Source organism: Uloborus diversus, chromosome 10 (genome assembly GCF_026930045.1).
Source record: "Uloborus diversus isolate 005 chromosome 10, Udiv.v.3.1, whole genome shotgun sequence".
In the NCBI taxonomy this organism is placed as follows: Eukaryota; Metazoa; Arthropoda; class Arachnida; order Araneae; family Uloboridae; genus Uloborus; species Uloborus diversus.
Window position 1 is genome coordinate 46,258,192 of NC_072740.1, and position 144,179 is coordinate 46,402,370.

At 32.4% G+C, this 144,179-nt stretch overlaps 1 protein-coding gene across 1 annotated transcript; it reads right to left on the minus strand.

The window, feature by feature from the left end:
- Nucleotides 1–4,554: 4,554 nt before the first annotated feature.
- Nucleotides 4,555–98,188, minus strand: LOC129231366 (uncharacterized). The gene is made up of 3 exons (XM_054865661.1): nucleotides 97,904–98,188; nucleotides 15,580–15,675; nucleotides 4,555–7,064 (listed from the first exon to the last, which is right to left on the minus strand). Exons 2-3 carry the CDS (start codon nucleotides 15,636–15,638, stop codon nucleotides 5,003–5,005), a joined length of 2,121 nt encoding a protein of 706 aa, XP_054721636.1. The 5' UTR covers nucleotides 15,639–15,675; nucleotides 97,904–98,188; the 3' UTR covers nucleotides 4,555–5,002.
- Between the last annotated feature and the right edge of the window lie 45,991 nt (nucleotides 98,189–144,179).

Genomic DNA, 144,179 nt, shown 5'->3' on the forward strand with positions numbered 1-144,179 from the left:
TTTAAAAAATAGGCAGCCGGGGTGAAAAGAATGAACTTTCGGAGAGAGAAATGGCACCCTTACTGTAGATCCTCCCCCCCCTCCCCCGTATTGTGTGCGTTTTTGAATACAGTTGTGTATTTTTCTTTTTTTAATAGTTTTGTATTGATTCATGATAGTCTACGTTTTGCACACTTTTCACATTGCATGAATTCAGTACTGGAAATGATTAAAACTTGTAATTACAGCATTTGACCATATTTCAGAGTTTTCAACATAGTTAAGAAGTGCTCATTGCTTTAATTCATCTGATCGTGCTCTACATCAGTGTTTCTCAACCTCTTTTGACCCACGGGTCGGTAAAAACAAATGAAAAACATTGCGGACCTGTGATATTTTTATCCTTTTCTTAAAAATAAATAAAATAAATAATAATAATTATAATAACTCTCGGGGCGGTAAAAAACTTGTGAAAAAATTCTGCGTACTGACGAGTTTTTTTTTTTTTACAAAATAATATTAAAAATGAATAAAACAATAAATATCTACAGACTTTATTTGGTATCAAAGAGTTGTCACAAATATATTTAAAGTTAAAGACGAGTAATTATTTGAATAATCATAGTTGAGTTAATGATCATTTGTGAGAAATAACCGCACCGAAAGTAAAGTGTAGATGTACTTATGAATTATTTACATGAACAGCCAAAAATATTCTGGGATATTAAAGTTACGGAAAAACAAAATCGTTTCTCAAACGTTCAAAATTTCAATCAAAATAACAATAAAATAAAATGCGAATAAAATTTTTCGACAGTTAAAAATTTAAAGAAATTCCTAACACTATCGAATAACCGCTAACAGGAAATGATTCAAACACTTGAACGAAAAAGCAAAAGAAAAAGATAGACGGAGAGAGATTTCTTTTTTATTTTTTGCGCTCGCTACACAAAGCACAAGAATCATTTTTATTTAGGTTCTCACTTGTTGATTATTGAAAATATCATTGCGGTTACTATTTCGGTGATTAAATGTTGCTTATCGAGTACTCAAGAAAATAATGATAGATACATTTAGTAGCGTTTTGTGAATGATGGAATTTTCACGACAGTAACGGTAACCTGAAAATAAACAACTAACGGTACTACGGTATCGTAACGGACTAACGGTAACTGAAAAGCATTAAACGTACTTTTAACTATGTTTGAAAGCCCTAAAAGCTACAAAGTGATCAAAAGCTGTACTTACTTGTTATTTTAAAGAATTATCCTACAAAAGTTGAGATTTAATCCAATAGTGTACTTCATTCAATGTGAAAGACGTAGAAGCCACGCGTAGTGCAACCTATCATTCGTCCGCCATATTGAAGTGGTTGAATGGTGAATGTATGCCGGAAGCGCATGCGCCAGCAAGTCATTTAGCGATTGCTTGCTGTTTTGGCACCCCTGTCTACGACTGTCTGCTACTTTCGCACCTCTGCTTTACTTCCTGGCCAGTATGGCACCCTTGGTCACCATGCTTTCACCTTAGGGGGAATATATTCACTCGTCTGGAACCTCTGGTTGTAACAGTGTGTATAATAATTTTAATGTAATATGTTTCTTACATTATTTCGCAACTAACTCGAGATAAATTCACCTAATATTGTTAATAAAAAATATTCAAAATTTTCACAAAAGGCCTTGACTCCCCCCCCCCCCTTCTACCGATGCCACACAGATTATATTTTCAGCAGCATAAAGCTAAATTAACCCAACAATAAAGCGGGTAAGTTGTGGCCGTCACGGAACTGAGTGTCTCACATAAAAGTAAATAACATGAGATTACGAGAAACATTATGCTTTAGTAAAACATACTCGCGTTAGTGAAATATGATCTATCTAATTACAATTTTGCGTGTAAGAAACGGAATGAGTTTTTCTGTTATCTGTATAATATATAGATAATATTTAGATTGGTCTCACATTCTTCTTTCCTTACTTTACGAATGATCTATCATTCTTTCAATTGAGATTGACAAATGAAGTGATAACCTTGATGAACAGGTCACTGAAAGACTGATTGGTCGTCCATGATCGATGGAGGAAAAAACACACAGCTCTAGCTTGACGAATATCTTGGTGGAGTTCTGTCTTAGCGCGAGTGTTAATTAGTTGAGGCAAAATTTAGTTAAATTTAGTTACCTAAATTCTTAGCAATTCAAATAAGTAGATAATACTCGTAAATTGAAATGACTCAATTATGTCTATGAGTATTATAACAGAAATTGTGTGTGTGTGTTTGTTTTGTGTACATCCTATGTTTTTTTCGTACATCCATCTGACACCCACAGAGAAGGTCGAAAGTGGTTGACTAAGAGTTGATGCTTGTGTTGCGACCAAAAATAATGTTTTGAGCAGCAGCTGTGGAGGTTGTGCGCGTTTGTTTGTTTCACACTTCCGAAACATTCTTAGTGCTGCGGTAATCACGCTGCACCATTCTTATCTATTAAAAATTAAAACTCTATAAGTTATCCATTTTGTTTTAACGTTAATTACGGGCATTTTCAGTATTTATTTGATTTCCAACATGTGACTAAGAGGGAAAACCAGGTTCAAGAAGCAAGCAATATGGGGTAGGGCGCAATTTCGTGCGAAATACAAGATATGGAGTAAAGCAATTTTTTTTTTTTCAATTTAGAAAAGGGAGAATGGAAAAATTTTAGTGGAGATGAAAATGGTGTTGTGTATGTCTATTAAAGAGTCTTTTTCAAATGATGGGTGAACAGCGGATTTGGGTGAAAAATGCCTCAAATGAGCTCATATAAAGAGTGCTGGTAAAAGAAAAAATGACATCATTTTGTTTGATGTGCAAATGATTTATGAAACGTCAAAGATTGTTTTTTAATGTTTTTTTGGTACCCCATGATAGAAGACATGCTCTGTAAACAATCCTTTCCCGGGGTTTTTCGAGAAGTTCATGTGCAAATGTTTTTATCTAAGCGTTTTAACGCAAACGGTTCTCGTCACGGAATCCTGAACTTCAATTTGCGCTTAGTATTGTTTTTTTTTCTTATTAATTATGTTTGTTGCAAGTGAGAAAACAAAAAGGTACCCTATATTCGATGGCTTTTTCCTACACGCCGGTTTCATGGCATTGGAAAACCATTAAAAGCTGATGACGTATTTCTTAATGCAACCTTATCATTAGATTATCTGCACTTAAGCTGAACGAAGTAAAATGGATTGGCTTTTTAAAAGAGTTTGCTGAAAATAGACCTTTTTTAAAAAAATTTTTTGAAAATCTAAACGGTTTCAGCAAAATATAGTATTGTACAACATTGTACATTTTACCGAGTGCATGGTTATTAGTTTGATAGTATTGCCAAATAAAAACTAAATGATTCAGTCATAAGAGTAAGTCTAGTTATCTTTCGTAGCTTTGAGGGTCTTTATAAGTCATTCTCGGAGTTTTATGTGTGATTATTTTTATTCTGAAGCTTATAGTTATGTTTTAAATTGTCTGTAAAAAAGTGCTTGTTTAAAAGTAATCCATGAGGAGGAATGTTGAGCAAAGTGAAATAGCGGGGTAAATTGAAATGGTGAAATATTTACTCATCTTTTATTGCCACCTATCTGGTAATATTTTAACTATATAGTAACACATGTAGTCTATTCCAGTCAAGAAAAAAATATCACCAAAGATTAAAACATATGATAATGCAGGCAATTTTCGAAAATTTATAATCATACTGTAATATTTTGTTGTAAGTAAAAAATTGTTTTTGTTTTTATAAAATGATAAATTTCTTGTTATTAACATTTTAGATATTAATTGCGACCTTCTAATATTCGGTGAAGTATTTATTTAGTTAATGTTAAGTTTATTTGTATTTGAAATATTTTGTACGATTAGTCAAGTACATGCGGGGCAAAGTGGATGGGACAACGTGAAATATAGTTTGTTTTGTTTACTCACTCAATCATTTACTAAATCACTTACGAACTTATTTATTAATTAATTTATTTACATTCCTTTATTAAGTAATTTACTTTTTTTCATTCATTCTCTTATTTTAATATTCATTCACTCCTTTACTCACTTATTTATTTTCTTCATGGATTAATTAATTTATTTGTTTAATTTTTCGTTTATTGTTTCAGTAACTTTTCATTTCCTCGTGAAATCTTTTATTTACTGATTCATTTGATCAAAAATATCTTTTATAATCGAATAGAAACTATTCCATTAGAAAAATATTCCATTTTTCACGCTGCCCCATGAAAAAAAGAAAGTGAAAATTTTCAACTTTTTCTTGAAGAAGCAAATTTACTTCCAAAAATAAAACATACTGCTTCAAAGAGAGTTTATTATAAATTACAATGTTCCTTCTTCATATACTGAAATTTTCAAAACAAATATCTTCTTTGTTTATTTTCTAAAACCTCAGTCATCTTAACTATTTCACTTTGCTCCACTTTCACCTTCATTTCATGAGAACGCTTTAATGCATTATATAGAAATTGCACTTCACATCACAATTATTTTCTAACAGTTCTTTTGTGAAAGAAAATAAGCACTGTTATTATTGCAAAATTTTATTTACACAAAAAAATAACTATTTAACAGATGAAAGAAACTAGGAATACATTGAAATCACATTACTTAATCACAGACGTTCTATAAAATATGGAGTGAAATTATTAGAGCATTTTGTAGAAGTTTCATCTACGTAAATAACTTTGATGTGTTATTTAACCGTCATAAAAAACATCACAGTAAATCAAGTTCAAAATACAACTGAAATTACACTTCTTATAAGAAGTTTTTTTTTCTAAAGTGCAAATATTTTAAAAGTTGTAATGAAGGGTATTTTAACTAAATATTTGGAAAAGGGTGAAAAACCTTTCGACAACGATAACATTATGTTGCAAAAATGATAGATATTGCACAATATAGATTGCGAAAAAAGAATGAAGACATTTGGAATTCATCACAATGTTTGAGAAGTGTTATAATACATATATTAATTAGTGTCGTATTTCTATGAGTAAGAGGAATTTTTCATTGTTCTGAAGATTTTGTGGAAGAGAGTTTTTGATTTACAATAACAAAACTTACGCATTCTTGCACTCGTTATGCACTCAGATTGATTACCGTACTTATTTAATCTGCTGATGTCGTCTAAGACTCTATAAGTGTCATCCTCAGCATCGTACCTTACTGTTCCCTCAAAAATACCACCACTTGGATTGGCACTGATAACTAGCAAATAATCTCCTGGTGCGTTAACTTTTTGGCCTAAAACAACATGTCGATTTATGACATCATTTTGATGTTTCACAAAGCGCAGAACCATATCATTGGCTTGTCCAAATCGAGCATCTAAAACCTTGCCCATTTTCAAAGGAATGCAGACGTTTAAGTAAGGTTTTAATAGCCCGTTTATTGTATCAATTAAAGCAAGAGCACTGTTGAGCACTACAGGTTCGTTAACAGGTAATGGTTTGTGAATTTGACACGGACACCAGTGAGGTAAAATATTAGCTTGTTCACAAGTTCGATCCTTCGGTATAGGATCCAACAAACTCAAACCATTTGGAGTCAGCCTGGATAATGTTTCATTAAGCTCTGGAGAAGGCTGACGTGTGATGTTAAGAAGATGCACTAGCATTGCATGGATATCAAAAGGGGTTGTTAAACGTTCCTGATTTTGCTTCAAATTTTCTGCGCATTCAGGATGTTTTTCGAGAAACCAGTTCGGAAAAAATAGAAATATGAATGGCATTCGTTCTTCAAACTTGCCGATATATGTCTGTCTAATTGGTCCAAATCTTATACCATGGTCACTGAATAAAATAAGGACACTTTTATTCAATGCACCAATGTCGTGTAAATCCCTCAATAAATGAAAAGTTGGTTCATCTGCGATTCCAGCAGCATTCAAGCTGTCATGTGTAAGTCTTGCTACAAAAGTAAAACCAAACAGAGGACGATTTTTCATAGTTTTTACAAAATCTTTTAAATAGTTGTACAAAACTTCCATTTCTAATTTCGACTGCAAACAGTTTCCTTTGCTTTCCCGTCGAACGAATGATTTTTCTACTGCAAGAGCAAAAGGACGGAAATAATAATCAGCTGGTGGATCACGAAAACCTCTTTTCAGATAATTAAATGTTGCTATGTGTGGAGCATCTTCTGCAAAAAGCGTTCTGTAACCCCTTTCAGAATAGTTTTTCCATATAAAATCAACATGGTCAAAAAACATATCTCTCATAGATTCATTCCAGTAATATTCGATAAACTGCCCCGTAAGTAATGGCACTAGATTAGGAAAAGTATTGTCTGCTACTTTCGTATATCCTTTCAGTTCAAATGATGAGAGATTTTCTTTTATGAAACGATGAGTTTTACGGAAATGACGCATGAAGTTAAGTTTTGAAACGGAATCTATTCCAACGAATATAATGTTCAAACGCTCATCATCTGGCAAAGATTGAGCTTTGCCCGTCTTCTCTTTTTCTACTTCAGGTTTTAGAGGCACAAGAGGAATGAATTGAGTAAAATTTCGCAAATCTCCCATGGAGCATTTCACCATGATAAATTCTTCCTTTAAAGGAACGTTAAATTGTAGTAATTTGGGGTTCCCGAAAGTATATTTATTATCTGTTCTATCCTTTTCTGACCCTGAATCTCTGACAATTTCTCTGTAATTACATGATAAATTCTCACGATGCATACCGTAGTAAAAATTCAGCAAATGTTTGTCGAGAGCCACTACGCCATTTGGTTTAGCATTCATAAATTGAGGAGGACCTGGACATTTAAATGGAGTTTTCATCTTGACAATGAATGGTAAGACAGACGGATCATACGGGTCCCAATCTGGTATTTGACAGCCTGGAGTGTTTAAAATAAATCCATGATTATCCACTAACCACTTGATTTGCATAGGTTTTGACGAATCAGAAATAATTTCATCACCAGAATAAGATAGAAATAGGACTAAAGCAACCAATGAGAACGAGACGATAACAAATAAACGCCGCATCAACGATCCCATAAGTGTCAAGTATGGGATTTTTCCTCCGATAAGGAATGCAAACCTGAAACAGGAAAAAACAAAATTACTGGTAATTCATGCACATTTAAAATACCTTGTTCAAATTTTGCACATTTCATCTACTTTACATGTTTTTAAGACAGCAGCATATTTTCTTTCAATAAATAAAAAAAAAAACTATGCGTGCCTGTCTGCGTGTGTGTCTGTAACCCTATCTCCTTTGGGCTGACAATGTCTACCAGGTCAATATTAGTACGTTAGATACAGGACATCAATGGGAAGCGATTCTGCCATTATAAATATTAAATAATTGATAATTTTGAAACCATTAGACTCTGTTTTAACTCCTCTAAATGTTAAAGGGCCGAATATCCAGTCCTGAGGATGTCCTGGCACAATGAAAAGCCTTAAAGTAATCCGATTTCACCCGCCACTGGTGGCATGGGGCCATCATAGGTGCTTAACAAGGGTTAGCGAGCGAAGCGAGCAAAAAATTCGCGAAAGAGTACCAAGACAGAAAGTAGCTAAAGCGAAAGAACTGAAGTAACAGCCTCTCTCCCAAACCATTACCATTAAAGTATTGAGATAATTTTAAATTACACAACTATAATAGGATTATAACTGTAAGATGTTTTAAACCGCTCCCATGTATTGCTCAGATCATAGTAACCTTGTGCTAGGTAATAATCTATCATTTTACAAATTTAAAAGTAATTACGATCTATCTATTGCTCTAGCTTTCGTTCGATAATTGGTTAAGATCTGTATATATATATATATATATATATATATATATATATATATATATATATATATATATATATATATATATATATATATATATATATATATATATATATATATATATATATATATATATATATATATATATATATATATATATATATATATATATATATATATATATATATGAAGAATTAGTTAAGACCATCGTTCCTTTGACAATATTCAATGTATCAAATAATTTATGATCTACTACAAAACACATAAATATGAGTTCCAGTACATGAAAGCAGCTTAATGAGTTTTCTGATTATATCCGTTTCCAACATGCTTTATGGAAGGATAGATTGGAAAAATATGTGAAGCATAAAAACTGAATATATATATATATATATATATATATATATATATATATATATATATATATATATATATATATATATATATATATATATATATATATATATATATATATATATATATATATATATATATATATATGTGTGTGTGTGTGTGTGTGTGTGTATGTATATATATACGAATTTATTTTTGTTAAATTCCATAAAATGTGCTAACTTCGTTAGAATTTGTGTATCTTATTAAATTTCTTGATTAAAACACGGAAACATTGAAACCCTTTTTTTTACACATTGTTGGAGAGACATTTAATCCCTACATGTGTCCTTGCCTAACTTTACTGCTTTCATTTTTTTCCAATAACATTGCTAAATCGATATCATTAAGGTGGTGCCAGTTAACGACCCAACACGAAAACTATCTTCTTCTAAAACCGATTTTCTTTACATGTAACCTTTTGAGTTTGACTCGCTACGACATTTACTGGAATAGAAAAGATGACTGACGGCAGCTGGTCGTAATAGTTCGCCGACTTAAAGAAAAACGATGTTTCTTTTTAGGAAAATGGGCTTCGGAAATTGCTTTCCTATGGACGTAGAAGCATTTTTGAAATTTCCCTTTTCAATTTCCAAATGACGCAGCTCACTAATGTGTGTAAACAGTCCGACAGTTTCCGAGAAGGAATCGCAAATCGTGTCCTTAATGACAGAACTGGGACGAAAGAAAAACTGTTAACGCTTCCAAAAAGAAAAATTAATGTAGCGATGAAAAAAAAAATCAAATATTTTAAAAAGAAAATGTTTGCAGAGAATGTAAATAATAAGACTGCCCACTCAAGTTTTTTAGACTAAAAACTGTTTAGCCATTAAGTTTTGGGGTAAGAGTACACATGACATGAGAGATAATCAAGTTGTATTTGAGATAGATTATTTTTACAATGCGGTGAATATTTTCTGCTTTAAGATAAGTCACGCAAATACAGCATACAGCTGGCTCTAACCAATCTATACTTACAATTACATAACTTATTTATCAAATCTTAATTCAACGTAAAATGCTTAGTTGAAAATATCTATTTTATCATTTAAAATTTTTGTTGTTTTTAACCCTATTGAAGAGAACTGGGAGCTGTAATATCTTTTTTTTCATTATATTTTCGAGTAAAAGCAGTTTACAACTGGTTAATTTTAGCTTTTTGTTCAATTTTCTGTTTTAAGTACGAAGCTATCACCTCTTTTCATGGTATTAGATGACACTTTTCAAACTTAGCTATTTTTAAAGTTTTTACTTATATTGCTTATTCAATCAATCATGCCCTGATTATGATTCTTCGGATATTTAGGCTCTAAAAGTAACTCATATTTTGATGACTACTTATATCACCAATATTTTCATGAGGCAGTTATGTATGATTTTAAGAGAGAGCTTTTTATAGATTTAAAACTACACGATGCCCTTTTCCCAAAAAACATTTTAGAGACAGTTATATTAAAATCAATTAACCAATGTTTTTTAAAGATTATAAGTATTCTATTGAATCGGATGATAAAAGACAGCTTGGACGAGCCGTATTTTTGAAATTTAATTCAATAAAAACAATTTGAAGATTTTAACTCTTATAAAGTACTTAAATTTTAAGTTTTTCATTTTTTTTTCAAATTATTTATATGTGGCTTAGGTATTGGGAGCCAAAGTTAAAAGCGCAGAGTTTTTGTTGAATTTTAACAATCATTTTAACCTATAAAGTTAAAAAAGTAAGAAAATCCTGTAAATATTATGTTCACATTCAAAAAAAAAAAAAAAAAAAGGGATAGCACTCTGATGTTAGCCTATACTAATTTTTGTAAAACACGCATAGTAAAGCATCTATTCAGTAGTTATATACAATCATGGACAGAAAAACTCCTTAACGAAAATATGATACGTGTACAAAACATGGGGGGATGTCCTGTAATGACGCTCAGCGAGCAATCCCTCTCCCCCCAATATCTCTAAATAGAATAGAATTAGAACCTCGCGATTGATTCCACCACATTGCTAACATCAGTATAAAAATTTATTTTGGGGGGATCGGAAAGTAATGCCAGCAGGAATAATGTCAGAAGCATTTTTCATACTGCGTAGTTTCATTATTTTTTTTATAATGAAAAATATATCTTTAACTTGAAAACATTCTAATTTTTGAACACTGTGTGGGAGACCGAAATAATGCATAAGAGTGAAAAATTTTTTAAAAATAAAATATTAAGCTCCATTGTTTACATCAGTCAGTACAGTACTTAGTTAATATTAGGCTTGCTTTGCTTTTAAATGTTTAATATGATTTTTCAAGTGCAGGTGGGGCAAAGTGAATGGGGTAAAGCGAAATTATTTCAATTTCGTTCACTTATTCATTCATTTATTAAATCATCAACGCTGTCAATCATTAATTCATTTACATTTCTTCAATCACTAATTCCCTCATTTATTCATTCATATGCTAATTTTCTTGTTCATTCATTATTTTTTACACTCATTTTTATGTACTAATTAATGTAGTTATTCATCCGTTTATTGTTTCATGGTTCATTCATTCATTTTCGTTTACTTATCTATTAGTGTAGTGAAAAATATCTTTAATAAGTAAATAAAAAATATTTAATTAGAAATATATTTATTTTTTACTTTGCTTCATTCAAAAAAACAAGTGTTTCCACTTCTTTTTGGAGGTACAAATTTATCGCCATAACTAAAAATAATGTTTCAATGCAAGTTTTATTAAAAATACAATGTCCTTCCTTTATATACTGTAATTTTCCTAACAAATTTCCAATTCGTTCATTTTGGAAAAGATAAGTTATCATAACTATTTCACTTTGCCACAGATTTCACTACATACAAATTCCTAGTATTAAATACTATGTAAGTATACTTGTACTTTTATCTGGCAAGTTAAAGTAAAAATGTTTCAATGTTTTGCAGTGACAAGAGAAAACACGCGTGAGAAAGTTTCCTTCCGTTAAATATTTGACAAATGTCACAAGAAGAACAACGTGTTCAATTCTTCCTTCACGGACAACTGCTCTTGTGAATGACAAATTTGTGAGACAAGACCTATTGTGATCATCGAATTGGAGTTTTTTTATCTCAAGAGCCGGGTAGCTATATACTTCATGTTAGGCATCTCATTTAGATATTCTTGATCTGAAGTACAAGAAATAACTTTCAGAATGATGAAGTCTTTGTCTGTTTAAAGTTTGCTACAAACTGTTATACATCCTTCTATGCGCTACATGAAACATTTAATGGAGCCATTCTCGGTCTCACGATCCTCACGAAAATATCCGAAGATTCTCGTTTGGAGCAGTACGGATAGGCGGATTTCAAACAATGACTTTCCTTCATTATGATATCTCTAATACGACTGTCCCGACATAATTTTTGTTAACGTAAGTGCTCCGAAACTAGTTACTTAAACTGTTTGGTCCCATAAAATTTAAGTTTTAACATAAATACATTTTAACATAACAATTTAACAATTTTCACAAAATTTAATTTTTAACGTAAAATATTTGAGGGCATAATTTCTTTTCTTTTTTTTTTAGTTTCCTGCATTTAAGTTTTAGTATCAAATTAAGCTAATCCAAGTGATAATTCCATTTTAAATTTCGTGTATAGTTTAAAAGATGTTTGGTATACACTAAACGCTTTTTATTTTGCTTATTCCCGCAGTGCAGAAAAATCCCGCTGATTCCGAAACTTAAAACATGGGAGGGGGGGGGGGCATTTTTCACTTTTAATTTTAGTATTTCTGTTCTGCTCTTTATTTAATAATATTACTTTTTTTTTCACAGAAACGTAAAGATGCTTGAAATGATATTTAGCTAACAGGTAAATTTGATTTAAAAGATGCGACAAAATATTCTTCATTAATGAAAAAAATAAAAAATAAATAAATAAACCAACATTTTGAACCAATCGCAGTCGCAGTTAGGTACCCATACTTAGATGATGTAAAACAACAGCTGAGTCTAAAACTTCATTAAATCAAAACCGACTCTAGTGGGCTCGGGTTTTGATACAAGAGAAGTAGATTTGAGCTCAGGCGGGCTCAGATTTGAGTCCCAGACAAAATCACCCGGGTTCGGGCAGACTCCGTTTACAAGTTTTCGCATTCGGACGGGAACGGGCTTTCAAAAATGAACACGATCTCTTTTAGTGACTTGTAAGAACGCTCAAAAAAACTCAAATATGCCGCAGGTTCCCTATACTTTGCATAGACTATACTTCAGAGCGGTTCAAAAACATTTTTTTGAGCTTAAGTCCAGAACACCCGTTATTTTTTTTTTAGACTTATTAATAGTGATATGCTGTAAAAGTTTTAGCTTCTTACTCAAATTTTAAGAGGGTGCTCAATGACCCTATAATTTAACATTAGCAGCAGTATAGAAAATGCTACAAGTTCAGAAACTTTTAATTTCCCCAACTGTTTTTTGATAAATAATTATTTTGTTGCAATGTATATATGCATATTACTAGTGTATATTATAATATGTAAGTGTTTTTTCAGTTTAATTTACTTTTTTAACTCCCCTCCCCATACGTATGAAGTTTGGGGGAGGGGGTTGAGCACCTTCTTTCAGTTGAAATTGGAAGCTAAACTTCTACCAGAATATTACTATTCACAAGTCTAAAAATATTAAGGGGTGTCCTTTTTTTTACATGTATTTTTGAACTAACCTACTATTCTTGTTATTTTGTTGTGTTTTTACTTGTTATATCAGTCCATACTTATTATATTTGCATGGACTATACTTATAAATATGCATTATACTTGTTCAAAATCAGTTACCTGAAGGACAACAGAAAAGCATATATTTTGCATGATATAAATTTCAAATAAAAAATCATTTTAAAGTAAGGGACTCTGGGGGAAATTGAACTGCTGGGCAAAGTGAAACAGTGAAATATTTACTGTTTTTAGTTCCACCTATCTGGTAATGTTTTAACCGTGTAGTTACAAATGTAACCCTCTAGTCAGGAAAAAATTAGCTCTGAAGATCAAAGCATATGATAATACAAACAATTTTTGAAAATTGATACTCATATTGTAATATATTGTTTTAAGCCAAAAATGTTCTTGTTATTGTAGAAGTGTAGTTTTGTTATTTTTGATAAAGTTCTTGTTATTAACATTTTAAATATTAATTGAGACCTACTAATATTCGTTGTAGTATTTATTAATTTAATATTAAGCATGTTTGTATTTTAAATACTTGGTACAATTAGTCAAGTGAATGCGGAGAAAGTAAAATAGTTCATTTGGTTTACTTATTAAACCATTTATTAAATCACTTACTTATTCATTTATTAATTAGTTCCATTACGTTCCTTCATTTGATAATCCCCTTATTTGTTTATTTATTCACTTATTTTCTTATTCATTTACTATTTTATTCACTCATTGATTTTTCTCATATAATAATTTAATTTATTTATTTACGATATTTGTTCGTTTATTGTTTCTTATATATTTTTATTCATTCATTCATACTTTTCTTTACTCATTCTTTTGATCAAAGATATTTTTAGTAATCGAATAGAAATATTTCATTTGAAAAATATTTTATTTTTCACTTGCGAGAAAAAAAAGTTAACATTATCCATTTCTTTTTTTTTTTTGAAGGCGCAAATTTACTGCCAAAAATAACAAATTAAGTTTTAATGCAAGTATTACGATAAAATGCATTGCTCTTTCTTTATGCACTGTCATTTTTAAATCAAATATCCAATTTGTTCATTTTGAGAAAAGTAAGTTATAATTAACTATTTGACTTTGCCCCACATTCCCCTACATGTTTACAAGTTCAAGAAAGATTGCAGGCAACCGCAATGTTGATGAGAAGAGTTATCGAAGAATCGAAGTGACCAATATTTCAGATTTTATGAGACAGTCGTAAATATTCACCATTTCTGTATCAGTCTAGATGATATCTCAAAAGTGTACTGGTTGGTAAGGCATTTTCTGTGACTGTGTGTGATAGAGCTTACAAAAATAAAGTCACTATTTAAAAGGCATGAAGAAACGCTAGAGAAATAGCGAATAAGATAGGATTTTCAGATTCCATTTAATATAAAAGTTTCAACGTTTTGAATTAAATTTCCATCATCATTTATTTAAAAAATATGATATGTCTAGTAGATATTAAATTCATAATGGTTTAAGTATCCGAAATAAAGAAGTCAATTTGCAAACGCGCAACGTCAAATTTTAGTAAAAATAAGAAGTAGAAACGTTATGTTGAAAATTACTAATGTTATACTTTCAGAACATTGACAATCATGTAAGTTACTACTTTAGTAACAGAGCAGCGGAATTGACCCTTATAAATTCTGGCTTTATTCTAAACATCAAAGCAATATTTTATCCAAGAAAGAGACATCGCCTAAAATGTTTTGTAGCTTTGAGATCTTTCTTTTCAAATGATCCACTTCTTATATTTAAGCATAAATATTTCATTTCTAATGTCCATCATGCACTTAACTAAAGTGAAAAAGTTTCGTTTTGTGAAGTTTGAACATATATTTTAAAATTTAACAACTTAATATGATTGCAATGCTGAAATTCTTATTAGATAAAATTAGGAGTGGTACAGAGAATTCAAAATATATATAGTATATACAAATTGAAGTATAAGCATAGTTTATTACATTGAAAAATATGCCTTATTGTACATATTTCAAGCATGAAGAATTTCTGAGAACATATTCTAAGCGAAGTATGAAGGGGATTTCGTTGTTTGCTTTTATCATTTTTTTCCCTAATTTTTTTTTTCTTTTTCTTGTTCAGATTTATCTATTGATCTTCAATAATTTCAGTAGTGTTTACAGCAGATAAAATTCCGAATGTGGTTATGTAAGAAACCATTTGAGAAAAAATTCTATTTCACAAGCTGTGCCAAACAGTTGACTTGTTCAAATAAACCTAATGGATACCTCGATATAAATAATGAGTATTCGCCGAAAAGGAAGTCCTTTTTTTATTGCTATCTCTGGAGATTGAGCGATCTACTGACGTATATGGTGAATCAATTTAAGCTTATAACTGAACAAATATGCTTAATAATTTGGTTGAGCTATAGATAATGTAGTTTAGAATGCACAAAGCAAAGATATTAATCATAACGTTGAGGTAAAACGTTTGTCCAAATTTGCATATATTTTAGTAATTTTAATTTCATATTTTACAAAAAAAAAACAGCATAAACAATGTAATTTCAGATTAAAGTATATAAATGGTTTCTTAGGTCAGTGAGACATACATTTCAGTATTGACTAAAAGATCGTTGAAACGCTTTTGAATATTGAGTCGTATTAAATGATTTAACGTTCAATGTTAACTGATTGTGTTTTACATGGCCTTTTTCTATCTGTAATTAAGGTACAATCATTACACAACAAGGCTGACAAATTCATACTTGATAAAAGAGACATGACGATATACTCCTTCCCTTGGAAACTGATGATATGAGGTCATTTAGTCCCCCTTCACTGCCAACATTAGAATCACATTTCTGTTAAAGAAAGATCGTTTTAATGCATCTTAAGAAAAATCTTTGAATGTCATATTAAGTTTAATAATTAGAATTCAACTACAATACCTTATCTAAAATATTTTTTATTTGATATTTTAATCCGCTATATAATTAATAAAATCTTTAAAATACCGAATAAATCAACTCAATGAGTTTGATAGTCTTCAATTAGCTGTGTTGATCGATGCATTGTATTAATTAAAATAAACAAAACAGATATCAAAGTAATTGCTCCTAATGTAAAGAGATCAATATCTGGAAAGCATTCATATGTGTTTGTATCCATCTAACAAACAGAAATTCACGTTTCTACGGCAGGAGATAAAATTTGTTCAGTAGGAAGTAATGTTTGACTTTCGCAAAAAAAAAAAAAAAAGGTAACAACATAATACATTTAGTACTGAAAAAACACTGTATGCTCTGCCGAATAAACACTTCCGTTTCCTTGCTCTGCGAACAAGGATTTTGAAACACGGGTATGCTATTTCATTGTAAATTCGCGCTTTTCTATGTAGAATTTTTTATTTTTAATTATTTAATCAGTCCAAATGCAATTGCTTACAGTTTAATCCATGTAAATTTTGAAAACGTTGTCTACAAGGAAGGGGGGAGGGGGAGTACATTATGTTTAAATTAGATAGTAGTTTCTCATGATTAGAGATTTAAAATTTCGAGAAATTTTGAAGTGGTGGAAAAAACGGGTTTTTTCGAGAAAAATTGGAAAAATGGAAAAATTGATTTCTTTATGAATAAAAATAGGGTTTCTTACCAGCTTTGTGTTTCTTGGAACATATAAAGGGTTCAGCATTAAAAAATAAATGCAATTCACGCATCTTCTTTTTCTACTTGACAGAAATACACACAAAGAAAAAAACACACAAAGAACCCCTTTTGTTTTATAACTGAAAGCTTTCTTTCCCCTTTTTCAATTGAAAAAGGGGTTCCTTGAAACCCCAAAACACGTGTAGTCTGTAATCTGTGTATTTGTGCTAAACAACGTTGGATATTTTATGTTACTCCTCGGCACAAGGGTATTTATTTATTGCTTAATGATTGACATTATTTGAAAGAAAAATATAAGTATGATTGGTTCATACCAATTCTTGCCTACGCTCCTTATCTAGAACCTGTCACCGTGAACGGCAGGGGATCGAGGGGTAATAGCTAACAATAGAGACCGGGAAAGTGGGTTGACAACTGATGGGTTCTCTCTGGACATAGGGAAAAAGTTTTGCATGGATGGAGTAATTTCTGTGATAGGGATATTTGGAGGGGTTTTTTCTTTCCACTAGATTGGGACGAATCGAAATAAGTGGAATGTTATCGTTTGGCACAGCTGTTTTCAGCGCCTCGTGTGCTACATCGTTTTTTTTCCCTCTTCTTTCTTAAATTTATTTTTTAAACCTGAGAATTTGAAACATTTATTTTAAAAACAAAATTTATTTTATGTACAATTTTAACTTTATAAAGGAAACTTATCCTTTATATCAACCAAAAAAATTTTGAAAACATGAATGCTTATAGTTCAATTTCTGCTAAAGCATTTGATAGATTTGAGACCTGATATTCAATTTGAAAATTGCTGTAATTATCCAATTAATGAAATAAATAAGAATGCGCTTTAATAAAAATAACAAATAATAAACATAAAACAGAGAGTAAAATTTGTAGTAATTCTGATTAAAAAAAAACTACCTTGCGTCCATACAGCTTTCGTGCTTTTAGTTTTTTTTAGATGTATTGATATTTTGTGCTTTTTACTGCTTGAAGTACAAAATATTGCATCGGAATTAACAATTGGATTAATGTTGAAAAGAACTGCAAGTATTCGGGGGCATTGTAGAAAATGATTGTTCATACCGCTCATAAATTATATATTGTGGGCTTGATTTATTTTTATATGCCTTTACCGCGTTCGTGTGTGCAGAATCTAAGAACTTCTAAAAAGCAGTGCCGAATTTCCAAACGAGGTTGATACATTTTTAGGGGACACAAAATTTTACTACGATCATTTTTTTACTATATTGTTGAAAATAAAATTTCATTATTTTTTATTTTCCATACTGAGTCATTTTCTTATTATTAAATTTTATCACCTTTTCCAAGAAGTGATAAACAATGGGGACTGACTATACATCCCCAGAAATATTAGTTAATGCTTAATTATAGACATACTTAATTTCATTTGTTTTTACTTATATCTGTGAATGTAATTTCAATAAATAAAAATTATTTGGGAAATTTCGTTTCTGAAGATCTGCGATGCTATTCGCATGCAAAAAATCCAAGATTTTGTCCTGTTTTTTTTTTTTTTTTCTTCCTACCGCGAAATTTTTCTCGGACATTTGGCTCATAGAAGTGAGACCGATACATTAGTTTCAAGCCGAAAAGTAAGTGAAAAATTGTAAAACAAATCCCTAGGGAAAAAAATATTGGTTTTGATTATTTTTTGAATATTTTTGAAAAAAAAAAAATATTTACCTCATGAGTCTTGCAGCTCGCTCCAAAGAAACTTGATTTAAAAAAAAATTACCTCTCTAAACCCGTCAGAAAAATGTTAATTTAACGATTGATATAATGTTCTTATCCCCTAAAAAAAGGAATATATACTAACTATGAAATTATTGAAAAGTGAATTTTGAAATTACTATTTAAAAAGGTTTCAGTCGAGACATTCAAGAAAAGTTGCATTTTATCTTTTGATTGGGGGGGGGGAGAATGATTACAAATCTGCCTAGGAGGTGAATAAAACTAACTAAGCTAACAGCAAAATATTTTTTTCATATTTTATAGGTACATAGTTGTTAAGGACAAAGGCATAACATATTATGTAACAGAGCAACAAATTTTTAAAGTAAAATATGAAAGAGATATGGCTGTTTTGATTTTGGATATGTGCTGTTTTGTTTAAAAAACGAGTCGATTTGCCCTTTTGATCGAAAACCTGAATGATAGTCGGTGGAGTTTGTGCAAAAACATTTCACTTCCGGATACCAGTATGAAATTTTGTATAGCACTTATGTTCATATAAGAGAGCAAAAAAACGCCGGGAGGCAATTGATTGGAGGTCAAGACCCCCCTGTGGTGACGTCATCAAAATGGCCGCCATGTATTGGTTAGCACGTTGGTTTAACTGCTTAGAACTACATAATTGGTCATAATTTTGCAAAATTCAAATACATTATCTGAAAGCCGTTTAAAAAAGCTCTTCAACAGTGCTTAGTTATATTTTCTACTAACGGTACCCGCACGGCTTTGCTCGTAGTAGAAAAGTTAAAAGTTCATTTGATTCGCCTGTATATTTACAAACAATGGATGATGAATTTTTCCTCAATTTGCTATGTTAATTTGCTTGGCCATTTTACGGTTCCTTCCTTCCTTCCTCAGGTGCACGATAGCCCTGGATGGGCCCTGGCCTTTTCAACAATTGTTTCATGTTACGGTTCCACGTTACGATAATTTTATAATTTATTCGTCCACGTTATGATAATTTGCTCGGTAAAATATTCTTGAAATTGAAATAGAAAAAGAACAAATTCGAATTTTCGAAAAATCGCTTCGAGGTGCACACCCCCATGTTACAGTTTAATTCTGTGCCAAGTTTCGGGAAAATAGGCCGAGCTGTTTAGGTGCTATGCTCGTCACAGAGAGACATCTGGACACATATCCCGACAAACTTTGAGCTTTATTATTAGTAAAGAAGACAAATAGTTTAATTATTATTACAATATCAACGTGAAAATTGTAGGAAAACAATAACTTTCCTGTATTCTGCGATGTTGGAGTAAAACTTTTACTGTTATACCTGCATTATAAAAGAACCTTTCCAATTGCATTAAATTTAAATTTGTACTTCATGTTTTAACATTTTTTGTCAGCATATTACTTTTATATTGAATGAAAGAAAGGTTAAAATGCAGAAATAATCAAAGTCACCGCCCCAGATGGATCGAGAACTTAATTATTAATGCTATCGTATAATAAAACAATTTTGTTAAAATACTCACATTTTAAACATATAAGACAAATAGACGAAAATTACATGTTTTAATGCAAAGAAAAAGTACCTGTTATAACAAAAACCGTAATAAGTTTTTTTAAAGAACGTTTTACGTATTGCACTGAACCTCACAACTACAAAGAAGTGTACAATTCAGATCTGATTTGACGCATCGACAGCGTGTCTCTTTGCACTTGCCTGATATCAGTTCCTGAATTTTCTCCATTGTTATTTCGGGGTGTGCATACCAAAGAGAATCAAACTCTTCACCGATTTTTACCCATCCCCACTGATATGGATCCAAGAGCTAAAAATTTTGCTGAAGACATTTTGTCCATAGTAAACACTGTAATATTGCTCTCTTAAGGTGATGCAGAAGATCATTGCTAGATGGTGGAATACAGTCAACTGGTCTGTTTTACTGGGTGAAGAAAATTCTCCTAGCCTCATTTGCGGTTTCCATTGAGCTTGATGAATGATACGTCAGGACTTCGAAGCGCTGAATAAGTAGGAATTTCTCATCGTCTTCATTGATACTCTCGGGTACTTGAGTATAGTGCAAAAAAAACTTTGTCAACATCTCTAATTGCCATCCACATTTTCCATGCAGTACATAGTTTTACCAATGCTGGTAAAACTAGACACCGTGTGCTCATGTAAAGGCATGGGAAAAAGGCAGAAGATCTGGAATACCTAGTGGAACTTTCCGGTGCAATGTAGATGGGAAGATACCGCAGATATTTTCCACTTCCATACTCCACCTATAGCTCTTGCAGTTTCGGAACTCAGAACATAGCAATAACTATATCATCACTGTCAACAGTTTTCACGGTGATCTTTGCATTACCAGAGTATTTCGAGTATTCATGGTGCACATAAAGGAATAGCCTCGCATCGGCTTCTTCGTGGGATACGGGAGGCATGGTTTCAAAACTGTTCTTGACTCAAGCAATTACGGTGTCTTTGTAGGAGCATACAACCTGCTTCCCATCTGGTAGATCCATCTTCACGAGATTTTCTGCCAACAATTCGAAAAGCTCCTCTTTATTTTCATCTTTCGCAATAAATTTAGTAAATGACTTTGGTATCAAAACATTGGATTTAATACTCATTCTTGGTCCAGATCCTCTCGATTGTCTCGTGTCGCTTTTCAAACTTCCTTTTGAATGCCGGTCAAAAACTAAATCTACCCTATGAACGCTTTTTAGTCCCATTAATATTCACAATCTGATCGCAATTTTGTTGGACAGTTCCAGTAGACTGAGGAACAAGCATGGAATCAGTGCAGCCCCATAAATGAACAGTTGCTTCCGGAATAGCTGTCAAAACCAGTCCAGTTGATTGGACGATACAAGAAACTACGCCGGACTTTTTTCTTGGTTTCCTAAATTTGCCAAGGTTGAATATAGAAGGTGGACACGAGCTGTTTTAGTGAGAAAAAATTCTTTTACATCCATTTGAATTGCTTAGCAGGCAACATATAGCTTAGTAAAAAGAGTGCTGCCCCTCCTCAAATCAACAATGTTTTGCTTGTCTTTGGACTAAACAGATATATTTTTCTGCTCATCAAGAGGAGTTTGTTTCTTTTAATAACATCATGTATGGATAATTTTCTTAACACTAAACGATCTTCTACAAATGTATTGAATTGGCTTGTGCTGACATCACAGAAACTTTTTTCCGAGAGAACAGTTTTGTTGCTGTTTACTGTAGTTTAATCGTCATCTTCGAATGGATTCCCGTGTTCTTCAAATGTTTCAACTAGTATGGAAACATGAGTTTTATACCGAATACAAAAGCTTCTAGTATCTTCATGTATCTAGTATCTAGCTTTTCAGTATTTACGTCAGACTTCAGGCTCTTATTTTCTTCAAACTCCCCAATCATGCGCACAACTTCCGGTCCAGCAACCATCCACTGTATTAATGACGCCTCATGACTTAAACGTGATAGATTAGTTGATGATTTTTAAATCAATTTGTTGTTTTGCTCATGCAAATGGTCGTTTGCCATCCTGGAAAATTTCCTCTCAGTTTTGGAGCCAGATATATTTCCCCTATGAAACTCCTGAAAAATAACTGGATGCATCTCTGGTAACTGCTTCAAATTGAACAGAAATACTGAAGGCCATCGGACATAACTTGTATGATCAAGAACAAACATCCATAGACATATGTTTTCAAGAGTGACAGTAAAATCTGAGAAATTTCCTTGACGAATAGTGCGCACCAGATTTAAAAATATACATTCTAGCTCCATGGTGATCTTCCAGTACTTAAACTGAGGCAATTCTTCTGATCTTCGCTTAACCCAGTCTGTAAATGTTTCCTCTGTATCTTTTCGATTTTGATACGCTTTCTCTAACAGAACTTGGAGAGCAGTTACTGCAAAGTCGTGAGCTTATCGAACTTCTCTTCATATGCGAAACTTTTAGTGTTCTTTCTGCTCTTCCCGATGTTGTTACATGAGCTTCTACTAGAATTTCAGTTCATCCACTTCCTTCAAGCCATGTACCTATTGCAGATGAAACAGCCATTTCTATGTGGAGACCGTCTGACATGACCAACATTTTATCTTCGCCATACTCATTCAGCATAGCCCACTGAATAGATTTTAGCAGGGCGTAGATGGGACCCAGATTACAAACACTCAATTCATTAAATATTTTACTTTTTCAAAAGCACATGACAGAAATGATTGCAAGCTAGGTTAGTATTTTGAGGTCACATGGACCAAATGAAGGAGAAACATTTATTCTAAAAAATATTACAAGTTTTAAATACGTTTTGTTTATTGAAAAGGACATAAAGAAATGAATACAAGCTGTATGGTAATTTTAATGCTAGATGGAACCAACAATTGATGTTATCGATTTCAAACCATAACAGAATTATATGACTGATCTTTATTTGATATTATTTGCTACAGCATTAACCAGTCAAATATTCAATTATTGAAAATTATATCTGAATAATAAACATATCACTATGGTATTAATTATTGCTGAGAACAGCAGAACTGGGAAGAAACGAGCTAGGCGGACTGCAATCCAAAGTTACAGCTTATTGGTGGGAAAAAATCAAGTAGTCGTTCTGATTCTTGCCGCTAGACGGCAGACGTTTGCACTTGCAGGAGAAGTGAATTATTATGTGACAATACATATGTGTATTGAATCCGGTAAGGAATTTTTAATTTAAAGTTTCAGTGCGGGTTAGATGCGGCGGAACAGTTGGAACAATTCAATGAGAATGCCCCCCCCTCCCGCCCCATGTAGTTACGTTATTGCCGTGAAATTTTTTAAACTCTTTACTAAGGGGGAGGGGGGAGAACAAATGCATATTTTTATAGTTTATTTGGGAGATTTTAATTAGTGTAGCTATTTTTTACAGAAGAATGATTTCTAATGGCATTTTGAGCAGTTAAACGAAACTTTTCACCTTTTCGCGACGGTCATTTTAATGACGGAAATTCTAATAACTCTAAAACTACTTGTCTTAGGAGGAAAAATCAATATCTCTTAAATAGCTCTTTTAAAGCTCTTTCAGATGATATGCATTCATATCACAATATAAAGATCTGTAATGTAGTTCGAAGCAGTTAAAAGTACGTACTTATCTTTTCAGGCGGCCATTTTGATGACGTTATTTGTAATAACTCTTAAACTATTTGTGATAGGAAAAAAAGTCAATCACTATTAAATAGCTCTTTTAAAGTGCTTTTAAATGATATACTTTAATATCGCAATATTAAGATCCATAATAGAGTTCTAAGCAGTTAAACGAACGCACTTTTCTTAATAAGGCGGCCATTTTGATGACGTCATCACAGGGGGTTCATGACCTCTGATCAAATGCGTCCCGGCGGATTTTTGTTCTTAAATATGTACATAAGCACTGTGCAAAATTTCAGACTGGTATCCGGAAGTGAAATGTTTTGGGTATTTTTGTCACAAACTCCACGGACTATGATGAGAGAGAAATGCACCAAAGTTCTACTACATCACTACCTCATATATCTCTGTACTTGAACTTAAAATGTGTTGGATCAAATGTTAATGAGCCTCTTGGAACATTTGAAGTTTTAACAATCATAAATTCATAAGATCCATATTTTGATAAAACAAAGTGAGAATATTTCCTAGATTTGACTGTGAAGAATAATGATTGTACTTTTTCATAAACTGTAAGCTGTTAGAATGGAATGAAGCTTAAAGGTAATAAAAATCAAAGCTAAATTAAAATTCAATTTTTGAAAACACTGCAAAGTAATAAAGACAGACACGATTTGTTAAGAAAAAAATGGTTTAAATCCTAAAAACCGCTTGCTGGTCAAACTAAACACGAATTTCAATTTCGTCTTCATCGAAGACAGTCACATTTTCCATCGAGTTCATGATGCTCATTTTTTATCCGTTTTGCCGAAGTCAATAAATGTACTCTAACGGTAGCAGGACATGTCTGACGTATTTTTTAGAATTACTACGTTTTTATTTAATTTCATTGATTGACATGTCCTATATTGCGTTGTAATGATACAGAATTCGTTGTTCGTGAATTATGGATTGAAAAACATTGTTGACAGCATATAACTTAGTTACCAGTCCCTAAAAGTACATTATTCCCATAGCTGTCCCCCCCCCACCTCCCATCCCTAAGAGTCCCTTATTTTTCCGAATCTCGTCAATTTCTTCCCCAAACATCCCGTTTTTTCTTTCTTTAAAATTTGGTAAGTTTTTTCCCCGAAACGTCCCTTTTATTTAAAAAAATATTCCACTACTTGTTTCGTGTAGAGTCCCTATATGAAAACGTAGTTTCCTAGGACTCATTTTAATAATGAATAATTACTAGACGAAAAGACCGAAGAAAAAATGGCTGAATCTCAGCTGCTAACACGTTTTACATTTAAGAGGAGATCGTAGGGAAAAATTAGAAATCCCTACCCAACCCCTTCTCTAAAACCGGAAATCGTCCCCTCCATGTGATTGACGTTAATCCTCTCCGGAGGGCGTGATCCACTCGTCAAAAATGCTCTCGTTATCAGCGTAGGCGAAAATCGGTAGACACCGTATGATTTACCTTCCTTACGATGTAACTTTATTGTCTGAAAATGAAAGCTATTGAGTTTTTATTTTTTCCAATTCAGTCTAAGTCCAAATCAAAACTAAATTGAACTTTCTTTTTCGTTTCAACAGAAACCATAAACCAAAACGTATTGGTAATGGTTTCTGAAGCTGAACCAAAATTTAAACTGGAGTTTCAGTTTATTCATACGGCCGTGCTAAGCACAGTAGTAAATGCAGTCATACCTGCACTTTTGAACAAAACTGAGTTCTTATAACCAAGTTTTTCTCTATTTCGTATTTTACTTAGCAAATAAAAGTTTTTAGGGTAATTTGATCAGGAAGTATTTTTTAAAAAAAATCTGAAAAAAAAAAGACATCTGAATCAAATATATGGAAGAGTCAAACTTTAAAACTCAATAGCTCAGCTTGAGTTAAACTGCAGATTCCACTTTCGTGTTTAGCACGGCAGTATACAGGGTATGGCAAAAAAAAAAAAAAAAAAAAATCGGACAATTATCGTATGGAAGTAAAGTGATTTCTCTTTAAGGAGTGTCTTATTTATTTTTGCCCCTTACTTTATTTAAAAAATAATTTACAATATATCTCCTAGTCTGTGTATTGTGTTTCGGTTTTCTAACAATTTTAAGCAAAAGACCTGCTATTTTAAAATTGTTTAACCAAGTAGAACGACAGTTCGTTTGCTCGTTGTGCCTCGGCAAACAGTATTTGATACGTTATGCCGCTTCAAATGACTTGGAAATGATAGTCGATGTCCGGAAAGTATACAAAAACGAGCAGTGAATATTTCAGTTGATCGTCAGGTCATCCAAAAGTGAGTTCAATGAAATCCTTGGGTTTCCACGAGAGACGTCGTGTGTAAGATGGGGAATTTGTGACCGATAAGTGCGACTAAGGGCAAAAACAGCTCAAACAAAAGTTTTACGAGTTCCAAAAATTTCAGGCATTCGTATGACTCCAAAGATGCCAGAAACGTTTGAGACAGGCCGCAAGTACACGCTGGAAGAGTTACCTTTCACTGATTTATTGTTCAACCAGCTCATAATCCCCAGAATAATAGGATTTGGTCTGTAGACACTCCAAGCACTTTAGAAAACGTTAAACATCGCCAAAATACGAAATCAGGCTTTGTGATGGAATCAGCACAAGCGACAAAAAAATCTCTGTTTTTTTGTGAATGAGTGCCATAAAATGAATCAAAAAGTGTACCAGAAGGACGTTTTAGAAGCTGTTGTACTTCTGTGGACCTAAGAGCGCTTCAGCACAACAATGTAGACGGGACATTTCAATTTGACTCCACATCAGTTCATACGGCCAAAAAGACAAGAGCTTTAGAGTGGATGCTCTACTCGCTGCACTTCAATCCAATTTATTACACTGTATGGCCCGTTTTAGAGTCAAAGGCCTACCCTAAACTAAGGCCCCTATAGTGGAGTTATAGGGGTTCTACTCTAAACTACACATAAGTTTGGACTCTCTAAACCAATTGCTTTATAGGGAATAGGATTGATTAAAGGATTTGCGGCCCTTGCATGAAAATTTCAATAAGCAGTTGCACCTCTGTATTACTTCAAAAGGCGGCCTGTTTGAATCCAATTCATTTATTAATTGCTAAAGATCTTCTCATATTATTATTTTTTTGTGTTTTGTTAATTTATTTATTTTTAATAAAGTTACATGGAACTTTATTTAAAGTTACATGGAACTTTATTAAAAGTTACATGGAACCCGGTTCGTCCGTTTTTTTTTTTTTTTTTTGCCGCACCCTGCACTTGGTTTTAAGTCAGCAGAAACATAGTTCTGTGATTAAAATTATGCTTGTTTGTTTTATGAAGAAGGAAAATATATAAATTCTTGACTAAGGGTTTATTTATTTTATATTTTTTTTGCAAAAGGTATTTAATCTTTTTTGATCTATATGCAAATTATCTTTATCTTTACTAATAATAAAGCTGAAAGTCTCTCTGTCTAGATATCTGGATATTTCTCTGTCAGGATCTCTGTAACACGCATGCCGCCTAGACCGTTCGGCCGATTTTCATGAAATTGGGCACAAAATTAGTTTGTACCATGAGAGTGTGCACCTCGAAGTGATTTTTCGAAAATTCAATTTTGTTCTTTTTCTATTCAAATTTTAAGAACATTTTACCGAGCAAATTATCATAACGAGGACGATTAAATTACTAAATTATCATAACGTGGAACCGTAACATGGTCGAGCAAATTGGCGAGAATATTTGTGTATATACAGGCGAACAAAATGACCTTTTAATTTTCTACTACGGGCAAAACCGTACTTGTACCACTAGTATTATCAAAACATTTTGCGTTATCGAAGTAGAAATAATCTGTTTCGAAAATAACGGTTTTTTTTTCTTTTTTCGTTTTTTCGAAATTTTCCGGGTTTTTTTTCCGACTGTTTTTATCTCTACTCATGGTACAAAGAAGAAAAAGAAATGCATTTATGGAATATAACTTTTTCAATGAAGCACACAGGCAGATCCATTCTGGTCAGGAGGATGCTGTTTGGTTTAGCAGTTTGCATTTTACGCAAAAAATTAGGAATTAGTTTATACTAACATGAAGATAGTAACTATAGTACTCTGAGTTTGCAAAGACAGGCTCTAAATTAGCAACCGAACTAACGTTGTTTTTGGGGAAATAGATAAATATCTCTGGTTTCTCCCAAATTTTAACTTTAAAATGTTGTTGCTCAATTTCAACTAAGTTTCAAAATGATTGCACGTCTTTTCAATCATGAAATTGGCAGTGCTTCATGTAAAATATAATCAAGTGTTGCGTGTCTTCAAATATGCTATGATCTCGTCCACCCTTCCATCATGATAGGTGATACTCAAAGGTTACATTTGCGTTGATTTTAGAATCTAGCTGTAATCGTATTTTTAGATGTTCTGTTCTTAATTTACTTTTATTGATAGTACTTACTGTTTCATCTTTATTCGCATAACTCTACATCTTAAACTGCAAATGATGCAATGATGATAACACCTAACTTGCCAAATGTTCCAGTTTCATAGCAGGAAAAGGCTACGCTAAGCAAAGACAATTGTTCTTCAGTTGCTTTCTAATGTTTAACATTCTTATGTTTACATAGCTTCAGTAATCTTTGAATATTTTTTGAGTATCAACAGGTTTTGTTTCCAAGCCTGAAACTGACGTAAGTATACGTTATGAAGTTACCTTGCTTTCTCTTTCTTTACCTTTTGCACATCAGACATACAATTATTGACTTGAGGACTTTCGATCAACTCAATAAGTATATTTTGTTTTGTCGTACTTTGTCACATCGTTTTCCTCTCAAAAACACCATTTTACACTTGTAACAGCTTTTCAAGCACAAATAATCAGCTCAAGGGTGAAAAACAAGTTTTTAGATTTTTTCTCATCGGTGCTTTAGATTATTGTAGTAAATACTTTTAAAGAATTGCCTAACGCTTTGGAATGATTAACATTTTAACCTGAAGTACAATTGAGGCAATAGTTTTGAAGGAACTATAGGTTTAACAAAAACTTATTACAAGAACTTAAGAATTGGGTTAACAACCCTTTAGTTGTGCTTCAGAAAAGGGTTAGCAACCCATTTCTGAAACACAATCATTGAAACGACGTATTGTAGTTGTATAGAATTCACTAATTTTTATTAACTTACCTTTAACTACAGTTGGGTTTCTTAAGATAACTTTCGACATACTAAACAAGTTTAACCACTATTACGCCGGACCTTAGACATCTCTTTGTACTTAAATTCTACTGCGGATGGGTTAGTATATAAATATAATTTGAGTTCAAATTCTCTAAATATTCAGTAACACCATTACATGTAGTCTAAGTGTTTCTAGAAACAATACTGGAATCAACGATTAGGGTATATATTTGGGAAAATGCTTTTAGATTCGTTTAACCAGATCAACGAGACCAATACCGATAGAGAAACGGGAAACTATAACCATTAGGGATTGCATTAAAGAAGATTTATCTCGTCAAGTAGTATCGGAGAATGAGATGTCTTTGTACCATATTTATCGTGCTAAGGCCAAGAATTAGAAATTTAAAAAGTAGCGCCCACAATTAAGGTGCCCTTTCATTTAGCCTCACGTCCTATGTTTAAGTAGGGGAATGTAGGGCAAAGTGGAATAGGTTGCCAAAGTGAAATGGTGAAATAATTACTGTTTTTAACTGAATATATCTGATAATATTTTGACTATGTCTACACCGTAAAAAAATTGTGTAACCTTACTCAGTAAATGCTGTGGCAGCATTCTGCACTTTGTGTATCCTTATTCCGGCGGCTAGCTTCCTCCATAGCAATGGAGTAACTTAATTGATAAAACTGATGTAATGTTATGAGCGATGCGTAACGTTACACCAGTTTTATAAGTTGAGTTATTCCATTGCTATGGAGGCAGCTATCTGCCACCGCTTTTACTGAATAAGGTTGCACATTTTTTTTTTTTACAGTGTACTCATGCCTTATATTCCAGTCTAGAAACAGCTCTACTGAGAACTGCTTGTTTAAATTTTACATAATGTATTCAAGATGAGAAAATATAAATTACTCCCGATACTACAAACAGATTCTAACACCAGCAAGAAATTGTCAAAAAAAAAAAAAAAAAAAAAAAAGACACCTTTGAAAGTGCAAGATAGCAATAAATATTACTTACGTGTGTTTTGAAATTACAGTGAATCTATTTTTTCCATGCAAAAAGATGTGAGCTCATGGGAACAGTCTCATCTGCTTGCATTTAAAAAAGGGGTTCCTCTAAACACCAAAATACGTGTGTTTTGGTGAATGATTAACTTTGTTCATCAATATATTTTCCGTCAAGACTTTAAAAAAGAACATTTCCTGCAAGTTTTGGGGAAAGTGAAGGTCTTGGTTCGCTTATGATATTTTCACACAGAGGCGCCCAGAATTTGAATTTTTAGGAAGTGCAAATTTTTTACTTTGCCGAATTATACTCAACTGTACCGAATCATACATACGAGTATGAACACAAACACGTATCTAATGAGAAGAGACATTAAACGTCATTATATTTTAAAAAGGTAATTTCAAAGTAGTCTCGAAATTTACCGAAGCGTTATAAAAAAATTGTAAAATAAGAACCTTTGAAAAAATCTTAAATTGCTTTTTTTTCCCCTAAATGAAGTTTCTTTATCAGTGTAAAACTTTATAGACATCCTGCATTTTTGTGCTTGCATAGAAGTGTGAGATATACAGGTTAGAAGACTTTATAAACATCTTGCTTTTTTGTGTTTGTATTGAAGAGTGAGATATACAGGTTAGAAAAATCATCCATCTTGAAGAGGATGAACTGGGAAAACTTTCTAGCTTTAATATTTCCTCTGGTTCTGTATTTATTACGTGCTCTTGAGGTCAAATTTTTCATGGATAAAGTGTTTTACTTTAATTAATACAAAAAATACAATATTTTGCCCTGTAAAATACGATTAAAGATCTACAGTTATGTCAGTGTTTCTCTGTTGGTAAAACGCGATAAAACTAAGCAATAAAGACACTAAAAAACTGTGAAGAGAAAAAAATTGAATGCTAATTCTTAAAATAGCTTCTGTCATTCAGTATTACGTCCCACAGAGATTCAGACTGAACCTTCAAAATACATGAAGAAATATTGGATGGCAAGACGAAGAATGAAATGCTTATGATATACGAGGTCAAGTGTTTTCTGACGAAGCACTTCTTTGTTTTCCTTAATAAGCTCTGAAGTGTTTCCTTCCCACTTTCTGGATGTGATCTAATCATAGTTCTGTTACATGTATATTTTCTAAAAACGACCAGATAAAGTAATGATCGATAACAGATTTGAAAACAAAAACAATACATTTAGTTTTCCATGAGAAAATGCATTTTCATGAAGAATGAAACAATTTAGACTTATTTTTTTAGAAATAAAGTATATTTGTTTGGAGAGTGAAGTTATGCAAATAAATGAGTTTTATCCAATGAAATAGCAATAAATCTATTTACAGGATATTCTTACATATGAAATCGACACAATACGGAGTCTCACAATAAATTCCATGTACAGTAAATGCGGATGTTTTCACTTAAAACACAAAATTGAGCTGTGATTTTAAAATGCTAGTTACATAAAATATGGCATGATACGAAAATATTTTAAATATATTTTCCTAATTTCGTTTCTACTTCAATAAGCAAATAGTTTATACAAGGGAAAAGCATTTTCCTGAAATAAAATGTTAAACTAAGTTCAACATAATGCGCGACTACTGTAACTAATCGGATTTTTAAGTAGAATTAATGGAAATTTTTTACTGCATAAAAAAATAATGTTACAAGGAAGCTAAATGTCGCATAAATTATTAACACTATCAATAGTCAACAATCAGTGCAAAATAGAGAATAAGCAATTTGTCAATAGCTTCTACTCACATAATATGATCCTATAAGAATCAGCATCGCATGTTTTCAGTGAAAAAAGTGCTTTTGACTAACATGATTAGACACATTCCGAAAAGGCAAATTTTTCCCTATGGTTTTGAACGGGGAAATTTTGGGATGACGTCATCTGTGACGTCATGTGAATATTGTAGTCTTGAACAGAGGTATTCCACCATCTATGCTGGTTTATGTTTAATAATTTTTGAAGTGGATACTTTTTAAGGCACGTTGAGCATTTTTTGAGATGGGAAAAAACAATTGAACTCGTGACACTGTTATTGACACCAGAAATGCAGCGCATGCGCGCGCTTTGAAGTAAAAACTTCTTAGCCGGATGGTTAAGGCGCTGGATTGCGGACTTGGAGTCAACGAGTTCGGGTCTGAGGTTCGAATATTAATTCATCTCTCTTTTACTTTCCTTTTTCATATTTTGTAGAAAATTTCTAAATATGTAATTGCCATTTATATTTCACCGGCTAAGTCTATAAGCTCAGTACAAATATCTTTGTATGAACATTTATTTATTTATTCTAAAAACGCTTCTGCTACTTCAAATAAAATTAGGAAGATATTTGATGATTTGCCAATGATTTCGAGTGGGGATTTCAACATCAACTTTGCAGCTCATTGAAATCTACCATTAATTAAATCACTTTTGTTGCCAATGTAAAATAAAACAAGTCGTTAGAGCTAAACACCTTCGAAAAGGAAAGTTCAAAAATTAGAGTTTGGGCAGTTCAAATTTTTATTCCTTAAGAGTTTTGGAAATAAATTTCAGATTTTGAGAAATTGCTTCATGTTTGTGATTTAAACTTGACAAATTGCTTTTAAGGAAGCTTTATTTTTTTCTGTCATGAGCTTACTTATTTTGCTATTCTTTCTTGGAAACTAAATCGTCATATTTTTAAGTCACTACATTTCATTATTATTTCCCTTTTTTTAGTCCATGTCAAATTAATACTAAAATACATCACTTTATTTTATCAACCCTGATTAGAAGCTGAAAAATGCTCAAAATTTAAATCGCTATGCACGAGCTTTAAAGAAATTACCTATTTTCCCATCTACCCTGTTTATGTTTGTAAATGTTATCAAAATATGTACCCAATTTTTACTCCACAATTATCTTAGAACCTGAACTTGACAGAGACTAAACTATAAATTTTGAAGGATTGCATTTCTTAGCTTTTCCTTTTTACGTCAACATCCAACAGATACTCAACAGCAAGTAGATAATAAATTGAGCGTTTCATTGAACTTACAGTTGAAGAGCAGAATGAATGATGATCGCATGCTACGAATTAGCGAGTAAAAGAAAACTAGCTCTTTAGTTTGTAGCATGCTTTTACTTTGCATAATCAGCTTTTGACTTGCACGATTTGTTAGTGTGTTTAGCTGCCACGATCTGTTACTGTGTTTAGCTTGCTCGATTTGTCAGTGTTGATGTAAGGAATATGGTTGTCTACGATAAAAAATTGTTTCTTCTGCTATTTTATTGCGGTGCTTTTGTTGTCTGTTCCACTTCAACACTTTTAACTTGAGCTTGAGCGGTTCTTATTACACACACACACACACACACACACACACACACACACACACACACACAAGTGAAAACAAATATTTCGAGGTATATCTATAAAAAGAGAATATAAACATGTTTCTTGTTTGTGTTGATAAGTGCACTTTACTTGATTATGCACTACTCGCTTCAAGTTTAAAAAAAATCATCTTTTTCCATACTAGGTGCATATATTTTATTCTTGAAATGTGCTTTTAATATTATTCTTGAAAGCCTGTAATTGCTTGCAAATCCTAATTTGCCTATGAAATCTATGTAATGCTTTCATTTATCTCATAATTGCTTTTATTTATTTATTTATGTCACCTTTGAACTTACTTTTACGTTAAAAATTTTAACTTTTTATATTTTATTGATTTTCTTTATACTATGGTTATAATCCCTTTTTACCTTGTTCCCCCATGAAAATATTTATAGACCATAGTTGATACATGCACTAAAATGTACCATCCTTACAGAAATCAAGGAAGTTTCGTAATTAATTTTCAAAATACTGCATACAGCTTTGCAAGTAACAATTTTCTTAGTACAACATTAACAATCGATTCTTTTTTCACGAAGTTTGGAAAAAATAATTATCACTAAACTGTTCATAAAATTTTTTAATTTATTATAATTTGTAATCGGAGGAAATCTAATTCAAAAAATAAACTGTCAACTTCATTAGTATGCATTTGTTATGCTAATGAAAGTTTTCCCTTGGCATTTTTACCAAGAAAACTTGAACGTAATATCCTCTACAGATTCAATATTTCAAACTTAATTACCTCTAAATTTTGAACTAGTTACCATCTGTTAATGGCTTTAAACACGCCAGAAAAATTAGTCATTATTGTCTACATAATTATTTAATTTAAAAATGATTTTTGTTTTAAAAATGCTAATAGCACTGAGCTAATTCACGTTTTACGGAAGAACCATTGAAGCTTTACTTAATTACTTTTGCTTGAGTTTCATTTAGAGAGCACAAATTTTCTCGACAAATGGTCATTTACGTCATAAAAGCTAAATTGCGATTATCCTCTGGGATATTAACTACTCTTCACACAACTGGCGTGAAAAGTATTTACATTTTCTGCCGCTAAATTAAGTGTTATTAAAAGTTTTAAAAGGAGAAATGTTTGAAGTTATAAACTCACTTCTCGGATGTAAATCATTCTGGTTTTAGCATCTTTGGGTATAAATTGCATGTTTAGACATGCAATAAAATTTTAGCAGCAAAACTTTATGCTCAGCAAGTGAGATCTTAAATATGCTTCGCGACTTCATACTTTAAAGAGAAAAAAAAATTAAATTAAAAAAATAATAAGATGTTAATACATTTTCCTCAAATATTTGAAAAATTGCTCATATCTCAGTCAATACATCACAAAGTAAAATATATGTATGTTTTATTAAAAGGCTTTAAATTAATTTCTGACAGAAGAAATTTTTAGAAGATTTTAGAAATTGATTTTGCGTTTGGAATTCACTTCTCTATTTCTCAATAATCGAGTTTGCAATTCATGCAAAATTTTATTTTGCTTTTTTACTTCTTTTTCATTAATAAGATTTTTGATGCGTGTACTGTCCGTCTCTGGCAAGTTGAGCTCCGCTGCCCGACCTATTAAACGATTCCGTTTGTTGAAATAGGGGTGAGGAAAACGGTTTAAGAACTTGCGGATTCAGTTTGCAGAGTTATTGCCCATTTGGCGAATAATATAATTCAGGTAAGAAGTAGCAAGTGGTACAGAATTTTCTCGCCAATAAAAGGGTTGCAATAATAGCTAAACTCTGCGCCCAGCAATTCCTCTTCTTACTGATTGCTCTCCCTTGAAAGAAATAGACTTGCTCAAGGCCATAGCTCAACTTATCAGAGGTGGACAGTACTTCTGTTAGTTTTTTATATTTTTGTAGTTATACCTAATAGTGCGTGAATTGACTGAGCTAAGTTTAACTTTCTGAAGATAGTTCTGGGCAGAATTCCCCTAATTTTATTCTAATGCAAGCTTTGAGCAATTTACCGTGCAAAGTAGCGTGTCAAAAGATTTGATATCGTACGTTTCTCCCCAACTTCCTACCTTTTAGCATTAAACCTTAGGCCTACTATATACGTTGCCGTACGGGGCAGAAGAGTTGAAGTGTCATGTACAGTCAGTCACTAAACGAAAAATATGACAAATGAGAAATCGAATTTTATCAAATACATAGAGAAAAGGGCACTCATATAGGGAAGGGGGCAAGTGGGGGCTCAAGCCCCCCCCCCCCCTTAGAAATTAGAACTTCCTTGCTTTTAGTACTTTTTTTTTTTTTGCAAAAATGTAAAAACATTTCTTCTCCAGCCGTTAATGAATAAGTTATTCATTAATCATAAGGGGGGGGGGCTCAAGCTCCTCCCCCCTTAGAAATTAGAACTTCCTTGCTTTTAGTACTTTTTTTTTTGCAAAAATGTAAAAACATTTCTTCTCCAGCCGTTATAATGAATAAGTTATTAAAAACGTCAAATTTTAATAACTCAAATCTGCACTAAAATCAGGTTCCATGGGGAAAAGATCCTGCTAAACCATCGGGAAAATATCTGAGCCTCCCCCCTTACAATTTTGCATATGAGCGCCCTTGCATAGAGACGCACACACACTTTGAATGTAAACTGGAATCTTAAATCAGTGCATGTTTCTAAAACGGAAAACTGGTGCCAAATTAACACTGACGGGGCTTTTATTTATCTATTTATTTATTCTTTCAATCAAGGGGTTTATATAAAATGTTTTTGGACATGATTATCCTTGAGGAAAAATAAATTACCTGTCTGTAGTTATTCGACGAAAGTTGCTCTGTTACGAAGTAAGCAGGCAAAAATCAGGAAAACGTCAAACTCGACCGTGTGTGAGAGTTCGACAAAATTCAATTTCTCATTCATCTTACTATTTGTTTACTTTTTTGAGCGACTGCCCTTTCCGTACCAGGAATAGGGTCTGGGATGCTGGACATTAATTGAACCCTGTGCGAGATATTATTCTCACACACAAACGAAGTTTGTAAGCTCCTTTTGTGAGTAGATATTTTTTCAGAATACGTATATTTCCTTCCGTAACAGTTTCTTAACTGTGCACGCTTTATTAGCCACTCTTCCTTCATATCATAACCCGACCTTATTTGCTATTTATATTTTAAGTCCACTAATCATTTCAAGAAATTTTATCGATACTGAAAATTTTCCTTAAGTTATCAATAAATGTTCATAGCTGGAATTACCAACCTCCAACCAGAGATTTTGTCACATCAATATTGTGAATTATGTTGAATTCTCAAAGGTTACCATAGTAATACATTGGTCGTTGCTTTTGCTACTGTCTTATACTTCAAATATTTCTCAATAGGCGCCTCCTTTACCCCGCACCTTTGAAACCTACCTAACAGATAAAGTGAAATGGAGTTCGACATAACCAAATGGTTGAAAAATTAACTTAATTTCATTCTTGTTCATTAAACTACGTTCCGAGTTGGAAATTTCTCATATCAAGTAATAATATACGCTGATGCACTCAAGGATAAAATTAATTTAGCACAAATATCACCCGCAGTCCTTCCAGTTCAAATTTGTGCTCTCTTCCTCGCAGGCATTAACAAGCTACACACTTCCCTAACTCCTCTATTTTCTCCGATTAACCCCCCCCCCCCCCCCCCGCATTTCTAAGTGCGTTGAAAATAGATGAATTTCCTATCCCGCCTTCTCCTATTGTCAACCGAGCGAGCAAAAAAAGCTCTTCTTGAGCTTGCATGCAGTTAATCTAAATTTGCATATTAATGCTTTTCAAACTACAGCAGTATGTTTACGTCAAATACTAAATGCATAATAATTAACCCTCTTAATGTTTAGTGTGACTTGAAGAATAATGACGATAAAAATACAGTAGTGATAAAAAGAACGCAATAAATAAAAAAATGAATTTTATTGATAAATTTGTTTTTTAAAATATCATTTCACTTTAATTCAGTCTGCCAATAACGATAATTCAACCTCGTGAAATTTTTGTACAGCACTAGAATTGACAGTTAATAATCCTGTATTATGTTGTAATGCGTTGCAGGTGCCCCTTAAATAATAAATTCTGGTCTGCTACTACACCGTTAAAAATTCAGGAAACTTTTATGGTAAATATTACTGCAAAATGGAGCGTTTACAGTACAGAAAAAAATTACAGTAATTGTACCGAAAAAACGATTGCAGCGCCAATTGATACACCACGTGACTTACAGTGCAAAGTACATAACACCGTATTTCTCCTTACTCACGTGTCCTGACACGTATGGTGGGTAGGAAAGCCGACTGCCGATCCGAAGGTCTCGAGATCGAAACTGTAGTTAGAAATTTGCGCTTTCTAACTCTCGTCTATTCTTCTGCAAAATTTTACAGTAACATAGGATTTTATGGTAAAGGTTACTGGCAACATGGATGCCAGTAACTTTTACCGTAAAATTTCGGGAATTTTTTTAGCAGTGTAGTATTCTCTAGTGGTCTATACACTAGCTCTTTGAGCGGAAAATGGCGAAAAATTATTTTTGGAAGTAATTTTTTTTTAAATCTTTGGGACTCCTGCACAAGTAAACAACAAATCTGCAATTAACACTCATCTAAAAAGCTAAAACTGTCATACAGAATTCACATCAGCAACCATAGTTGTGATAATTGCCCAAATCATATCATTAAGACATAAGAAATGAATACTTTAGTCTATTTTTGAATATATTTCCGCTCCGAAATGCATTACAGTTTAATTCTAACACACATTGTGTATGAAACATAGAATCAATGATCTATTTTATTCTTTGTACCAGTTTTGCTTCTATTTGCATACAATTAACATAATGCGCAACTATACTACTAAATATAATCTGGTGAGATTAATTAGTGACCATGGTTTCTCAGATTATGCTTTAATTTTGAAAACTGAAAACCTCATTCTTAAACTTAAAAACAAAATTTATGAACAAGGCCATCAGATGACCATTTGAGAAGTGCCAAGTAAAAATTATCCTGTTTGAAGTAAAAGACATTCCAAGAGGTTGGAAAAAAATTTAAAAGGTGGAAAAAGGCATTTCACTAGTTTTTTCAGCTAAAATTATCATCGTGAAGAGTTTCATAGAGCTGCAACTCTCGTCTATAATAGAACATATATACTCAATTGAATTGATCCAGTCAGTTAAATAGATGCACCAAGTTGTGATCAATTGACTCCTCTGTCTGAATTCGTTGAAAAAAAAAGCAACGAAAACACACACACATAAAAGAAAAGGAGGTTAAAATAGATGTTCACATAGGTTCAGGACCTTGTAGAAACTTTAGCATTTACTTTAATTTACTCATAACTAAATAGAAAAAACAAAGTTTAGGATATTTCTTGCCAAGTAAGGTGAAGGAGGAGTGAAATGTTTAGGAAGACAAGTCAGTAGATTTAATTTTTTTTCAAAAAGTTTTATTATTGCTATATGTACCGAATTTTCCTGCCATTGAAAAATGCTTTGGAGAATGTAGAGGAGGATTGCGATACCTCATACGTTGAATCATCAAGCTTTTACAATTATGCTTCTACAGTATCAAAAAATTCCTCCATCAACTTGTAAATTTAAACAAAAAGGCACACCCTTGTAATAATTGATACGTTATTTATTTATTTGTTTATTTATTATTGCAGCTAAATTCGGTGAAAACGAAATTCCAAATACTCCTGAAATTGTTCGCATCAGCCGCTTATTGTAATAGCCACAAATAAGGCAAAATTGCGAGGGAAAAAAATAAATGCAGATCTATTGCAAAATGGAATTAAAACTGTTTAATATCACTAGCAGACATATTGAAATCTTATTACACTGTGTTATAGTTTCTTGGTTATTTCAAATACCGAGACAGAGCGTAGAATTCTTAAAGCTGGCTACCTAATATGATTGTGTTATAATTTAGAATTTGCTTCATTATTTATTGAATATATTGAATAATACATTATTTATTGATAATATTTCTATTACAGTGGTTAATTTTGGAAAACTTTTATTGTGCGTTTTAGGCAAGGGAACTTCCTTCCTCTTTAGAAATATTTCTAGTTCTTCTGCCAGTTTCTGTTAAGCTGCATGTTAACTTATCGAATTTGCTAAAGATATGCAGGTGAACCAAATGACATTTTACTTTTCTATTACGGGCAAAGCCGTGCGGGAACAGCTAGTATTTAAAATTTAGAATGACGTTAATAAGGATCTTCAGAAAATCATTCATTGATTAGTATATTGAGAAAAACGTATTTCTTAAAATTTACTGTTTTTGGAAAAGTTGGATGATAACCAACAACGAAGTGGCAGGTGTATGGAATAATGAAAATTTCTTGCAAGGAGGTACAAAAAAAATCTTCCGTCTTAACCGAAGCCTTCATTTAAATGCATGTATTATGAGTGAGATTTTTGACACAATTATACGTATAACAACTGAAACATAACCAATAAAACGTTCATTTTAGCCGTGATTTCGGGTTAACCACGGTCGTATTAAGCGAGTTCAATTGCGTCATCATCATCTTGTTTTATTTTAACCCATTCTCAAGTGACTTGGAAGTTTTTCATTATGTAGTAAATGTAAATGCAAAGAATGCCAATATTGCATGCTTTTATTTCCAAGCACAAGTAACTGTTATTAAAGAAAAAAATCATCTATGAACAAAATGAGAGAAAAATTGTATTTTTTTAATCAGTTACAATGATGCAAATGTGAAGGGTTGCGTAAAAAGCGTACAAAACTTCTTTTAAAAACTATTTATCTAATTAGTACTATACACAGTATGTTCTTAATCATTAAAAAAAATATATTAAGCTAGCTTATCATTTTTGTTATATTCTTCAATTTTTTTTCTAAAAATACAAAAGTGCAACAGTGAGTTTTAGCACATTTGATAACTTCATTCAAAACTCTTACTGTCACTTGTTCAGCATAAATTCATTTTAAAAAATGAAGCAATGCAATTTATGTGCTCCAAACGGTATTGTCCGCGTTGCTAGTACTATTTGTCCTTACGAAAAGATTCTCATGTATATTGAAGTGAGAAGGCTTGTGTAATGCATAAATACATATTTAATGGTCTTAGTTATATACTGCAAAGAACCCAAACAAAGCAGATAGTTATCTGTATAACAGATAGGCTTAATATATACTACCTGACAGTTACCATTGTCAAATAGCTGTCCTAAAATACGTTATATATTTCATCAATTGGAGTTATAAATTTTGTATTCAACACGATATAGGTAACATATCTTTCGTCTCGTTTGTGTCGAAGTGATAAATCTATGTTGGGTATTTTAATGCATTTCCTTCTAAACCTTTTTAACAATAGGCAACGGTTTTTGAGTGCTAGTCATTAAGAAACGGAAGTCACAAAAGAAATATTCAATTTTCTAAGTTGTCTCATAGACTTTGTGTTTTTAACAATGAACTTAGGAAATAAATTGACATTGATTATAGCTGAAAAAAAAGTTAAATATTTTTCATTGTGTTTTGAAATGTATTCTTGGGGGTCTTGTTGCGAGGAAACCTAAGAAACTACACAGAAGGCAAAACGAGAATGCACCTTTCATGAAGCGCTAATTATATTTTTGTTTTTCTATTTGTTCTTCATTTAAGTGATGATTTCATTTAAATTATACATTATGGAATAATTTTGACGCTTGAAAAAATGTTTTAATGTTAAATTACAGCTCAACCTAACCTATAAAAGATCGCATGCGAGAAAGTTGCATTGGAAAATATTTATATTAGGGTTGGTTGGGGGAAGTGGGTCACTGGGGTAAGTGGGTCACCCCATAAAACTGAAACATGCAAATGATTTTTATACTTTTATGCACTGATAATGTCACATTTCATCACAATGATTAGTTTTGCATGTATTTGGCTTGCGTCGAATTTTTTTCTTGGTCATAGAACTTAGTCAAAAATAAATAAATAAATAAAAAATAAATAAAAAATAAATAAATAAATAAATAAACTTTTGCGAGTTCAAGCAACTTTTTTCAAATAAGTTTCCAGCATATTTTTTATTTTTTTATGATCATTAAACTTTCATGTATAGTTTAACTTAAAGTGCATACTGCAACAATATGTTTTGTATAAAATATTATTAATAAGTGATTATTTCTGAGCCACTCTATAAAATTACAGAACGGGATAGGTTACTTTTAGAGCTGGCTTCGAAATCCACCAAGGTATTTCAGTTTACTCTCTCTAATATTTATTCTATTAATATTCAATCAATAAATTTTACTCCATTAATAATACTAAGACGCGGTAGAATACATTTGCAAAATTTCAGGCACTGTTAGCACATAAAGTTAAGTAAATGCCTCTGTGCTTGAAAAGTAAAACAAGAAATAACAATGTATAATAGTACGAATTGCAGACTTTGCATTGAAAAAGGGGTTTCTCGTAGCACCGAAACGCGTGTCTGCAGTAATCTGTAATTTGTGCAATTATACGCTGTTATTTCTTATTTTACTGTTAACATATATTTTTGCTTTTACATATTAATTGGTGTACATGACGTGAGAGGAAGATGACCCTCGCTACAAAGGCCTCAAATGCATCCATTTTGCGAAGAGTTTCATGAGAGATCAGGGCAGAGGTTTCTCATATCGTTGAAGTCAACTTATGCAATAGCATGTCGTCATGGGAGAGTAGGAAATATTGCAATGTATTTAGCGTTATGATTTGGTAGAGATTTTCTCTTTTATTCAATGATATTTGATCACAGATATGCTATCACTTAAAGCAACTAGCACACTGTTAGCACACATCCCGACTATGTTGTACTTGTCACTGTACATATTTTAAATAGATTCCTATTTTAAAACAGAACCTGTCCTGAAGTAACTGTCGTAGAATGGAAAACTCTTCTAGGAATATGATATCTATGCCAGACCTACCAAATTCTAGTTAATAAAATGCAGATTATCTAAAAAATTGACAAAGAAATACCTTAAAATGCGAAAGATTTTACACGGCATTAAAATATTACAAACGTTTACAGTAATTAGAAATTGAGCTTCTTATTCTCATGACATGCTATTTACAGTAATTTTGTTTGGACATTTTCATTACGAAAACCGAGCTCATAAATTAAAAGTTTATTATTTAAAAAAATATATTTCAGCATAATTATTAAAAGTAAAGAATTCCTCAATTTCGGTCATCTTTTACAAAAAAATATTCAATAATTTTATGAATAACACACATTAATAAAGAGTAAATAAAGTAAGTGCGTTAAATAAAGCTAACCTAAAGTTCGAGGCCTAACAACTTGCTCATTTATGACTCAACTGGCTCCAAGTTTCTAACCGTTCATCAAATGACTCATAAAAATAAGAAAAAAGTAATTCAATGTGAAAATCTTAAGTTTAAATTATAATTGTTCTGCAGTTTAACAAATAATAGCGAATTGTCTTTTTTAGGTAAACAAAAGGCAACTCTGAAAAAGCGCCAAAAAGGACTATCAAACTTTATAAAATTGAAAAATTCCTTTTTTTAATATGAAAACATAAAAAACCACATTTGCTAAACTCAAAAATATTATCAAAAAATACACATTTACTTCAATGGTTAGGAAAAAGGTAAGTCGTCACATTTGGAGCACTCATAAGTCGTCATTTTCTATGTTTTTACTCATTCCTCTTCACAGTTCATGCACATTTGTGCAGCATATGCAGCACAACATTATATCCTTCACACGATCCTTCGATGCTTTAATATGTGCACCGGGGTCCTAATAATGTCAATCATGGTCTTATTGAGCTACAGCCTGCATTTCTAGGGGAATCATTTGAAAAAGTGGCAGAACACAGCAACATTTTTCTTTCTGAATTCTTCACCTACATAAACAGCGCTTTCTGGAAAAATTAACAACTTTTTCATGCGAGTAAATTACGGTGAACCATGAAAAACCGAAATTTACTGCAAAATAAGATCAGGTAACTTTGACAAGACACTTTTGTAAGAACGGTTGCTGCACTTTTGAATTCTGATTGCAAACTGCTTTTTGATAAAGCATTGCCATCAGTTAAGCTTTCTAAAAAATCATGATCTAGCAAATTTTTCTATTTCACGTTGAAAAATGAGGGATTGATCTTATTGGTCTACATGACCTTATTTGAAGCACCCAATTTTTTTATTAATGACATAAATCGCATTTATTTCTTGTTCAAAGAAGCAGCCCTAAATATGGAAGATTTAATCAACAGCGTGGAAACGCGACAAAATAATAATAATAATAATAACAATAATAATAATAATATTAACAATAATAATAATGCAGTAAATGTGGAAAGCTTCCGCAAAACATGGAAGGGTTGGCACTTCTGCAGTACTAATAGCATCCTAAGACAAAAGTAGATCTTTCCTGGGACAACAGTGCTGTCCCAAAAAAGTTCGTAATAGATTGTAAAAAACTATTCAGAAAAGAAGAGAGATTTTTCTGGGTAAAAGAACAGAGAGGGGTACCTTGACTGTAAATTTATTCTCCTTTAAGATTTGAAAGCCTGCTTGCTTCAAGCAGTTGGCGGGGGGGGGGGGGGGGGGAGCCGCTACATCATTGTGTCTTTTTGAAAAGTTCAAGTAAACGAAGTTACATTGTCTTCTACAGCGCTTGTGCGTTTTGAGGGTTTATCTTCCTAAAATATTTGTTCTTATGTAATAGGTAGTAAATTAATTACTAATTTGGTTAGTATAACAAGAAAAATAGCATACATATTTTTTTCTGTCACAATTTTCAGTTTAGGGGGAAAATTGAAGAATTATCTGGTTTTCAACGCAAAACGGAAATGTATGTTTAGTTGAAAATTTCTGATGGCGAGGAAATAATTTATTGGGGGATCGCTTCTCCAGACACTTACTGTCACTTTACACTCAATAGGATTTCGGAAAGACAGCAGCTGTGTCTGAGAAGGTATTTTATATTTACATTCATAAATTTTCGAGTGATCAATTCTTTAGAAACTGTTTTGAAGAAACAATGTATTATCTGTTTAAAAAAAAACTAATTGTGTAGCAACCAATCTAAACAATAAACTTTAAAACTAAACAAGCAGACCAAACTATATTGCCAGAATCTTTTGTAAGGAAATAAATTTTGTAGGACAACTCTTTATGGGTTTTACCTTGGAAGTTTAAGAACATTAGCAGTATTTATTTCCTTACTAAATGTCAATTTCGTAGAAATAAGTCTGGTCGCTAAGGTAACTGACCGGACAAAATCTTACAAATTGCATCAACCCTATGATATATAACTTTTGACTGCTAAATGTATAATAAGGGAAATTGAAAAGAACAGTTTGTTTTGTTGTCTATATTATAAATTAATGTTAGAGGCGTAGAATTGAGACTTCATTAATTATTTTTCAGCAAGTGAAAAAGAAAAAAAAAAATCATGTGTTTAAAGACGTATGAACCAGAAAAAAGTGTATATATAATAATAATAATAATTATTATTATTATTGCAAAAATATATATTTCGAAACCTGACCGCAATTCTTGATTGCAAAACTTTAATATGTCAAGGAAAAAATTTTTCTTCATTTCTTACTTTTTACGGGAAATTACTAGATTCAAAAAGTCATTGATATATTTTTGAGATCCATTTGAGTTTTGCTTCCAGAAAGCTAAAACTACGCGCAATATTGCTGTAAGTTAAGTATCTATTATGCATCATATTCTGATAAAAATAACGTTTTAGTCAACTTTTAGCAACATGCTTCTGCGATACAGCTGCAGATACATACTTCTAAAGCTAAAGAAAAACTGAAAGCCCATGCTTGACTAATTAACATTCGATTTCGGAAGCTATTACTTAAACGGTATATATAGCTTTTCGTTGTTACTCGGAGCATCTGGTCCATGACTAATGGACGATTCATTGTCTACTGACAGAAGAGAATGAAATTATTTAGTACGTGCATCTCAGTTCACATTGGAGGAAAAAGTTACAAAAATGATATTAAGAGGAGTGAACAGGAACAATTTCCAATTTTAGGTTTTAAAAAAAAAAAAAAAAAAAAAAAAAAAAAACAAGTTTTCATGAGAGAAATTTAGATGAGGATATCATAATTTATGATTCGTTCAAAGCAGTGAATTATAATTTTGAATGCAATGAAAACTTTCCTTATTTGAAGTGAATGAGTTTAATTTCGCACAATATTATGATAAAAATAACGTTTTAGTCAACTTATAACAACATGCTTCAGAGATGTAGCTCTGGATACATTACATAATATTACCATTAGGTGACAATGCACTAGCAAATGACACTTGAAAGAAAAGAAAAATTTTCAAAAAATGTATAAAATGAACAAAAATTTAAAAAAAATTAAAATGATGTTTAAATCTCCAATGCTTACCTATCTGCTTATTTTTAGCTGATCTTTTAATGCCTGCATTTATCTTGTTATTTTTTAGTTATGAGTGTCAACTACGTGTGGTTTTACATGAGTTCTGAAGATTAAAAAAAATAACTGAAGGCACGTACTTAATAAACGTTCGATTCCGGAAACTATTATTTAAACATAACTTTTCGTTATTACTCTGAGCATTTGGTCCATGACTAATGGACAATTTATTGTCTACTGACAGAAGGGAATGGATATATTTATTACGTGCATGGTAGCTCATATAGGAAAAAACAGGATGTTGTAAGAGTAACGAAAATTATGTAAAAGTAATAAAAATGATTATGAGTGAGGGGATCAAGAAATATTTAAACTTTAGTTGCTTTGAAAAAAAATCATGTTTTAATGAGAAATATATAGATTAAGACATCGCGATCTGCGGTTCGTTCAAAACAGTTAATTATGGTCTTTGCTACAACAAAAACTTTCATTAGGTATTTACAGTGGTTGAAATTCATTTGTATTGTTTTTTCTGAAACGAGGAGTTAATATTTTTCTTGTATTGCCATTTTTTTCTTGTAAACGTTTGAAATCAAATTATAAATATTTTTTATGCGTTGAAAAGTCATACCACTTAGACAATTTTTTAAAAAATATTTTGGCTACTAATTATAACTTTTTAAAAATAAATTAAATATCGAACTTATTTTAATGCCTTTTAGTTGGTGTTCGAAAGTCGTAAATTGATAACTTTTGCCAAAACATTACTCTTCTGATCTGCATGCATAATCATACGCACTAATGAGAAAAACACTCATTCAGGTCTAAATGAGGCAGTGAGAAGCAAAGGGATGCAAGTGATAAAATTAATAATTTGGAGATAGCCAGTGCAAATGGTAAATGGCTCTCTCCTCTGTTGTGGTGCAAGAGATTGTACTAGTAGTCTTAGTCGGTGCAGCTCTACAGCATGATTTAGAAAAATTTTTTAATGAAAGCCTACCAAAAACCGCAACTTTAAAGGCGTTTTACTCAAAACTTGAAAATGACCACTTACATTCCTTTGCTTCTCACTGCCTCAAATGATCCTTCATTCTCCATACCAACATCGAATTTCTAGAGTTAGTCATACAATTGGCTCTCTGTTTAACGACTTTCAAGGGACTACAAAAATTCGTCCTTAAGTAGAAAGCGTCCTTAAATAGAATGCTTTTAACACTGTAGTGGACCATCTGGGACCGTAAAAAGCCGTCGTTAAATAGAGAAAGTCGTTAAATAGAGCGTCGTTAAACACAGATCCAACTGTATATATTTCTCGATTGACTAAGACTTAGAGCAATTTTAACTAATCTTTATAATAGTTGGTATAATTTAAACTTGTTTCTTTTGTGTATGAAACCTGTTAATTAATGTAAAAGCAATATTGAAGTTATTCTCTCGAATTTTTCGACTCTATATTATAAATTGAAATGTAACATTATGTATCTGTTTACATATCTATCTACAGATCTAGCTATACTATACCTCACCTTTTTACTTCTTTAATTAGCTGAGAAGTTAGTTAAAACGTCAATTTCAGCGTTTTTTCACTCATTCCAGAATTTATGTGGAAATTATTTTACCGCTTCCTAGTGTGAACAAAAGTTGAATAAGTAAGACATGCACTTGAAACGATGCATTATGCATTGTTTTTTCTTTTGAAGGAAGGAAGTTAATTTATGTCTCAACTATCTACGACTGTGGTTTTCAGAAATATTAATTAAAACGTCAATGAACATTATTTCGCTAACTTAAGCCACTGCAGGAGGCAAGGGCCAAGATCTAGCGAAGAAGAACATTTTTAAATCAGACTATTCGCTCAAAAGCTATTGACAGGAAAGTATACATTCAGAAAGACACGCAGTTTCTACATCTCATTACCCTGCTTTAAATTTTTATTTTAAAACATTTTTTGTCATTATTAAATTGTTATTATGAATTTTTCTCGTTTTTCGAGATCTTTTTGCTAAATATTTGAATACTTTTTTTTAAATCTAAAATTAGACTAAAATGAGTTTAACAAATAATTAACTTCATAATTTTCAATGCCATCCATAAAAAATTAATCAGTGTTTGCAAAGGCGTTTTCTATTTTGGAGATTTTGACTAGTATTTAGATTCTTATGATTACTTTATCCTCGTGTTCTTGTACAAGACACTATTTTTGATACTCAGCTGCATACTATATTTAATTTTTAAGTTTGAGCAATTGAAAATTTCAATTCTTGGTTAGCACAGAATTGGGCCAATTCCAGTACTTAAGGAAATGCAAAAGTATGTATGATTTAAACCGCATGAAAAACTATGAATACATGACAAGTTAAAGCCGTTTATGCCCTTAATTTCAAAGACTAGCTTTGTACCATCATACAAGCAAGTTCATAAGAATATTGAGCTTGCAGCTGTTTATCCAAGCGACTTCTTGAGGAAAAGGTTTCTTTTTACTCCAATTAGATTTCACTTAATTCTAGGCAACGGTAATCAGTACTGACTTCGCAAATGGCCGGAGCTCTTGAGCCTCAATGTTTTAAAACATATCATCTGTATCCGAATGCCCAATTTTAAATCTTTGCACCAAAGAAAAACGAAAATACTTAGCAAATACTGAATTTTTCTTGATCTCGATAAACAACTTCTTGACGTGATTTAATTTTCGTGAGCCCTACTGTTTTAATTACAAAACATGAAAGTGAAAGCATGTTTAACTACTGTTTGCTAAAAATTCAATGTTTGGTAGTTACAACTATGACTTTGGTGATATGAAATTAGAGCATGTACTGCTAATCTTACACCCTTCCGTGAAAACATTGAAAAACTATTTCTCTACGATAAAAAACGTTAAAACTTTGTTGCACAATATTACTCTTATTTAGACACTTTTGAATACTAATTTCACACTATCCTAAAAAGTGTTAATTGAAAATGGGCTGTATATAAATGATGAAAAAATTGTTTCAATCATTTGACACCCTCCCTTTTTTGTCACACATGTCACCTTTCCCCCTCTCCTTCATTTTTCATATGTCACACTATATTACCTAAAGACTAGGCGCATTGTTATAATTAATGGTTACGCTTCTTGTTACCTCATCCCCCTCCAGGCCCGACGAGAGGCCATGTCAGCCTAGTTGTTAACTAGGGACCCAGGCCTTGGGGGGGGGGGGGTGACATTGACGCAAAGAAGGAAAGAAAAAAAATGAAAGGAAGAAAAAGAAAGAAAAGAAAGGAAGAAAGATAAAGAGGGGAAAAACTCCGAATACGCGGAAACGCAAAGATAAAGTAAAATTTACCCTGTTATTATTTACTGTTGTGGTAATTATAATGGAGTTAATCATTTTCTGGTAAGTAGTTTTGATTTTTTTTTTTTTAAATTCCCACAACCCCTTTTTTTCTTCTTCTTTGTTTTTTGGGGGAAGGGGGGGAGCATGGCGAGAGAACTGACTAGGGGTCTGCCTTAGCTCTCTGCGGCCCTGCCCGACCCTGCAGACCCCCCTTATCACAAACTTTCATAATTTTACGAACACTGGGGGATTTTTTTTTTTTTTAATTTCTCCAACTCGCTTTTTTCTTCTTCTTCTTTTTTCTTTTGTTTTTTGAGGGAAGGGGGGGCATGGTGACAGAACTGACTAGGGGTCCGCCTTGGCTCTCTGCGCCCCCCCCCCCCCATTATCACGAACTTTCGTAATTTTACGAACACCTATTTTCGCTCAAACCGTGACATCATTTGCGAACGGCCCCAAAGCATCGTCTCAAATGCTTTAAAACAATGCGAAAACCAATAAGTGAGCGATGTAATAAGGGAATGAGATATGATTACAATCTATCACACGCACGTAAGTTCTCTTGTCAATCTCGCATTCCCTCATTACATTAGTTTCTTTTCAATCTGGGATAGATCACTGATAAATTTATAAGTAGCTACAAGCAATAAATTAGTGCTAATCTTATCAAAGAGTTTGATTCCTCACGTACTGTTTTATGCATTCTAAATACAGACTCTATTCTTACCACGTTCGGAAATTCCTCTTAATGTTAGCGCAGTAAATTCGAATTCTGCTTTCGTGCAGATCTGACTGCTGCTCCAAAATTACCCGGCAATGAGTGTACGAGTGTGTTAAACGGTATATCACGTTTTCTTAAAAGGAGACTAGGTGATAGTAGCGAACCAGTTGAAATTCAAGGATTTGTTGATAACATGTAACACAAAATTCAATTGCTTAAATGTCTGAAATTATTCGTTTCATTTACGAAGTGCCTTTTTACTTGGAGTTGTTACCATCAATCAAAATTTAACATGCACTCAAACCTGTTGTTGCACGTTGTTTTTTTTTTTTTTTTTTTTTTAATGCGGTATATGAAAATTTCAATCAGATAGGGTCTCAATTGACGAAATTATTTATAAAACGGACGAAATTATTTATGAAACGAGCGATTTTTTATGCAATTTTTTTTATGCAGTCCCTATCCACCTTAAAAAACAGGTTTGATTGAATTCATAATAATTACAACTAGTAAAAATAGATTAAATTATTTTAAGTTTTGTAGAAGTTTTATTTTTACCTCAGTTTAATTATCAGAAGTAAAAGTAAAAGCAACACCGAGCTATCCTCGGTGACGTGCAACATGCAATAAACGGGGAGCTTTAGAGGGGAGTAAATGGTACTGTCTCGAGCGACCAAATGAACTTTCGAACCTTATTAAAAAAAATTTGAACCATTCACTAGTCGGTTTATCCTATTTCTGATTTTTAAATTGTTTTACTTATGTTTGGATGGTAACATTCGTGGAACAATATTTTTCCATCGAGGTTATGACCCCATAGCTCTCTGGGGGTCTTACCAGCAGGGTGGTGACCAACCTTGAGGAAAAAATACTTCCCTCTTGGTACTTGATCTACAAATGGATTTTTTTTTCTTTACTCAGATGGCTCGATATAAAACACATATCGGATAAATGACAAATTAGATGAAGGAACAGCGAACACAAGTTTTAGAGCTAGTTTCAGGGAGCAATAAGTTTAAAATGTATCGAATTAATTTCAAATTCCAAGAACAATGTTGTGTGATAGATTGAAGAACAGGAACATTATAGATTTTTTTTACATGTTTTACTCTATGAATATCATTATAGTCACATATTGGCAAAAAGAAATGTTGAAAAGTGTTGGGAAGTTTTGAATATGTTTTCACATTTTTTTTACTTTTCCTTTCTAGGTAAAACAAAAAAAAAAAAATAAAAAAATCAAAATCCCCCGAAGTTCACATTTTCCCGTTTTGCTCCAATTTAAGTGAGTTTAATATGAAAAGGAAAAAGCGAAGTAAAAGTACAAAAAGCGAACCCGAATCCATTGAAATGACTTTTTTTTCAACAGTAAAAATGTTTTTTTTTTTTTTTTTTTTGAAGGTGAATAAGCTGTAGTCTCTTACTTTTTGATCTGTGGAAAAATGACACGCGAAAATATGAAAGTTCAATCATTATTAAGCCGGTATCAAGCTTATTTGAAAACACAAGTAAATCAGAATCCGAATGTGAAAACGGATTCAATCAATTAAGGTTTTATTTAACAGGAGTTTCCGTCTATTGGAAATCTCGTGGGAATAAGAAAAACAAATGGCACCGACAAGTTTCAAATTATACAGGTGTTAAAAGTGATCCTTTCAATAATCGATTATGTGTCAGTAGAAAATTATTAATTTAGATATGCCTCATCAGAGTTTGTCAGCAAAAAGTTTCTGGCGTAGTATTTATCGATTGAAATATCGTTTAAAAGTTGAAACAGCTCTAAGTATGCACTATGAAACATTTTTTGACGGACTGAATCTTAACTTTCTTTTTTTTTCAAGAAACTTTTGCAAGTTGTCACTCATAATACCTAGTACGTTTAGGCAGCTTTAACATCAGAACATATTTGAAAAGTCATTCATGATTTTTTCGTTGGTTAAATAAAGCTTTGTAACTTTCTTTCTCCCTGTCTTTCAATTTCTTCAAACCTCAGCTATCCAGTTTTTTTTTTTTCTACAGTGAAATTTCATCAAGTCTGAAAACAATTTGTACGATGTTGTCAACGAAGGAAGAATATCTTGTTCGATTGTAACTACATCTGCCCTCGTGTTGTCGATTGATTAATATCATTGCATGTCATTTATTCCCCTATTACGTATGCTTAACTTAAAAAAGACCCATGGTTTGCTGACTGCGCTAAAACGTTAATGAAACAAGAAAAATGACGGAAAAGTCGAAAAAACTGCCTATCTGTTAGAAAGGCACTTACGGCGGAAACAACATAATTAGTATGTTGAAGCAGCAAAATATTTTGTCGTAGGACGATATAAAATCATTAGTAGTTTAAAATAGCCCGGTTTGAATTTCATAAATTCTACAACCACGCTAGAAAAATACTACTGTTTTCGGTTTCACAGTGCAAAGGAAATTGTAAATTTTAAAATCAAAAGAGTTTCTAGATAAGCAGGTCTTACATAAACCAATACAAGACTTGGGAGTGGAAAATGAAAATTTTCCTTTTTCCGCAAAACTTGAGGAAAGAGTACATACCTGACGTTTATAGATATGCTGATTTTAGAACTGTTTTGATGATGCAGTTGTTGTAAATAGATATCAAAAGTTCACTATCAGAAGAATTTTGTAAGGTAACGTAAACTCATTGTATCTCATTCTAAGAGCATGGATTGTAAACCATGTGTTATTATTAATGTTTAATTATGATTTCCGTCGCTTAAATGTTACTTTAGATGAAAAAAGATGAAATTGTTATTAAAAAAATCACTCCACTGTCAGAGTCGCTTCGGATTCTTAAATAATTAAAACTATTATTCAATGTTGTTGCTTGTGATCTTTACAGTATGTAAGAAATATTATCTGTTCAACTTCATGCAAACTTCATAAAATATTTAATTATGCGTAATAACAAAATAGGCTTAGAGAGCAAAATAAGCTTTATGTAAGAGTGGAGGTAAATGAATAAAAATGATGCTTGATTAAATAAATGTTTTTGATAACAAAAAGAAATGACATTTCGATGAAAAACCATATCTTTGAGGAATATTCTAATATTGGTTTTGAGGACCATATAAAGAAAGATTTTTTCGGTTTCACATTTTGCGTGAAATTTTTACTTTCCTATTTCGTGTTTTCAATGAATGAGACTCTCCAAGTGTTATTATTATTATTATTATTATTATTATTATTATTTTCGGGTTTGTGAAACTTGAATATTCCTACCTTAATGTTGACCTTGGTTGAAACCAGTTCGTGAGTTAAATGATAATTTATTTTGAAGGTACTCATTAGGGAGGAAAATTTTACGGTCTTCCATCTCAATTCTATTCACAAACGAAATTAGTAGGTTGAAGATGATAAATTTGCGTCAACTATTTCGTTGAAAATCAACATTAAAAAAATAAATTCACCATATCATTAGACAAAAAAAAAAAAAAAAACACACACACACACACACACATTGCAATCACTAGCATTCCGGGGAAAAATACCTGTTGCCATGACCAAGTGTCTTGAAAACATACACAGCAGCAACAAAAAGAGTTCGTTCAAATATTTGAATACGTAGTAGAGTTGAGTCTCGACAAGATCCCTAAAGTAAGTCGAAATTTCGCGTTGTAGAAAATGGTATGTGTACGAATTTTTATAAACATACTTCATTATTTTAGGCATTTGTAAACACCTCTCAAAATATTTTTAACCATTTCTTAACTATATATTATCATTTCTTGTATAAAGAAGTGAATTTTTACTTTTAATAAAAAGCAAAAAAGCTGTATTATTCAAGATAAAATGAATGGGTCCATAAAAGAAGGGCATATTTTACAAATTATTATTACTATCATTAATTTGTAAGATATGCCCTTCTTTCAGGACAGGAAGGGCTAAATATTAATGAAGATCAAGTGTAACATATGCCCCCTTCTTCAAGAGACCCATTCAAATATATTTACAATGCACAAAATAAATCATCAATGGGTGAAACAGAGGTAAAATAAACTATTACCATACATACAGTATGTAGTAATAATAAAATGCAGCAATATAATAGTACTGTACAGTTGATCAAGTAATTATATTTATAACTTGAAAAAACTGAAGATGATGATGATTTATGCTGTACGATCAAATTGTTATCAGTCTTCCCCTGACAGCTCATGCACATCAGGCATCTCGTCAGAAGAAGAGGAACGAGTGATGAAGTCTTCTGCTTTCTGCCGAAAACGTTTGAAAAACCATATTATAGCAATTTCACGTAAGTCGAATCGCGTTGTAGCGGGAGTCTATTGTACTTCATAAATTAGGCTTTAAGAACTGTAAACAACCTTTTTACACTAATAAACTACAGTGAACCACGCTGAAATAAAACCTACTGCAAAATAAGATCGGGTAGTCTTGACAACACTCGTCTGTAAGTGGTGATAATAAACTTCTTGCTGATAGCGCTTTATCATCAGTTAGGCTTTCGAATGACGATGAAGTCACGAGCTAGTGAATTTTCGTTATACTCTACAAACAATTGGGGAAGGCCTTATTGTTTGTCACATTTTTAACTGACGAACCTACCTTAGAGCTGTTTTCTGCTTGTTCTGTTAACTTTTCGTTAAATCCTTCATAAAATTTGTAGTTAATATGTCCGCATACGTCAATTTTTTAAAATTAAATTATACGTACGTACAACGTACAAATGTGACCGCAAAAATGTCAAAATACATTTTAATGAACTCAATATCTAATGTTGAGATTTCATCTTTTAGTTTATTTTTATCCAAACTCATCAATTAATTTCAAAATGTCATTCAATTTGCAGACTTAACTGGATATTACCAGCCGTTGTTAATCTTCTCTAAAAATTTTAAGTACCGTACCAGTGTATCTTAAAATACTTTTTAAAAATCAATCTCTCGCAAAAATCAATTAGCATAATGCATAAACGAGTTCTATAACTGACGTCGAGTTTTAACTCTCTAATTTGCTCAACCGAAATCTAAGAACTCTTTTGAAAATGACATTCAACACAGAAATTAAACTTAATAGAAACTGCAGCACCAACCATTGCTCTTTATAACTTAAATTTAAAATAAATGCTGTCTCAGTATCTACAGAATTCAATTTAGTTGAACGGAGTTCCATTGCATAAAAGGATTTAACGATGAATATTCTGTGTAACGTGATAACAGCCCGAGAGATTTTCACTTTGAGTAATACAATCAATCACCTATCGAGTATTGGGAGCGATATTCTAAGTAAAACGGTGGGAGATCCGAATTGCTCAGTTAAGGAATTCATTACTCATTTCAGCATTCCTGCTCATCTCTTTGCTGTCAAGAAATCAACAGCGAGGAATGTGAATGGAGAGAATGCGAGAAATTTCATATCAAATTACTTCAGTCGCCTAAGTTCATAACGCCAACAATCGTTCAAGTTATTCCCAAAGGGAGATACATCACGGCTCCTCGATTTCAATCTTTCGAATGGGTAACAAAAATTTGATGAACGGAAAAGGATAAACTGAATCAAGATTATATTTATTACAATTAGAGCACGAGACTACCTTTGTGGTTGTTGACAAATGATGTCACTCTTTAAGGGGGGGGGGTGTTAAGTTTTGAGTTTCTGATGTGGGGCCGGGGTAACAGGAAGTGTGACATCACACCTTTTTTAAATAAAAATATGGTTAAGAAAAACAGCTTGACATGAAACAAAGAGAGGGGAAGGGGTAAGGTGAGGGGGGACACTTTGTGACACGGAGGGGGAAGTCACTAAGACTGCTCCCCTCATTCTTGAATAACGAAATAACAACAAGTTATGCGTAGTGACGAAAAGAGCAAATTTTTGATAACTAGAAAAACTAAGAGTGCTGGCTCTTTGTGTGTATGAGTGTGATTCACAATTGTAGTTGGCTCCAACGTAACTTGCCTACATTGCGGAGGCTGCAAAAAGCTTGATAGACCATTTTATGCGCCGTCAGGTTAGCCTTGCCCTAATCATAGTGAATTTACCCAATCTTTCATCATTTTTTTACCGAGTAGCATAAAAGGCGCAATGTTTAACACAGAGGACGTAATGTTTAGCTTAAAAACCTAATGTTTAACATGCAGGAATTAATGTAATCTAAAATAAAATAATAGTTTAAAAACTAAAAAAGCACGCTTTAGTAGCAAAATGAACTAAAAAGTTAAAAATAATCTTCGGATGACAAGTATATAAAGTAATTAACCAAACACTTAATTTTACTGTAAAAGAAAAAAAAGGGTGGGGGGCTTCTTATCAGTTGTCTTAAATTTCTTCCACTTGTTCTCCATGCAAAAATATAAATAGGCAGCCCCCCACGCTTTTTAATGAAGTGGCGGAATGTACTAACAGTAATAAACCACTAGCTCTTAGTCCAAAGGAGAGTTACTCACAAACATACAAGTGAAGATAATAAAAGCGTTTTAAAAACGCAATGGTTTCACGTATAGGAAGCAGCGTTTAGCGTAAAGATTGCAAAACACAAAGGATGCAACGTTTAAATATAGTCTTCACTTAAAAATTTTCATGAACGCTCTTCATCCCCATTTAAACCGCTTACCATCCTTTACCCCGTGAAGCATGAAAAGGCGTAGTGTTAAGAGCAGTCATTACTCATTTTAAGAAGCATTTGATAAACGTAATTCGTACTATCCAGAGTGCCTTTTAAATAAAAGTATTGGTAAAATATGAATCTGGATTGAGATGTAACACAACTCATGTACGTCGTTTTTACGGGCAGTTTTATGATTACTATTAAAATCACCCATTCATAAATGGAAGTTTTGTAAATACTGTCCATTCTGCAGCTTAAAAAAATAATCTTAGTAAATTTAAGCTCTCATTTAGTTTATGGCCGAGTTAGAACGAGCAGGACGTTGCGTCTACTTGTTTTTAACGACTTATTTCTAATACCCGCCTGAAATCTGTTTTAGTAAACGTAGATATACTAGATTATTATTAAACTAATTAACCATAAAAGGCATCACTACGTGGCATTTTTCTTGTTTAAGCCACGTGGGGCGTTTCAATGATTTAGCAATGAGATTGTTTCTTTGTCATAAAGCAGTTGTTTGGTGTGGAAAAGGGAATGTATCTATTTTTATTGTGCTAAATATCTTAAAAGTAAACAGTTACTCATAAAATTGATTTTTACTAAATGTTTTTGTAATTTGGGGGGGGAGGGGGGAGTTATTTGATAATTGGTGACATTGGCAATTTTGATTTGGTTGGACGACCCAACTGAATTTTTTGCAATTATTAGTAACTATGACCCTTTCATTGGTTTTTGCATTTTGATATTCAAAATAAACATGAAATCAAATCGTCTACACTTTGTTTGTGTCATATTTTTTAAAAGTAACTTTTACTCCCTAGTCACCCCTTCCTCCCACAGAACTGAAATCTCAAAAAACCCTCAGGCTATACCTATGTGAATATGTAATACAGGGTGTCCGAAAAGTCATAAACACATTATAAGAATTCATAGAAAAACAACATATTTGTCGTATGGATATGCGGTCGTATAATATTTCAGTTTCCAGAATTTTTTATGACATCGTTAAAAAAATGAAAAAGGAAGAAAAGAAAAGGAAAAAGTGTAATTATATAGGTAATTTCTGTATCTTATTGTCACAGTAAGAAAAAAAATGTCATGAGAGGTTGTTAAAGCATTTTATTAAACAGAAAACAATACGTTTCATTGTTGCACCGTACGTTGGTCGAACCACATTTAAACGATACTCAAGTTTATCCAATATCCACAAAGGTACACACGTTGAACTTTGGTAATGTGAAAGGTATTGCCTTCGGTTTCATAAAAGGATTAATCACCTCACACGGCGTTTGTATTTCTTACTGTGACGATACAGCGATTACGTATAAATACACTTTCTTATTTTTCTGTTTGTCTTTTTTACTTTTTTTTTTTTTCAATGATGCATTAAAAAGTCTTGATCCCGTGAACTCTAATGGCGCAAACCGCAAATATATATTTATAGGACAATTTGTTGCTTTTCTATGAGTTTTTAAAATGCGTGAAGGACTTTTCAGACACTTGTATTCATTTTACATAAAAAAAATCGACTACTTTTTTCCAGTTTTTCCGAAAAAATAAAACATGGGCCTTTAGAGATTAACGGAGTGAGTGCAAATGCTGAAAAAATGCAAATGTTTAAAAAATATCTTTTTCTTCTAGATTTTTTTTTTTTTATGATTAAAGTGAGAATTGTTATCAGCATTGAAAGAAATTGAACGTAGTTTGAGTAATGTATTTATTTCTATTATGACTTTTTTTTTTTTTTTTTTTGTTCAATCGCGCTATTTTTTTTTTTTTTTTTTTTTTGAATTTTTTAAGGAACAAGAGTAAAATTTGCATCTTGACACCTCAAGTTTCTGGAATGCATGCTGGACGTCTAATTTAACCGAATTGTCACCTTTTCAATAAAATTATTAATAATAAATTTCTTATCAATAAAAAAATGCTATATTTTTTAAATGTCTATGTTTGTCATTGGTGTCTTTTCAAAAGGACATTCTAATGAAAACATATTTTTTCCACAACCGCGCTTTAACCGTGATTAATACTATGGAGGAACAAAAGATTCCGAAAACAGATGTTAATTCTCGTTTTGCTAATAGTAGCGATGATAGCTGTAACCGACAATGAATAAAGGGGTTGATTAATTGTGACTAAATATATTTACACACACTATCTACGCTACATTAGTAGCAGTCATAACAAAAGCGGTATCAAAGGAGATAACATAAAAATGTGCATTTCAAGAACTAATGAAATTGAAAAATAGGTTGATCGACACATGTTAAAAATACATGATGCACTAATGATGATGAGCACAGCCCGACAAAGCCCAGGAGCCAGGTCGCCCGACTAAAAAAATACCCTGGTAACTAGTTTTTCAGAACGAGAACAAAAATATCAGCATGAATATAATATTTTAATCTACTGAATAATCACTCTATTTGCTATCTGAAAAATTCCAAGTAAAGTGATACAGTAGAGTCTCGAAAATCCGCGGTAATTGGCGCTCGCGTCACCTCGAATTACTGAAAGCTCGGATTATCCAAAAAATTCTTTGAACTACATAAGGACATGCACTGTTTGCTTCTTATTCTTACGCTATTAAAAGGAAAGATTGTCTCTCCGAAAATTTTAATACTTAAATTTCAAGACAAATTTATGTTTTAATTGGACCTAAACAAGTTTTGATTGTTTTTTTTTCTTGGTGTCTTAATGTCTGGGCAACCGAAAAATGCCCTTTGATCATCCTCGAATAAATTTTGATGAGTTTTGTCGTGACATTTGTGTCTATGTGTCAGCGTACGTATGTACCTCACATAATGCAAAAACGTTAGTCATAGAAGGATAAAATTTCATATATATGATTCTTACACCTTCAAGTTTTGCACTTCCCTTGTTAATTGCAATCGGATATTCCAAAAAAGATGTTTGCTCGTTCTTGGATGCAAAACAATGTTTTAATTTCAAGTTTTTTTTTTTTTTTTTTTGTATTAACCAACTTCTTACTTTCTCCAAAGCATCTCTTAATACATCTCTAACAGTCAATGAATATTTCTTAGCGACTGTTATTGACATAAACCTTTTAATATCATGTTATTACCTTATTGTATGTTGTCAGGAAAGTTCTACATAGCAAAATATTTCGATTTTTAGATTCAAGTATTTTTTGTCTGTAAAAAGTTCACCCAAAAATTATCAACCAAGCACTTCGAACTAAGCGGAACCTCGGACTTTTGAGACTCGGATTTTCGAGACTCTACTGTATTTCGCAAGTAAAATAATGCTGACACTTTTTAAAATTGGATTTTCAAGAATCAACATTTTCTATTTTCCTGAAAAACATACACTATTAATGTCCGACATATGTGTAAACAGATTTTAATTGAAGTAAATAAGTTTGTAGTTTTAAATTTAATTCGGAGTTCAAGAATATAGTTATTTAGTCACCAATGAAAGTTAGTAAGAAGTTAATCGATTTACAAAAAAGCAGAATTGTGCCAACATTTGTACAGTTGTACTTTCGCTATATCTTTTAAGAGCAACCTAACATAAACAAGTAAACTTTATTATTTTTATTTTTATTATTATTGTTACTATTAAAATTATTATTATTTTCAACATCTGAGATTTTAGAAGAAATGTGTTTTTAAAATAGTTCCTGGTAAGGACTTTTTTCTCCTGCTTTTCAGTTTTTATTCTTTTCGGTGCCTAAAATATTTTCCTGACGACTAAGATTTTACAATTTTTGTCGTACTCTGATAGTGAGAATGAAAAAAAGCATAAAAACATGGAATTCCTTTAAGAAAACATGAACGTAATTTGTCTTAATGCTTCAAAAGGAATTGAGAATGCACATTGAAATTCTGGATTTACTCATAGTATATGTTGTAAAATAGGTATCAAACTAGAAAATTGAATAAATTTGGTTAACCCAAAGGTGACACTATGTACAGGGTCCGGTATATTAATCTCCCATATTTGGAAAGGGCACTAAATTAGCTGTGGTAAGGATATGTTAATGAAAGTGGTGTCGACAGATAGCAGCGTTCGAGCCATTTGCTGTAGTAGCAGTGGCATGAACCGGTAAGCATCGACATGTGTTGTGAAGGAGTATATTCATAATGGTAGTTTTTTGATACAACTCAGCAAGATTTTTGTTTTCAATTCGGATTTGGCCAATAAATTTTTGTTCTAGATAGAAAAAAATCATATTTAGGTATCAAACGTTAGAGCTACAGGTGCTACACTGAAATCAACGTTACAAAGCTAAAAATTGAGGCACATGTGTAAAATGCAAAAATAAATAAATAAATAAATAAAATGAAAATGTGTAGAGTCATGGAAACACTACATTGCCAGCTCAAGGCCTACTCACAATATAAAGCAATGCATCACATGACTCGCTATCTACCAATAATAACGACGGGCCACGACAAAGTAAAATCAGGTAGCAACTTTGATTACTCAATAAGTTAAAAAATATACTAACGGTATCCACGGTGAAAAATTCATCAAAATAGAACACCCGTTATTTGGGTATTAGTGCAAAATGGAAACCACCAGGAATACTAGTAGATGAAATTGTCTACAAACACTTGAAACTTTTCCCGTGCCCAGAGCTCCCAACCTCTCCAACTACTCTACCATTTTCCGATCGATAAAACAGGCTGAAAATTTTCTTTACGGTATTTGATGAAGGCTCATAAGTGAGAAGGCATCCGAGGAAAGCCTATAAGAGTGCTGGGATCAGGAAAAGTGATGACCTTATTATAAAACTTTCATTTTCTCTTCACATCGAGCCGCGTTCCGTTATTGAAGGGCTGTCTGAACCGTCGGTCGATAAAAAAAAGGCATTTTTTTCAACACAATTTTAAGTCCATTCCTTTCTCTTGAAGTTTGAAGAACACTTATTTTTCAAAGGAAGGAAAAATGGTTAGATATTACAAAGATTCATTTTGTAGCTTTATGCTTGTAAGGTTTTTTTTTTTTTTTTTTTCCATTCTTCCGAAATATAGGTGGGGTTTTTCCCCACGTAAAGATGAGAGATTTGCTGGAATACTTTTGACGTAGCCATTTATTAACTGTATAACTTTAAGTGTTTTTTTAATGAAATTTTTAGGACATTTATGTTTCATAGGAGGAAAAATGATTAAATATTATGAAGTAGAGTTTTGATAAAATGTGTTTCAATTTCTTTTAAATAATGCGGGACGTTTTCAAATGCTTTTTCCGCCTCTATTGTTTTTCGAGAAAAAAAATGATAAGTACGATGTGACGTAGTTTGATTTTCAAATGAATTTCATTTTTATGGTCGTAAAATTTTCTATGTAGTATAAATTTTTTCACGCAGAGGGAAATAAAAATTCTAGGTTTTTATGAAGGAATCATTATTGTTTGAGCTATAAATTTGAAGTGCTCTTCGTCAGGTTTATGGCACTAATTTTTCTGGCACTATTTTTGGCACAAATGAGCTTAATTCGATTCAACAATCAGTTTCAAAGACAAGTAAAGAATATTATTACACTTGTTGTTTATTTTTTTTAATGCAGAATCAAAAACACAAAACTATAAACCGAAATTAATTCTGACGGAATGATCACGGACGGTTTTATCTTAATGCGTTACCTAACTAATATTGGCATGGAAAGAAGAAGAAGAAAAAAACGTCGTCTATGTTACTATAACTATGTCTTAGGCATTGTCGGTAATCTTTCGCTTCAAGAAAAACTTCCTGCTTGCGTTGACAAAGCCACAGGGAATTGTCTCACAAAGATTCCCCTTTAAGTATAAATAGCCTAACTGGAAGCCGTTGTTTACCGTCAGTTGTCCAGAATAATGTAGACGATGTCAGTTCAATCTACTTTAAAAGAGCTTGATAATAGTTAAATTTAATATTGCATAGTAGGGGAATGATGGCGCAAATTGAAATTGTTAAGATAGTTGACTTTTTTTCAAAATAAACAGGTTTAAAATTTGTTTTGAGAATTAATTAAAGAACAATGTACAGCACATGCATTGAAATATATTTTTTTTAATTTTCGGCAGTAAATCTGTGTTTTTCGTGGATCAAAGTGAAAAATAAAATATTTTTCTTATGAAAGACTTTCTATTTGATTATTGAACATATTTTTGATCACAAATGAACACACAAAAGGAAGTGTAAATAAAGTTTATCATACAAAGCTATACTGGGATCTTTATTATTTAGTTGAATATTGAGATCAAGGAAATTAACTGACATATCCTTATTTGTTTGTTTCAGCAGTAGTTCATTTGGGTAAATTTCTTTATGTAAATTGTGAAAAATCATTGTTGTTAAAAATGATGATGTAATCAATATATCTTAATGCTTCTATACTGCTGCCATAGTATTAATATTTTGACTTTGAAAATCTTTTCACTAATATTCCCCACACTCTCATAATCGATGTTTCAAATAGATTTTTTGACAAATATGAAAAATACATCAATCTAGAAAAACACTCTTGAATTAACCTTGTTAAATTTTGTATTTTTGAGAATACAATGGTTAAAATTTCTACAGACAGATCAATGGAATACCAATGAGCACATCTTTTTCTAGTGCATTTGCCAATCTATTTTTGCATTATTATGAATCTATTTTTTAAATGAACAACAGTATTGAAGCATTTAGCAATATTGATGACATCATCATTTTAAACCCCCTCCCTCTCCAGGAAAGTTTTGAATTAGAGAAATAATTGTATTTATTATATTTGGAAATGGTTTTTTGTTGTTTTTCGATATAATATGCTCTGAACTATATCCTTTGCACCCCTCGCCACCCCCAGAATGTAGCGATACATCGAAAATATCAATATTTGGAGAGATCGATATATATATATATATATTTCATTTGAAAGATATTTTACTTTTCAACTTGCCCATAACATGGGGCAGAAAGGAAATTTTTCCACTTTCTTTTTTTTTTTTTTTTTTTTGAAGCCATAAATTTGCTTCCAAAAATGAAAAATTATATGCTAATTTTATTACAAAATACTAATGTTTGGTTAGTGTATCGTCAGTGTATAAAGTACCATAACTCTCAGTTTTCACCACGAAAGCAGATTATTAAAAAATTTATAATGAGGAACATCATAGTTATGTCAAGGTTGCGACGATAGTGATATCAAGCAAACTGTATGGATACTTTTTGATTATCCTATTGTAGGCAGTCACGTAGAATATCGTGACAACGAGTAATCCCATTCCTTCAAGCCTCAACGGCAGTTGGGTGTTTCCTTAAAGTCGTCACGTTAAGTTCATGATAATATAAAAATATTCTCGACTAAGAAAACACAATTTGAGGCTAGAAATCAATTACGAGAAGAAGTAGTAAAAACGGAGCTAAATGACAATTATATATCGTTACAAACTATAAAATTGTTATGTAGCTAGAACAATATTTTGACAAACAATTCAAGTAATAGTAACGATTTAATTAATTATTTTTTTTTTTCAAAACGATGACAATTCAAAGGACAATTCAAATAGTTAATTTTTAACCGTCATTTGACAATTCAAATAATACAACTCAAAAAAAAGCAAAATTCATAATGTTATAAGCTGATAGCAAGGCGATGCAAAAATTTGCAAATTGGAAAAATAACTTAATCCAGTTTGTTTCTGAATTTCATATATGACACAGTTTGAACTGTCATCACAACTCAGCAACTAATAAAATAACTTTAGTCTAATTATTTTTGAAAAATATTATTCCTACATTCTTTGTTTTAGCAGTTGTATGTGGAAGTCATATTAAGAATTTAATTCGTTCCGAAAACTAGTGTATTACGCCTAAACCTTTCATTGAACTAAGCATGAATTAAGAAGAAATTCACTTAAAACAGCATCTTTAAATTTATCACCACTGAATTGGGTTGACAATCTTCAAGCAATCGCAACGATGGTAGTTGGACAAAAAGTGGGGTGACCGACTTAGAAAAAAAAAACTGCTCAAGAAAACAAACTTATGAGGTGAAGTTGAAAATTTCATCTGAATGCGATTGTTTTTTTTTTTCCCTTAAAGATCGAATGATCATCATAATCATAATCTTGCAAGAAAAGCATTTGAAGATAACATGTTTAAAGACACCTGTGCGTAACCTTGTTAATACCTGGTAAAAACACAGCTTTCAATAAAATTTGAATATGGCAAGTTACGAAGCAAACCCATAAAATCGCAACTTGTGAAAACTTTTACAATCTTGCTAAAATGTTTGTATTAATGAAAGGTTTTTACTAAGGTGGTTCGCATCGAAATTTAAATTACGACAAAAAAAAAAAAAAAAAGGTCAGTAAATCCACACGAAAGGGTAAAGTTTGTTTTCCACGTTAAAAAAAAAATAAAGTATTTCAAAAAATGCTTAATTTTATTTACCTTATGCCTCACAAATTCACCCATGCTGGTGGATTTCGTGACAACGCTGAAATAAGACATCTTTTCAAGAACGGACACAAAAGAATCAAAAGTTTAATGCCATTAAGTTTTTGCATGACAGTAGCAAGTGTCCTAGCTGACGGACTGTGAACCATTTTATACTTAGTTCACATAAACGAGCTAGTAAATTTAGAACTTTTACCATAGCACTTTATGCTAAATACAAATGACAAGAGAATTGATTTAACTCCATACAGAATATGAAGTAGCTGTTGGTTTTGCCTTTATTGGTTTTAGAAAGGATTATTTCACAAGAGTTTAATTTATGCTTCTTTTAAATCTTATCGCATTAGAGCAGGAAGTGTAACGTATAATATATAGTTTTACCTATTTTATATCAATCACGATTATAGCTAATACGTAAGCTATAATTCTAACGTAAATATTAGTAATTTCTTTTCTTTTTTTTATATGTCAAAGATAGCCAATGATTTTTCTGCCTGTCTAGATTTCTTTTAAGATTTTGTGAAGTTGGAAAACACCTTTCTGTAAAAGATCTCTCCGATTGTAGAAGGAACTTTACATACTTCCTAAAAGTTTTTTGCAAAATGCAAAACGATTGCCCTTTTTTAAAAAACTCTGTAATGGTAAGATTTTTTTTTTTCCAATTTGCCAAAATAAATAACTTTAACAATAGCCCAAATTTTTCAATTAGTTTCTTAAAACTTATTTATTATAATGAGTAGCTTTAGTTATTTCATTTGAAAGCATCTCAAAGTTTTGCTAGATTCTCTTCAGTTGCTTGGTAAGAGTTGATCTCGAAAGTAGCATTTTATATGTGGTGATGGTCCCAACCGTTTTTAAAATTGTTTTACATTACTGTCTTAGGTTCAAAATACAATCAAACTTGGTACTGAGGCTTCCTTTGTTCTTGTAAACTTAATTATGTAGCATAACGTAGGTGATTCAATTCAAAAGTTCAAAATTTGTACTTATTCTACTTTGTATATAGTAATATGTTACTTAAGTAACTTTGAAGAGGACTTTAGTCCATGTCAATTGACGCTTCTCTCTTTTTCCGTAGAATGTATAATAACCGAGTTATTGAATGTTTTTTTCTCTTTTTTTTCGTGGCTGTAATGCTCCAACGATTATTAGGAAGGGATTGACTTTTAATTTGGCTTAGATCTTAACGTTATTTCTATTTATGTTCAGGTATAAGGACATTGAAAAAAAAATGTACTACTGTCAAAGTAACTAATTACCTTTCAATCAAATCGAATAAACATCTTTGAAAGAAGTCAACTTTGAGCACACCGATCAACCTTAGAGCTTGTTCTCATTCATTTATCATTCTCAACTTACTAAAGAAACCTTAACCAAATATTCCTTGGTGAATAGTGCGATATTCCATAACTGGTATTCACACATTTTACTTAAATGTAAGCAGACTTACACATTTACTTTATTTTCTTACAAGATCCATCCACAATACACCAAAAAAGGAACATTCGCAACTATGATTAATAGCTTATAGTTTAAAAAGGCAACACAAATAACTTTAGACCTCAGAAAGCTGTCGAGTGCTTTACAAATTATCCCTGTCGACAGATTTGCTGTAACAATTCTTTCGAAAAGCTCTTCGCTTCTTTGACAGGAAGAAAAATATGCCTTCCTGCATTTTCATATAACCAAGACAAACGTAAGCGAACGCTTGAGTAATATGGTTAGCATTTTTTTGGAAAGCTTAGAGAAAACATTTCTGGAAAAACCCCTCCTTTGTTTTGAAGGGGGACACAAATTTACAAATAAGACCCATTTGAGCACTTATTTGTTTGTTTGTTTTTTAAAATTAAATATATATACAGGCGTCCCTCGTACAATACGGTTAATTTGTTCTGTGTAGTAAACCGTGTTATTCGAGACTTTTTGAAAAACAACTTTTTAACTTATTTTTAACACTAATTAATAATGTACATGGTAAAAATCATGTCAATATGTATCGCGTTGTATTGAAACCGCGTTTCGTGTTATATCGAAACCGTGTTATACGAGAAATAATGTAAATCAAGGGATGTGTGTCGTGTTATATCGAAACCAAGTTTCATAGAAACAAAGTAAAAACTTATTAAAGTTATCAAACATTAACAGAATGTATTGAACAAAAATGAAATTCCATCTTTGTTAAAGATAATATTCGTCTTATATCAAAATGATGAAGTATTAAATTTAAATTTCGTACCGTGTAATATCTAAACCGTGTTGAACAAGTACTGTGTTATACGAAGGACGCCTGTACTGCATAATTCATCTATTCCAAGGGCTACGTATTTTCTAGAAAAAAGCAGTAAGTGCCTGTGGAATATGGTCCAGAAACTGTTAAGTGTTTACGTTTTCTTTAACTTTCATTAAGATTGAAATTTCTAAGAAAATCCTGTAAATTGAATTTAAAACACATAAAAACGCTGTAATTGGTTGACGCAATATGGAATGCTACTCAGGAAAAATCATCAATTTAAAACACATAAAACCGCTGTAATTGGTTGACGCAATATGGAATGCTACTCAAAAAAAAATCATCTTACTTATTTTAAGGTACAAAACACATTTATAGACAAGATAAATAAAAGTTAATTTGAAAGAAAGAGGATAATTGCCATTTTCGTCTCGTTGGGAAAATTATCCTTTATGTAAATACTGAACTCAGTTAAGATTAATTATTGAAAAAACTGAAAGCATTTTTAAATGGCCAATTATGAATGGATGAACTAAAAAAGTTGAAGTAAGACAATGCTACAAAGTTCATTACTTTGCTGATGCACAGTTTCTTTTTATTTCAGAATCGAAACTGTTTGAGTTTATAAAACAACTTTTTGATAATATTGATGTCACCTATCCTATCAATTAAACACTTTCCAAGCATGAGAAATAACTGCAGATGAAGAATAACAGTTTCCAAGCTTCTAAAATCCTATTTAGAATCAAAATTATTTTCTTATCAGTTAAATGTGAAACAAGGGTAGACTAGTTAGATATCTTTGATGAAAACATTATAATAGAGTTAATGCACCGAATAATTTTGCTATCAGTGATGTTAGCACCGGTAAAAAAAAGATTTCTTCCTCATAAAAATCACTGGGAAAAAAACTGCAATCTCACACACACATACACATAGGGAAAAAAAATATGGAGCATGCCTAGATAAATTAATTATACACTACCAGATGTATTTCTTCATAAATTTCAGTTTAAAAAAAGCAACAAAAGTAAAAATGTTAATCAAGTGGTGCTATAAAATTATAATTGTTGCACTTGTAATGCACACAAGGCTGAAAAACTTTGACAAAAAGAAAATACCACGAAATTAGGTATTAAAAGAAAAACAAATGTCTGAAGCATTGAACGCAAAGACTTTGTACAAGAATTAATAATAGTATGTGCTTTTTTGTTTTTTAATATGTAAGCATGTTTTTTTTTTTTTTTTTTTTTTTTTTTTTTTTTTACAAAGGAAGCAATTTTTCGCTTATTATGAACCGCGAAATAACAATTTTCAAAGGATCAATATTTTTACCACATTTTTGAAAATATTCCCTTGCCGAAGATAGTCAAGAACTACTGAAAAGCACCCAACGCACTCACGGTCTTTCAAAGACAAAAGTTGGAGCGAAGAATGCTATACTATTCATTACTTATACGTCTACTTATACGTCGTATTTGATGTGTGCATTCAAAAAATAGTTTCGACAGAAGAATTAAAATAATTTGAATTTATAGAATAGATTGAAGAGGAATTCAAAATAGGACATTAAGCAAACTATTTTGAATTTTAATTATTACCATGATGAAGTAATTAGACTTCAGAATCTTCTTATAAGGCACTATAGTCTGTTGCAAGTCAAGGCTGTCTCAAGTAGTTTTGACATCTGACCCTATCCACCGGAAAGTTCGTCCAGTTTTCCTTATGAATGATCTTATAAGTGTTTTCAACAGTGGTCAAGCCACCTAATTAGTCGTTTTCCTCGTTTATTTATTTATTTATTGACTGCGAAGACAAATTGAATGTAATTTATTCCTAGCCTAGACACTGACAAAAGCTTTGATTCAAAAAATTTAAAACACTTTATTTTTCACGCAAAATAATAAATTGCAAGCAATTTTTCTTCTTGAAACGATTGTTGAGTTAAAAATATATTTTATTTTCATTTTTTAAATTATAATATTAAACATTTTCTGTTTCCTTTGGCAATGAAAAAAAATGTTTTTTTTTTATTTGAATGAGATTAAACTATTGCACTCTTTATTAGACATAATTAAAGTTTAGAAATTTTAGAGTCTACTGCATTAAAACCTGCGAGTAAGCATACGTAAGCTTTCAAGTTTGTATGTATGTCACGCTATCTCCTTAAAAACTGTTGAGAGTTCGGGGATGAAAGAATTACCAAAGGATTCAGAATATCCCAAGAAAGTCACTGCTCGTAATTTAATTTTAAGTACGCTGTTCCAACTATGACTTTCTGTATTTTTTTTTTCCAATTCATGAGTACACCTAAGAGATTACTTCTGATGTAGCTAATAGGGTCTAGTTAGAGATATTAGGCAAATTTAATCTACCAATATAAAATAATTAGATCTACTACTATAAAAATAATTTAAGAGGTATTAGGATATTTGAGGGAGGAATATTTGATATAGAAATATTGACCAAGCTGGTTTAACTAGCACACATCCTATTAATTAAAAGGCAAATTCTTTACTAATTAAGAAGTGAAAAAATTCTCCCACATTTCAAGTTTTTAAACCAACCGACAGAATGTACTTGTGAAACTTACTGGGAAGATACCTGGATAGATGAAATCTTTATCGCGGTCAAGTTCTTCTTTCGCTTACCCAACTCAAACAACACAAAAGTGTTACTTAATTCATCTATCTCTTCGGGGGGAAAAAGCCTTCCTTTCCCTTATTAGGTCCTTTTCAAGGACAAATAATTTTCTTCGAATTTTTAGATATCATTCATTTTAAAAGAAATGAATAGTTGTTTTTTTTTTATTTTTAAACGCAATCAAGAAATAATATTTATATGCTAGGAATCAACGTTGCATGGTATGCACCTCGCTAACCTCACTTATTGGCTGCTGTACTAGGGATGCTATACCCAAGCCTCCGCAGCGTTTAATCTTCACATTGTAAAGTGAGGAATGTATTCTTGGAATCTGAATAATAGCGAAAGAAGGAGGCTAGAAGAAAAGCAAAAAGAATGGCTAATTAGCATGATTTGAGTAGCATGACTAGTGGTCGTTAATTCGACTTGAATTGAGGAATCTATATGTTAAACTCAAAAGATTTTTTGACGCGCATAAGCGAAAAGTGAGGGATGTTTATTATTGCAGAATATAAAAAATAAACTTATTTTTGTTTTTCCATATCGCAGGTCTGGGTCACAAAAAATAAAAACGATGAGTGCATAAGTGAAAATTGTGATTAAAAGAAAATAAGTAAGAGAGATGGGTCACTGTTTGTAGTTGATTTATAAATTGCATAAAAGCCTTTAACTACGATATAAGATTGACCGGTTTAAGGTTACAATAATAATGACGGATATGACTTCACAGGATAAAAGAACACTTATTTGAAACAATTCCCCAAATTATTTTACTGGTTATAAATATGCATAAGTTTTTTTGAAAGGAGATTTCCTGGTTCGTTGTGGAGGTTAAGGATAACCTCCACAATTTTTATTAATGTTATTTGAAAGTAATGAGCGTATTACGTTTACGAACCCTTTACCTTAAATTCGAGGCTTTCTGCCAGCAAACGCAATGAACATAAAAAAATAAGTTTCAGTAACAGTTAAATATTCTATTTTATTAACTTTATAATAAGTGAAGCATTTTTGCATTAGAAAAGGAGCAAAAAATGGATTTGAAATTTTTATTCTTTTGTACCTAACATTTGAATTGCTACTAATCATAGTTCTTTACATTTTCAGTAATATTCTAAATGCATCGAGGATGTTATACTATTTTGATATTTAATTCGCACAGTAAGCTGGTCATGCAACTAATTTTCCACCATCTTGAAAAACATTGGAAAATGTAAAAGAAATATCTTGAAGATATAAAAGAAAGGTCTGTTATCAATAGATTTTGTTTATAAATTCTAAGGAAGTTTTACCTTTGTACAGAAGTTTGGTGAGACATAATTTGGAGTATGCTGTCAGGTTTGGTCGGTCTCTTTAGCATAAGAAAGATACAGTGAAATCCCATTATATCGAATACCAATACAACGAAATATTCGTTTCAGCGAAAGAACTTTTCAGTCCTGACTTCATTTCTACTGCGCTACAGGAATTCCATTACAACGAAAATCTCGTTACAACGAACAAATTTTGCGGTTCCTTGAAGCTCGTTATAACGGGATTTCACTGTATAAGAAAAAGGGCTACGATATTGGAAATGGGCTTCCTAATTTAGATTGTGATTCCAAGCTTAGAATGCTTAATCTATATAGTCTTGAGAAAATGAGAGTAAAAGGAGATATGATCCGGTTATTTAAGATTATTAAAGTGGAAGCTGTTCATAGGATAAATTTCTGCTCGGATGGTAAAACTAGGGTCATTGTTTTATGCTTTTCAAATCTCAAGCTAGTATTAAAACGAGGAAAAACTATTTCTTCAACAGGTTTTTAGGCATTTAGAAGAGTTAACCGAAAACAGCTTTACGTAGGGGAGACCGGGGCTAGTAGTATGCGAAGGGGTAAGTGGGCAAATGTTAAATAATTTTCTTGTTTTTGGCTTGACAGCTCTGAGTGAGCTGTCACGAAACCACGTAGATGCCTTGCTACTGTCAGTGTATTTTCAGTGAAATCTATCAAACCAAATGTGTTGCACGAGAGAAAGTTGTTTTTTCGTAGTGTTAAGTATTTTTTTTCATCCTTAGTTATTTTCTTTTAAAATGTATAATAGTAGAGTAATTTACCAAAACTTATTAATATTGAATAGCCCATGCTTCTACGCAACAAATGACGTCTTATTCGGATTATTTTATGAAACCATTTTTGAACCAGTGTAACTTGATTTCAATACTGCGAATTGGGGCTAGTAAGTGAATTTTTTCGGGGTAAGTGCGCGAATTCGCATACTTGCCCCAATAAAGTTTTTAGAGTAAAAACATTAAACAATTGAAACTTAAATTCTGTAATTTCTTTATATTTAATGAAATAATTACATTAGTTACACTATTCTTGAGTTTATCATTTTTATAGACACGTTTATACAATTGCCAACATACGTGTTTTTCTTTCCGGAAATGAGAAAATACAAGAGAAAAAACAACAGCGGGAAAAATGCACCAGATATAATGCTGCGTGTATTGTGCATTCATTCTCTAGTGGGTAGATGACAGCTGAAATGTTTCCAGATTTCTGAACTGATTTAGCTAAAAACACTAGATGTTCACAAAGAAAAACCTCTACTTATCTTGCTAGACATTTACAACTCCCACGTCTATAGGAAGGCTTGATTTTTGTAAGGAAACTACTACACTACTAAAAATAATAATAACACTACTGTCTTTCCCACTACATTGTAACCATAAGTTGCTGCCTCTTGATAAGAGTCTACATGGCCCATTGAAAAATTACGTTAGTTCCGCCTGTGATTCTTGGATGGTGAATAATCCAGGAAAGCCAATAACGATTTACGTCGTACCAATAGTGGTAACAGTTGCTTTTCCACAAGAAGCAAATCCCATAAATATAATGAATGGTTTTAAAAGAACTGGTGTGTTTCCCTGCAATTCAAACATTTTTCCGGACTGTGACTTCATGCGAAGTTATATCACTGATTGGCCGGACGCCCAACCTCTTGGATCTATGAGTGAATCTGTTTGTTCCTGCAGCAACCATGTTGGAAGAAAGTAATAAAACTGAATGTACCTGTCCAAGAGCGAGCAGGTTCAGTTGCTACTTCATCCAATAATTCAGATTTCAAGTTTCTTACTGAAGACAGCGCTATGTTTCAGCTAAACCCACATACGTCTCTGAGCATTACTCCAGATCATATACGAACTTATCCTAAAACTGGAGAGGGTCAGATCAAAAAAGGATGGAATCGAAAGAGGTCTACACAGCAATACTCTTTAATACTCCAGTCAAAAAGGCTCAAGAAAGAATCTTAGCAAAAAAACGCAAATTATCACAAAAAGTCCCCAAAACATACAAGAAATCTCTGTATCCAAGAGAAAAGGAATATAAATCCAAAAGAAACATAAAAAAGAAAAACGGAGGCAAATAAAATAGTTCATTTCAAATAATGTTTGCATTTTTCAGCATTTACTTCTAAAATCCGTTAAACTTTTTATATGGTTAACATATCTAATTTTAAAGCAATTATAATACTAATTTCGCTTTTTTTCATTCATTGGTAAGTTTTACTTGCTTATTTTAAAGCATCATTGAGGCTTTATGTGAAATATTCTGTGTCTATTATGAGTTTTTCTCAATTCGCTAACTTACCCCATACGGCTCGCCAACTTACCCCGTGACGGGGAAAGTGTGCGAACTCTACAAAGGCTCAGAAAAAATTATGTAAAAAATAGATAAAGCATAGTACTGTCAAAACAAAAATACAACTTTATTGCTGATACCATACAGATTATCCAAGCAAAAAGAAAAAATTTCTACTTTATTTACAACCTTTAAAAAATAAAGTTTAAAAATTTTGCCAACTATCCCCGGTCTCCCCTACTTACAATGGGCTGAATAATTTTAAAAGGGATTTCGATATCCATTGGGGATTGATAAAGTAACTATGACCTGCCTAGCTGGACCCAGAGCCTGTTGCCGGTCGCCATTTTTGTATTTGTATTTGTGTTTGTATAAATGTTTAATTATTTCTGTCTGGGACCGGATAATCATTTATCAAAACGTGTTTTCAACTAAAGTAATTGTACAACTAAGAAATAACTTTCATAAAGCAAAAAAGAAAACATTTTTTATGAAAAGAATTTAATGCTCTCACTCCTCTTTATCGAATTGCTTAAACTCCCAAACCATTAGACTTTCAGGTTATTTCTTTTTCTTTGAAGAAGATTTTCTGTTCCTAAATGTCCCAAGGACCCTTTAAACAACGGAATTTACAAAATTAATTGCAAATTTGTATTTCTTGGTGCAGAATCAGTATGAGCTTCAGAAGTTCGGCTCAAAATACTTATCAAAATGCATTAAATACATTGGGAATCTCAGCCATTCAGTACTCATGACCCAGTTTTGAATCCAAATCTTCATCTCTCGCTCCTCTCCTCGACCTCCTAATGTAGTTTAATAATGATGCATTTTGAGTATTTTGATGTTAAATCTACACTGCGACCGTAAATATAAATCTGCACTTAGACTACAGAAATTTTTTTTTACTCTAAATAATACTTTCGAACTGTTTTCATTAAATGATATTTTACTTCAATATTTTTTACACATGCGAAATAAAAGAACATACGTTCATCAGAAGGACCTTCAAATTTTTGTCATAAAATGTAGTTATAATGTTACGTTTTATGATTATAATTTTAAATTGAACAAAATAGGGTATTTATTTTAGCTCAACTCTTCTGTATTCTTAAAAATAACAACTGAAATTACATTCATCAACGAAGCATCGAAATTTCAATCGTGAAGCTATCAATGCTTAAACATAAAATATTCACAACAAACTGTAACGATAGCATAATGATGCAATATTGATTGGAATACATTAGATATTAATTTGAAGATAAAATACACTGATACAACCTTTTTCATAAGTATATTACATAAGTGTTAATGTGCTTTACACTTTACTACATCTGAATATATTTTGTATTGCTTTTTTTTTCACTAAGCTAATCATTTTTTCAGAAACCTTTGTCTTTGTTATAAAAGCACCTCACCTTTTCAGATATTGCGCCCCCTGCGGGGAGGAGGGAGTCCATATGTCGAGAACTTCTGTGCGAAAAAATAGAATTTTTATACTAAATTGTTGCTTATTCTTCAAAATTCCAACTGCATACTTAGTTTAACATGAGGAAAAATTGAAAAGAAATTTTTATTCCTTCACAGACCTGGATTTTCAATGTCTTTCATAATATAGAGAAACTGCCAAATATAGAAAGCCATTTTGATTTAATTGTATAAAAGATTGATTTTTTGCAATATAACATTAAAATAACAACGTATGATTTTGTTGAAAAGTAAGCTAAAATTGAACAAAACATTGGTTTTCTATACAAATACATATAACACACAAAAAACCTTAAATTAAAATAAGTGATATTTTCATTATTTCTAAAAGTGGTCCTAATATCGCATATCGATGTGAAACATTAGAAGCAAATAATTCTATTTCTTTCAAGACTCCGGTGCGTAACTTCAAAAGCTATAGAATTTACAAGATTATCACTAGAAACATCTAATTTATCGTTAGAATTAGTCATCTAATCTCTCCGCATTCAGTTTGAAATAACATTAAATTTTCCCCGTGGAGCAAGAACTAAACAGTTGTTCGTTGTCCATCTTTGTTGGAGTACATAGTGCATATTTGGTTTTAATTTAGACGAAATTATAAGTAAATGCTCATTTCTTCAAAATTTGATTTTCAAAACTGTTTCCACACTTAAAGAAATGTGATAAAGTTAGGTAGTTATTCAAACTCTATTATATTTACTCTTATCTATGATCATAACTAGGGCTATTCATAACTATTTTGGGCCTATTACAAATTCCGTTGAGATGTAAGAGTCCACATAAAAAGTATTTAAATCAGCACATCCGTCACTTTGACAGTATTCAATGACATGATGTTGACTTAAAAATGAGATTTTCCGGAATGGTTACTTTTAATTTATGTCCATAATAAGTTGAAAAACAAAAATCGCTAAAGCGTTTACATTTACTAAATTATGATTTTGCAAACTAATTGATGAACGTACCTTAACAAAATTTCAGGTCTGCTATGTAAGTTAAATGAAGGAAAAAAAAAGAAAGAAAATGATAAAACAAAAACAAATATTAAAGACCCGAAAGGAATGCAAGCATTAAATATTGAACACACATACGGATGAAAAGTCGGACATCAGTATAACCAGAACAACCGGAAGAGGAAGAGGAAGAGGATACACCTCGAAATCTTGTAAAAAGGCACAAGAAGGGTGGTGGTAATAACATCTTTGGTAATAGCACCAAGGATTTTTTTTTTTTTCTTCAAATTTTAGAGCTGGTGTGCAGGTTGATTAGGAGTCAAATAGTTCCGATATTCTAAACCAATATGCAAATCATTTCAATACTTCCTAGATATTAATTACGTAGTTTTTACAGATATTTAAAGTTTATTTTAAAGAATATTTTCCATCGTATGCGTAGAAATAAATAAATAAATAAATAAATAAAAAAATAAATAAATATATATATATATATATATATATATATATATATATACACATATAACATATAATTACCGGTGATTATTCATAATCACCAATAAACTTGGTGATTATGAAAAATTATTCAATATTTATAAATTTAAAGGTTTATTTATGTAATCCCCCACTAGTGATGCGGAATGCGATAAATTTGAATTATTCTGTGCAGTAACGAGGGTTTAACTCAAAAGAAATAAATATTTTCATAGTTGAAAAGTTTGAAAAAATTTGGAGAACATTATGATATCTATTAAAATTCACAAAATTATTTCGATTCAGAAAAATCAACAAAAGTGGTGCTGCTTTACTTTACTTTCACTCTTAACACAAACAAATGACTTAATAGCGTAAACAGTAATTTCACTATTGAAGCAGGGGGTGAATCCCAAAATGGATTTATGAGTAGGGGAAAAGGGGGCACATGTTAACACTATTTTTTATTTCTTTATTTTTCAAAAAATATTATCAATTTCTCAACGCAAAAGTGTCTCCATGATTGAATAAACTTTTCCTTGCGTCATGGATTTTTTGAGGATCTTTTTTAAAAATATTTCTTTACTTCATAGTAGTTTTACAAAACGTCTGCAGTTGTTTACATGTGCCCCTAGAGGTGGGCACATGTGAACAGGCCTAGGGCACATATGAACAAGGGTAAAAAGTGCAGGAGAAGCATCATGTTTTGAAGGGAAATTCTTCAGTATGAAACATATACCTAACTAACAAATACGTTGAAGGGTTTGTAACCTATACTCGTCAGTTTCAGTTGTACAGTAATTGTTCCACTAAGAAAATATTTTTTCCCGAATATATAACTGATCACTGTCAAATTCTAAAGTCTCGTAGCCTGTTCTGATTACTGAATAGATTAGAAAAACCTTATATGACTACGTAATACAAAGAATTTTTTATTATGTAAGGATTATTCTATCTATATTTTGCTTTTAAACTTCATACATTGTTGAATAATATATTCTAAAATGATTTTAAACTTCAATTTTTAATTAAATGAAAATATTTTGTTTCTTTTTATTTCCTGTAAGTATCATATAACACTAAATTATTGATCAACTATTTAGTAACAAACAAATTCTAAAATAAAATAATAAACGTAAATAAATACGTATTTAGTAATATTAATAACAATTAACAATTAATTTGCAAACTGACTATAGGAAAATAATAATTGTAAATATTTACACTGTTTATAACACTCAGAATGTCTTACACTAATAATAATATTGCGGAGAGTGGCTATGGGAACTGTTCACTTGTGCCCCCAGATGTTGCGTTCACAAGTGCCCTATCGTCTACTTTAGAGCAAACTCGCAAAAATAAAGAATTTTTTTAATTTAATAAAAAAAATTTAAACATTGTCATAAATTTACTTGAATGTTCATACAATGGTTTGTAATATTTAGAGTTGCCAGCACAGAAACATAAAATGTCTCATTGCTCTAAATGTTTGTTCAAGAGGTACAACTAGTAATGTCCTTTTTTGAGAAATTTCCAGATTTTTTGCTTGAAGTGATTTTAGTAAAATATACCATGTTCACATGTGCCTCGTGTTCACATGAGCCTCCATTTCCCCTATATGAAAAATTTTAATACTTCAATTTAAAAAATTTTCACAAATTTGTCTCAAGTTTTTTTTAATGCATGGTATTTCAAGAAAAATGAATTTCGATACTGTAGGGCGGGGCGGTTCGTCTAGGGCAAATTTTACATAAAGTGTGTTCATAATTTAAACTTGACGTTTAATATTAACTTTCGCTACTGAATGCAATATGTAAAATGTATCTTTATGTACAAAATTTTCACGTTTTATAAAAATATTAAGCGTTTTTCGGGGGTGGAAACAGCTCAGTGACCAAAATTCTAACAACACCACTGATGTAACATATGTTGCAAAGTGCATTGCAAAATACAAAATGTTCTATACTGCCAAAAGTAAAATAGGACAAAGAATGTTATTTCAATAAATGCTTCACTTTTATTTAAGCAAAACATCTTTGAGTTAATTAACAACCAGTATTTCTGGATAGCTTTTTGTCTAGTCAAATCTAAGACCTGAATAAAGAAAACAGTTTTATTATTTGAACAGTTTCACATCAACAACAAACTGAACCCAAACTCTTCTAGAGTAAAAAGCACTTATTAATATTTACTGGCAAGTCCAGTTATTTCCAGATTATACTTTCCAGATTCATTTGGATATGCCAGATTTTTACATTTGCACTTCTGTTCCATTCAAAAATGTCGTTGATATGCTTTAAGGCATAATTTTTGAGAAAACACTCTAGCTACATCTGGAACATCGTCAAGCAGAATAAACTTTTCTGCCCATATTGTGTATTGGCTCCTGGTGAAATTATAGAGTTTTATCTCATTCCACGTTATACTGGTTGGATATTATATATACAAACCAGTAAGTTAGATAAATATTTAATAATTTATCAAATGATTTTGAATAATCACCGGCGATTATGCAAAATCACCTCATTAATCGCCTTAACCGTAAGATATATAAAGTGTCCCAAAACGACAGCATAAGCTCTGTGCACAGCTAGTTTCCACATTGGGAGTACATAAAAACTGCCCAAAGAAGCGTTCCGGTACGATCCATAGTTTACGAAAAAAATACAAAAACGAAGCATGATGTCACTGCCGGTGCAAGAAAAAACACTTTATTGAACATAACAACAGCAATATACGTACATTACGTATAACAACAAATACATGTAATAACGTTTTAAACATTATCGTCTGGAAAGATATGCAAATACTGTTGTTGATATGCCCAATAAAGTGTTTTTTCCTTGCACCGGTAGTGACGTCATACTTTGTTTCTCGTATTTTTCTCATAAACTATACATCGTACAGGAACGCTTCTTAGGGCAGTTTTTGTGTACTCCCAACGAGGAATCTAGCTGAGCAGAGTTTATGCGGTCGTTTTGGGGCACCGTGTACACATAACTGCATTTTAAAATTTACATAAAAAGTGCTTCCGAAAGTGAGAACTGTTATTGATAAATAACATGAAAAGATTTTAAAATGTTATAAGTAGTTTATTTCGATAAACTATTTGCACACAATATTTAGAAAAAACTGATCGCAACATTTTTTAAAAAAGTTTATCAAACGAATGCTTATTTTGCACTGCATAAAATATATTTTGGAAAAACTTACTAGAAATTTCAATGCTGCGAAACTGAAATATGACTCTAAATCAGAAGGCTATTCGAAAATATACTATACTATGAACATGGTAAAACACTCTATTCCAGCTATTATTCTTTGTTCTTTCTCATGTTTTTCATTGCATGAGTACACCAGACAGATTGCGTTCAATAAAGCTAATAGTGTGTCGTTAAGGGGCCATTCATTAATTACGTACGGTTCCCGAGGGGAAGGGGGATTGGAAAAATCTCTACATACCCTTACCCATTCTTACGTAATATTTTCAAAGTCGATATTTTACATTAGAAATCGCGCGATCAAGTCATTTGGCAGAGATTATATTCCATTTGCGTCTGGAAGGTAAGAAACGTATTAGAATGAGCTGTTTTTATTTGTTTTACGAATAATGAATAGTGTTCTTGTTTTTGTCATTGTTGTCGTGTGCCAGCTCGGCTGGCAATGTGGGGTGCGCTGCTTCAATTTTCCAACTGTACAGTACTTTGTTGCGAAGCCCGACTTCTACAGTACACACATGCCACAAAGACCTGTTTATAGGGTAGGCAACCATTCACAGCAATAACAACACATTCACACAAAGAATGGACAAGGACAGGAGAGAGAAAGTACGTCCATGCCCCAGCCGGGATTCGAACCCGGACCTTCCTGTCACAGTCAGACTTCTCTGACCACTAGACAAGGCAGGCAAAATGAATAGTGTAAAATATACTACAAGAGCCGCACTGTGTATGGCATGTTTTATTTTTAATTAATATTACATCAAAACAAAAAACAAAAACAAAAAAAAAAGAATGTCGAAAAAACATTCAGTCTAAATTCCAACTTTTCAGTAAATATTTCTTTACAGAAAAAGGTTTAATTTAATAATAGGGAATTTAATAACGATTCTAGTAATGAAACGATTCCACGATTCATTATTTTATTATTTTGAAAAACGAAATTGAATTTTACGTAAGAATAGGGGGGGGGGGCAAAAGTCTTACGTACCCTTACATGGGGGAAGGGGGTTGTCAAAAATTGACAAACTCATCCTTATGTAATTAATGAATGGCCCCTAAGGACATTCAACATCAGTAGATAATACTTGATTTTACAATATAAAATATTTAGATCGAAAAGTTCTACCAAACTAGTTTCTTTTCTTATTAATTGTAGCGTTATCATTATTTTGCATCATCGATTACAATTTATTTTCAAAGATTTTCTTTTTCAACATTGTTGGCTATGAACGAAGCATATAGTTTTGCGGGAAAATGATTCCTTTTTTTTATTTATTATTTTCTAGTGCTTTTGATACAATTGAAAACTTTGGATTATTTGTTAAAATTCTTTTTTCATATTTTATATTATTTTCTTATTTTTTAAAGTGATTTTTATCAACTTAGTTTTATCTTTTACTGAATGCAAGAATTAATATTTGCTTACCATAGAACTGGAGTTTAGTTTTTTTTTTCTTTTTTAAAGTTTCACTGGTGTTTGAAAGTATTGTTTCAAGTTAGATTTTCTGGTGAATTGCATGAAATTTGATTTTACAATATAAAATAATTGAATTGGTAAAATATTTAGATGGAAAAGTTCTACTAAAGTAGTTAATTTTCTTATTATTTTTAGCATTATCATTATTGTGCATCATCTCTAACAATTTTTTTAAAGATTTTTTTTTAATAGTTGTTAGCTATGAACGAAGCATATAGTTTTTGGTAAAATAGTTCATTTGTTTACGTTTATTTTCTAAAGCTTTTAATACGTATGAAAACTTTGGATTATTTGTTAAAATTCTTTTTTCATATATTTTATATTATCATTTTTTATTATCATTTCATCTTCTCTTTATTTGTATAATTCATTTTTATGAACTAAGTTTCATCTTTTAATGAATGCAGGAATTAATATTTGCTCGTCATAGAACTGGAATATAGTTTTTTTAATAGTTTTTCTGGGGTTTGAAAGTATTGACTCAAGTTATATTTTCTGGTGAATTGCACGAAAATTGTAAATAAATTTTTTGTTAACTGTTGAATAGAGGGAAGTATAATTTTTAAAGAAGTGCAAATTTTTAATGGTATCAATGGGTAAATGGTATCAGTTGATAAGAGTGCGAAAATGTTTGAAATTTCTGAAAATGTATTTTCCTCTTTTTTAAGTACTCTTTACTATATGTACTATTTTGAAGCATTTTCAGATTTAAAAACTATTCCAATTTAATGTTTCTTATACTGACATTTTAAGAGCTTTATGGAACAACTTAAATGGTTAAGTTAGCATTAAGGTACATTCATACGCTTGAAATAATGAAAACTGACCGAAATACTGATTTAATATCTAAGTCAATTTTTGAAAAATCGTGTTTTAACTTTGTTTACGCAGTGATAACGCAACAATTACTTAATCATCAAAGCGAATTTTGCCCCATCATAACCTGCATAATGCAATGAATGTTTTTTTGCTTAAACCTGAAGTTTTAAATTAGGAAATAATTTTTAAAGGATTTATAAAAGTTAACATTTTAGAAAAAACTATTTTTTTTTCTTTATCAGTGTTAATCAAATTCAGTATTAATTAAGAAAATTTGCTTACGAAAAAATATCTTCTTGATTAATCCAGGAAACTTGAAGAAAGATATTAGAAATAGTTTCCTTCCAGAACTGTGTCAGATCTACTTATATTTAAAGATATATTACAAAAACTATGTAAATTGTGTAAGTGATAACTAATTTAATATTTTATCTTTTATGTTAAAATGTTTTTAAACATGCATTCGCAAACCCAAGACCTATTGTAGAAAACTGGATTTTTATAGGTAAAATTAAATTATCTCAAAATTCCTGGATAAACGTTTGCATTTTCTTTAAAGATAAATTGATTTGGTAGTAAGAATTGCTAATTAACGTGGTTAGAATGAAAGTGACGTAAGTCATCCTAACGTAGTTTCGAGTAAATAAAAGTTTTGTAAAAGCATCTGTAAAAAGTCATCTACCTAACTTTAATTTCTAGAAACAGGTTCGTATTCAAACATAAGGTAATTTTTTTTAAATATGTTTCGTCAGCTTTCATGAACAGGGACTTGTAACCTCTTTGGAAGTAACTTTAAATGACTTACACCACTGCCATTCAAACATTTTCGATGCGTTTACTGAAAGAAATTCAAATGCTTGAAAATATTGTAAGGATTGAGTGACGCTCCTCCTAGTTTCAGGCTGCTAGTCCAATCAGCGATATGAAAACTCATTTATACCCTTGTCATTCTCACCTGAACAGCAGTTTCGGTTAGTGGGCAATTTTCAGGTGCTCCTTGTGAGCAGTACTATATATTAGTTTCTTAACAATTGCTTATTGTTTTCACTTCACCGTAGTTGGCGTCCAATCCATTTTGAGGTTCACTGGCCTCCGCGCGTATGCTACCCTTGGGCAGTGCACAGTCGGATGAAAACACCAAAAAGCGCTTTAAAAGTTTTCTTTTTTTTTCATACATTCAATCAATTGAGGATTAATAAATTTGCACAGGCCTACCTCTTTGGCAATCAGAACTGGAATTTTAGAGCTCTTCGTCCACCACAAAGCTAAAGGGAGTATTTAGAAAGTTGAAGAACCATAAGTGCGGGAATTTTAAAAAAAAAAATGCTTTTAAGCAGTTCATAATTTTTTTTCTTATAAAAGGCGGGTATATTTAATTTCTCCCGTGTCCAACGACAGTAATAGGACGAAAAAAATGAATGATCGAATATTCAAACCGAAAATCGGTTTTGATCAGCACCGAAAACTATTGAATTCAAGGTTAGTTTTTTCAAAACACGCTACAAAAAAATGTACTTTTATGTACTCTTTGAAATTGATATTAATTAGTCATCAATGATCTGTAGAAAAACCCTAAAAGAGAATTAGTTGCTTAAATATGCGAACTTTGGACCCTGGGCCGACACACATATTGAAAAAAACTCTCTAATTACATGCCTATGTAAACAAACAAGCGACAGAGGTTTAAAAAACGCTTTTTGGCGTTTTCGAACCACTATGATGGTGAGGACGTACTTTTCCGACTCCCCTTCCTCGGCTATGTTCCCCGGAATCGATTTTATTCATTCCCGACCCTCTCGACTTTACACAATCCTCTTGAAACAAAACCAGTATCCAGTACACAACATCTAGCCTCAGACATCAATTTGAATTTTGACATCTTGAATTCAAATTATGTTTTTCGCAACTATGGTAGCTATAGGAGCCATTTTTAGAAACAAGAACCTCAACGAGTAGCGTCCTATGGCAATTCTTGATTGTGAAAAGCATAAATTGAATACAAGATGTCAAATTTCAAATCATCGCAAGATGCTGGATGTTTTTAATTTTCAAATCAATATTATTTTATTTTGAAGTGAGGTTGTAAAGTAAACATACTTGTGAAAATGAAAATATTGCTGAATTAAGGTACTGTGGTCGATCAGCGAGATTGATGATTTTGACGAACTATTTCTTCATTTTTTTTCGCAATTGTACACTTAATAGAGGAACTAAAGATTAACTCAAATCCATATTTAACTCGATTTGTAAATTGTTTGATTTACGTCACTATAGTTCTAACCTGACCAAATGATTGACTTTTCCATTTATAAACGCATTGTCCTTTAAATATATCGAGAGATACATATTCTGGAACAAAATTTATGTGCAATTGATCAAACGAATGTTGTAAGAAGCAAATTTTTGATTAGAAATCGCATGCACATATATTAATTCGGAGTTAAAATAATTCAGTGCAAGGAAACGCTTTGTTTCGCAATCATGGCACTGTTCGAGGTTCTTTCCGAACACATGTACACATTTTCATTGCAAATTCGTGCCACACAAAACTAGTTTCATCAGCTGAACAGTCGGTGCAAATGTAACAATTAAAAGTTACAACGCTATATATAACAATTGTTATGTTCTTCAGTTGTAAATAAACAGAAATGTAGGGACCATCATATGTAAAATCTTAGCTGAATGTAAAAACAATTTTTTAACTACCTTAACCAAAATTTTATATGAATACAGAATAGAAAGATAAATGTAAATGTACGTAGTTTTTGTTACCTCTCATTAGGTAGTTAAGTACGTTACCAAATTATTAGATTTAAAATCATTAACGAATATGGAACAAAGAAGTCAGATAATCATTTAAAACAAAACATCACGACAGAGTATTTAAAATAATAACAATAATAATAATAATGATAATAATAATAATAGTTCGTTCCGATTGGAAGTTTTTTTTGGCTCATTAGTTTTGTAATCTAAATTATCATAATGAAATCCGAGCATTCCGAGAGGAATGTAAATTTTTTTTTTTAAAGTTACAACAGATATTTAGGAAGTAAAAAGTAACGCTTTTAAAGTGATTTTAAAAACATTAAATAAAGAAAAAGGAACTATAGGAAAAGACAGTAGTGAAAGGAGATTTTAATAATCGCAATACAAATACTTCATGCAGGATAAATTTTGTTATGAAAAAAAATAGATACACATAATTTACAATATTCTAAACTTTTTAGTGGACATTTGTACAGTAAGCATACGGGAGGTTGAGCGAAGAAGCACATGACATGTCCTCAGAAATAGTAACTATAATTTATATTTTCATTTGTCATCAACTTCTTACTCATGCTGTATAATTACAACCAACCAACATGGTCAATTTACTACTTTATGCTGAATCCACAAGTTTCGTTAATAGATTACGTTGGTTAAATTCGGTATTAAGATTTCTAAAGAGCTTGTCAAATGCACATGAATAAACGGATTATTCTCGAAATTTTCTTTCTTTCTTTCCTTAGAATTCAAGTAATGTTTCAAAATATCGATATACCAGTGACAGAGATTTTATTTATATATCGAAAGACATTTCCAGGAAATCGGGATACTTTGTCTGCTTTTATCAAAACGAGCTGATGTGTGCCTCACTTGACTTCCTTTTACTACGATTTAATGTCATTTTCCGATTATTGGTAATTTTAATGTGATTCAATAGTTTACTCTCTAAATATCACCACCAGTGGCGAAACTGAAACCAAATTAAAAAATATATATGTCGCCAAATTTGTCGCCAAGTTGGCGTCAAAACTTGGCGAGCAACAGACTGGCGATATATCGCCAAGTGTCCGCCAAATTGTAACACCACTTAAGTTTACATCGAAATTTCTAATGATTTCCTCCCAAAAAGGGGCAAAAGACCCCCTTAAAAACACCCGAATGCAATTAAAAAGGGAGATGCACAACTAGACCCCACTAGGAGTCTACGCACCAAATTTCAACTTTCTAGGATAAACCGTTCTTGAGTTATGCGACATACATACGCACATACGCACATACATACATACACTGTAACAAATTTCGGAAACGTTTCTGGATATATCGGAAACGTTTCCGAAATAGTAGGAATCCTTCATCCAATAGCGAACTCCTCAATATTCAGAAAGCTTTTTGTTATTTCAAGATATCTAGAAGCGGAAGTGATGACGCAACGCTTCGAAACCTATTTCATCCTTCCAACACGGGCGCCAATGAGTCGGAAATAACGAGAACTTCTTTTTTTCTTATCTATGGTTGCTGCAGTCAGCAACTGTGTAGCATTGGAATGCTTGTTATTTCATGTCTAGAGAGTAGTAAAATGTGTCGAAACTAATTTTACGCCTTTGCATTTTGGACTGCCCTTGATTTTTTAGACGATGTACGCAGCTATTAAGTTAGTTAATAACCATTTGCTTCTTTACAATTTCAAATGCGACCATAATTAGATATATATTGTGTGTTCAAGCGTGAATAGTTTTAACACCCGTGTTTATATTTAATGAAACGAAACCCTTTGGATTACTTATTCAGTTGTAATGGAGGTACTTAGATTTTCTTCCACTCATGTTCACTTGTAAGTATTAATGAATATTTTAAATCATGTTGTTATATACATTTATATTTTTGTTGATTTGCATTTGATGAGGCTCCAATTGTAACTGTTTTTGGGTTTATCGAATTAATTTAAAGTTATCCTACATACCTATGTGCGCTGTGTACTATTTGTTGTAACTAACTGAAACTGATTAATTACGCAAAAGAAGTAAGATTTATATTTGAGAAGCAATCACAGAAAAGTTATTTCAAAATACTTGGATGTACATACATTTTGGTTCAAAAAGAAAAAAAAATCAATTGTTTAATTCATTAGAAATATGGTAATGCAAATATTTTCTAGTATTGTAATAATATGCTTCACAAAAAATGTGCCGGTATAATTTATCTTTTTTTATTATAATTTATTCATTCATTTAAAAATATTTATACCATTAGAAAATGACCATGTTATTTATTAGTAAGAACATAGTTATGAAATTAATTCATCTGCTTATTCATTTTGTTAAATGTGGTTAACAATTAAAAAATTCCTTGACATTAGTTCCGAAAATAACATTTCCTTCGTGGATATACTAGTTTAATGTAGGACAGTCAGGAGGAATGAGTCAGTGGCAAAAATGGAACAGCTGCATTTACATGCTGAAATAAAAAGTAATATTATTTCATGTCATCGTTTTAAAAGTGATCAGTTTTTAAATACTATATTATTAATATGCAATGCACATATGGTGAGAAGACGAGGGGCGTTCACCACGCAGACTGTGCCATTGACATTTTCAAGAGGTTGCTTTTTTTAAGGTGGGGGGGCGCTTTATATCATTTTATGGGTGCACCATCACTCTTATGGTGTGGGGGGGGGGGGAACTCTCGTATATATGAAATGGAATAATCATGTAATAGAGTTCAATGTTTTAATAAATAAAATATACAATGCATTTTGCGCACGCTCTAAATCAGTAACCCATTTTGATTAAGTATCTATATTTGTGATAAACTGGAAAAGGGCAAGAACAGAGGAATAAACCCGAATGGTTCCAGCAGGGGGACTTTGGTGTCATATTTAAATTCATCAATTTCTCTGTTGGTACTTTTCGGTACACTTTGTTCGTCAAAGAAATTGACTTGACGTGAACGAATTTCGGAACGCAAAGTGTAGGTAAGTTGTGTCAAATTTTATCCGAAAATAAAAGCTATCAAGTTTGATACAAGATATGTTTTTAAGTTCTGCATTAAAAATACAATATGTTGATAATTTTGTCTTGAAAATATTGAGAGAAAAACTGAAGTTTAATATTGTTTAACAAACAATCCCACTTCTGAGAAAGTACTCCCCTTCCCTCCCCCGACGATTTTGTGATTATGAATGAAACTACTATACTATTTCAAAAATTTTCAAAAATTTATAACTGTGCATATGTTATGCTGTTAACCATGCTATTTGTCATTAGAAATTCAGAAAAAAAAAATCCACGAATGATTCTAAAATTGCTTGTTTCATTGCTCTTAGATATGAAAGAATTGAAACTGATATGGCATGCAATACTATTAAAAAAGAATTATTTTTTAGAAAAAATCACGGAAAAAGGATTCCGAAATTCTCGGAAACGTTTTTGAAAATTGTTTGGAGAATTCCGAAATACTCGGAAACGTTTTCGAAACTTTCATGAACCACAGCTGCACAGAATACTCAGAAACATTTCTGGAAATTACGGAAAGAGGATTCCGAAATACTCAGAAACGTTTCTGAAAATTACAGAAAGAGGATTCCAAAATACTCAGAAACATTTCTGGAAATTATAGAAAGAGGATTCCGAAATACTCAGACACGTTTCTGGACATTACAGAAAGAGGATTCCGAAATACTCAGACACGTTTCCGGACATTACTGAAAGAGAATTCCGAAATACTCAGAAACGTTTTTGAAAATTTCATGAACCGCAGCTGCACGATATACTCAGAAACGTTTCCGAATTTTTTTTACAGTGTACGTACATACAGACGTCACGAGAAAACTCGTTATAACTAACTCGGAAATCGTCAAAATGGATATTTCGCGTGTCTATACGTTCTTAGGCACTTATCCACCTGTGGTCGAGTCGAAAGAAAAACTCAACATTCATTCGGGGGTGAGCAAAATAGAAATTAAGGTCGATTTTTGAGTGAAAAATTTTTTCGCGAATACAATACTTCCTTTTTTGTAAAAGGAAGTAAAAAACATCTGTTCGAAGTTTTCCTTCAATTTACTTTTTCAGGTTTAAAAAAATTCCATTTCTCTTAGTCAGATTGATTCTTATCTTATCACGGGTTTCGTAACTGACTTCCAGCTTCTCAGAAAATGAGTTTGGAAATATTTATTTTTATAAGCATTGCTTACTAAGTTGTAACTTTCGTTAAACACCAAAGGTTGACATACTTCGATAAAAGTTATCGCAGTGATCAGTGCATATATTTGTTGCTCTTTTTTATTATCATAGGATACAGTTTAGTCAGTTTTAAGCATTGCTTGAAATGAATCTAAAATATATTACCATAATAGTACTTTATAGCATATAGATTCTGAATGCAATTAACTCGCTAATAATCAAGGCAATAAATGTATGTAAAAATTATAAAAAAAAAAAAATATCATCTTAAAAAGTATTTCAAAATAAGAAATTTTAAATTCAAAGTTTAATATTTTAAATTTGATAGTAAATAGTGATAAAGGGTGCCCTAAAATTAACGCAAGATTTGAATTTGCCACCATTTTTGCAGTAAGTTGTTGGCAACGCTGAAAAAAAAAAGAAAAAAAAAAACAATTAGACAGCTGAGATTTTAGGGTTGTTAAAAATGAAATCGGAATGGAATCGTTATACGATACACAATATTGCGTTTTCATTATTGAACAATTATTTGAGAAATAATGAAAGTTGAAGCTAGTCGGCGCTTGATATCGCAACACGGTAGTGCACGGGTGGTTGTGGGCTTGTGGACATGGACCTTTGACTTCAAATAACCCCATAAGAAGAAATCTAATGATGTTAAATCAGATGATCTAGGGCGCCAATTCTGATCACCAAAACGAGAGACTACACGACCAGGAATTGCCTCATGCAGGCACAATTGAATTGTTTCACTGGCTGTATGGTAGCATAACATTCCATTCTTACTAACCCTAAACTTTCAGCTTTCAAATTGTTCTTTTTTCATGGCTGCCAACAATTTACGGCAAAATTGGTAGCAAGTCCAAATTTTGCGTTAATTTTGAGACACCCTTTATAATACAAACAGTATTGCAATTAAAAAACATTTTTTGCTTAATGCAAATTTTAACGTAGTTTTTTTTATCATTGTCATATTAATGTTTGACTTTTCCTTTGCTACATCGAACAATAGGGAGGACACAAAAACTAAAGTTTTACATGGTGTTCAATTACATTTGAAGGAGATAAAAACACAAATTCTACGAATACAGTAGCTAGCGAAATAATCATCTAATAAAATCTTTTGATTTCTATTAAAAACAATGAAGAATATTCATTTTGCATGTATATGATATCTATTACGTATAATACGCACAAGAATTCCCCAAGAAGATGCATTAGCTTTCACTATTTAAAATAAAATTAAAAAAAAAAAAAAAACGAAACGAAACGTTCCCGAAAAATAATGGGCATTTAATGTGCCTAATTTTTGCCAGTAACATGTCTGGCAAAAACCAGGAAAGTTTCCCGCTACAACTTAGTATTCTTTCTGAATTTAACGAGGAATTGTTCTGAAAAATTCAGATACATTCCCAATCAAAGCCAATTATGCTTCTGGAATAACTCAGGAACCTTCAGTGAGAACTTATATTTGTGTATAGTAATAGCTTGGCACCTTCCTGATTTATCAAGAAAGCTCCTAAAGCAATTATAGCCGAAGCTAAAACAGAATTGCAAGCAATTCCTTCAAAGCTACAATGTCTGGAGACTGAATTTCGCCCTTAATTGGGGATTTATTTCTAGTAAAAAATGAGAGGAATCTTCATTTTTTACGTAAAGGATATCTATTAAATACAGAACACGCAGGTTAAGGGTGACGAGTAAAGCGAGCAGAGGTCGAAGCTCCCTAATATAAAAGTTACAGCAGCGAAAAATTTTCACCATCTAAATGCTGTACTTTTGTTTTAAATTCAAACAAACTTGATCGTGCTGATTTTCTCATGTTGACAAAGAATGTTTTTCATAAAGAAAGTTATCTTGTTATTCTAACAGATTTTTATAATTATAAACAAATGGTTAAAAAAAATATTGTACTGAAACTGCGGGGAAAAATGGTTTTGAAAAACGTTCTAGGAAAATTTAAAACAAAAAGGAATTACTTAGTTCTATGACGTTAAAATTAAATACGTTATGCATTTGGCTTCGCAAGATAAACAAAATGAGAAATCAGGAATTCAATCAAGGAGAAGTTAAATTTGCATAATGTGTAAAATTTGAATGATTTTGCTTCAATAAAGAATATTCGCTTTATAAGATATGTGCACAAAATATTGTTGAAATGCTCAGACGTTTATATTTGCTGTGATTTTAGATTCAAAACTGCTACCCACATAGAAGCCTACTGACATATTGGATATTTACCATGCTTAACTCTTAAAACTGATCGTTTGAGCATTAATAGAAATTCGGATTTCATTTAGATTTTGCATATAAAAAACGAAACAATTGTACAATTCCTTATTATTAAGTCGCCGTTTTTTTCATTTTTGCCTTCAAAATTTAATTTACATGGGAAATTTTTCCAATTGAAATTTGTGAAAAGTGATTTTCTTCAAAAATACGCATTGAATATGACCATCAAAAAATTAAAAAAAATCACAGAGGTCATCCTCATTTACAAAACATTTTAATACAGCGAAATTTCACTATGCATGCAAATCTACTGAGGTATCAAGCCATGTACATTGGTAATAAGTCTAAGTTCCATTAGTTGTGGAGAGGGAATTCAAGCAAACTCATAGATGCCGAAATCCTAGTCATCCTACTGTTACCGAAATTACTACTAGAGTTCAGATGTTGAACATTAATCACAGGTCTACATCGTGAGAATGATTTTGCAAATGACATGTAATTTATTTGACTGGAAGGTGATTTCATCTGATCATCTCATACGTGCCATACATTTTTCAACTAGTCAATCAATGTCAGGCATTTGTAAAAATATTTAGTATACAATTAAATCGATATGATAATCTGTGGAAAATGAAAACTTAAACCAAACGGTTCTTTAGTGCACATGCATGTATGTGTGCATGTAAATACGTAAATATGTATACGTATATATACATTGCACAGAGGCCAATAAATCGTAAGAAAAAATTTTGGTGCTAGACAAATTACTACTCAGAGTTTATTGGAAAATTCTGTGCAACATGGCTTCTATAAAAGGTAACTAGTCTGAAAGAACTAGTTGCCAAGGAATATTTTTCGTCCTGGCTTCTGAGATTTGTCGGACCCTGTATATATCTTTATCGAAAGAGAGAGAGAGAGAGTCGTAACGCATCTACAAACCTATTTCAAGCCTTGGAAATCGAAAACACACCTCAAAAACTTAACCAAGTATATTTTCACGAATTGTATTTTTAAGAAAAATTTAATTTGTAGCAAGAGAGTGACCATTGGAAAGTTTTAAAGTATTGCTGAATTTTCTTTCCTTAAATATAAATGCAAAGTTTTATTATTTTAAATACAAAACGTCGACCATTCTATAGGTTAAAAATCAAAATATTGCGCATCTGTTTTTTCTCTAACATCTTCAATTTCATCCTTTGAAAAGTACCCTTTTAAAAAAATGGAATGGAATTAATCATAATAACGGTCATCATTGTTTTTGATTACTTCACTATTTCAGAAGTCAAAACGAATTTTTCATTTATCTAAAGAAATTCGATGAGTACTTTCACTTTCAAAACAGTTTTAGCGATAACAGTTTTAGCGATGTGTATAAAACGCAATTGTCATATCAAGGTAAAGATACCCTTCACTACTAATAATTTTCATCAGTTTGCTATAACCACTTTCAGCATGTTTGAGCACGTATATATATATATATATATATATATAATATATAACCAGGACTTGATTTGTAAGTAGCTCACGGGTGACCTCAACTCTTGCACTTATGTGCAGCGATCTTTTACAAACTGAGTAGTAAGCAGCGGAGCTAGTCACTGTTGGGATCTGGAACACACTATTACATCAATTTCGAATTCCAAAAGCGATGAACCATTTTCTTCCCGCATAAAAAAATGCTTACTGTTCCTTTCTTAGAGAAATTATCCACACATGTGACGTATTTTGACACACATGTGACAGCTTCTTTCTACCACATTAAGTTATGCAACCAATAGTTTTCACTCTCAACTAGATCACATTGACAAGGAATGTTACTATTAACCATAACTACGGTGATTTCTGATGCAGTACCGGAACAGAAAGCAGACCAGAACGTCGCTCAAGTACTGCTTTTCTCTCTAAAAATATTGTCCTCTCTCATAATATATTTTACGTTAACTTCTGATTTATTTCTTATTTTAACACTAAACATCGTCAACTTTTTAATTTCCTCATGTACCATTTGCCCATAAAATACTATTGATTTTATGGTGTTTTTTGCTGCATAGCCACCCTCCTGTAGAATCGCAGTCCGCTATATTTACAAAAAATCTAACTTTCCGGTACTGAACCAATTACAAATGCTGCTCAACTTAAATAGTTTAATTTCTGTGTGAACTCAGGCCTCCGTTTCTTCATTTTTTCTTCTTCTTTTGGTCAGATTACTTGCGTGTGAATATATATTCTGCAAAATTTAGAGTTCCCACACTATGTTTGTTCGAAATTATGCCCTGCATATGTTTAAAGTGATACTACTATGTGATAACTTCGAAAAGTTTTATATACAGTATACGTTACATTGGTTTCTGATTAGCTTTCACAACGTTAAATTTCTTTTGCTGACTAATAATGACAACTTGTTTTCCACAAGCGTAAGATGTTATGTATTTTCATCACTCAGCAGGTTATTATGATTGCATTTTTCCTCGACAGTTACACAAAAACAACTTATCTTTGTCGGAATTCGACTTGACGCATTACAATAGTTGAATCATTTTAGTGTATTCTTCGCGCATCCAACACTTTTAAAAGTATTATGTTAAAACTATTTTAGTTATGAAGTTCAATTTAAATTTTATGAATACGATGATTTTTCGTAAACATTTAAGGCAAAATAAAAAAAAATGTCGTAACTTCTTAATGAAACTTTAAGCCGAGTAGATTTCGGCAACTTTCCAAAAGTGACACAAACGCAAAGCTAGTTTGAAAACACTCTTTGCAACTTGTTTAACGCTTTATGTCCTTAAAATAAACTGTGGTGATGCTCTTTAAAGTAGCCGAAAGCATAAGCAAAGCAGAAAAGGGTAAATACGGCGCTTAGAATTTTCTGGGGGAGTATAGCTATACAAACTTTCAGATTCAGTTTCCTTTAAAATAAATGCTCAAAAAAATGAAATTAGCGTTTTACATTTGCTTAATTCATAACTCATAAGCTGCCTCGTAACTTCATCAAAGGAAGATGAGAGAATATGAAAATGAGATGTTTTATGATGATTATTATATGATGATTATTATATTTACAATATCGTATACAAGCAAGTGCTCAAATTATGAAGTATGAGAACTAACTCTAGCAATTCATTTAGAAACTTCAAAATGGTTATCATGTAGTAAAGCAAACCAATACGACAGCAAGACATCATTGAAAAAAAGTTTAATGCGTTTTGTATATGATGAGAAAATTATGACATCTAAATTTCAAAACAACCATTTTTACATTAATTAACAAAAAATAAGTGACGCAAAATTTATATATTTCTGATTTAAAATAAAAATGCTTATAACGAGACTTTTAATTTAGCTAAGTGCCGAGTTTTATAAGACGGGAGGATTCAGAAGCACAGTACTGTTAATAGAGTGTTCAGGTAGTTTTTAAGTTGATGTAAGGAAAGGTCATTTAATTTATGTAGCACTCAGTACGTTGCAATTATAATGTATTAAAATTTTTCTTCGTATGTTACAATAAACCAAATATATTCTGTCTGCGTTTGACTTGACACGTAACTATTAATAAAATCATTCTGGCACCATATCGACATTCAAAGAATGAAAATAATAGGGAATACAAATAAAAAGAAGATGGTATGTAATCTCTTTATACATTTAGCTGAGGCAAAATTTTCGCGACTACACATAAATTTTGCAAGTTGTTGCTTTGCACTGACTCCTAACTGCAAGCATTTTGTACATGCAACAGAGCATCTCATAGTTTGCAAATCAAGGAAGAAGGAGAGATAAAATTTGCAAATTAAATGAAGTCTTCATCGGGAAATTTCAGAATGTTAGAAGTGAAAGAAGGCGATTACAGTCAGTTACAGGCATAAAAGTTAGTTACAGTCAGTTACAGGCATAAAAGTTAGCTACAACCAGTTACATGCACAGAAATATGTTACACAGATATCAGATAAGGACAGACAGGCACCACCCTGCTTGGGAGGTCACTGTGACCTCCTATAATTTTCCTTTTTTGGCACATTTGGTCTGACGATTCGGTAAAATTATCATCATTCTGCAAAAATTGGGGTTCTCTTCGGCAAAATTATCATGATTCGGCGAAATTTGGAGTTTCATTGGGCAAATTGCGAATTTCCGCTCTCCAAAAAACTGCTACAGGCACATAACCCCCTGGTTACAGGCATATAAATGTTCCTTGTAATGCACGATCTTTAATTAATTGAGTTTAGTTCCGCACTATCAAAGGAGTTTTTATCCTCTTTCAATAAAATAATAAATATATTTCATCATTTATCAGGAGATTTGGAGGCAGACGACTTGAAAAATGGGCACTATTTAGTAAAAACTTAAAAAATATTCTTAACCAACCACCCTTTGGAAATATTTTTTCACTACCTTAAGATTTAACTTTCATTGAAAAATCCCATATTTTTCTTCCTGTAATGCCTGCATATCTTGAGTGAAAGTAGCCTTCCAGTCAAAAACGTTCCCATTTTTTTCAGATGTATTGCTCACTTGGAAGAAGAGTGCTACAATACGAAGAAATGAAATTTTACAGGCGAAGCGTTTGAGGTTGAATTCTTCAGGCAATTTTCATTAAGAAAAGTAAGTTTGCTGTGCTCTCCAGTGGTTAATATTCGAACAAAAAATCTGTCATTATTTTCCAAAGAAGATAACGTCCTTTGAAAAGGCCTTTAAGAGGAAAAAAAGAAAATTTAAAATTTCGCATTGTGGCACTCTTTTTCCCAACGAGCGATATGTCTTCTTTCAGTAGTAAGAACAAAAATTTTAATTGATTTAAAAACATTTCTAATTGAAACGGCTTATTGAGTGCATTTTTAATGAGTTTCACAAAACTGATTGCAAAAATTTTACCTTTTGCGTAGTTTTACTTTCTGTTTTCTCCTTACTTCTCTCCTTTCACCCGGTTTTTCCTCAATGAGTTCAGCATCGTCCTAATTGGGCCAGTTATGCCAGATTTTATTAAAATATTTTTAATAAAATCTTCAAACAAAATTTAGCAAGCTTAGATTTTGGGTTCAGAACTTGAGAATACAGTGATCGCATCTTATATGAATCAAGTTTGTTAAAAAGAGTTTTGATTCAGTACAGCGGCTGATTCAATCAAGCAAAAATCAGTAAGCATTTTTCTCAAAAATGTGGAACCCTACATACAATTTAAGCGAATTCAATTAACTTTTAGTCAAATAAGATGAAACAACGTTAGAAGTATCAGTTCTTTCAAAATATTCATTCTTTGATTATTTAAAAAAAAAAAAAAGATACAATAAACTAGTATGAAAATGCAATTACAAAATTTAAATATTAACTTGCTTGTGCTTTGAAATAAATATCTATTGTTGATTCCTTAAAAGAGGCAGTAATTAATTTGAGCACCCTTATTTGAATGTCTAAACAAATCTATAATATCCCATGATTTGCGCCTCGTTGCGCCGTTAGAAATCACGTAAACACCATGAATCTCTCCGTCTCCCTTTATGCTTGACTTTTCCCGAGAAAATTCACCACAAGTGTACAGCACCCTGCCTGCTCAGTCCGTTCGATATTAGTGTTAAAAAAAAAAAAAAAAAAACACATTTCACGAAAAGAAGGCAAGCAGAAGAAACGTTGCACCACGTGCTTGTAGGCAATGTTTAATTATGTACGTTTGATTCATTTAGATGGCGCATTTGATTCGAATATCCGGCAGTATCTTAATGTCAGTGCTGGATTTCTTTCTGTTTTTGAAGATTTGATGCGGCTTTTTTAATTAACTACTGATTCAATTACTTGGCGCTCACAGTATCTTAAATTATTTTCAAAAAAGTAAGAAACTAGCGGGCATCACAGAAAAAAGATGATCTAGAAAATGAAGAAGATCGCATACGAAATTATTTGTTGAAATAGCACCCGAGTATGCAAAAAAGAAAAAAGTCCCGTGTGACCTAATGTTTAGGTTTTTCATCCAGACAAACCGGGCACGGCCCCGGACACAGGAAGAGCCTACCACTTCTCCCGCGCTATATGGCAATCCCGAGGCTTCGCTATAAAAGGAAAGGAGTTGTTGGAGAAATGAGAGGCATCAAGTAAACTAATTAGTCCCCTACTGTAACATAAACAATTGGCGAAGTTGTTCACTTAAAAAATAGCACTATAAAATATGAATTCGGACTTTTGAATTAAAAAAGCACATTTCGGTGAGTTTTACACCTTGTTTATAAAATAATTATGCAGTAGTTGAAAAAAAAAAGAAGGTCAAATAATTTTGTGCTATAACATTATTGAAATAAAAATAAGGCATAAATAAAGCACAAATTAAAATCGTGTGGCTGAGCATTTTTGCATTGAAGAAGAGGCTCTACTGTAGACTTGAAACAGCTATAAGCTGTATTTTTTTAATAATTTGTGCTTTATTTACGTTGCTTTTTAGTTTCAATCATAAATTGTAAGTACTTTAATGCGTTAGTTAATCTCTTTTCAAATATTACGCTTCCATAAAGCATCACAAAAAAAAGAATACAGAATACATCATAAAAAAAATGTGTGTGAAATACATTTTAATAGTTTATAACAGCACGTATAAAAAAGGGACTTGAGTAAGTCAGAAGGTGTGTGAGGGAGGGGTATCTTTTAGGCTAAGTGAACTAAACGGAATTAATTTTATTTGTAAATTTTAAAACAACGTAATAAAAAGTTTCTTAACAATAAATGTTAAATTTGATATGGTTATAAAGTTTCACTTCCAAAATTACTATCATTTTCTATTGCATCATTTTACAATCCATTCCTTTGATGTTTGTAATAATCGAGCATGATCTAAATCATGGATAAAAAATAGATGCGAAAGAATCACTAGTTCTACTAGTTAGTAGTATAATTAATGTTATGTAATTATATATATTTGTCCAGTAAACCATGAAATAAATATATTTAACGTTAAGAGCTTTATACAGATTTAACACAATAAAAATAATCACTAAGAGGAGGAAACTTTTGACAGTAGCATAGAAACATTTCAAAAAGGAAAACAATATTTTGCCAAAAAGGTTTCAAGGGGGATAATAAAGGAAATTATTCATCATCAATACTTTTACAAGACATGGGTTCTCCTCAAATTTATTTTTCAACATATAAATAAATAAAATAAAAAACGAAAAAAACCACGGAGTGATTCAATTATTTTTCTCAGCTTCTGCAATTTTCAATATATTTGGTAATTCCACATCTATAAACCATAAGTAGTTAAAGTTCTTAAATGCTTAGCTTAATATTTGCAAGATTGAAAAGCGGCATAATTTATCTCAATATTTGAACATTTTTTGTGTCTCTCTTTTTCTTACGCTTAAACTCCATTGTGAGAGCAAATATTTACAAAGGAAATGAAAATCCCTGAAAATGCAAGATGAAAATGATTTAATTTGGTTAGCATTATTCGGTTAATTTTGTTAATTAGACAATGAAAATGTGTTTAAATTGAAACCGTTTTTCGGAAGCAATAACCTCCCACATAGTTTAAAGAAAGAGCGGGAGGAGAAATCAATAAAAAGAAACGTTCAAGAAAAGGGAAAGGAAAAAAAAAGAGATGCTTACTTTCAATTTGGTTCTGAATAGCATCACCTTGTATCATTGCAAACCTCTCTAGACATCTCATCTCCATTAATCATTGATTCTTTTGAATTATAAGGAGAAATCTCTTCTATCAAGCGTGAGAAAACGAAAGGAAACACTATTTCCCATAGCGGACTGATATATCAGAGTTCAATTCCACTATGTGTAAAAATTGTTTCGATTTCTCCGAGGTCCTCTCTTTTTTTTTTCTTCCGAGGAAGAGAGTAATACGGAAGAGCGAGAGAAAGAAAAAGTGGGAGAGGGATTTTTTTTCGATCGCTAGATAATGCTTTGCAATGGCGTTTGCCAGTGCGGCCTCCAATGCCTCGTAAGTTGGCCGCTTTTATTGTTTTTAATCCAATGCTTGGTTTTCCGCGCATGGCAATGGCAGGCGAACGCCAGCATCGCCCTCTACCGGTTGCAACTGATGTTGAGGAATGTTGGAGTAAGGAGATGGGAGAAACAAGCTCAGCACCGCATTTATTTGTGCAGCGGCTGCTTATTATTTCGATCTGAGCAGCATTCTCATCTCGCATATTTCAGTTTGCGGAAACTAAGATGCATTCAAAACGCTGCAAAAATAATTTTTACCCAGGCCCGTCATTTAAAAAGAATGTCAATCACCCCCGGCATTGAAAAAGCCGGGGTATATGCCGGGGTTGATAGGGTATTTACATATAAGTGGGCGTGATTTTGTTGTTTTCCGACAAAATTTGCATTGCGCTAACACCCTTTGCCTCCCACGGAAAATTTTGAAATGACGGCCCTGCGTTGACCCGTTCCTCTATTAAAATATATTTTCCTATTAAAATTTGAAAACATATCAAAATATTCCATTCTGTAATTCAAGGACAAATATTTGTAATAACAGTATATATACATCAGGGACCAAAAAAAAAAGTGATTTTTTTTTAACAAACAAAGTACGTACATTAATAGAATTAACTTAAAATTATACTAATTAAAATATAATTAAACTTCAAATTGATATTTTCTATACTTGTAAAACAATTATATTTTGAGTATTCCTCCACCAAAAAAACTATATTACGTGATGTAAAACATTTAATACAAATGCATATGATTCAACTCAAACTTATGGTTGGCTGAGTAGTACACTACAAACACAGAAAAAAAAAAACAAAGGAACGAATAAGGTAGTGTTAAATGAGATAAAAATCAAATGAGAGTTAAATGAAGAAAAAATAGGATTTACTTTAGGGTGATTCCACGATAACTTGTGGGATAATTTAGAGAAAATTTTCTTTATAATTTCCTTATACACTAAATTAAATAAGACTGATAAATAAAGACTGAATGTTAAGTTTACCTAGTAAAATTACTTGACGCGTGTGATTTGATAGGCATTTTTTTTGTATATAGATATATACTTATATATATATATATATATATATATATATATATATATATATATATATATATATATATATATAAGTATATATATTTTTTTTGAGTCTCCCAAAAAAAAAAACTAAAGTCGATTTTTCAAGTCGCACACCCACTTATATTTTTCCTTTTAGTTCAAAACAATTGTAAAAAATGTTTCATATATTTTGAACAACGGCAACCCGTGCCGACGTGCGCCTGATAGTGGAACAGCACTATATACTAGGCCGAATCGAAAAGAAAAATCCACATGTACCACAAAAATATTTATCCAAATTAATAAATATTTAGGTGTTCAGCAAAATGCCTAAAATTTGTAATTTTCTTCAAAAAATTGATACTTTTCTATATATTTCATAAAACATGTAAGGTAAATTTTTAGAAGTTATCAAGCTGAAAAATATAAATACTTAAGTCGGTAATTAGCGTTAAATAGAATTTTTTGCTCTCTTGCAATATTTGAGTCTTCCACATAGTACTCAAAATATCGATTTTTTCAAATTTAAGTTGAATTTTTCATTTTAAATATTTATTATTTTTTTTATTATTCGTTTTCAAATGTTAATTTGAAAATGTTCGTTAATAGTTTTTGAACTTGATATTTTATTTAAATGTAGGATGTAATTTTCTAAAAAACAAACAAATTGTAAAAATCAATTTTTTGCAGAAAATCATAAATTTTATGTCTCCTAATGGACACTTAATATTTTTAAATTTGGATAAATATTTTTGAGGTAAATATGGGGCTATAGGGGCAACGTTTTATCTACATGAAATTTCGAACTTCCAAAAAAAAATTGTTTTTTGATACGGCCTAGTACATAGGGCTGGTTCACACTTTCAAGCGTAAGGCGGCACGAGTTGTCTTTGTTCAAAGTAAATGAATTTTTTTTTTACATTTTTTTTTTTTTTGACCTAATCTTCTTCTTTTTTTTTTTTTTTTTTTTTTTTTTTTTTTTTTTTTTTTTGACCTATATCTTTCACAGTCTTTCACAGTAAAACAGTATTTAGGTTTATTTCTAAAAAGGTTTCTTTCTTTCATGTTAAATTTAGTGTATTTTTCAAATGCCATTCGTTTACATTTCTTCTTGCTAAATGATATCAAAAAAAAAGGGATTTAAGTGCAGTAAAAAAATGCATTGTTTTAAAAACTTAAGGAGAAATATTAAAGAGGATGTAGAAAAAACGTGCTTAGTAATTTATGAATTCATTGAGAAGATAAAAATTGACTACAAAACTCAGTTTAATCATGTAAGCAACAGCTTCTTGACTACCAACAAACACATAAGGCATAAAAACAGATCATGCATTAACGAAGGAGCGAGAGAAAAGGCAAACAAGACATTTTCGAAAGTTTTACAAATTTTCTGCAGAAGGAATATCTATAACAACTTTCATTAAAAACGTTATCGAAGATATATACATAAACTCACTAGAAGAAATAATTAATTAAGCATTTCCAAAACATCTAAAATGCACTTCCCTCACAAAATAAGTTAAAATCTCTTAAAGTAATCAATTAACCAACGCTTTGAAGCACAAAAATTGCAAATTACATCCGAGAAAAGCAACACGGTGGAAGGTGGAACAGGAGACAGTATAAATATCAAAAAATAGAAATTTAACAAAACAAAAAAGACAAATTGACACCTTTAGCCGAAATTCACTATATAATTCCATCAGGAAGAAACCGTTAATTATAAATTTCCAAGAAAACCCATAAACAATGTAAATGGTCCAAAAATGAAACCACTCTGAATAAATTAGCAATAAATTTAACGACGGGAAAAATATATATGGAAGCAATGTAATAAATGGAGAAATGCAGAAAAAACAGAGTGAAAAATAAACAAATGGGAATTTGTTAATCACCTAGAATCTCACACTTCTTTGCATTGAAAAAGGTGTTCCTTCTAACACTGAAACACGTGTCTGCAGTAATTTGCAATTTTTGTTCTTCAAAACGTTGGTTAATAGATTATTTTATTTTTCAGTACAAAGGTATTTATTCGTTATTATTTATTCGTTATTTATCTCTTAGTTTAATAATATCACTTTTATGCCTTTTACATTACTTAATTATTTCCGGTTACAAAAAAAATTAAATAGTGACCCAGAACTTCATTCCCAATTTAAAATAACAATCTTTCAACATTTTTCAGAAACCCTAACTTTCACTCTAAATAGCAGTGCTGAATGACATGTTATAATCTTCAAAGGTTTTTATGTTATAAGCCGAATCCAGGAATTATATCTTAAGGATATAAAATACTTCTTGGGGTAAACAATCTTTACGCATCCTAATATGACCTTCATGCATAAATTATACATCATGTTCACTAACACTGCACGGCAAAAAAAAAAAAAAAAAAAAAACACCCCTGCAAAATGCTTCTGACACCATTATTGCTGTTTTAGAAGTGTAAAGTATAGAGGTGTAAAGTTCAGAAGCATGACAATTTGGAGCAAGTTGGGAGATTCAAGAGAGTATTACGCACTAAAATTGCACGTTCGTACATCCAACAAAAATAAAATACTTAAAAAAGAAAATTTAAGTACAAAAATCATAATATCCAGTTTAATATGAGAAATAAAATACTTCAACATAATTTGTGTTTAAGAGAAAGTACTTCATTCAAGTGATTTCTTAAGCAAAAAAAATCCTTTTCAGTTGTTATTTTGAAATGAAGTTCACTTGTCACATGCAGACAGGGATCAATTTAGACAAGTGGGGGCGTGGGCACTTACAGTAAAAGGAGCCCTACCAAAAAGATATCGGCAAATTTAACCATACTACCCCGCATCAGACGGGATGCCGCCCTGTTCGGGGTTTCAGGTTCTCAATAACCCTGGTCTGGTCCTTGTCGGCATGCCGGAAAAACAAGGTTACAAAAATATTTTTAGTTTAATGTACTAAATACCGTTTTACCCCGGCGTGCCGAAAAACTCGGGGATCACCAGATTTTTAATAGCACTTGCTTGGTCCTTTCCGGCATGCCGGAAAAATCGAGGTTAGGAAAAAAACGTTAATACTATTAAAAATGCATGTTCAGCTTAAAAATGAATATAAGTTCCATACATATCATATTAGCATTAATAGACAGTTTAATTTTGTAAAAATATTTACTAACAATGTCATTTGTTAAACAAGAAAAATATTGTTTAATAAAGAATAATTTTATAAAAATTTAATTAAAACCAAGTAAATAAACATTTAAGCAGTAAGTTATTGCCCTTAAACCAGTGCTAAATAATTAACCATAGCTATTCAATAAATAAAAATTAAACTTACCTCACTAAAAGGAACCTAAAATAATTTATTTTAAAAAATGAACAAATCGCAGTAACGATGATTGCTTACGAATTGATTACTTTATTGGCATATAATTAAATCTATTAATAAAGACCTACCATAAATAACAAGCACATATTGCATGTAATACACTTTTTTTTTTTTTTTTTTTGAAATAAGCCTACTTTGGGGATTTAATTATTTTTTAAAGTACAGTGGTTTTCTTTCTGATTGGAACTGAATGGGTAAATTTACTTTTGTTTTGTTGCAAATAAACCTCGAGTAATCCGGCATGCCGGAAAACTCGAATTTCCCGGCATGCTGGTCAACCTCGCTTTTTTCCGGCATGCCAGATACTGCGGAGTAATACGACGGTACATTTTTAACTTAAAAAATAATGTGAGCTCTATTTTTAATTCATTAAGGGGAGTCAGTACCCCCTGTACCAACAACATTAATTTGCACAGATTCATGTACCTTTTTCTGGAATTCTATTAAAGATACAATTATGAATTTCTTTCTGTACCTTAAGTAGATTCTTTTCTCTATACTGAAGTAAAATTTTACAGAAAGAAAGCTTTTTTTTTTTTTTTTTTAAATTCTAATGTGTAAGTCACTGTGTTGCTTTCAAAAAATGCCATTTTGCAACACGAAATCAGCTCTATAAAAAATATTTTTCGAATATGGGCAAACATTTACTTCAGTATATGCAATTAGATGTATGAAATAGGTGGTAAAAATTTCAAAGCCCAACACAATTTAGTTTCTGAGGAAAAGGAACATTTAAAGGGGAAATTCATAGCTCATCAAAATAGGTTTACATTTTTTAAAAGGTTATTTTAACTTAATAAAGCTTATTTTAACTTCTAATATGAGCATTATCAAAAAGTTTATCATTAAAAAGGTTTTGAAATGAAGTTTCAAAATATATAAAAATCAAATCGAATTTTTGAAAGTATTTAGGGTAATGACTCCCCTTAATTTTAACAAACAATATAATTTTGTAAATATATTAATTACTAATTATTTTTATTTTTCTAATCGGAAAAAGCTACACGATTGAGAGTAATTTCACATGAAATTTAATCAAACAAATTTTTTTTTGTCTTAAAAAAATTCTTTTAAGAATTAATTATCTGATTCACTTTTTGCATTTAATCAAAACTGGCTCAGTGTCATTACTACTACTTCCATACTGAAAAGGATTATCAATTTTTCTTCCAGAAAATTCACAGGTTTTGACTTCTATTTGCAATAACTCAGCTGTCCACAAATGTTCTCACACGTTTTTCAAGTTATCTGACTCCCCTCCTCCCCATTTATCACACTTTAGCTTACCCAATCCCCTCCACCTAGCACATATCACGTTATTTATTATATAAACAAACTCTTGCATAGAAATGCTTTTATTTCAACAGAAAATGTGATGACACATTTCTTGTTATATTTCTCCCTTCCCCTTATCAAACTGTCACAACTTCATGAATCACACTCCCTTCTTCAAAGCGGGATATACTTTTGTGGACGACCACTATAACTATTAGGCAATTTTCACTATTGACTATGCGTTTGGACACTGACCTATACCAAATACATCTTCTTCAATTCCAACCAAATTAATTAAATTCATTGTTTTGTAGATGAAAGCGGGACCAGATTTTCAATTTTTCCGAGCTGGGGCAAATCTTAAAACAGCCGCCTTTACCCATCTTTCATCAACTTTATACATTGAGTTTCAACGAAAAAGAAAAGAGGGAGAATTTGTGCCCTACAAAAGTTGCCACCCGGGGCTCCTCTTATTTCCGGCACTGTATGAAAGGGACTGTCCATATAAAGGATGTCACAATTTTTTCAACACTTTTGATCCCCTCCCCCTCTTGTCATAAATTGCCACACTTAACCTTACCTCCTCCCTCTCTTTTGTCACATATCATACTATTTTTTTAAACATATTCTAATTAAAAAATGCGTTCTGTCTTACTTCTTGATACCCCCTATTTCCCCTTGTCACAAACTGTCACAATTTAACGAACCTCCCTCCGCCTCGATTGCCCACATCCTTTGCGGGCAACCCCGAAGAAAGTTTTGCTGAACTTCTAATTTTACAGCAGAATCATGCGTTTTTCCCTTCTTTTTTATTTGCATATACTAACGAAGTCTCGTCTAGTCAGAGCACTTATTTCACCTATCCGTTGAATAATATCCAGACTGCTTATTTACTTTCGGCGGCCGATCTGCAGACACAATAGTCGTTTTTTGCGCTAATTTTCTCTTTCCCGGCAATCATCCTTGAAGACTTTTAAGCTGAAATGTCCAGAACAATAAGATCTCGCAGAGTGCTGCTGTCACGCAAATTTCCATGTCCGGAGCATTTGATTTATTTTCTTAAAACGCTTACAAATTTAACGCTTCTTTAGTTTTTTTTTCCCTTTTTGATTACAGCAGTTGAAGAGATATCTCTCCCCCATAATTATTTGACCTTGGATTTGAGCAGTTTTCAAATTCAGTAATACATCTTTTGAAGCAGGCCCGTCATTTCGGTGCATCAGGAATAGTGTTTTTATAAATAAGTGAGCGCGGTTTTTGTTATTTTCCGGTGAGATTCGCAATGAGCATACTCTCTTCGCCCCATTGAACTACAAGTAGTTACTTATAGTTCAATGCTTCGCTCCTCTCCCCCTGGAAAATATCGAAATATCGAGCCCGCTCGGAAGTACTTCTATCGCTTTTTTTCACTGCACATAATTAATTTTACCTAAAATACGTAGCAAATATCTAATTTGTTTAAAATACGAACAACATGTGACACGTGTGAGTTAAACGTGTCACATGTTGTTCATATTTTAAACAACGTATAAAGGAATCAAAAATTTTGATTTTCATTTTGTGTATACTAAAACAGAAAATGCAATTTTAGCGATAAAGACACGAAAAATATTTTAATTGAAGTAATATATATTGTGTACTTTCTAATGCTTAATACAAATCCAGAGTTTGAAAATACTTTGAAAAGTCAGTTAATATTCAGAGTTTAACAACACAACAAACTAACAATTTCGGTGCTCGCTTCAAATTAATCAACTCTGAAATAATGTAATATTTATATTGTAAAAATATAATTAGTTGTCTTCCATGAACAATGAAAACGGATAATTGTGTTCATCCACAAAACATCACAAAAATGACTATGATATTTGACTTAGGTCTGACTTTGGACATCTGTGACTACCAAACAAAATGTAATGATTTGTGTGTGTGGGAAGGGGGGAGGGAAATTCAAGTTTGCTAAATTTTTCACGGAAATATAGAAGATTCAGTACTCGTTAAAGTTTTATTATTTTAATCATCACAGTGTATATTTAAACTTGTCCTCTGAATTCCTCTGTGTTCAGGAGAGTACTCAAATTTTTCAGCAGCGGAATGTTTGGTTGTATATTATAGTTGTCTGTGAGACTATTGTTGGAAAAAATGCATATTTTTTGCTTAGTCATATTTCAGTTTCAATTAGAATCATAACACTGACAGCAAAAACACGGGTAATTTGAGGATATGCAAAATTATGGAAATATCTGAAGCGTTGAAATGTTGGAACACGAGGATCGAGTGAAAAAATGCCTAAATAAATATATAAGGGTCATTCTCCAGAATGTGTAACTTTTGAACGAAAATATTTTTCAATTTCAAAACCTTTTTTTTTTTTTTCACTCTTACATGAAAGGGTTCGATACTAGAATTAACCATAAACAATGGCCCAGGTAACTTATAATTATTTTACTCATAAATAAAAAAATAAAAAATATTTTGTACACTGAAATTTTAAAAATGGAAAACACTTTCGGTGTTTGAAAATAGAGGCCAATTTAATATCACAGTAGAAATTTTGTAATTGTGCAGACAATGAGCCTTTTTAATGATTAGTGTGAATCTAATATTAAGCACTTTTAATAACTAAAATTAAAACACGGCTTTAATTTTAGTTATCCTTTAGTTCAAATTTGTATTAAAAATAGTATAGTATGTATTAATATATTTCCATATTAGTAAAATTGGGATTTTTTTTTCTTTGTTGCTACTCTCTGCACATGTTAGGCATATGAAAACGGGTACATTTCTATTTTACATTAATTTACATCAATGAAATTCGAGTTAACAGAGGTGAGAATTCCCAATAACCACACTTTGTTTTTAAAACAAAATCTATCTTCTTGTTTTTCACCTCATAACTTCTTTATGGCAGAAAATAAACAAGGAGACTCCCTTGTATCATGGGAAACAAAATGTGATGTCATTACTGCTATCTGTTAATGAGAAATGGCATTTTGTGATTCGGTAACGGAGGCGAGAATTTATTGTGAGACGTAATTCCTTATCTTACTAAAACGAACTAAAACACAATATTAAAAAAATAAATATGCGTAAACAATTAGTATTTGAGAAACTTGCGAAAGAAATAATAAATAAAAGTATATTTATTTTTAACTAAACAAGTGTTTAAGCAACACAAACAGTCACACCAGGTGGTGACATGCCACTGAGCGGAGGTGAGAATTCACATGTTGTGAATCAAAAGTATAATAAAGTAAAAAACATTGTTAAAAAACTGTTGGCAGGTTTAAATAGATATATTTTTGATGAAATTAAAAAACATTGTTAAATGAATTGTTCCTTAAAGTTTTTGCTGTAAAAGACGTGTGACTGAAAAGTTACACTTTTTGAAGAATGACCCACAAATAAAAGGAGTAACGGTTATTTTCAATATCAGCATTATTCGCAGTTGTGTTCTCACTGGCAAAGAAAACTATTAGGTGATTGACAAAAACTCTTAATTATGTTGCTAGCTACATCCCAGAGGTAAGCATTTCTCTTAGGGAAAAAATTGACTATTCATTAGTCGCAGAATTGATGTATTGATGGGCTCCGGAGCCTAATATCGGTAGGCTTATCGTCTAATTTTTCAAACTTTACTTAAAAAATGAAAGCGCAGATGCTAAGATCTCTTGAGCTTCCATACAAATTGAGATCTGAATACACGAACAGTGCACACATTTAGAAAAAAAGAAATTTAATTTTACATCAAAAACTGACAGTAACTGAGGCAGTGAGAAGCAAACGGATATAAGTGACAAAATTTTAAATTTGGAGATAACCAATATGAATGGTAGGTGAACCTTTCCTCTGTCTAGGGGCAAGATATAGTACCAGTAGCTCCAGTAGGTGCTGCTGTATAGCATGATTTAGAAAAATTTTAAATGAAAGCCGACCTAGGATCTGAATTTTAACTTTAAACGAGATTTACTCGACACTTTAAATAGCCCACTTACATCTCTTTGCTTCTCACTGCTCAAATATTTAATTTGCTAAACGCGCAATCTTTAAACATAAAAAGCGATTTTCAATTCTTAAGAATTTGTGTGCGAATTTTAATACTCGAGGTAATTAGAAAAAGTGCTGACCCAGACTTTTTTTACGAATTTTCATAATCGAAGAAATTTGAAAAAATGCTGACCCAGACTTTTTTTTTACGAATTTTCATCCTCAAAGTAATTTTAAAAAATGCTGATCCAGACTTTTTTACGAATTTTCATACTCGAAGTAATTTGAAAAAATACTGATCCAGACATTTTTAGAACGTTTTGATTTCATAGTTATGTTAGTTTGTGTAACCATCACTTTTCATAACTCAAAAATTCTTCCCAACTTTTTGCTTTTATTTCGCGAATGAAATATTTCTGTATTGTAATTACAATTAAAAGAAAATGAAAATTTTGTTATTATTATAATTTTATCTAGCAGTGCATTAAGAATTCAACATCACGTCGTAAAGCAACTTCTGCTTGAGTTTAACAGAATGCACACCTGTCAGCAAATTCCCAATCATCCACAAAAAAACATCAATTACTTCCTGTAGATCAATCATTTTCATGATGTCAGATGCTCAATGACAATCCTTCTTCAGTAATTTCTACTCTGTTGGATACATTTTATTTTTAAATTTTAAGTTTAGTGATATTCTTTGAAAGTAACTTTAAAGTATTTGTTCGAAATTCAAAAATTGCTAGTAATCATAGAAATTTCTTCCAACTATAATAATATCATCTCAAGCCTTGAAACATTTTGAAATCAGAAACGAAGCCTATTAACATTGCGCATTGTGTTTTCTTACTTTATATCTTGGTTTAAAGTGCTTATAATAATGAGCAAATTCCCAATCACCCACAAAAAAGCGTCAATTACTTCCTGTAGATCACCCGTTTTCATGATATCACATGCTCAATGACATTCCTTTTTCAGTAATTTCTACTCTGTTGGTTACATTTTATTTCAAAATTCTAAGGCAAAGTTCAAAAAATCTATAGAATAATCTCATTGCTACAAGATCCATCAAACTTCGAAGCGTGTACTGCCTTATTTATCGGATTACAAACTGATATATACGAGACGGATATTGAATATTGAATTTGTGCAGAAGGAGGGAAAAGAAAAAGTCTTTCTGCTTCATTTTCCTATCATAAATTCATCCAATCGGTTGAGATAATGAATTTCGGAGGATAGGAAATTGTTTTACGTGCCTGGAACTCCACAAATGAAATTATTGCTTAGTAAATCCTTATTTGTCTTTTTCATGAAATTAATCTTAATTTATCGTTGTAGCTGATTTTTTTTTTCTGTTCATTTCCTAATCGTATCGCTCCTTTCTAAAGAAATAGAAATCCATTACTTTATTTCTGCTGACATGCTGAACATCTTTTTTTTTTTTCCGAAAAAAAAAAAAAGACAAATGCGTGATATCATTTTTTTGAAACTAACAGACAAATAAATTGTGCTTTGATGATGAAAATAAGCAATTTTCTCCAAATTAAGAACTCCTTCCGGAGATTTTGTGAAATTCCGGGAAGCTTCTGGAAGCTTGGACCACGTAATCATTGAAGATGATCGCCGCAGGTGCGGTCGAAACCTTTGAGGAAACAACTCTCAGATTCCGGGCACAACAGCCCGGAATCTCACAACATCATTGACACCCGCCGTGAAAGCCTTTATTCTTACAACTCCTTCTAAGTTTCCTCTATAGACGAAATTTTTCTTGTACTCTTTCTCACATTGACGCTTAAAGGTTCCTCTATATAGCTCCTTCAGAGACATCGCTTCCTACCTAGTTAGGCGTATTAAAATTATATATAAGTTCAGCTTAAAAATTACTAAAAGTTTGGAATGCTCAACCTTTGTTTCACTGACATAATGAGTGATTAATTATGGATAGATAGACGTTTTCATCCCAAATGAGTACCACAGTTGATCGATTAATCTTTTATTAAACACAACAAACCTGATTTTTTTTTTTTTTTTTTTTCATCTGGATAAATTTCTTAACTGAAATTTTTAGCTTTATTTCTTGAAAACAGTAATTTCAAAAAAAAAAGAAAGAAAAAGGAAATCATTTCAAATATTTTTTATGTGAAAGTGAAGCATAATTCAACGTAAATTTTTACGCATAAAGCTCAGAAATAAAATACTTGTAGTCTCCTACGATAGGCAATGGCAATAAAAAAATATTGAATTAATACATTTTTATCAACTTCGCACTTGAACATGTACATTTTTATTATACGTACATTATGCATTTCATGTCCAACTCATGAAACAATTACTTAAACAACTTTCCATGCAATAAATATAATCTCGTTTAGCCGGACTAACTAGGACCAAAGACAGTCCAAATCAATCAAAATCCCGGTAGTAATAAGCAAAACACATTCTTAAATAGACTGTACTATTTATTAGTGAAAAAAAAAAAACGCTTTTTAACAGAATTACCTAGAAATACTTCCCGCAAAGACTTTATCATTTATAATTCAGATGCAGACGTTTCAGGAGGGAGATACTGTACAGGGTGGGCCAAAAGTAATGCACGCATTTCATGCTTAAAAAAATAGAAAGAAAGAAAGAAAGAAAAAAACATATTTCACGTTTTTTTTTCTTTTTTTTCTTTTTTTTTTTTGAGCAATCACGATTGCTTATTGCTTTTATTTGACTGTTTTGATGTGCTATCATTTTATTTTCCCGCCAGCACCACCGTCGACCGGCTCCTCACGATGCTGTTCCTCTAGCGACAACCGTCTCCAGGTTGCGTTCATATCCTACACACACGCGCATACATACACACATACACACGCACACACAAACACATACACCTACACACATACACAAACATATACACACACGCATACATGCAGACACCTACACACATACACAAACGCATACATACAGACACCTACACATACACACACACAAACACATACACACACACAAATACATACACACACAAACACATACACACACACAACTACCCACATATTCATGCATGCACACAGACACAAACACATATACCTACACACACATACACATACCCCGCCCCCACGCACATAAACACTCATACACACAACTACCCACACACTCATGCCTGCACACACACACAAACACACATGCCTACACACACATACACATGCCCCCTACACACAAACACATATACCCCCACACACACAAGCACACACTCCTACATACACACACACACACATTCGTAATTGCGGAAAACATAATTTGAATTCAGGATGTCAAAATTCAAATTAATTTTTTTTTTGAATTATAATTACCTTTGCCTAGAACAAAAAACTAAGCTGAATGAATTTATGACACCCAGCCAATAGTTTGGAACACTAGCTGTAATGCCCCCATTTGAGTAAAAATTTAAATAATCATAGTAGAGGTGTAAATAGCACAGTTACATTTTTTTAAACTGGAAAAACGCCATTAGGGACTTTTATGCAACACAATTTTGAATATTATGAAGTTCCGCATGAGCTTTCTTAGTGGCACTCAAAATATCACACCAAAATTCAATTTCAAGCCAAGTGATTTGCAGCATTTCCGCGCGTATTCCTCTAACGACTTGAATGATTTTTAATTAAAACAGAATGATTACTTTATGTTTTTATTTAAAATACCTTAATTTTGTATATGTTTAATTTAAATTTATTTATTTGTTGTCATATTTGCTGGAACATTCTTTTATTAAAGCTTAGTGATAGTCTTAGAAAATAACTTTAAAATATTTATTCGAAATTCAAATTGCAAGTAATCATTGAAATTTCTTCCAACTATAATAACATCCTCTCAAGCCTTAAAACATTTTGAGATCCTAAACGAAGCCTATTAACATGGCGTAATGTGTTTTCTTACTTTACATCTTGGTTTAAAGTGTTTATAATAATGAGACCTTGTGCATTTTTTATTTAAACGATACATTATGCTTTTCAACCGAGAAGTGAAAACCTAAACCTTTTCTGCTTTCAACAATAGCGCTTCTTTAAATAGATATGTTTAATAATGCATACACAAGTTTTGCTTCTGCCGCATTGCTTTAATGGCTTTTCCGAAATTCGCTTAGCTAATGGCACGGAAAAAACTTCAGTTTTCCATTTTTACAAGTGTATGAATGAGATTTCTCCAACAGCTTGATTTATTTTCGTTTCTTTGCTTCTGTTTTCCTAAAATGGAATTCATTTTATTATTATTCTCACAGAATTTAGCAATGTGTTCACGATAGAATTGCATTTAAAGTGATGTGCACAATCATCTTTTCCAGTACCCTACTTGACTTTGATTTTCACGCGATGATCTTTGCTCTGATGGTTAGATAGCGCCATCGATTATGTGTTTACACTTTTTTTTTTTTAAATTTTCCTAACCAGCTAACATATTTTTGTCTTTAATTCAATAACTACGTTAGCTTTAATGAACTCATGCTCATCTATATAAATAAAACAAAGAATATATATGTGTTTATATATGTATGCATGTATGTTTATATGTTGCCTGTGGAAATCCACCGTTTACATCTGGTCTTGATTTAATTTGGCAGCGAGGTACTTGGGCACTCGAAAAGGAACGTTGGCGGGTTTTCGAACGCCAAAAAAGTACCGAACCGTTCGAATTTTAATTTTAGGACCCGAAAATGGCATTAAAGAAGATTCCTTTCTTCCAGAAATAATTATCCGATCGGTTCAGGTCAATTTTATCCACATTAGAAAGCCACGTTTTTTCCCCCTTTCGAAATGAAACCATCAAGTCCCTAAAATCACAAACAGAAAAGTTATAAGCATTTTTTAGTTTGGAAAAAGCAATTTTAAATCGGAAATTTATCACCTGTCGCTAGCTTAGTTTTAATTAGCGTAGATAAAATCATTGAAAAGCAAAAGCTTTTGTCTTTCTCGACTGTGAACTAATAAAATTCTTGCTTATGATTTGAGGATTATACTGTATTCGAGATACTATTTAAAATTTTTTCCCCTTTTGGTTATTTTTCCGCGATCTGTAAGGAAATTTTAGTGTTTTTGAGCAATCACAATTGCTTATTGTTCTCACTTGACTGTTTTTGATGTTACGCTGATTTTATTTTCCCACCAGCACCCTCTACCAGCACCACCGTTGCGTCGACCGGCCTCACGATGCTGCTCCTTTTGCAAAAATCATCTCCAGGTTGCGTCAATATCCTACACACACGCATACACACACGCGCCTACACACTCATGCCTGCGCACAGACACAAACACACACTCCTACACATACACGCCTACACACTCATGCCTGCGCACAGACACAAACACATATGCCTACATACACACCCACGAACGCCTACACACACAGCACTGCATACACAACACGCACACACATACATACATACATACACACATATACACGCACCCACATACATGCGCCTACACAAACACACACGCGCATTCATACATACACACACACATGCTCGTGATTGCGATTAACATAATTTGAGTTCAAGATGCCAAAATTCAAATTAATATATTTTTTTAATGCTTGATTGTTGAACACGCATCACTTCACAAAACTTTTATTTGCCAGGCACACCGCGAAAAGCCGAGCGACGCAGCTAGAATGTTCATAAATGATTGCGCTTACGATTCATGCGTCGAAGGGAAACTCACCAGTATACTGCTAATATAAAGCTAATTACTCAATAAGCTGAAAGTTACCGCCCTTAAGCCAAGGTTAAGGCAGAACTACATGCATATACCCCCATTTGAAGTTCTGCATCAGCCCTAACTTAAGGGCGGTATCGTACTGCTTATTAAGTTCTCACCTTAATTTTTAGTAGCTGCGCCATTCGTTGTACACGGACTCTCGCTGGTGTGCTAAAACAATTTTAGCTGCCAGTTCGAAGGCAATTTCAGCTTCAACGAGAGGATATCTGCCTCTGGCTCGGTTATTGACTATTCCAGATGAGGAGTCCAAAACAAGGACGAAAATGCAGTCTCTGGAACCGGCTGTTGGTAATTGCTTGTTGCTAATTACTTGTTTTGCAAGCAATTACAAGGCTAACCTAAATTTTAAATCTATTTCTTGTAGCATTAAAAGTATTGTAATAAACCAATGTTAGGCCTGAATGAGGGACTGCACCCTACATATGAACTGGGCATTTCTGAAAAGTAAATAAAAAGTTGTTTAGCTGTAGAACAAAAAATTCTCTTGCTTTTGGTGGGGAGGGAGAAGGGCTCAAAACACAACGAGTTGATACGATTTTCTGGTTGTGTTGGTGAGGTTTTTTCACTGATGAAAAGGCTACATCGCAATAGGGGCAAGGCTTGAAATAGCAATATGCTGTATTTTCTTCAGAATTAGTGCTTTATTTACGTTGGTTTTTCATTAAATGAAAGTTTAATTATCTTACATTTTTTTATCCAGTAGAAAAGCGAAATAACTAGCATCAATAGTTATATTATTCATATGGAAGATTACTAAAAATACTTAATTATGGAGATGCACTTTATGTGTCTCCATTTACCCCGTTAATACTGTATGGGATATGTAATCTGGAGTAGTGATGTGCCGGATCGTTAAAAAAGTACATCCGCGATACGGATACGGATCCGGATCATAAGTGTCAAGACCCGCGAGTACGGATAAGGATCTCAATTTTTTTTTTTTACCCAATTCAACTAACCAAGTGTAAAATTTGGTACGGAAGATATTCCCGTCAGAATGATGGCAGTTTCTTCAAAAAATGTCAACTGCTGCAAAAATATAATCAAGACTACGATTTACTCTTTAAAGAAATCTCCGTTAAAATTGAGGCGGAGTTGGAGGGAATGGGTCAGCGCTGCATTAATGCTTAGATGGAATGTGTAAAAATTATTTCTAGCTTACTCGGTAGATGTAGGATACAGGAGCAAGAGTGTAAAGCTGCTACTTGAGAGTCTAGAAATAATTTTTCCCATTTTATTTCAGCATAAATGCAGCGCTGACCCATTCCACCGAACTTCTCCGACCGACGAAATACAGATCCGGGAACACCTTTACAAACAGTAAATAGAGAATTTAGTCTCACTTTTTTTAAAGAACGCCGAGAAAAACAAAAATGAAGAATAACAGAAACCCCAAATCAATAACAAAAACTAATATTAAATTAAAAATTAAAAAAAAAAACAAAAAATGTGCCAGAGAGCCGACCTCATATTAAGATGAATTTCGCGGGTCAGAACACACATTTATTAACAAAAATGAACTGACAGCAGGTAAAATTTCAAATCATTGAGCTTTTTCTCCTTATCTTCCGACTATGAAATCGCTACTAATCACGCGTATAAGGGCTTAGAATTGCATTCAAAATTTACTTAACAAGATTATAGCTCCTACTGTACATAGGTTGGAAGTTTCAAATAAATATCAAACGCGGAAAACTTTGTTCTTTCAATCAGGGCCAACATTTTTAACGTACGGGTAAATTTTTACTACCATAATTAGGAAAAACGTTAAATCGGTTTTTAATTAATATCTCCGGCAATTAAAGTTCTACAAAAAACGAGGCCAAGCTAAGAACACTTTCGATAAAGCCACCTTTTGAACGAAAAATGAACTATCAAAATCGGTTCATCTGTTTAGGAGCTACGATGCCACAAAAAGACACACTGATACGCACTTTTAAAACTTATTTCCCCTTCCCTTTTGCAACGGGGGGGGGGGGTACAAATTGACTTCTGAAATGATATCTTATAATTTAAATAGGGAATAAAACCTAATTTAAATGGAATTTAAGAGTCTTTTATTCAAATACAAAAAAAATTTTAGAATGGAAATGATCCGTTTAAGATCCGTCAAAAAAGATACGGATACGGATACAGATCTTTACTTTCCCTCGGATATCCGCGGATACGGATACGAATATCCGGAACATCACTAATCTGGAGTAAATGAAAACAACTAAACTTTATTCTTTCTATCTTTTAAAGATTAGATTTTGGTGCAAATTTTACTTTTGTGGGTATTTTACTTAAATTTAGGGCAACAGTTTTTGCTCGATTTTTCTTTTTCAATTATTTTAGTTTGCATTTGGAGGGTTTAACGACTCACATGCAATATGGAACATCGCCGCTGAAAGTCGCCGCTGATGAACTTTTTTGGTGCAATGAACAAAATTTTATTTCTCAGTTCATCCGAAAGGAAGTTGAGGATCTAAAACTAAAGCATTGAAATTTTGTTTCCATTTACCCCAACTGACCCTACTAAACCAACGGAGATGATACCTGAAAATGTTAGCAAGGAACGAGAACTGCTTACAAAGACTGATACTTGGCAACATCTATACACAGCGCAGCGTCAGGAAACGCTAAAGGGGGAACTCAGGGAACTACGCTAAAAGCACTGGTGCTATCTATGGATTTATAGTAGTTTTATGACAAGCTTCATTGGAAAATCCACCTCTATGCCAGTCGACCGGCCGTTTTTGTCCTGCTCAGGTCCGCACAGAAATACGTGTGTTTACATTCTTTTCGAACATCGGCAATAGAATGAATAAAAGGGAAGCAATTTCATGTTTAGTCAGCAGTTCAGTATCGGCCAATAAATTGATTTTTGTTATGCCATGATCTGCAGGATTTTTTTTAATATTTGAATAAAGCATCGAGTTCAGGTGTCTCGATGGACTGCCCCACAGATTTCAACATTTTTGACATGGGATCAATTCTGTATCCTGCTAAATCTTCTTATCCAAATCCCATTTAACATAGCCGAAACGTGCTCCAGAAAATCCTATAACAGTCCAAAGCAATTAAAAAGATTTACGAAATTAAAAACTGCTTCTGGAGGCTTGGAACTCTGAGCACACAATTTAATTAAACCCTCATCGGAAGCATGATAGTTCGTTAAATAGCGTGCGAAGTTGTCAAGTCATGCCTGGGAGCAGGTTTTAGGGATTGAGCTCCTATTATAGAAAAAAAAATAAATAAATTGCTTGACTAGTTAGTTAAAATATATATAAACTTGAAGTTAATTTTTAGATACACTTTGTGTGTGCGTGATTCTGTAAATTACAATTCTCCATTATCGCTTGATGTGCAATAAAGTTATGCTTTGGAAATTCAACGACAAAAGTCCTGAAGCAGACCTAAGTATTCAACGCAGTATTATTGATTCTTGTGTAAGATAATCTTTGATGAAATAGTCACTTCACAATGTATGCTTCGTAGGTAACAGAAAAACAAACTATTGATTAACAAAAGTTTTGCTCAAGCTATTATAAACATGCATATAAATTAAAATAACAGCAACAAAATTTTTTTTATTCTCAGATAAAAATAAGTTTGAAAATATCAAACTTGTGCATAAACAATCTACTCACAAACTTTAAAGTTTTATGATTAAACTGAAACAATAATTACAAGTATCGCATGACACTCAAACGAGGAGAGATTAAATTTCATTTATCGAAAATACGAAAACTAATGAACTCTTCTCTTGCATCCCTTTAAGGGGACAAGGAAGACCAAACTGCACCCATAAAATTTCCCTTCCCCAAATCGATATCGACAATGTTCCAGTTAGGGGAAGAATAGATTGACAGGGGAAGCACTCTCTGTTGTCATGGTTACATCTGAAAGCACATGAGAGAAAAAGAATAATCCTTTAGTCTCTTGCAGTCACGGATCTTGATGGCACATCAGGATGTTCCTCAACGCAAAGTGAAATGACTCTGGCAAAGAACAACTTCCAATTCAGAATCTTCCTTCGTCGAAATGGCTCTATGCAAAGTTACGCAGTTGGCTGCTCTTTAGAAATGGCTTTGACTACATGAATTATTGAACACCCTCAATGTTTTAGATCAATTAATGGAAAAAAGTTTCGCCAGGATCAGTTTCATTCGTGAGTCCATGTAACAGTTACTGAAAAAAAATGCTTACTTGTATCTTATTGTGGTCTCCAAGGTAAGAAGGCACCCTAAAGAAATTGGAGATATAGTATTACAAATGGTTGAAGAATTCTCTTTTTTCCCCAAGAAATGGTAATAGAAGCTCTGGTAGGTAAGATAAAGGTCCCCCCTCCCCAACCGTTCTTGTTTCGGCTTTCGAGTATCATACAGAATGAATATTTATTCCAAACAAATTTACATAACACTACCAATTGAGCCTACACATGGTATTCAAGATTTTTTTTTTTTTCTCTTTTTGTTTCATTATTTCCAATTGCAAACAAACAAAAAGGAGAGAAGAGGAACAAACAACAAGAAAAAAAAAAAAAAAAAAAACACAAGTTCGCAAGTATAGTCTAAATCACTCATTTTGTATCTAGCATGAAGTCTAACCTCCCAGTATCTGCTCCACAATATATCCGCAGCGCTGAATGCATGGTCAGCTTGCCAAATTAATGGCGTCTATTTCTTCTTCGGAGTGACACAGTTAACACTACTGGGAACTCTGGAAAATGCCTATCGTTTGCGGACGATGTAGATCACCTAGCCATAATGAATTAAGTAATCAGAGTGCACCGCAAGGAGGTAGATCTACAATGCAACTCGTATACAAAGCTAAATACATGAAAAACAATTTTTTGTAGTTAAAAAAAAAATAAAAAATCGTTTTTTAAATTGAAAAAAAGTAACCTATTTTCAACCCCCCCCCCCCCATCTTTTGTAAAAAAAGGCACTAACGGTTAAAAAAACAGAATAATAATATTAAATACATATTAAGAATTGTATTAAAGAAAAACATCATGAATGGTACATTTTTAGTGCAAAATATTTAACTAACAAAATTGTGAGCTTTTCTTTTTTTTTAACCTTCCAAACACACACACACAAGAGCTACAAATTTTTATTCTTATTATTATTTTGTTTTTCACATCAGAGAGTATTTCGGGTACATTGAGAGTGCAATTTACACATATTTCTCTGATTTGTCTCCAGAGAAACGTTTTCGTAATGCAGGACACCCGGCATCATCCACGTTGCTCTTACTTTCATGAATCTTGCTAAAGAACGAAAATAAGAGCATCCTATCTGTCAATACGGCGTGATAGAAACCAAGAGCGATAAAACACTCAAATCATTAAGTTTAAAGTTTACCCTTAACAAACATGTCAAATACAAATAGATGATCATTCAAAAAAAAAAAAAAGAGCTTTTACAAATAGTATTAAAAGAGCTTACATTAAAAAAAAAAAACAGAAAAAGTGCTTCCAAGCGGGTACGCAACGGACTAGACTCATGAAACTTCCATAACTGACCTGAATGTCCTTGAATGTCCTGAATGTCCTTGACCACCGTAGGGGGACGAACTATGGCTTCTTTCCCTTACTACTAAATGATTTCGAAGAACTGTTCAGTGAAAGTCTGACTAAGGTTTAAAGCATGCGCGCGTTTTACTGGGAACTTTAAATATATATATAGTCTACTTTGCTTCTCACAACCTCAATTCATTACCTTGTAAACCATCAGTTTTATTAAATGCGTGATAAACTCCAGCGCAACTACCGTAAAATGAATTATATATGCTCTGCTCCAATTTATCTAGAACTATTCTTTATACAGCTTTGTTTTTTACACACACCTTCCCCCCTCTTTCCCTTCCTTGTAAGTAACGTCAATGCTATGCTTTAAAGAGAGTTCTCGTCTACTATGTTTTCGGAATAATTATTTAAGCAATTGTAGCATTTATTTTTCAGTAACTATTTCATTTACATCCCTAGAATATTCAATATGTATTATTTCAATTTTTTGGTTGTATTACTCTTTCATATCAAGATTTCTTGACTTTCGAAGATGAGAAATCATAAGAATACAGCTAGGTACGTAATCATTTTTTATTTCTATTTAAAAGCAGTTTTTTGAAAATTTAAGGAAAATAATGCAAACCTTTCCATTAACTACATGACGCAGTTGACGCAATAGTGTGTTGTTGAATAACTTATCTTAAATTCCTTTTTATTAGACTGCTTTTTGATTTTTTTGTGTGGGTAGTCACAAATTGTAGAGGGAAGCTCTAATCATAATTGTACATATTTTAGGCAAAATATTATGCATGTATGAATAAGAAACTATCCATATATTAATGAGGTAGAAATACATCAAGTACATATCTGAAGACTAAATATAAAAGGTAGCAAGGAAAGGAATAAAAAATATTCAGAATGTATAAATGCTCACTAATTGAAAAATATTGATAGTACTCAATGCCTTCCAGAGAGTACATTAAATGCTTATAATTATTTTTCTGGTTAGTAAGTGTTTAAATATGTCCAACTCTTGACGCGCAAAAAAAAAAAAAAAAATCTTTTTTACATTCAGTGTTTGACTTCTGTTTGGAATTCAACCTATTCACGTAAAATAAACGTCAAGAAGATAAAATTGCCCGGAATATTTACAAAGTAAAATGTTGACAAAAGTAGTAATCATTATTATGTTATGTAATGAGAAAGGATAAAGATGGAGTAACTTTTTTTTTTCATTTAATGTCTCAAACTAACTTGTGTAGAATAAATAAATCTTGATAATAATTATTGTTCAAATCGAAAAGAGCAAGTGGTTTTCCCCTCTTTGATAATTTTAAATTGCAATTTCAAATTCTGTGAAAAGTGGTATTTTTTTTAGTTTTTATTTTACTTTTTTTTCCCCTTGCATTTCATATTTTGATTTAATTCTTAATTTTATCTCAGTGACAGTAGGATAGAATGTTTTTCACTAAATCTCAGACTACATTGATTGTGCTAATAAACGAATATCCTAAGTAAGCGGCCACAACTCTCACATATTTATAGTCTGTGATAAATTAAGAATTAAACTGACAACTTTAAAACTCAAGCGTAGTTCCACAAATTGTGATTTTTCGTTTATTGCTGCATTATATGCAGAATCCTATTCCTCATCATGTCATATGAGCATGCACCACGCAAACGTTTTCCCTCTCTCCTGTAAAGTAGCGGTTTTTGACCTACGTTGATCCGTCTCTGGGGTACAGAACTTAGAGCACAATGAAGTAAACTGTTAGAAGTAATCAATTTTAAGTGTCTAATCCAATTCACATCCTATTATAGCTCTGTGCAACTTAGAAAATTGAAAATTTCAGAGCTAGTATTTTAATGTATATTTATTCCGCACAACTCTAAAGTATTTAGGCTCGCACAATGGAATGTTCTGAATAAAAAAGTATTAAACCTATTTAAAGACTCAACCCCCCACCCCAGCCCCTCCCCCATCGCACACCATCTCATAGCTTTGGGTAGTTTATAAATTTGTCAGTTTTGAAGAATTATTTTAAGCTGCGTTTATTTTACCCAACTCTTACATATTACGCTCACTAGAGGAGATGAAAAATTAAACAGACGAAGAGCGCAATAAATAAACTTCTTGAAAACAATCATTTTAAAACTCTAATCATTTCAATAGCTCTGTAGCTTATAAAATTGTGTTAATATACGACTTATTACACATGCTTAGTGTATGTTTACCTCGAAAGAAAGTTACCACCTAAGTCAGCATCACAGATAAAGGGCTGTCCATAAATGATGTCACACTTTTTTTAACATTTTTGACCCTCCCCCCCTCCACTTTTTTGTCACAAGGTGTCACACTTGACCTTACCCCTTGCCTCCTCCACGAGCAAAAACTCAAACGCACACATATTTCAAAAGAAAACTCCTTGCTTTCAGTATTTTGGATCCTTTAATCGGAGCCCGATTTACCTCTGAATTAGGGGAAGCTTGGCCTCATTTTGAAGCCCCTCACTTTTTGTTTGCGGAAATTTTTCTAACCATTCTATGCACATTGATATAACACTGACTAACGCTAAGTGGCCGCTCAGCAGAATTCAGAGTTAAGTTTATTCCGACTTTACCCGTTACTTCTACTTTACCGACTGACAGAAATTTTGTATATTATATATATGTTGCACTTGAGTTCTCAGCAAATTTGGGTAATGACATTTTGAATCATATCTGACACTTCACAAAAGAAATCAAATGTCTTAAAAGTACAATAACAGAGTTAAATCAAATCCCACATTTGAAAATCTAGCTTATAGCAATATTTTATTAAATGTGTCCTCATTTTCAATAATTAAATTCTTTCAAACATTTTTTTATAGCAAGTTCAAATGTTTGCAATCTCATTAAAAAACACAGTTAAAAGCAGAAACCGGAATTGTTAAGCAATTTTACAGTGATATTTGGGCCCCCTAAAAATTCTGAGGGGAAGCTCAAGCTTCCCAAGCCTTTTGGGTAATCAGGCCCTGCCTTTGATAATTTAAGGACTTAGTAATTCAGGGCCATCTTTCATATGCTAGAAAAGAAGAAATACTAATAAATAAACATTCAATAAATGCCCGCCATATTTATGTTATCAGAAATAGCCGCTACAGTAAACATTTTCTACATCAATATACTAAACGTCCTACAAACATAGATCTCGATTTGATAAGAACTGAAAAAGAAAATCATGCACGTAAATCGTCTCATTTACTTTAAGTCCCTATCGCTGCGGGAAACTTCAACCGGGTTTCTAATGAGGAGGATCTGTCAGATGGATCGTTTAATAATTACGGATTACATTCCGTTCTAAAATTTGTCCTCATGCTTTACTAATCTAAATCACTTTCTTGAATAACATAGTGCATTTCAAGGACAGAAACTGCTTGTAATTTACTTTGCATGAAAAAAAAAGATAGACAGGTGTTCAACAACTATGATTATTTTTGTAAGATCCGCAACTGGAAATTAGTTTTCCTTTTATAAAGCAAGACAGGGGGAAAGTTCTGTCCAAATTTAAGTTTTTAGCGCCACTAAATTATACGTTTCTGGATGACGTCACGTTTTTAAACGTCTATGTGAGGTTTGTGATGCTCTTAGCTGAAATTTTTGTCAAGTAGTGTAGTAGTCTGTAATATATATGTAAATTATATAGTAAATATCAAAACAAAATCCGACTGCACTTTACTGACCTCGGCTGCAAGTGCTTTTCATATTTATTAATTTCATGTTGTAGAAAAGATGCAAAAGAAAAAAAAAATCCTGTTTGATTTCAGAGTAAGTTTTCACTTCTCTCTGCGTTTTCTTCCTTTTTTTTTTAAATACATGGGAAAATGATGAGAAGCGAGGGGTTGCATTCTGTTTTCAGATTTTCCTTTTTTTTATTTTTTTTTACCATTGAGATTATTATTATTTATTTGGGAATAAATAATAATATTCTTTTTCTTCTTTTCCGCTGCACATGTTTTAGAACGTGCTTTAAAAAAAAAGTAATTATATAGCAGGGAGTTGTGATTCCCTGCTATAGAATGAGCCTGATTACCGCAGGGGCACGCGGGGCACAGGCCCCTCCTCTTAGATTTCAGAGGGGGGCCAAAATCCATTTAATTTATCATGCTGCTTTAAAATAAATGATGATTTTACTCATAATTTCGAGTACATTGATATCATTGCAAATGCCAAGACAAGAAAAAAAATCTTTTATTTGTTGATAAAAATACCCCTTAAAAATTTGTTATCTTTTGCAAATCCCAAAACCACTCAAAGTTTAGTCTGTATTTACTATTAAAAGCCATATCATACATAATTTGAATATTTGCGGTTTACGGCAACGGAATAAAATTTACCACATTTTACATAATTATCATATAATACAGGGTGTCCGGAAAGTTCTTGACACATTTAAAAAATTCATAGAAAACCAACAAATTGTCGTATGAATTTGCGGTTTGCACCATAATACTTCACAGGTTTAAAAGTAACTTTTAAATCGTTTTTGTTGACATGGGAAAACGCAAAAAAGAATGAAAATTACTAAACGAAGAATTACAAGCATAGCATATACTGACACCCCGGCTGCAAAATGCCTTTTTTCTTCTTCTTCCCCCCCCCCCCCCCCGCCTTTTCATTTTTTTTCCGATGTCATAAAAACTCTTGAACCTGTGAAGAATTATGGTGCAAACCGCAAATTCATACATAGAAAACCAACAAATTGTCGTATGAATTTGCGGTTTGCACCATAATTCTTCACAGGTTCAAGAGTTTTTATGACATCGGAAAAAAAATGAAAAGGCGGGGGGGGGGGGGAAGAAGAAGAAAAAAGGCATTTTGCAGCCGGGGTGTCAGTATATGCTCTGCTTGTAATTCTTCGTTTAGTAATTTTCATTCTTTTTTGCGTTTTCCCATGTCAACAAAAACGATTTAAAAGTTACTTTTAAACCTGTGAAGTATTATGGTGCAAACCGCAAATTCATACGACAATTTGTTGGTTTTCTATGATTTTTTTAAATGTGTCAAGGACATTTCGGACACCTTGTATATCTCATCTACTTTTTTAATGTAAAAACTATATTGTGAAAAGAGGTACCACCAAGTTTAGCATGGCTGTGTTAATACTCAAGTATCGAAATATTTTATTGATTCGTTATATAGAATAAGAGGGAATGGGGGGGGGAGCACAAAATGAGTTTCGTGCCTAGTGCCTTCAAATATCTTAGTTGGGCCCTAGGGAGGCACAGAAATAAAAATATGCCTCATGTCCAATGTCAGAATGATCGGGCTCTGCTGTAATCCCAAGAATTCTTGATTCCTAGTTCGTCAATCATCGCTTTTTTAATGTGAAGAACAACTGCCGAGTGCGAAGGAGGGGGATTCAGTCACCAATTTTTAAATAGAGTAACTTCGAACGATGTAGGTTAACTTTGCACTTTTTCATGCCTTTTAGAAAAGTTGACTTCAAGAAGAAATTTTAATTACACACCAAATGCTGAACTCTACCGGCAAAGTTATAGTATCAGTTTTCTGCATTTCATTTCACAAAATAAGTTGGCAAAATTGTACGCAAGTAGTTTTATAATCCATTTACTCAGTTACTGTTTGGAAGTTACTAATGAATGCTGATTTAAGGTTGTTGTAATTTCTCGATCTTATATTGTAATATTCTGTCCAATATAAAAATTATAGATATTCAGCAATGTTCTGAAATAAAAATGGGGAGTTAGTAAACATTTAGAAATGTCCTGGTTTGCACTACTTTTATGAAAATAACTTATTTTACCTCACATTTCTCATATGGTTCAAAGTTACTTTGAACCTCATTAATAGTTCTTTTAAATTGGCTTTTATAATAATAATTTTATTTTTTAATTTTGGATAAGTGTACAATGCATTGGAAATTTTTCTTCAGTTTTACGCCAACAGATTTAACAACATTGTTAAAACATGAGAGAGGCAAAGAAAAATGGAGAAATTGGGGATCTTAGAATGCCTATGTGTTTTTTTTTTTTTTTTTTTTTGCTTCATAATCTTTTTTTTTTCCCTTCAAATGCGCATGCATGTGCTTATTACAACATTCTTGTCCGTTTTAAATATATTTTTTAAAAATATCTTTAATGTAAATATCTACGGAGTCTGATCCAAAGCATGAAATACGGCGCTTCTTTGAACCGGTTTTAGCAGATTTTAAAGTCAGATTTAAACCGGTTGTAACTTTGCAACCGCATATGCGTATTTTTCTTTCTTAAACCGAGCTGATGGACATAAAGGGGCATTGCAAAATGATATTAAATTATTATGTTACTGTTTTTAGGAGTAAAACTAAGCGTAATCTATAGAGAGGATCATGAAACATGATGTACATGATTAACATGGAGAGTAAAAGGGAGATGAAATATGTACTCCTCTAATATAATTTTCAAAATACAACGCAATTCCGAAAAGATGCTAATTTCTGGAGAAAAAAAAAAGAATTGAAAGAAGTACAGAAGCCGAAAAATTCATCAGAGTCTAATATTTAAGTTTAATGTAGAGTTGAAAAATTCACTAGAAAAATAATGAAGTGAGGTACAGGAACTGAGCACTTGTGAGCTCCCATGAAAGTTTAGATCCTAGTTTGAAAAACATTTATTAAGATATCTCTATCTCTCTGTATAAAAATACTCGTATTATGTTACTGTTAAAGTGGGAAATCCTTTACTTCATAGAAAAACTAGGTATTTCTTGAAACAACTAGACAAGTCAATTAAAGTATATAAAATAATTAAATTATACGATTTATTCTATCAACTATCGATAACTTTATCGTTAAAGTATGAAATACGGCACTTGAAAGTTCTTCGAGCCAGTCTTTGATGTAAAATAAGAAACAAAACGTTTAATTGCACAAAATTGCAGATTACTGAAGGCATGTGTTTCGGTGATACAAGGTACAAGGACCGCCTTTTTCAATGTAAAAGAAATTAGCTTCTAGATGAAAAGACGTCCGACAAAAGTTGAGCACGTGTTAGTAATCTGAAATTTTGTGCGATGAAACGTTGTTATTTCGTATTTTGCTTTTCAAGCCAAAGGCATTAATTCAACTCTCAGTCTTAGCTGCTTTAAGTCACTTTTAAACCGTTGCGCTGGTAGCGGCTTTGCAATGACAATGGCATCATTGCACAAAATCCGAACACGTGTCGGCAGTAATCTGCAATTTTGTGCGATGAAACGTTGTTACTACTTCTTATTTCACTTTTCAAGCACAAAGACATTCATTCAACTCTCAGTCTTAGCTGCTTTAAGTCAGTTTTGAACCGCTGTAGCGGTTTTGTAATGACGTGTGTCAGTGAACGCTTCATTACGTTGCATTTATGTTAGCGTTTTGCAATAATAAATTACATCATCCAATTTTCCTGATTAACCAATTGATCATCCTCAGTGGGAATAAAATATTTTTTTTTTGGAGAATTAAGCTGTTTATGATTTTAACTAATTTATGAAATAGCTTTGAAATAGTTTATTTTTCACTATGCAGGAATTACAGGAAAATAAGGAGTTAAATATTTGATTGAAATTCTGCATTGGCCGTGGCCTTATTTGCTAAAGTGCTTTAGGTACTTTCCTTTGTAAGTCAAGATGGTGACAAGCTATTACTATTAAGATACACAAGTGTTCTTAAAATGTTCCTGGTTTATTCTGGGAACGTGATTGGTGTTTGTAAGGAAGGTTTTGAAATTCTCTCCAGAAAGATTCCCAGCTAATTTCAGGATGGTTACTGACTTTTAATGAGAAACTATTTTGCTTATTTATTTTATTTTATTTTATTTTATTTTATTTTATTTTATTTATTTATTTATTTTATTTATTTATTTATTTATTTATTTTGACAGAAATATTACTGGAAGAATTTAGGCCATTAATTTTTTTATGAACGTTTCTGTTTTGTTTTTTTTTAATTTATTTATTTATTTTTTTATTTATTATTATTTCTTTAACAATGTATTTTTGTTTAACCGTCCCTTCCTTTGTCTTGGAATTCGAGAAATTTGATTAAACATTTAGATCGAGTTAGGCACTTTTTTCTGCTATTTTAAAGCATTACTACATTTCATATGTAAGTTTTTACATTCAATGTTTTTTCAAGTTGTATGAATTCCTCTCCCCCTCCCCCTGTTTTCTCTGCCGTTTACATGTTTTGTATGATCAGTATTTTTTTATGCTCTCAATAAAAATCTGAACCTTTACAAGGCTGAATAAGTAGATTTAGGTGAATTTCATTGTTCAAAATATATTCAAGCAGGCTATTTCGACTGATTAAAGTTTTCGTATTTCTAAATATACTTCCAGAATTTGGAATTTAAGCAATTATTTTTTTTTAAATGCTGGAAATTTTGACAAGCTGTGATTTACTTCCCCCTCCTTTCCAATGTTAAATGGTGTTTTGATATTATATGACTCACATTTTTCTTTCTGGTAATCTGTTAAAACGTAAAATTGGGAATTCTTTCTGGTTGCCAATGGCGAATAGAAGCAAATTACGTGGCCACCATTCCTTTTTTTTTCCCCTAGCCTCGACTTTTTTTTCAAAAAAGTAACTAAATTTGAAATTAACATTTAAATTGCTTTAAAACATAGAAACTATCAGTTTAAGCAAAAGTTATTACTACTAATTAATGGCATTAATATTAACTAATAACGCAGTGAGATTGGGAAAAGTGGTGACCGGTTAGCGAAATATGCTAGTATTTTAATTCCTCACGTTTTTTATTTAATTGCCACGTGGTGAGTGGCGACCAAAAATCTTCATCTTTACAGCTTACTTGGTTTGATTGTTGGCTGTTATTTTTTTCCCTCAAATTATACTTTGAAATTTCTAGAGGTCCACCCGAGCCATCACACATTCATCCCTTTATCTTGAGATCTTTACGCTTCAGAAACCTCATTAAAATCTTGAATTCAAAACATCTTTTTTCTTTTATAACTCAAGATATTTTTTCTCTCCTTCTCAATTTTTTTACTCTTTTGGTGCTACTTTGTATATGTTTAATGCCTCATTTTTATAGTACTTAAGGGATTAAAGAAGTTTCCATTTGGCACGACTTCAAGTTCCCGAGGCCTGGAGTTAATCGAGTTCACTTTCACATTATTCGAGGCCTATTTACGTTTCCATTTTAAAGAGATACTTCTCAATTTTTGACTCGCAAATATCTAATTATGTTTAGCATATTTCGGGCATAGTATTTCCGGAAAAAACATCTTGTGAGTAATTTTATTTACAAATAAATAAAAAGTTGGATTACTCAGATGTTTTGTTTTGAGAACATTGTTAATGGTTTTTATAACAATGTCGCAGATGTTTCATTTCTAAAAGTTAATTAAAGATTCTTTACGTAAGTTAATTAAAGAGTCATTAAATGAACTTTAAAACTCTTCTTTGCAAAGAGTTCTGAAGTTCATTTATATTTCTTCCGTTTTGTGCCGCTTTTTAAGTCGAAAATATATGAAGGTTCAGTACTTTATCACACTGATTGGATTTTCTAAAAGGAAAAAAAATCCTAATGTTAAAATTTTTCAAATACGTATTCAATTTTCAGAGGAGATCCAAGCAAAAGTTAAAAGTTCCATATCCTACGTTTTGCTTTTAAACGAGGTGCAGATAACTACTTTCAAAAGCGATAAAATATACTAGGAAAGAAATGCTTTAATTTCTACAACAACTTTTTCTGTATTTTTCAAATCACCGAATCTGTAACCTTATCTGAATTCACTTGTGCTGTGAAATCGGAACTTCTTTTATCGCGACAGCCATGTAATTTATAGAAAGCATTGTAACAAATTTATGTCGGAACGGCAATACATCTATTTTATAAAAACCTCTGCGCGTCTATCCCTGTATGTGTCTGTAACCTCACTGTAAAAACAATTCAGAAACATTCCTGGAAAATAAAGAGAAGCTAATGTGCCCGATATCAGCAAGTAACATATCTTTCAAAAAACAGAAATGTTTTAAGTTAAAATTCAGTGACCTTCCTGAAATTCTCCTAGAATCTTTCTGAAGAATCTCCCCCGTTAAAGCCAATCGTGTATCTTAATCTGTGACCTTCAGAGAAAACTTAGGTTCATTTAACATAATATAGCTTGGCACCTTCCTTATTTACCAAGAAAGCACCAAAAGCATTATTACATACATGGGTACTGCTAACAAACAAGTAAGTAACAAGCGTCTAACTCGTCTGCTATTCTTGCAAAACTGCGGAATCCAGAAACTTATAATTCTCTCTCTGCGCAGAACTGCGGAGTCGGAGGTAAAATGGCCGACTTCCACTCCGACTCCTGGATTTTAAAACATCCGACTCCAACTCCGACTCCGGCTTTTTTATTTTTTTTTCACCCCCCCCCCCATAGGAAAAGGGAAAAAACCCTAAACAGTGATTGAATAATTAGTTCCTATTTATGAAATTTTCGCGTCGTGTTTTATTACAAACCTAAGATGCATACAACGTTGGAAATTCAGTTTGAAAATCAATATTTTTCCAATAGCTGTGATTTTTAAAGGGAGATTACTCAAAATGAGAATGATTAATTTTCTCTCCTTTTAATGCTAATCAAGTTAACGTTGATCAAATCGTGTGAATTCAATTTTTGAATACTGTAACTTTAGAGAGAAAAGCTTTCTTGCAAAATCCCCGGGTGACACCATCTGGAAGGGGGGGAGCACCCCAAGTTAATTTTAGAGTTCATAAAATTTAAAAATTTAAATACTTAAAATCCAAATTTTTTTCCAAATAAGTCTTAAATTATATTACCTCTATAAAATTTCAATGACAATAGAATACTCCTAATGCTAGGAGAGAATGGGTACACATGCGTCTGCAGCAAATTTTACACAAAATGCAGCGGTATAAAGCTTTGCACGAATAGCTTAGAAAATATACCTATATTTCTTTACTCGATTTTGAATTAAAATTTTACTGACTGCTTTATAATGAACCTTCATGTAAAGATTTTTAAGATTTACTTTTATTGTACGTTATAATCAAGAAATCATTACTGATTTTATTTCATACCATTCCACGAGAACCAAGTTCATAGAATAGTCTTGAAATTGAAAAAGGATTTTTTGAATATTTCATTGGATCTTTTGGACTATTGCTTTCACGCAACAATTTATTTGAATTTGCCACCCCTCAGAAGTTTTTACCCACGCTACGGGCCAAGACTTACACCAGGGATACATTTATTTTACTATTTTATAACTGAAATCAAAGTTCAAAAAATTATTATTTGGAAAAGATTATTTCCTCTATTCAAGAACTGTTTCTACTAACAAAATATTAGGAAACAAAATATTTGCAGACAGTTAACTAAACTAGCGGATTGGCGGAGGTAGCTATAATAGAAGGAGTATGTTAGAAAAATAAGGAAGCCAGCTATTTGCCAATGGCGGTTGTTTTCCTATTAATAGGTCCTCATACATAAATCGAACCAATTTGTTGTCGTTTTTTTTTAATGTAAGGAAAATCAGTGAAAATTGAAGAGAAAAAAAAGGCCGGAGTCGGAGTCGGCATGTTTCCCAATAACTCCGACTCCTTTACCCCAAAATCAGTCCGACTCCTACTCCACAGCCCTGTCTCTGTTCGAGCTTAGTCAGTCTGGACGTGCCATTATCCAACTAAAGCCGATATACTTAATGAATACGCTCAGTTAATTTTTAAACTGGGAGCAAAAAATATTTTTCACAACAGTGAGAAGTGTGAATTCGTACAACTTGTAGCAATTCAAAAAAAAAATCGACAGATATACTTCATTTTCACAGAAAGTGGATGAAAAACCTGTGAAATCCCAAGACGTTCCACGGAAAAAATCAGTAACGTTTCGGATTTTTTTTACTGTGCGTATCTCCACCGTACTGGCAATGTCTACCAGGACTATACTAGTACCGTTGGGTACAGAACATCCAGACGAAGCGATTCCACCCTGTTTCTCACTCCTCTAAACCTTAAGGGGCCGAGGCCGGACTTCCAGTCCTGAGGATGTCCTGATACACTATAAAGCATTAAAATCATCAATTGTCACTCGCCGCTGGCGGCATTGCCCCCATCTCAGGTGGTGAACGGGAGTTGGTGAGCCAAACGAGCAAGGAGCCGAGCCCCCTAGTCTATACTCTTAAAATTTTGGGCGCATCTGTCTGTGTTGTGTGTGTAAGTGTGTCTGTAACCCTATCTCCAGTAGTGGATTTTAGTGAGTGGGGCAAGGGTTCGGGCCCGGGCCCCTCCAAAAGGGATAAAATTAATTTAACTACTCCATTAAATATTTTTTAACTTATATCTGAACAGCACAAATAAAATTCCTTCAAAAGCTTACAGCATATTTGAATAAAGTCACTTTTGTTTCCGATTAAAAAGAACACTTGAGTCAGAGATCAGTGTGAAGGAATATATTTAACTAGCATAATTCACTGGCTAAGGACTCAAAGGTACATAAAATTGCAATTTATAAAATAATTCTTCTTTAATAGAATCTAAATAACGATAAGGAAGCCTAAAAAACATTTAAAAAGAACTTAGTTATGAAAAATATCATGAGGAGGTGCTTTTTACTTTTAGGGGGGGGAGTGGGTACAGCGAGACAAAGAGAAGAGTGAGACAACAGCAATTCATTTTCGGTTAGGCTATTTCCAGCCTGGTAAAACTTTTGAAAAGTCAAGTCTACATACTGTGAACAATATTTTATAAATGAAAAAAGGTTGCTTTCAAGTATCAAGTAAAAATTTCTAATTAATTTCTTACATACTTGAAAGGGCAACTATGTCATCATAGTTTGAACCCATCGAAATAAAATATCTCCATTGTTTGTCGCACTCTTTCTAACTGTTAGATAAACTTTATTGACTGGTGTTATTAGTCTTACATTAACCTATTTACTAACCTTCATGCTAGCTGTAGAATGATGTTGTTAGTTTTCTTTGTTTGAGAATAGTTGCTATTGAAATAAATTTAATTACAACTTGTCTATTGATGCAAATAATAATAAAATGAGTTTGACAGCCCAGCTCCTAAAAAATACGTTAAATAAGGATGCTTTAATGGAATTACGACTTTTACAGCTATATACCACAGCTATACCACATCAATATCTCCAGTACGTACCTATTCAATTTATCTTTTTTTTCTTTTCTCTCATTGTTTCCATTGCAATACGCTAAATGAAATAATATTTGTCCACATTTCAAAATTTCAACGCGCCTAGGAAAAAGGAAGCCAGATCATCTATTTTGGAAATTTTCGGAAACAGACAGAAAAGAAGCTGTTTGACTAGTGATGGACAAAGGTTACAGTGAAAGCATTCCATCCTTGTCCATCCATCCAAACAAATAAGAGGTAGAAGTCACTACTGTGTGTCAAGACAGCATGAAATTTACCTTTCCAAAGGCAATAGCTCATACCAAAACCAAGCGGCAACAATCATTCATATTTTTCCAGAAAAATTTAGATTCTTTAAAAGTTTTTTTTTTTTTTTTTTTTTTGTGTGTGTGTGTGTGTGTGTGAATTTAGCTTTTTCTAGAACCACTTTTATAAAACCTATTACAGTGACAAATATTGTATCATTTGAAAAAAATTGATTTCTGTATTTTTTAATAATGAAAAATTTAGTTGAGTTTTCGTGTCTCTCTGTACCCGGTGCCCCCTCCAAAAACTATTTATGTATCCCCCCTGCTTATCTCTTCCGGACATTCAATGTCTACCAGATTAAAACTGTTTCCGTTGAAGACAAGACATCAGGGAAGAGCCATTTCGCTCAGTCTCACCCATTTAAACCTTAAGGGGCAGGATATTTGAATCAATAAAAATAGCATTAAAATCATCAATTGTCACCCGCCGTAGGCGACGAACGGGGGTTGGCAAACGAAGTGAGAAGAGGCGAAGCCTATTATGGCGGCAGTATAGTAATGGCGGCAGTTTCCAATGAAATTTTCTATTTCTTGTTTATTTGATATGAAAATGGGTGTGGCATCAGGTTCATTCCATATGAAATGAGCAAAAATGACAAAAAAGTGACGACTGCATGGAATTTTTTTTTTAATGAAATTTGGAATACAGGTTCCTTTTTTGCAACATAAAAATATTTAAAACATTTTGGTTTAATAATTTTTATTTGAGTAGCTACATGCGACCGAAAATTGTTCAAATTGATCAGCATTCTCATAAATTTTAAATATTGCATTTTTGAAGTCTTGTATTTTATTAACTAGTTAATGTAAGCATAAAAGTTATATATTGTTGTAATCTGATGAGTAGAGTAACTCATATGCTTTCAATAACTTTTTAAAAGTTATAATTAGTTAACTTTTAACCGACTTTTAAAAATTGAAAATATTTCACTTTTCTCATAATTAAATATTTTATTTTTTGGTCTCAAGCTATAAGGAATGTATTAGCTTTGCTGAAACTAATATCCAATAACTTTCTAAGTGTCATAAAGGAAACCTTACTTTTGAATTTATATTTTAACTCCTTTGTCTTCAAAATCAGTTTTAAATTTAGTAACATTTTGTAAAATAATGAGTTTCCCCTTCATGTAGGCACAAATAATTAAATGAGGGAAACTTTAGACAATTTTTAAATTTTGCGAGAGTATAAGGTAGTATTTCTACTATTTGCTTTAAGAAACTCTAATTGGTTTCCGATTTCCAAGCTTAAAATAAAATTCAGAACAATAGCATTTTCTTTGTATTTTATGTCAATTTACAAGAATTCAAAGAACTAGACAAACTACTAAAGGATGCAAAAGCAAGTTTTTCCAACATTTTTTTTTTTTTTTCAATTTTTAGAATATGTACCGGCATAATGTGAAATTTATAAAAAAGAAAAAAAAAGATTAGAGGATAAAAAGTTTTATTTCAACCAATAATAATAATATTAACTTCAACAAATGCATCAACAAAAACGTTCTCTCTCTCTCTCTCTCTTTCTCTCTCTCCAAAAAGTTCTTTCGATCTGGCTAAAAATGTGTGGCTCAATTTTTGAAGGACAATCCAGATGAAAACATTAATATTACTTTTATTAATATATTTCAAGTAGTTCCAGACAAGCTTCATCTTTAATATGCCATGTGTACTACAGTGACGGTACATTAACTTAGTAAGAAAATCACTCATCTGAAAAAATCTAGATGCATAAAATCCATGTGTAGAAAAACATTACCTAGCCAAACAGTTGTTATATAAGTAACAAACAAATTAAGGTATTAATGCTAGATTTGGGCCTGATTTTTGAACTGTCTTTTTCTTCAACCATACGCTCCCTTATCATTAACTCATGTTGAGTTGAACTATAATCTAGAATTTTTTAATGTTTTGTGATTGTCTTTTGTAATTTACGTTGCATGTGTAACTTTATTTTATTTTGTTTACTGTTTGTTATGTATGTGTGTGTTTTTGTTAATAAATCTTATCTCATCTTATCTTTCACTGTTGACTGTGGTGAGAAAAGGAATTAAGGTGTTCAATTGTTAATTGAGATGAAACGATGATAATATCATGTCTCCAATATAGCTATTCATACTTCATTAAATTTTAATTAAAACTATCTTTCAAGATTAATTAGTTTTAATGATGAGAAAAAAAATACCTTATATTTGATTGTAGCATGCAGAAAGAAAAATAACTTTCAGTTATAAGTGGATTATTATATATCCTTTGCAAACTTGTTTTTACTGATAATAGTTTTATAGATCAACGCCATAATGCTTACTTTTGCTATTGATAGTAGGGAAAAGCTATCTGCTTTCCATTAGAAATTAGATTCATTGTGTCAAACGTTGTTCAACTAGCAATTTTTATTTTGGACGGAAAGCTATTACTAAAATAAATAAATTTCGCTAACAAAGGAATAATTTTGTTTTAAAAAACATCACAGCAGGACGGTTGAAATAAAAGGGTGTATTTCGTCAAATGTACTTATTCATAGAAAAAACAAGTTTCTTTAAACTCATAGCCCAATCTCAAATGCTATTGGGAATTAGACGAGATGGTCCTCTGGCATCATCTTTTAACTCGGTATGTTCTAATAGTCCGGTTGACATGATAGGTTTTATGGAAACTTTCTTGTTATTTTTTCCTGCATCACGGGTGGAGAGGAAAATTCAACTTTCACTAGCACAATTATTAAATATAATAATGCATACTGGAATGCTATATACTTCACAATAATTAAGGAACCATTTCAGCAAGTACTTCATAAACACACTTTTGAGAAAATGAAACACGAAAGAAATGGTTAAGTCGTGCTAACAATAAATAGCCATAACTGGCAGGGCCGATCCTAGCAGGTGTGCAGAGTGTGCACCGCACAAGGGCGGCCGAAGCAAGGGGCGGCCGCAGGCCGCATCATGTAGTTCTTATAATCAAGAAAAATTCTTCAAGAATTTCTCACAAGATAACTTATAATAAGCCGAATAAATATGCTGAATTTTAAATGTTCAATTATCAAAGTAAGTGTCGATTTCCCGACAGCATATAGCATAGTTTAAGAACAATAGAACGTTTGGGAACATTGTGTTGGTTTCATTGTCCATTAATATTTACTCTTTACATGCATGCTTCACTTGGTTGCAAAAATTTGTGACAGAACCGGTAATCAGACATGGATACAGGGGAGGGGAAATGAGGGAAATGGCCCCCTCCTGAAGCATGAAAGGGTGCCTTCTAAAAGGGGCACCGAGGGCGGCCACTAATTTTTACCCTCCAAGCTTTTATAAACCTAAACAATGAAAACATTTTTTACTTATATAAAAAAAGCTATACTGATAAGATACTCTCATCATAAGCATTTCAAACAACAAAATCTGTGTTCAATAATCGTGGATGCGTGGAAAGAAAGTGGAAAATTGCGACTCCTTTGAAAGTCAAACATATATGAATGACGAACTAAAATTTTGTAATTTTCCCACTTGACGGCAATTTTTTCTAATTAAAATCCCGAATGAACTGCCCGGTTTCAGATCAGGTAGGAGGACAGGGCTCTTGCACTGGGTAGTAAGTAAGTTTAAACGAAGATCCAAAAGGATGCCATGACCTCCTTGACGGGATTAAAGAAGGCTTAAAATTGCGTTTCTTGGACTTCAATTTCAGAACATTTCACTGGTTGAGCCACCGATCTTAAGGACCCAATTAAGTCTCTGATTCACTCCTTCCACCTTAACTTAATCAAACATAGCCTAAAAATGTTGGCTCCGAAATCTAAAATGCGTTTTTAAAGGACAGCCTTTCCTAATGTCATCAAACATTGCTTAATGACATTTTTCGGATTTCTTTTTCGAAATTTTTGCGAAGGATTTTTTGCAATTACTACCAAAGACAGTCTCAGTTAGCGTCTTTAGAGAAGCCCCTAATCCCACCCCCTCTCACTTAATTTATTGAAAAACAAACTAAAATTACTTTTTTCAGACATTAGTTTCAAAAACTTTCGGGAAAGGACCCCGGATCCCCCTTTTCTCCAATGCAATCACTATACCTCAAAATTTCGTTTTTAGACGGTTCCGTGGAGCCACAGAACCCTTCCTGCCTAAACTGGCCTGAAATTGACTTCAGTTTCTAAGAACAGTTCGTGAGGGCACACTGAACCCCCGCCCGTTCTTAGCCCCATCGTTGTCAAACAATGCCTAAAATACGTTTTTGGGACTTCAATTTCTAAAAAATTCCGGAGGAGAACTGCTTGGCTTATGTAACTTTTTACTGCGCTAATGCATGCCTATCAATCGTCGAGGTGAGGTGGACAAAAGTCTATAGTTGTATTTTTCAGATATTAATATCGAAAAATATCCGTAAGATCCGCCGAAGCTTCTCAGTATCGTTAACGTCATCAAAGATAGTATAAAATTGCGCTTTTAGAAACATCCGATTAAGAGCCTCAAAACCCTTCCTTCTAAAAAATAGCCTATAATGGATTTTAGTTCTGAAAAATATTTCGGTTCGGAATATTTTCACGTTTCTCCTATCGTTTTCAAATATAGCCCAAAATGGGTTTTTGAACAATAATGAAGAGAAATTACCGGAGGAAAGCCGCCAGATCCCCTACTATCACCAAAGACAGCCTAAATTTGCGCTTTAAATTTCAATTTCGAAAACCTTCGATGGGAGACGATGGAATCTCCCTCCCTCTAGCAACGTCAACAAAGGTAACCCAAAATTGCGTGTTTAAAACTTCAGTTTCGGAAAATTTTCGGGAAGAGCGCCGATTTTTCCTACGCTACGGTCACAAAAAATAGCTTCAAACTGATTTCAATTTGGAAAGAATTTTAGGAAAGAACATCAACATTACTACCTCCTGAAGTCTCGAAAAATTTCCTAAAATTGCGATATTTGACATCAATTTCGAAAATTTCTCCATGCACCTTCACTGTTAAAACTACAGGTTGCATTCGGCACCTTTCAGGGGTGAAACGCTTGTTCACCAGCGGCACCTAATACGGAGCCGAAATTGCACCTCTAACTAGGGTGAAAAACAGGCACCTTTTAAAAAATAGGCAGCCGGGGTGAAAAGAATGAACCTTCGGAGAGAGAAATGGCACCCTTACTGTAGATCCTCCCCCCCTCCCCCGTATTGTGTGCGTTTTTGAATACAGTTGTGTATTTTTCTTTTTTTAATAGTTTTGTTTTGATTCATGATAGTCTACGTTTTGCACACTTTTCACATTGCATGAATTCAGTACTGGAAATGATTAAAACTTGTAATTACAACATTTGACCATATTTCAGAGTTTTCAACATAGTTAAGAAGTGCTCATTGCTTTAATTCATCTGATCGTTCTCTACATCAGTGTTTCTCAACCTCTTTTGACCCACGGGTCGGTAAAAACAAATGAAAAACATTGCGGACCTGTGAAATTTTTATCCTTTTCTTAAAAATAAATAAAATAAATAATAATAATTATAATAACTCTCGGGGCGGTAAAACACTTGTGAAAATTCTGCGTACTGATGAGTTTTTTTTTTTTTTTTTTCTTACAAAGTAATATGAAAAATGAATAAAACAATAAATATCTACAGACTTTATTTGGTATCAAAGAGTTGTCACAAATATATTTAAAGTTAAAGACGAGTAATTATTTGAATAATCATAGTTAAATTAATGATCATTTGTGAGAAATAACCGCACCGAAAGTAAAGTGTAGATGTACTTATGAATTATTTACATGAACAGCCAAAAATATTCTGGGATATTAAAGTTACGGAAAAACAAAATCGTTTCTCAAACGTTCAAAATTTCAATCAAAATAACAATAAAATAAAATGCGCATAAAATTTTTCGACAGTTAAAAATTTAAAGAAATTCCTAACACTATCGAATAACCGCTAACAGGAAATGATTCAAACACTTGAACGAAAAAGCAAAAGAAAAAGATAGACGGAGAGAGATTTCTTTTTTATTTTTTTGCGCTCGCTACACAAAGCACAAGAATCATTTTTATTTAGGTTCTCACTTGTTGATTATTGAAAATAACATTGCGGTTACTATTTCGGTGATTAAATGTTGCTTATCGAGTACTCAAGAAAATAATGATAGATGCATTTAGTAGCGTTTTGAATGATGGAATTTTCACGACAGTAACCTGAAAATAAACAACTAACGGTACTACGGTATCGTAACGGACTAACGGTAACTGAAAAGCATTAAACGTACTTTTAACTATGTTTGAAAGCCCTAAAAGCTACAAAGTGATCAAAAGCTGTACTTACTTGTTATTTTAAAGAATTATCCTACAAAAGTTGAGATTTAATCCAATAGTGTACTTCATTCAATGTGAAAGACGTAGAAGCCACGCGTAGTGCAACCTATCATTCGTCCGCCATATTGAAGTGGTTGAATGGTGAATGTATGCCGGAAGCGCATGCGCCAGCAAGTCATTTAGCGATTGCTTGCTGTTTTGGCACCCCTGTCTACGACTGTCTGCTACTTTCGCACCTCTGCTTTCCTTCCTGGCCAGTATGGCACCCTTGGTCACCATGCTTTCACCTTAGGGGGAATATATTCACTCGTCTGGAACCTCTGGTTATAACAGTGTTGAGTATACCCGACTCTTTTGTCGTAGCAACCGAACACAACCAAAGATAACCTAAAACTATTTTTCATACGCCAATTTCGATAATTTTTTTCGGAGTAATCCCCCCCCCCCCCCCCCCCGCTTCCCAATCTTCCGTCCTTCCTCTGATGTCACCGACGACAGACTATAAAATGCGTTTTTAAGACTAGTAAATTTTGGTATCTATTACTTTCTTCAAAGATATAAATTGTACCTAAGGAGTTTCTTACTATAAAACTTTTCTTCCATTTTATAAGTTCATCATTCTTCTGTTTTTTTCCCCTTTCTTTTTTAAATTTGAACTTGGTATAGAAATTTAAAGAAAGATTTATATGAACGTTAAAGATGAGTCAAAATATCAAATATGCAAATTACTCTTGAGGGGCGGCACATTAGGTCTTTGCACACGGGCGGCCGACACCCTAGGATCGGCCCTGATAACTGGTGAAATTTTAGCTAAGTTCAAGTTATTCTAATGATAAAAAGACGATGAAGCCAATAATGAAAAATTAGTATTATCTAAAACACACTCCAATATAATACGTAAAAAATTGAGTAAATTAAGGGTATTTATTCCCTCATGTTCAACAAACATCTGAAATAGGGGGGAAATGAAAAATTTGGAAATTTTTTGATTTTTAAAGTACGATTTCCCTACCAAGGAATTCAAAAACAATTACTAAATTAGACCAGGTGGTTATAAATAATTTTTCAATTTGAATCATTTTTGCTGTTATATTTTCATTAAAAGAGCTAGAAGAGTAATTTGAAATCTAAAGTAGGCAAGTTTTCAATCTTTGTTAATATCTCAGATTCAAAAAAATCTCTGAATGAATTTTACTTTCCTCTTTCCTAATAAAGATTTAATTAGACAGTGTAGAAATATTTTTTTAAATGTATGTTTATAAATTACGGAGTGATTGATTTGCAAACTGGCTGCCGTGAACTATGAAAACTAAGGTTTAGCTTAAGCATCAAATTTTAATTTGAGTAACAAAGCAACAGACAGTTTTTAAACTTTCATGCTTTGTATTCCCTCACAGATATGAATGATTTACCTAAATAAAAAATTTCACTGAAATTTGTTACATGTCATCCAAAGCTGATTTGTTCGGGTGTTCAGATCACGTCCGGGTCACCAGTAATAGGTACGAGTTACACAATTTATTGACAAGATATTTACAAGACTATTTACAATGCCGCGGTTGAAGACGAATATGGCAGTGAGATGGTGTGTGTTGGTCGTTGTGGTTCCTCGTTCGCATCCTCGCACCTACTGACTGCTTGGGGTGCAGTTCGTCTGGAGTAAAAGGCGCACCCCTTACAGGTGGCGCCCCACCACTCCCCTTGGCAGTTGACTGCTCAGACCTGAAAAATGCCCCGGAAATGGACCCGAGACGTCCAGAACGGGTGGTAACGCCTCCGGCAGCTTCCGGAGTGGTGTTTTGCGGTCTCGGTACAGCAGGTAAACCTTTGCCATCGTCGTCCAAGGTGTAGGTGGGTTTTACCCTATCCAGACTCACCCTGTTGTCCTTTGTGCCGACTTTAATGACGATGGTCTTCCCATGGCGAAGGACGACCCGGTGGGATCCAGAAAAGGTGGCTGAAGGGTTCTCGAATGGTGTCATCCCTCAGCATCACGAAGTAGCATCTCTCCAGATCTCTGCAGACGAAAGGCGTCCTGGACTGCCGAGTTGCGGGTGTGGGCGTAACCTGGCCATGTGACTCCGAAGTCTGTCCACAAGCGAGGAGGGGTCGTTCGGTCGTTGGGGTGCTTCTCTACTGAAGTCGGGGCTATCAACTCCCCTGCTAAGATGAGAGTCTCTCCATTCACCAATTCAGCAGGGTAGGCGTACAGATCTGCATTGACAGCACTTCGTATGCCGAGAAGCACTGCTGGGTGTACTTCCAGCCAGGAAGAGTCGGAGTGGCATATTAGGGACGCTTTGAGCTGCCGTTGAAAACTCTCAATCATGTCATTTGCACAAGGATGGTAGCTGGTGCTTCTCGAGTGTTTGAAACCCGAGAATATGCCTAAACGTTTGAAGAGCTGCAATTCGAATTGTCGGGATAAAATATAACGTTAGCTAGGCACATCAGGTCATTCCAATGGTTATAAGTGGCGATTCTTTGAAAGTCCTTCCACCACTTATTGGCATCTTGTTGATTGTCCCCGGAGAAAATTCAGGGATTCCTCGGGAGCTGATACGTCAGGATCGGTACTGACGCAGCACTAACAGGAATAGAACTGGCGTCAAAAGGCGATTTCGATTCGGAGCTCTTTTCATCGGCGGCCCCTCTTTGTCTCTGGTAATAGACCGAATTCTGGGGAAAGTCCTTGAACTCGCCGACTTGCGCGTAACTCTTCCGTTGTAGGGATCGTACCCGGCGCTTCCGCCAAACTGTTGATAAGCTAGCGAAGACAATGTGAAAGCCAAATGAAGGGAATACTCGTTAGGTTCAACTCGAGATCTTTATTCAGAACCATGAATGAACGCTACATCTGCTTATAAACAACTTAAAAAGTGCTGGAACTTTTTCCAGACTCGGAAAGATACAGACATTAACAGAACATTCGAGAAAACACGGGAAACAGTAAAAAAGGTAGTTTTAGCAAAACCCACTGTGTCCTAGTTAGGATTTGAACCCGGGTCGCTTGCATGGCAGGCGCAAATTCTACCACTGAGCCACCCCTATCCGCGGATGGGAAGTACGATCTTCGCTACAACACTTTCAAGAATATAGTTTAATAAGTTAAAGTGAAATTTTAATTGATTATTTTAAACACATTTTATGTATGTCTAAAGCACAAAAATGGCATTACCGCACTTTGCCAAATCAGCAAAAATCATTTCTGAGCAAACGAACAATAAGATGGTATTTTTTATTTCAAAATATTGAATAATGTGATTTTAAAATATCATTCAAAATTAAAGTTATGTATTATTATTAAAAATTATTTCACACCATTATTTTTCAGTTAGTCCCCATTGGCTAATGCCATTCCCTCACAACAGACAATTTCCATTCCAAAATCGCGAAGAAATATTTTTTTAACAAAAATTTAGTAATTGCAGCTGACAAACCAGAAGAATATTGCAGCAGATATTCGTTTTAAGTTGTTGAAAATTAGTTCTTGAAATCTAATTGAAAATTTAAAAGCATGTAAGGTTTTTGGCATCCTTCATTTCCTCACATCTGTTTTTGCAGTTATATAACATATGTGCGTAAGAAAACTGAGTAATCATAAGTTACTTCTCTGTTTTAGAACATTTGTATGTAAATAAAGTTAAAAATCACTTCGACGTAACTACTGTAATCACATTTTAAGGAATTCATCATTCCCTCACTAGTAAGGGAATGGTTCTTAAGTGAGGGAATAATGCTTAAGCATTAACTATTCAAAAAAACTTTTTTTGTTATTTTTTTATTATTATTAATTTTAGATACAATATACTTTGCTTTTTTGATTTAATGAAGCTGTAATTTTTAACTTTAAAATATGCTTCATCCTGCTAATTGATAATTTGGTCACTTTTTAAATTTTGTAAATCATTTATGAATTTAAATATTTTTCAGGACTAATATTGCTTTATAAAGCCCTAGAGTATATCTATCTCTATAAAATGTTTCATCTGATTCCACCTAATTTAATGAATAAATGAATTATAAGGTACTGTGAACCTGACATATTGCCAGTGACTGTAATAGGAGAAAAATAATGATTTACTTCCTGGTCAGTCGCGTTACTGAATACAGTTTAACATTATTCAACTTTTTGAAAACCGCTACAAAAATTCATTTTGCTTCAAGTAGTTACTGACGCTTGTTTTTATTTTGCAAAACACCGACAAAATGAATTTATAGCATTTACACAACAAAATGTTGCACATTAGTTTTTAATGTAGAAAAAAATATTAAGGAACTCACTCGAGATGACTTTGTTAGTGCAAAATTCTTGTGTGGAATAGATTTAATCCATGTTTTGCACATTTCTACATCAGCCGGAAATTTAAAAACAGTTAACTTTTTATCTGTGCTGTCGTAATTGCAGGCACACAGCATCTAGAGGGCATGATTGGTCAAATAAAACAGCAACAAAAGAAAAACAAAACTTAACCACTAACAAATAAAATAGGACACGCAACAAGCACAACATTCATTGAGTAAAATCGTAATCACTAGAGTAAATGGCGCGGAAAAACATGCAACCGTTAACGTCCAGCAGATCAACGAAGTGAACGATTGAAAGAAAACACTACCTCACTAGGTTTGGGGATATGTCTTCTTAGGGTGACTCAGATCCTCTCCTTCGGACAGCTTGTATGACCTTGGGACATACCTCAGTGGTGGTGGCTTAAGCAGGTCCAGGTCCGTGATCGATAGTCGCTCTGCATTCGAGGCCAGACGAAACGGGCAGAAACCAACAGGGCCGTAGCCCTCACTCCAGGGTGGCTCAGACCATGCAAGGAATGAAAGACCTGGCGCCGTAGTTGAGCAGGTACAAAGTGTCGTGGCTTTCCGGTGGAAACGTCGCAGATTAATTTGGCATCGGATCCTGGAAACTCCGTTGTCTGAAACTGCAGTGCAGAATCCTTTATTCATCAGTATCTGCAGCTAGAGATCCTTGGCGAGGTTCTCAAGGTTGACCAGAGTAGGCGACAGTGCTGCAATACGGGAGAGAGCATCGGCTACTGCGTTGTCCGCTCCGCTGACGTGCTGGATGTCAATTGTGAATTGCCCAATGAATGACAGCTGGTTAACTTGAACAGGGGGAGCTTTTTTCGCTTCTGCGAGAATACGAAAGTTAACGGCTCGTGATTGGTGTAGATAGTACAGTGCTGAGCTTTCAGGACGTGTCGGAAATGTTGAACTGCGTTGTAAATGGCGAGAAGTTCACGATAG

Bases quoted from the DNA above. Each gene is read 5' to 3' on its own strand.
- LOC129231366 (XM_054865661.1), bottom strand. From the start codon at position 15,638: ATGACCTCATATCATCAGTTTCCAAGGGAAGGAGTATATCGTCATGTC. The intron at 7,065-15,579 runs GTATGAATTTGT...TTCCTGTTTCAG, and splicing joins CGTCATGTCTCTTTTATCAA to GTTTGCATTCCTTATCGGAG.